At 54.4% G+C, this 112,465-nt stretch overlaps 4 protein-coding genes across 4 annotated transcripts; 3 read left to right on the top strand and 1 right to left on the bottom strand.

Moving 5' to 3' along the window:
- Positions 1-1,656: 1,656 nt before the first annotated feature.
- Positions 1,657-23,756, top strand: RAB40C (RAB40C, member RAS oncogene family; the record flags this gene model as incomplete). The annotated part of the gene is made up of 6 exons (XM_079542887.1): positions 1,657-1,798; positions 14,125-14,185; positions 15,106-15,166; positions 21,194-21,271; positions 21,664-21,886; positions 23,476-23,756. 6 exons carry the CDS (start codon positions 1,657-1,659, stop codon positions 23,754-23,756), a joined length of 846 nt encoding a protein of 281 aa, XP_079399013.1.
- Positions 23,757-28,443: 4,687 nt separating this feature from the next.
- On the top strand, positions 28,444-30,935 carry WFIKKN1 (WAP, follistatin/kazal, immunoglobulin, kunitz and netrin domain containing 1; the record flags this gene model as incomplete). The annotated part of the gene is made up of 2 exons (XM_079542942.1): positions 28,444-28,683; positions 29,445-30,935. 2 exons carry the CDS (start codon positions 28,444-28,446, stop codon positions 30,933-30,935), a joined length of 1,731 nt encoding a protein of 576 aa, XP_079399068.1.
- Positions 30,936-34,479: 3,544 nt separating this feature from the next.
- On the top strand, positions 34,480-37,240 carry MCRIP2 (MAPK regulated corepressor interacting protein 2; the record flags this gene model as incomplete). Its single annotated transcript, XM_079542790.1, has 3 exons — positions 34,480-34,531; positions 36,530-36,631; positions 37,118-37,240. The coding sequence occupies 3 exons, from the start codon at positions 34,480-34,482 to the stop codon at positions 37,186-37,188; spliced, it is 225 nt and encodes a 74-aa protein (XP_079398916.1). The 3' UTR covers positions 37,189-37,240.
- Positions 37,241-39,901: 2,661 nt separating this feature from the next.
- Positions 39,902-60,553, bottom strand: ABCA3 (ATP binding cassette subfamily A member 3; the record flags this gene model as incomplete). The annotated part of the gene is made up of 30 exons (XM_079542808.1): positions 39,902-40,033; positions 40,375-40,448; positions 40,531-40,718; positions 40,816-40,986; positions 41,084-41,271; positions 41,825-42,019; positions 42,139-42,273; positions 42,470-42,642; positions 43,215-43,373; positions 43,587-43,806; positions 43,910-44,114; positions 44,590-44,863; positions 45,129-45,432; positions 46,259-46,451; positions 47,054-47,152; positions 47,777-47,927; positions 48,246-48,456; positions 48,762-48,917; positions 49,237-49,391; positions 49,759-49,888; positions 50,495-50,641; positions 51,768-51,949; positions 52,631-52,804; positions 53,356-53,476; positions 54,035-54,151; positions 54,759-55,018; positions 56,055-56,220; positions 56,352-56,479; positions 58,296-58,560; positions 60,500-60,553. 30 exons carry the CDS (start codon positions 60,551-60,553, stop codon positions 39,902-39,904), a joined length of 5,127 nt encoding a protein of 1,708 aa, XP_079398934.1.
- Positions 60,554-112,465: the final 51,912 nt, after the last annotated feature.

Raw genomic sequence — 112,465 nt, 5'->3', positions numbered from 1 at the left:
CAGTGCTGGCACAACACTTGATCTGCCTCTTCACACAGGCGTGATTTTTGTGAAGGAAAATGTAACTCAGTGCACGTAAAATTCCATCCTAGATGGAAGTTCTGCCTTTGAGAAATACTTTCCTTTCCTAACCAGCAAAGCATGTGACGATGCCGAAAGGAAATCTCAGTAATTACGCTGCACCGAGGGCTCTGTTTATAGTTTTGGGAGGTTAATCCCTGATCCATCGGCTGGGCTGTGCCTCGTACTGCTGGCACGTGTGAATGTCTCATCGTTCCCAAAGAAAACAAGCACTGCATGTGTGTTTTACCCGTATGTTAACTTGCAGCAGTTAACTGAGCAGGTACTGGGGATCATTTGGGGTGACCCACCCCAGGTAGGGCTGGGTGAGGATGTCAGGGTGAGGACGGTGGATTGATGGGCATATCAGGGCTGCGGCTCCCAGCCCAGCGCTCCGTGCTTCCTCATGCATTTTCAGTGGCTGCGGGAACGCTGTTTTAACAAAGCCTCGTCTAAAGGAGCCCTCCCAAGGGGCTTTGGATGGTGTGGCTCCGAGGCAGCAAATGAGCTCGAGCCCATCGAGGGATGCTGGAACCACCGAGGGGGGGACACGCAGGGGCGGGTCCGTGCACATCTCCAGACTGGCACACAGGGTTTGGTGCCCACGGCTCCTCAGTGGGCCGAGGACCGACGCATTCATCCCTCCCCCTCCTTTGCAGGTTCCCCCGCTCGCAGTGTGAGCCCGTTCCCCGTGGAGGAGCATTCGATGGGACCGCCCTACCCGGACCGACCCCGGTCCCGAGCCTTTCCCCGGGTGCGGGCAGCCCCACCAGAATCCCACCCCGCTCTGTGCACTGGGGTTTGGGGACGCGTGTGAGCGTCACCCCGCGCAGAGCCGGGCCGTGCTCCGTGCCCCGCTTCCTGCTAGTGAAGCGTGTTTGCGCGGAAATGACCCGCGGCAGCAGATGGGATCTGGGGTACGGCTCCACGGTCCCACGGTGAGGCCAGGCGCCGCTTCCCAGTCCGGCCCAGCCTGAACCCGGGGAACCCGCGGGCTCCGTACGCCGCTTCCCCTCCCAGCCTCGCATTCCCGTTATGCTCCGTTGCGACGCTGCCCCGCGAGTCCGCGTCCGCCCCGCGCAAGGCACGTCGGGACCTGTAGTTTGCGTCTCCTCGGCCGGCCCCGCCCTATCAGGGGCGGGTCTGGGCGGGGCCGCGCGTGATGACGTGTCTCTCAGCCAATAGCGCGCCGCGAGCGGAGGGCGGGGCTCGGGCAGCGCCTCTCCGGTTGCCGAGCGGGCGTTGCGCGGCGGCGCCAGGCGGAGGCTGCGGCCGTAGTGGCGGTGGCCCGGCCCGGCACCGGGGCGCCCGGCCGCGAGGTGAGCAGCGCGGTCCGCTCGGTCGCCGCCCGCCGCGGGGCTGCGGGGCTCTGGAGGGCGGGGGGCGGCGGGCCGGGCCGCGCGGGGCGGCGGGGCCTAGCGGCGGGCCGGGCGCGGGGCTTTGTCGGCGGCCGCGGGCTGAGCGCCGCTCTCCTCCCCCGCAGGTCCCGCTCCGCTCCGCAGATGGGCCGCGGGAGGGCGGAGCGCTGAGCCCCGCGGGAGGACCTGAGGGCGGCCGTCGGCCCGGCGGCGCCTGGAATGCGGCTGGGGAGCGAGGATGGGCACGCAGGGCAGCCCGGTGAAAAGCTACGATTACCTCCTCAAGTTCCTGCTGGTGGGAGACAGCGACGTGGGCAAAGGGGAGATCCTGGAGAGCCTCCAGGACGGCGCGTCCGAGTCCCCGTACGCCTACAGCAACGGTAAGGGCGAGGCGTTGGGGGGGGGGGGGGGTCGGCGCTGCGGGGGCTGCGGGGGTCCGTCGTGGGCCGCCCGGTGCCTGGTGTGGCCGCCCGGTGCCGTCCCCGCGGCTCTGCCCCATTCACTGCCTGCTGCGTGCCGAGCCGCGCTGCGAGGAAGCGGGTCTGTAACAAAAGAACGGGAGCGTTATTTGCAGAGAGGAGCTGCTGGGCTCCGTGTGCTGCTGCTTCGTTTGTCCGCCTCCTATCAACGTCGAGGTGTGTGATGGAGCCCACGGCAGGCTATTAACTGTAGTGTCACAAGACCGTGATTAAAAGCCGAGGAGTGGCACTGTGCTATTTCCTGCAGCCCTGCGCTGCAGTTAAAGCATAGCACAGCCCGGCAGGGTGCGGGTCCTGGAGTGGCGTTCAATCTGTCATCCTTCTCTCTGGCCTCAGCGCAAAATAACGGCCCCGGGGGCTCAATAGAAGCCATGCAATGCAGATCCTTCGCCGTCCCCGCAGCTGACCCGATGGTTGGAGCAGTTGGTGCTCGGTTTTCTCAGTGAACGGCAGCCTGAGAGAGCCGGGTGCTTCTCAGGGCTTGGAACTGAAGCAGGCCTTGATGTAAAGGCATGGTGCACTCAGCCCTCAGAACTGCCAGCAGCACTGCAGGAGTGATGGAAGTGCACACCTGGTACCTCCGAGGAGGCAGTGACTCAGAGCTCGGGAGGGCTGTGAGATTAGAGTAACAAATTCTGGAAGCAGAAGGCAGTGGTACTGTTTGTCCATAGAGATGTGTGGCTGTGGTTTGGCTTTGAGGAGCCGCTCGGTGCTTTTAAGCTTCCCCAGAGAGATTCCCATCCCTAAAGAACCCCGTGGTGGGAGCAATGGAGCTGCTCCCTGGGAATGAGGCTTACTGAGCAGGGCGGATCGAAGGGTGAAGTGGGCTGTTGGCATTGTGGTCATGTTATGCTGTGGATGTTTTTGGCTGTTGTTCAGATACTGATGAGGCAGGAGTAATGAGGGTGGTTGGGAAGTGAGTGTGTGTTCTTTGATACACGTGTGGAACCCAACGCTGTGACTTAGCTATGGCTGGGAAGGGAGCCTCTCTGCACCCACTACTTTGTAACAGCAAAGTAACACCATCTCTTTCTAGAAAAAGGAGATCTCAGTCAGCTAATGTCTTCAAAACCTTCCTTTTCTGTAAGCAAATGAGCCCGTTCCTAGTTAGGGAATTGAGTCACATGCTGTTGGTTTTTTGTTTGGTTGTTTTTTTACACTAATATGTGCTTTGATAGTCTCTGCTTCTATTGCTTCTGCTGAGCCTGTGATCAGATGGAGCAGCTTTGAAATTGGAGAGAGTTTGATCCTGAGCTATCCCTGACGGCCTTGGCAATTGGATGGCATCAGTCTTGGAGTGCTGGGGATGCACTGAAGGAGCAGGTCTCTGTGCTGTGTGCAGCTGTGCCCCATAGAGCATCCCAGGTGTGAAGGCACTTGGTGTTAGTGCTTGGCCTCCTCCATATCATCTGCTTAATGCTGTCCTGAAACCACATTGACAGCACTGTGGAAGGGTTCTCTTTGTAAGCTTACTGTGGAAGGGTTCTCTTTGTAAGCTTCACTCTCATCAGTCCTCCTCCTTCCCTCTCTGACCGTCCCCCCACCCCACATCCTAATCTGAAAAAACAGATCACCCACAACTTGTTTCTTCTGTCCCAATGGCAAAGCTTGCCATGGTCAGTGTGAAGTGGAGTTTGCTTGAGGTTGATCCTGTGACTGGGGCACGTTTTGTCAGCATCTACTTGGTGAGGAACCACTGCTTGCTCCTGAAAGCCTGGAACTCTGTGATGTGTATTTCTAAAGCATCATAGATCCTTCTGTCTGTTCTCGTTCAGGATCCCAGGAGCAGAGCATCCCTTCTCATTGCATCCATGTAGTTTGGTACCTTGTGCTGCATCAGACCCTCAATGCAGAGCTTCTGGAGGCTTAAAAATGGCTCTTTGGATCAGAGGTTTGAATTTCAGCTGCTACCTGAGTTTCTCACGAGGTTGATGCTGAAGCTGCTGAGGCTGTGGGTCTCAGGGAGCACCAAGTCAACTGTGCTCCCTGCAAAGAGTGGATCCGTCCTTTGGGAGCACTACTCGTGCCATGCAGCTGGATGTTGCCATCCCCAGGCTGGGAGAGTTTGGAACTGAGGTGGAGTTAAAGTTGTCTTTCTCTTAGGCAGTTTCAAAAGGCCTCGAGTTAGCGTTTGTGCTGCTCTTTGGAGGAGGATGTTCCCAGCTTTGTCCCTCAAACTTCCCACAGAGCCATCCCTGTGCAGCCTGGTGCTCATCACAGCAGGACCCATTGCCTGCTGAGTGCTGTGTCACAGCCTTTCTGGAACAGCTGGCTGTCAGCACGCTTACCCCAGAGCAATCCTGCCCAGCTCGTTGGGTGGCTTGCTGCAGGAGGCAGCAGTGTGACTCATGTGGAGTTGCTGCACGTTGCTTCCCTGGGTGCCGTGCAGCAGGAAGAGGCCAAGGCAGGCTCTGCCACTCTGATGTGGATGCCTTGTGTGCTCTTTGCTGATCCTTGCATGGCTGCACGCTGCTTTGGGAGAGGGCTGCCCCCTCACCTGCTGCTGCTCCTGTAGGAAAGCTGAAATGTGTGCTCGGGACAGAATGGAGTGTGTTTCTGAACAGATGGCTTTGATTGGAAGGGGGATAGATAGATGTTGTTTCTCTCAGTTCACGTTAAGCTGTCCTCCTCATGGCTTCCTTACGTCTGCTCTGCTCTCAGGCGGTGCTTGGAGCAGCACTGATGGCCCCGTCCTGTTGTGACCACCCCTCTGCAATGTGACTGTGCCCCTTGTTTCCCCCTTATTAAGTGCTGTTTACCCGCAGATAACATTGTTTCCTCAGCAGCCACCTCCTTGGATGTGCTCTCCTCTGCTGCTCTTTGTGCAGTTGTCTCAATTCGGAGCTCCCACTGCTGTTGTCTCAACCCTTTCTCTCCAGCAGTTGCTTTTTCACCCCCAGCAGTTCACCCCAACCCTCAGCCACCAGTGTGTGACCAGGAACATCACCCAGGGGCTGCTACAAACATCTGTTCTACCTGTGCAGCTTATGGCACAGCAGGACTCCGTACATCTCTGGCAGCACTTCGCCTTCTCCTCAGCACATGGCAATCAGTTCTGGCTGTGGCTGTGCTGGGTAAGAGCTCTGGCTGGGGCAGTGCTGCTGCAGTGACAGGTCTCTGTAGTAACTGGAATCGTGGTTTATTTTGAGGTTTTAGCACTCTGATGGGAGCTGTGTTGAGGCAAAGCATTCTAAATGGAGACTTACTATTGTCTTCCTGTGTGGGATCAGCCTGCAGGGAAAGCTTCAGGTCAGCCACGCTGCTGGAAATCTCTTCCAGCTATGGAAGAGTGGGGAGTGTGTGTGAGCCAGGTCAGTGTGTCTGCCAGCGCCTGCACCCGTGTCCTTCAGGGGTGGTTCTTTCCGTGTCATCAGGGATGCAAAACTGATCTCTTTGGAGCAGGCTGTGGCTTGGAAACAATTCCAGCATCTCTTGTTTCTCTCTCCTTTATTTCTTTTCCTTTGTTGTATAATGATAATAATTCTGGATGTACTGCATTGATCCTCTGTCTCTGTTTGTTGTGGGACTGCACGGCTGTGGCTTTAGAGCCCAAACAGGCCCAAGTCCCAAGCAGGTCTGGATGTCTTCTGCTGTCTTTCACGTCAGGATAGGGGGTGCTCAGTGCATTGGGTGATGTGTGTCACCTTCCAGGTGCCTTCCTGGGGAGGGGAGCTGAGCACTTCCTTACCCTGAATAAGAGCTTTGCTGGTAGGGGACTCTGAACCTCAAGCCCCCAGGGTGATGTGAGCCTAGCACTGTAAATCTGGAATGGCTAGAATGCTCTTCTAATGAATTGAGTTAAAGGTTTCTCTTTGTTGTTTTTAGGGTTGTTTCTTCTTTCTGTTTCCATTTTCCCCGATTCCAAGATGAGTCTGCTTCTGGTGGTGTCTATTTTTCCTATCTAAACCACATAGGAAAGCCCACATAAAATTTCCTTCTCTGCCCCATCTCCCTCAGCTCCAGTTTCCAGCTGTTCCCTGGCATGCTCTCCTCAGCAGCTCCTTCCTTCCCTCCCTCCCTCTCACTGAAGAGCAGAGCATCTCTCTGTGCACTCACAAACAGCTGCACTACGAGCTTAGCTTTCCGAGCCAAGGATTTACAGCCTTGCTTTGCTCTCACCTCCTTGCCCTCTGACAGCCCAGGCCTGGCAAGCAGGGTGCTGTATTATGCTGTACAGCTTTCTATTTGATTTGGGGCTGAGGAGGAGCAAGGAAGCTCTGATGTGAGCTCTCAGCTTGCCCGCACTGTTGTGCTGAGAGCCCCATCCCATGGGGAGCATCAGAGGTCTGCGCGATCCTTCAGGGGCTGCAGTAGCACTAAGGATGTGACAGCAGTTCTGGGACTGAGTTTGCTCACATGGGGGTCCTGCTGATGAGGAGTGCTCCCTTGCACGTGGCTGTACCCTTCTGGACTTCTTCTGTCCCTCCCCATTAGGACAGCAGGCAGCACTGCTGTGTGGAGTTGCAGTGGGTCCATTCAACAGGCAGAACCTGCATCAGGCACAGGAGCAAGGGGTCCATGCACGTGGTGTCAGGAGGAGCCCGCATTAAGCACTGGGAGGGCAGTGTACTGAAGGTATTTCACACAATAACTTAGCTCTTTTTGAATGATTTTTTGTTGTTGTTCTTGTCTCCGAGTGCATCTTGGTGTTTGTATGGTGACCCAGCAACAATGCTGATTGTTACGGTGCCCTGCCATGCATCCTCACTGGCTGCCTTTGTTTCTGGGTGCAGCTGTATGGTTTTTATGGACATCAGAACTGCCGAGGATGAAGAAACTCTTTTGTTTGTAGAAGCTTCTGTGCATAAATTCAATCTTGATGTTCTTCTAAAGAACAAATCCACTTAACATTCCCAGTTCTGGACTGTCTTGTGGCTGTTTCAGCAGCTTGCTGGGTGCCCACTGAAATGGCTGGAGTTCCAGGAACAGATTTGCTTCTGGCTCCAAATACAGATTTCAGATACAGATGTCATCCTCAGCGTGGAACAGTTCCTCTGTGGGTGTCCAGTGCTGCCAAAGCACCGCTGGGACGCGGAGCAGCAGCTGGCAGGCGAAGCACTCAGCAGGGCTGGGCATCCTGCAGGGAGTGAATACACATTTTGCTTTTGGCTGGCTATAAACAAGCAATTTCTGGTCTGAGGTTCTGGCTACCTTGGAGTCGATAGCTGGATGCTTGGGAACAAAGCACTTGGGAAACATTCTTGTGAGTCTCCCATCCCAGCTGTGATGCGCTCAGAGCTGAGTCACTTCGCATCGGGTTGTGCAGCAGGAGTAGGGCTTGGATTGCTGCTGTGAGGAGGAGATGATGAAGGCTGGAGCAAATGACCCCTTGTGCCCTGCGTGGAGCAGCGCTGATCAGGGTGTTTGCTGGGAGCAGAGACCTCTGGTGCATGTTCTGAAGGTAGCTTCCCATCACACCACGCTGCAGCACAGCAGTAGGAGTGCTGCTTTGTGGCCTTCTGCTCCACCCCTGCAGTCACCAGCCTGGGCTGGTTCTTCTTCTGCAGCACTGCTGTTCAGGAACTTTATCACCGTGCTGACAGCAACAAAGCAATGCTGCGAGGTGTGTTAGTGCCAAAAGGCACAGACCTGAGATGAAGCCATCTTTGTTCAAAGCCATATGTTTTGTTGACCCCCGTTGCTGATGAAGATAATTTGTTATTTGTCTATGTGAGGAGTAGGTAATTGAATGCATGACTCAAGCTGATGAGCTCATGTGTTGTTTGGAAGGGATTTTTCTGTGGCTTACAGCTCTGAGCTGACGAGCTCAATTGCTGCTGTTAATGTGCTGTTGCACACGCTTTTTAAGGTCGGATGACTTCATCACTCGTTATTTGGACAGATTGAAATTTGCTTTTTTTTCATCAGCTACTGCTTATGTGCTCATACCACCTTTCTCTGAATGATTTAACACCACTTACAGGCAGCACAGAGTCGGTTCAGCGCTGGTCCCGGCGCTGCCTTCTGCCCAGGAGAGGTTTGGTGATAAACTCCTGGTGCTCAGCCTTCCCAGCAGGGCACAAGCCCTGTTGTGAGCAGGTCTCATCCCCATGGAAGCTCAGCCAGGCGAGGTGTGCTGGCTGGAGCTGCATGTCTGCTGTGTGCTGCACCCGCCTGGGTGAGATGTTAAAACCCAGCCACGTCAGTCATGGCTGAGAAACTTCTTGTTAACATCTGTAACACCCAGGGACTTGGCAGGGTAAGAGGTTGTCTTTGAGCACTTCTCAGTTATTGCTGACGTTTGGGATAAATGAGTTTCTGCTCTGGCTGCTTCAGGCTGTGCTGAAGAGCACAGGAATGCCGTTACGAACGGAGCCCCTCAGACGTGCTGCTCGCTGCACTGCTTTTTGCTTAGCTTTAATAACCTGCTTGTCTCTTCTCTGTTCGTCTACCTGAAAGGTTTGCACAAGCTCTGCATGGAGGAGAGGGAGGGAGCTTCCAGCAGCTTGTCTGGCACACACAGGGAAACATTTCCAGCACAGAGGCTGACTGCACCTCCCAGGTGTGTGCGGGTGCGTTGGGTGCTTTCCATCAGCAGGCCACTCCATTTTTGCCTGTGTTGGTCTCAGGTCGGTGAGCTCACTTTATCCTGCTGTCAGATGAAACTGACAGCATTTCTAACCATCTCTCTGGCTGTACCAGAACACAGAGCAGTGCCAGGCTTGGTTCTGCTCCCCAGCAGCATCTGGGCTGGGACTGAAAACTTCAGTATTAATTATGGTGTTCTTGCTGGGCTCCACAGTATTATTTTGATGCTGTAGGTTACCAACCGATGGCATTATCCCTCTCTGCTTAGCTGCACCTCTCAAAGTCCTTCTGATTAAGAAACTTTACTGAAGATTTTTTTCTGAACATCTTCTTTCTAAAGAAGGGAACAAAAGATGACTTGTTCCATTGGCTTGCCCTGGAGTGTTTCTTGACGTGTACGTCTTTATGTGATTGTTCTCACTGCCACAAGTGCAGCTGCACGGGGTGCTGTGACTGCTGATCCTTCCTCGTCTGTTGAGTACGGATTTCCCTGACTCTCGTGCCTCACATTTGCTGCAGCCTGCAGTGCACCACGCTGACTGCGAGGTGTTCGTTGCTGCCCCGCTGTGAGGAGAAACAAGGTTTGTTCCTTACCCCGACGTTCTCCTGCTCTGCAGTCACAGTGTGTCTTCACGTTTTTCCAGTTATTTATTTGCCATATGCTCAGAGACCTGCTCTGCTTTTTCCCAAGCATCTTGTTGAACGCGGCGTGTTGCAACCGGCTCCGGTTACCTGAGGACACTGAAATTGGAGGCGGCTGAATCTTGGAAGTGTTCTCTATTTCAGGTTCCAGCTTTGCTTTTCTTCCTTCCTTTTTCTCTGGCCAGGGTGGCCAGGGTGGCACTCTCTGCTCCCCAGTGGGGACTAAGGCCTGCTCTCTGGGGGTTTGCTGCTCGGTGCGTGCCACATCGTTCTCCAGCAGCACACAGGGTGAGTGGGGAAGGAGGGCAGGGGCGTGCGGGCTGCCAGGTCAGGCTGGAGTCCTTGCAGAGGTGCATTCAGTTGTCCCTGGTGTTGCTGCTGTAGGGGAGTGGTGGGGCTTGAGAAGGATCCCATCTCTCCCGCCATCAGATGCTGGCAACATGAGCCTGTTTACCTTAGTAAATACCTGGTAATGTGGACCCAGGCCTTCCTCTGGACTTGGCGGAACTGATGACCCGTAAGAGAACAGAATGTCTGGGTGGAAACTGAATGTTTTCAGTTAGGCAGCTGTGGCACATTGGCTTTGGTTGTACTGATGGCAAAGCTGCCCTGTCTCAAATAGAAGTGGGCTCCTGGCCTTGCTCTGAGGTCCCTCTCCTGGGGCTGCATCTCAGCGTCGTGTCCCCACTCAGTGCCCAGGGCTGCCCCATCCCAGTGCAGAATCCATCATTGCTCCTGTTATTCCTCATGTGGCTGCCAATGCACATCTCTCTAATCTGTTAAGATCTCTCTGCAATGCTTTTCCTCCCTCCAGGGAAGCAGCAGCTCTTCCCAGTTCAGTGTCTTCTGCAAACTGACTCAGTGTGTCTTCCAGCCCTGGATCCAAGTTGAAGAAGACATCAAAGAGAATGGCCCCAAAACTGAGCCTTGCAAACCCTAGCAGTGACTGAAGCAGCAAAAGGGTTGCTCTGATTTGCACCCACTGTAAGGGATAAGCAGAGTGGCACTAGGACAGAAACTATCTGTAACTGTGCCAGTGTCTCACTTGAATGCACCACATTTTTTCCTTTTCTTTGGGAAGTGATTTTTGGATGTCACCTGGAATGCCCTTTGCTCCTGATTCATGTATGAACTACATTTGTGTTTGGTTGTTTGTTTTGAGACATGACAGGCAGAGGCTGGAGCTGCTGCCAGCCTGGTGCAGTGCTGATATGGAGAAAAGTCCTGGGGACCCTGTGGGCAGTTTGTTGCAATGGGGGCAGCTCTCCCTCCCCTCTGCCATGGCAGCTCCCTGTGTGTTTGCCCACCTGTAGGGCAAACATGTTGGCTTATCAGAGCCTCTCTCAGGGAGGATGGTACTCAGAGACCTAAAATGCACTGTTGGCTCTGGCAGCTGCCACGCTGCCTCTGCTGAAGGAGTGCTGGACTCGTTTTTATCCCAACACCTGCTGAGGATTGTCTCAGAAATCCAAAGGAGAAAATAATCTGTGTGCTGTTCTTATTGTTTTGTGGGAAAATTGAGAAGAGTTTGTGCAGATCCTGCTTTGTAAGGACAGGAGATGTGTGCAGGAGATTGTGGCAGGGTCAGCCTTGAGAGTCTACAACTGCAAAACTCCTGTTTTCTAGAGCAGGAACTTACATAAAGAACCACTGTGCTTACAGCAGTACAGAGCATTGGTCGCTTCAACATTTGAAGCAATTTTCTCAATATCTTCATCATTTGAAGGGGAGATCTCAAGAACTGCATGAAATACAGCTCGAGAGCAGCATGAAGTACACATCCCTGTTATCTTTCTGCCTTTTCCAGTGACTTCCCAGCCCCTGAGCCTGCTTGTCCACCAGCCCTGCTCTGACTTTGGCTTTTGGCATGCTGCTGCTGTGCAGAGGGTGCCCAGTGCTCAGTGATGGTGTCGGGACACGTCCTGCAGGGCAGTGAGTTCCCAGGGGAAGGAGACTGGCAGCCCCACCACGAAGTGCTGTCGAGTGCTGGAAGAAAAGTGTCACTTCTTGGCGGGGTTTTGCTTTTCCTGGTTACATCAGATGTAATCTCACAGCTGAAAGCTCGAATTTTAACTCGTCCGAGTTTTGTTTCAGCGGGCATTGATGTGAAGCATCCTGTGTTGGCATGAGTAATTTGGAATCGGTCAGAGATTCCTATGTACACCCTGCCCATTCCCATGGGAAAGTGGCTGGTGGGCAGGTTTCCCATATATTGCCTGGCAGAAGGGATAAAGGTTGGGATGCCCTGGAGCTTTGCCCAGGAATGATTATGGTGCTCGTGCGTGAAGCCCGGCCCTGGGAGGGGAGCGGGGTGTCTGTCCCCAGCCCTGGTGACAACAGGTTGCTGCGTGCCAGGTCGGCTGGCAGCTCCAACAGTGGGGTCATGTTGGCATCAGCATAAGCAGGAGCCTGAAGAAGAATAGCAGAGGGGTTGGACTGAATGCTAAATCACAGGGAACAGCCCCGACTTGTTCACCGAGCGTCGCTAGTTTGGTTACATCATGCTTGGTGTTGGTCAAGAGAGATGGGCTGATAGCTGCTGAGCTTTCAGCAGGGCTGCGTGTCTGGGGGGCCAGGCGGGTGGCAGAGAGGCCGGGAAGGCTGCAAGAGCTGCAGGGATGTGGTGTGGGGTTGTGGCTGTGCATCCCTGCTGGAGGAGCTGAAATGGCAGTCCTGAAATGAGCCGTATGCAGCTGCCAGCTGAGGTGATGCTCGGGTTGGGGAAACCACTGATGACTACAGGAAGGAAAATTTAACACCTTTGCTGAGTTTATCAGTTTCTGAGCTGCCCAAAATGGAAATAAATAAATACATAAAAACCTGTGGTACAGCGTGGCTGGCTGGGAGCGTCAGACTGCCAGCAGCGCTCTGGGCGACGATGACATCTAGTGGCTGCTGTGCCCGGCCGGGCAGCAGCTCTGGGACAAGGAGCTGAGCTCCAGCCTAGGCTGCACAGCAGCGCCTCGGACAGGGCCAGGGAGGGGCAGCCCTGCTCTGCATCCCCCTCAGTGCTGCACTGAGTTCAGGGGTGGCTGTGGCTGGCAGGGCAGCAGCACATGGGTTTGGCTTGTGTCACATAGGATCTGCTTCCTGCTCTGAGCACCGAGCCAGTGCAGGACAGATCCCTCCCCAGAACAGTTAGGTGCAAGCTTTAATGGAAGGGTCCCTTTGAGCTGGCCTGATGCACTGTGTGCATGCAGAGGGGAAGCAGAGCTGAAGCTGTCACAGATGTTGCAGCTGCACAGTCTTTGTTCTCACCACTGAGCTTGTAGGTGGAGGTTTTTTGCTCAAAGTAACTTGTACATTTAGCCCTTAATTCAAATGTGGGTGTATGCGGATTGGACACAAAAGAATCACAGGATGGGTTGAAAAGGACCACAAGGATCATCTAGTTTCAGCCCCACTGCTATATGCAGGGTCACAGCCACCAGACCAGGCTGCCCAGAGCTGCATCCAGCCTGGAAGGCATCGCTAGTTTGCAGCTTACTTTACCACGTGTGTTTAAATGCTGATTGTAGCCTAGAATAAAAAGACAAAACAGCTTTGCTTTTTGCTTGGGTGCACACAGCTTCCTCAGGCTGATTTCATCACGGTCCTTCAGCGGTGCCATCCCCAAAGGCCACTGCTCTTCTCTTCCAGCTGCGATGTGCAGGAGGAGCTGTGCATGGACCAGGGGACTGGCAGCTCCCAGAGTGTGAAACCCAGCCCTTGTGCCCTCCTTTGTGTGCTGTGAGCACGAGGTGCTGGATGTTGATGCCTCTTACTTTGCCCTGCTTTGGGAGCTAAGAGGATTCACAGGGATGTTCTGCTCTCTCGTGGGCATGGAGCAGGCTCACTGCTGCTTGCTGTCCCCAGGGATGCGGGTTTTATATCTGCCAAGCAAATAAATACAAACCACTCGTCTCTGGAGGACGATAAAAAGTAAACTATCTATTTTCTGTGATAAAGCACTGGAAATAGTTGGAATTTAAGATAATTATCTTGATTGCTTTTTATAGCACCCTGCGAAGACTGAAATCTAATTTGTTTCTCTCTAACAGGGAGCTCCTGCTGATGACTCAGACAAAAATCCATTTGCCTTATTGACAAACTTGTCTGTTTGGTTTTCAGGGCAGTGTTGTTGCAGAAGGGACATACAGGTGGTTACTCAGCAGTGAGTTTTTAATACATGTTCAGAGTTTGATATCTAGTAGCTGGAGGAGAGAATGAAGCTGATGCAATCGGAGGGAAGTTACTTGGCATTGCTACAGATGGCTGTAAATTACTTCATGCTCTCCAGTGGGTGCAGCAAGTGGTAGAGATCAACCAGATGTACAGGAGCTTGCAGGGAAGCTGCAGGAAGGGTGGCTGTGCATAAAATCTGTGTCTGAAGGTGCTGGGCACTCCTCATGTGACTGTAATTTCGGGGTCTTCTGCTGCTCTGGAGCTGGGGCCCTATGGGAAGCAGTTGTCCGTGCTGTTTTCTCAGCTGTTGTTGAGGAAGGAGTGCCTTCTGCCTGCTCTGCCCCTGCCTGCTCAGCAGCCGAGCTGCTGGAGGAACCTCCTGAAGTTGCATCAGCCTGATTCGCAGGCACACGTGGCCCTAATGTGAAACCCCTCACATTGCTCCCCTGCTGAGAGGAAGGAAAATGAAATACAGAGGTGATGGAGCATGGCCGTGCCGTGGTGGGGCTTGTAACTGAGGGTTTCTGGGCTTCTCTCTCACTGGAACCCAACGCTCACATTGACTGCCCTGCGTTGCTCTGCAGTACGGGCTGCTGTGTGCTGCTGTGCCCTCAAGGATGAGTGTAGAGGATGGTAATAGAAAAAGTAACGTTCTTCCAAAATACATTCACATTGAGTCAGTTCTTCCATCGCCGAGTTTGAGACTTTCCTTGTTTAATGAAGTAAACAGTTTAATTTGCATGTTTCTATTAGCAAGCATAGCAGGTGTGCGTGCCTTGTAGTTCTTCACTCCTTTTGTCCTTGCAGTCGGAAAGCAGCAGCTGCGTTCTCTGGGCAGGCTTCTCAGCATCACCACCTCCCTGCCTGTTTGACCCCTCTTCTTTTCTCTTTAGGAATTGACTACAAGACTACTACCATCCTGCTGGACGGCAGAAGGGTCAAGCTGGAGCTCTGGTGAGTTTGGCTTCTGAGCTGCGCCACAGCATGGCCAGTGCAGAGCATCCCTGGCTGTATGCTGAGGCTTGGTAGCTCCTCTACCCAGTAAGTTATCCTAGTGAATCAGACCCCTTTCTGTGACTGAGCAGCAACAGCAGCATGCTGTCCTTTGCCAAAGTGGTTCCATTTCAGCCTTTCTCCACCACAGCTGACTCCATTCCCATACAGCTCTAAGGGAGTGATACTGTTTTGAAGGTAATACTGGACTCCACTGAAATCCTAGAGTTGGAAACATAGAATTAGGAGGACAAAGCCCTCAGTTCCTACGGAAGCCTGGATTTGTCCATGACTTGGTCACCATACAGTCAGTGCCTGGAGAGCAGGGTGTATCCCTGGCACTGGGGTGGAGAAGTGAGAGCACTGCACATAGAGGTGACCCTTCCTTACCTGTCAGCACTGGAAGAAGAGCTGGAGCCCATCTGGTCCTGCTCTGAGATATAAACTGCTAAGATGCCCCAACAGTGCAGGAAGAATAGCCTGCCCCTGTTGTGCTTCAGCTGGATCGAGTAGGGAGTGACACAGGTCCTGAAACATGAAAGCAAACTTGTCTACCAAGGCGTGTATGAAATAACTGGAATATTAGTGTTCTGTGTGAACTGTTACACTGGGAATGAATGACACATTCTCAGCCTCAGAGACTGACTCTAAGGGTGTATGATTTCATGGTTTAATTAGAATCCTGCTCTCTCAGGAACTGATGTCCTCATTTTTCTAACAAACAGCTCATTTATCTCTCTGCCCTATGTGATTGCATACGCTCCTTCTATTTTGTGTTTCCCTTTCTTGTAAGGTGCCACTTTTCCCATTTGTAGCTCAGTGGGAGATGTGGAGTCTGGGATTTGTTTCTTCCTACCTTTCACAGGCTTTCTTTGTTTCAGGGACACGTCGGGGCAAGGCAGATTTTGCACCATTTTCAGGTCGTACTCCAGAGGAGCCCAGGTGAGCACTGCTGTCCCGTGTTTGAAGGAGCCAGTCCTTTTCTTTGGGCTGTAACAATCTTTCATGTCATAGCAAAAAGCTCTGAGGCAAATCAAGCATCAAAAGGATGGGATCTGTGAAAATACCAGGAGGCACCACAGGCATTCCTGTGCTCTGGTTTTCTTGTTTTATGGAATGATAGGAGACAGAGGAGTGAGTGACACTGCTGGGCTGCTGCTGGGACGTTCTGTAATGGATTGCTGTCTGTTGTTTCTAGACGAGGGTTGAGAAGTTGGAATTACAGAGAATGAGGCAATTCTAACCTGAGATCTGCCTTAGCTTTAATCTGGGGGCTCCTAATTTCAGAGGCTTATCAGGTATGTTTCAAAACAACACCAGCTTTCCCAATGGAGTTCTTCCTCTGTATTGCCACCAAATCAGTTCCAAAAATAAGGTGGCTCCTGCTTGTATGTTTGGTGCAGGCTTGCAACTAGAGCAGCTCACTTGGATCTTAAACTAAGTTCCTTAAAACATGAAACAAAGAGTTAAATTTTGAGCTTCTCCTTTGGGCCTTGTTCCAGAATAGCATCTAGATGGTGAATGGCTAGTGAAATCTTTTGGTCTTCTGAAAGAAATGCTATTTAACAGTGCTTTTTTGATGTATTAATAGTCATCCTTTGAGTAACATCCCAGAGTCCCTCCAGATAAAGGATCATTAGCTTAAAAAAAAAAATAAAAAAATCTCATTAAGTTAAAAGAACTACAGTGATTGCCTTTCTTTTCTTATTCAAAAAGTTTGGCAAAAGTCCTTCTTCTACACAGAACTTCACCCTGCTCACACTGTATTTCAGAGAACTGTACAGAGCTCCAGTCCTAATGCAACCTGCATGCTTGAGGTGGTGTCCTTTCCCTTATAAGCACGCAATGGGGCACTGTGGTTTTCTGGTTGCCACATGGCTTGGCTTTGGGCAGTCTTCCTGAGACCTTGCTGTCAAATGCCCAAATCAAACAGGGAGCAGCAAGCACAGTGTCTGCACAGGGCTCCAGCCAGCAGAGCCTGCACAGTGTGTGCCAGAACTTGTGGCTGCCATGTGATGAACTGGGACAGATGGGAAAGGTGAAAGAAACGGTGGTGAGAATGTTCAGATGGATCAAGATATGTGTCTGTTTAGCAACTGAAGCAGAGCTGTAAGGCACTGGGAGTGCATCCGTTGGGTTCCTGCAGCCTGTCTTCTGCACACAGCACGCCTGAGGCTGGATGGAAGAAGCCAGCTGACCTGAAGCTTGAAACGGCTTTCTTTTACCTTCCTTCCTTGTAATGAGGTTCTTGATCGTGTTTGGTTTAGAGGTAACATCTTACCCTTCTGCTTTATTCATCAGCATTGCTTTAGGAACTCTCACTGTACAGTGGGGAAGGTTTTTTTGCCTTGTCCATCTTACCTGCACACCATCCTCAAGGAAACACGTGGACAGGCATTCAAGTAAATGTGATCAGCCAGCTTGGCAGAGGCACCTGTACCATGAATGGTCTGTTGCTGAGTGCTGGAGTATGCACTTCACTTAGGCAACAGAGTGCAGCTTATGCTTCTTTCTCAGGGTCTGTCTTTTGTCTGTGCCACGAATCCCTGTTGCAGAGAACTGCTGTGATGCCTTGGTCCCAACAACAACCAGTCTTTACCCTTTGTAACTGCAAAACAGCCAGAAGCAGCAAGCCTGCCTGAAGAAGAGAGAGTTCCCAAGTGAAACGTCTCCACTGCCTGCTCAAAGATGTTCTTGTGATGAGTGCTGCACAGTGAAGAGTGAGCGGGTGCCTTCTGAAGGCTGAGAGCTGCAGCCCTGGTGCAGTTTTCTCCAGGTCTGAAGTACAGCTTCAGGTGGTTGGCTCCCATGTGGCACCCCAGCAGTGTTCCTGAATGAGCAGGAATGCAGGTGTCTCTGAAATAACCTCCACGTCTTCTGAAAGCAGAAAGTATGCTAATTCAAACTCTTCATGGTTAACCAATGCAAGAGGGATGTTAGATTTGAATGATGAAGATCTCTGCTGCAGGAACAGGCTTGAATAGTTGTTGGCTTCTGCATGCTGGAAATAGGTACTTCTGTCAAAGCTGGGTAGAGCTGCCCTTCCTCTGGGAGCAAGCTGCCACCTAGTAGTTGGTAACACAGTTTTATTGATAGCATAAAGACAGCTCAACCCAGTGTGGTCTGGGTGGTGAGGAAGGCATGAAGTGTTCCTGAGTTCCCTGTTTCTTCCAGACGTGCTCAGTGCTGTGTGTTGGGCTGAGTTTCTGTGCTTCAGCACTCTGCTTTCCTCTCTTTTCTCTTGGTGTCCTCAGACTTCAGGAGTTCTGTGGGAAGCCTGATGCAAGCACTGTTGGAAGCAAGAGAAACAGCTTTTTCTAACTTAACAAACCAGGAGCTCAGGAAGAGCAAAGAGATGCCAGAGGGGTTAAACTCTGCTTAAAGTGCAGCATAATATTTGTGCAAGAACAGCTTGGTGTAAACCGGCCATGAACACCTTCGTGCTGGAAACAAGCAGAAGGCTTTTATTGAGCAGAGATGGGGCTTCTGGGCTGGGCTTCCTTTAAGGAATAACAAGGACTAACTCAGTGAGAGCTGGGTTTCCAGAGAGAGCTGTGAGGCTGCTGGGAGAGCAGGAGGTGCTCAGGTGCCATGGCCTGGCCCTTGCTGGAGCTGGCTGAGAAGGGGTACGTGTACATGAGTGGAGAGAGCTTAGGAAAATACACAGAACAGCTGCTGGGTGAAAAGCATCTGCAAGTAAGGGAAGCACACCTGGCTCCCCTTCCCACCTCGTTGCTTCTTGAATGGAATGATAAGAATTTAATCTCCTGAAGTTAAACCCTTGCTAAATGGAAAAGTGGTCCCCAGGTAGGAGCCAGACCTTGTGAGCTTTCCTTTCTGACACAGCAGAGCTTTGTGCTTTTGCTCAACCTGGGCTGCAGGATTCTTTCTGAGCACCTTGGTGCCTTGCCCAGGGTTTCATGCTGCTGTTCAGGCTTCTGGCTCTGGAGCTGTGTGGTTTTCTTGTTGGGGAGGAATGTCGCTCTGTTGGAAACATCTCAGAGTAGCCTTGCTGTCCCTGGTGAGCTGGCTTCTAACGAGGGGACCTCTTTCAACCAATGCAGACAAGTCCCAGCTCTCCAGGCAGTGTGACAGAAGAATTCCTTCAGGAATGGTTACAGACTATCACAGAAAGTCAAAGTGACATTGAGGAACGCTCCCATCTTACAGCAAGGCTGCAGCCCTAACAGAACAATGAGTGTTGTTGAGTTCTGCTTTGGCAGCAGGTTTGAGTGGTTGCTGTCAATCCCACTCAGGGCTTCTCAGCACGCAGAGAGCTGTGGGCTTTTTGGCAGCTCAGCAGGCTCCGAGATGCAGGCTGTGCAGCTTTCAGGGTGCTGCAAACACTCTACCTGCCTCTGGTCATTCTGAGGGCGTCCAGCTGCTGGAGGAGTCAGCTCTGCTTGTCACAGTGCTTACTGCCAGCTCAGTGATAAATAACCCCCCATGTGTTATGCCGTTGGGAAATGCTTTGGCAGCAGGGAGCGGTGCCCTGGGCCAAGGTCCCAGGTGCCAGCTGGAGAAGGGACATGGTGTTCTCCTTGCTGTCTTTGTTTATGGCTTACTTAGTCCTGCGGGCTGCAAAAGTCCAGTCTGGGGGTTCTTCCAGGCTTCCTCAGCAACCAACAGCTTTGTTCCATCGGTGCACAGTAGCAGCAAGTGAGGCTCTCCTGGCTGCCCTGTCCTCTGCGTGCCGAGGTTTGTGGCAGTGGTGGGAGCACTTGTTTTCCAGCACGCTGCTTCTGCCACCTTTCAAAGCTTGCAGATCTGCTTGCTGCAGGTGCTTAAGCCAGACAGAGATGTGGTTTGATTCTCTTTGATTATGTGGACAGGACTTTGTGTGAGCTCCTGCTGTAAACAAGCCTGACTTCTGGCAGTGTAGGGGTCCACGTGTGCTGCTGGGTACAATAACAGATTATCCCTGTTCTTTGTTCACTGCGTGATGCACTCACGTGGAAATCTGTCACTGGGAGCTCAGGCTTGCACCAATCCCAGAAGTGTGGAACAAAAGCAGGCTGGAAATGGACTTTGAAAATGAACTGTGAAAAATCCTGGGACAGTGCTGGGGGATAAAGTCCTCTCCCGCCCACCTAGGGGCAGGCTGGGGAGAGGCTGCTCAGCTCAGGTGCTCTCACAAGGTGTCTTGTGATGCTAAATACTGAGAGGTATGAAGATGTCGGGGTGCTGCGAGCCATCGGGGCACTTAAAGAAGGTTTTAGGCTGCAGATGGGAATCTGTTCATCTGTCTGGTTGATTACAATTCTGCACATGTTATTCCACAAGAATCTTTTTTCTTTATAAACCTGGAAGAAAAAAAAAAAAGCCAACAGCTCTTCCTCAGAGCTGTCTGCAGAGCTGGAGCCAGCTCCTTGTGTGCGTGCGTGTCTGCAAGCTGTTCTTTGCAGGGGAGAAAACAGTGATGTTCATTTGGGAGGCAGTGTCTGGAGCACACCTGTGCTGCCTGGGAGAAGCACAAGGTCCCCTGGCTGAGCCCCACATGGAGCTGCTTCCTCCCATTTGCCCCAGCTGGGGAGGATGGAGACAGGATTGGGGCACTGGGCAGTGTGGCCTTGGTGTCTGCTCTTGGGAAGCTTTGCTTGACAATCTGAACTCAAAGTGTGTGTGTGGAGTTGTGTTATGACTTGGGAAGCTGTGCTGGCAGACAGTGTAGAGTTAAAGAGCGTGATCTTGACCTTCCACTTAGATCCTGAGAACTTGGGGTTGTGGTTTTGCTGATGTTTTATCCTGATTGCTCTGCAAAGCAGATCCAGGCTGCAGCTGCCAGCAAGCTTAAAGCCACTCTGCTCTGAGAGCGTGGTTCTGGCAGAAGCTGTCCTCACAAACCAGCTCTTGGGTCTGTTTCTGTTGGCTCAAGGAACTTGTCAGTCCAGAAAGAAAGCAAGTAGGGCCTATTGAATGCCCTGGCAGTTTGTCTTGGAAGGAGGTCCTCAAACCTCTTCCTCTGTTGTTTCCTGATTATCATTCATTTACATGTGCAGCTTTGGAAGTTGGAAGTCAAAACAGGCAGAACAAATGAGGAAAGTAGAGGTTCCCCCCCAGTCCTGTCTTTTTTTTCCCCCCCCCCCACAGAATGCACTTTATTTTAGTGATGTCTCTCTCCTGGTAGCAGGTAGTTCTCAATTTTGTCACCTTAAGATCTCCTTTGCACCAGGACTTGCTGTAGGGCTGGCTGTTCCCTGCGGGTTCCTGATTCCAGGAGGACTGGCTCTGCCCAGCTGCCTGCCCTGTGACACCCTGCAGTCAGGCTTGGGCTGTTTGCTTTGCTCTCAGCTCAGTCCAGCTGCCTTCCACGTGAGCTGGATCCGTCCCCAGAAGCACTTCTGGCTTGCTCACGGGGCTGAGCAGTGGCCATCAGGTTTGTGCAGGAGGAGTGCACAAAGCACAGCCCTGCTCCTCTGGATGCAGAGTCACTGAGGTGGTTCTTTGGAAACCCCCTGACCAAAACAGAACTGGTGTCTTTTCCAGAGTCGATCACTTGTTGGAAATAAGAGCAAAATCCTCCCCAACAGATCTGAGTTAAGTACAGAACAAGGGGGAATGGTTTTAAACTGAGACAGGGGAGGTTTAGGTTGGATATGAGGAGGGAGGAAGTTTTTCAGCCAGAGGGTGGTGAGGCACTGGCACAGGTTGCCCAAGGAGGCTGTGGATGCCCCATCCCTGCAGGCATTCAAGGCCAGGCTGGATGTGGCTCTGGGCAGCCTGGGCTGCTGGTTGGCGACCTGCACACAGCAGGGGTTGGAACTGGGTGAGCACTGTGTTCTGTGACCCAGACCATTCTATGATAGACCTGTTGCATCAATTTTATCCCTATCAAGCACATAAATAATGCAACTGGAGGAACATTCTTTGAGCCTTTCAGTTTTGGGGTCTAGAAGCGGTCTTCTGGGTGAATCTCCCTTTTAGTTTGCCTCATATGCAACCTGGTGACTGCACGTTTTCTTCCATCAGGGAATTCTCCTGGTGTATGACATCACCAACCGCTGGTCCTTTGATGGGATAGATCGATGGATAAAGGAAATAGATGAGGTGAGCTGCATGAAGGGCCCAGGAGCGTGCTGGCTTCCTACCAAACACCATCCCTTCGCACTGGGGCTGCTGCCCTTCTGGCCCAGGGGCCAGGCACACTGAGGGGAGGCCGGGGAGATAAATGTGGCACCAAAGTGCAGAGGTCTGTAACAAAATCCAGGCTGGGGCCACCTCTGATACGGGAACAGGAGTGGTTGTGCTGTGGTTCCCTATCAAGTGAACTGTAGAGAGGAGAGAATGAATTGTCCTCTTTTATGTAGCACTGACTGCTCAGCATCAGAGCAGCTTCTACTCTGTCTTGCTCTTCACCTCCATTGAAGTTAGGCAGGGCTGGCTGCTCTCACTAAAGACAAGCCATGATTATTTTTCCACGTCCGTTTTTCTTTTTGCAGCATGCCCCAGGGGTGCCTCGGATCCTGGTGGGAAACAGACTTCACCTGGCCTTCAAACGACAGGTGCCCACAGAGCAGGCCCGGGCGTACGCTGAGAAGAACTGCATGACGTTCTTTGAGGTCAGCCCACTGTGCAACTTCAACGTCATCGAGTCCTTCACAGAGCTGTCCCGTATCGTCCTCATGCGGCACGGCATGGAGAAGATCTGGAGGCCCAACCGAGGTGGGCAGTGAGAAAAGGGGGCTGTGTGTGGGCTGGAGCAGAGGGAGCGCCCAGATGGGGCTGTCTGTGTGTGAGTCTGTGTGTGAGTCTGTGTGTGAGTCTGTGTGTGAGTCTGTGTGTGAGTCTGTGTGTGAGTCTGTGTGTGAGTCTGTGTGCTCATACCTGTGGGATCTGAGAGCGCCTGCCCTGGCGAACAGCTTCGAGTCAGGAGAGCTGAGCCAGAGCAAGCTGCCCGTACTGGTGCAGCTCCAGAGGGCAGTTCAGCATGTCTAGGCTCTGAACTGCTCTGGGACATCCTTACACCTCTGCATTTACTCTAGGTAAAGCTAAAGGCAATTAAGCTCACAACTTGAAAGCACTTCAATCAGATGATTGTGTGTGTGGGATGCACCAAGCGTAAGCACCTCTGTCCTTAGCCTTGTCTGAGCCTGTATCTCCTGTTCCAGAGAGATAGGGAGGCAGGGTGAGCCCAGGGCAAGGAGCTGAATGGGGCTAAACCCCATCCCTGCTGTAGGCTTGGAGCAGTGAGTTGAGGTATTCCATATATACCCAGGTCCACAGTCTGTGGCATGAACAGAGCCTGCCTTATGTCTCAGCCCGTTGAATTTGAAGCAAAACAGTCTTGGGATCCCCTGTTCCTAGCTGGGGGTAGCAGCATGTCTGACTGACAGGCTGAGAAGCAGGAGTTTCACACTCCCATCCGGGTGACCTTTCTTTGTCTGGGTACTCTGTCCCAGTGAGCAAGAGCAGATCCTGTGTGCTGGCCCTGCTGGCCAAGTGCTCTGCCAGATTCTTTAGGACTGGAGGCAGCTTTGCTTGCTGCTTGGGAGCAGTGAGCGGCTGGAGGTGAACGTGTGCCCTCCTGTGGCCGGCTACTGGGAAATCCCATCCCACGGGCTTCCCACAGCTCATTCATGTGGCTCAGCTGAGCTAAGAGCATGCTGGCAAGCCTTCTCCTGGCTTGAAGGGATGTTCATTGCTGTGAGCACCCTGCAAAGAGCCGTCCCTGCAGCTGCTCCTCACTGAGCAGGTCCCAGGCAAGGCTGCCCTGCAGCAGAGCTGGCCACGTTGCCTCCTTCCCAGACCTCTCCTTGGGGCCAAATGGTGACTGGGAAGTGGGACCATGAGCAGGGCTGCACCAAGCAGAGAGACAGTGCTGCCTGAGCCCAGTGCTGGCACCAAAGCTCATGTCTTGAGGACTTGTGCTGGCTTGCAGCACTCAGCTGCAGCCTGGGAGGCCTTTATTCCCAGGTTGTTGTTCTAACAAACGTAATTTGGTGAAGCACTGATGCAGGTTGCACAGAGAGCTGGTGGTGCCCTGTCCCTGGAGATGCTCGGGGTCAGGCTGGAGTGCCTGATGGAGCTGTAGGCGTCCCTGTTCATTGCAGGGCAGCCGGACCAGATGATCTTGAAAGGTCTCTTCCAACACAAATGATTCCGTGCCTCTGCTCAGGGCTCCGGTGGAGTTGCCATTAGCTCTTCTCCCCTGACCAGCAAGAGCTGCATGGCATAAAGAGGTGTAGGAAGAAGGCAGCCTTGCGCCGCGTCGGCCCTGACTGTCCTGACTGTCCGCTCTCTCCTCCCCGCAGTGTTCAGCCTGCAGGACCTGTGCTGCCGAGCCATCGTTTCCTGCACCCCCGTGCACCTCATCGACAAGCTGCCGCTGCCCGTCACCATCAAGAGCCACCTGAAATCCTTCTCCATGGCCAACGGGATGAACGCGGTGATGATGCACGGCCGCTCCTACTCCCTGGCCAGCAGCGGGGGAGGCAGCAGCAGCAAAGGCAACAGCCTGAAGAGATCCAAATCCATTCGGCCGCCCCAGAGCCCCCCCCAGAACTGCTCACGCAACAACTGCAAGATCTCTTAGCAGGACGGGCGCCGTGAGCTCCGTGTGCTCCCGCACGCCCATGTACAGATGTTTGCACACTGCACCCTTTCCAAGGATCCTTTAGGATGGGCCTCGGCTGCTTTCCCCGCGCTGCACGCAGGCATCAGGGATGTGCTCTGCTTTGGCCCCGGGTGTGAAGCGTGCTGCCGGCTGCAGGGGGGAGAGGACTCTGCCAGGTGACCCTCTGGGAATGCTTTGGGCTTCACCTCTCGGCCTGGGGTGGAGAATTCAGCAGCTGCCGGGTTGGGGAAGGGGGGAGAAAGAGGGGGAAAAAAAGCTCATCCCGTTTCGATGGAGAAATGGATTTAATGGCAGATTGAGAGGCTTAAGGGAGTAGGCAAGGAGAATCTGTGCTGCGGCTTTAACTCTTGGAGTCCTGAGCGAATTGCTGGTGCAATAGTGGCTGTTGGATGTAGTTGAGGAATTAAAAAACAAAACTAAAAAAGAGAAGGGAGGGGGGGGAGAGGGAAATAAGTGACCGTTTTCACCAAGATGTTAACCTGCTGTTGCCAAAAAAAAAAGAAAGCTGAACTGAAAAAGGCAGGAGTTGGCCATGAGGAGGCTGAAGGAAGCAGTCTGTTTACCTTCTGCCTTTCTTTATGTAAATATTATATATATATATATATATATATATCACTTGTTTTGTAAGGTGTTTTTTTTAAGAAGCAGTCAGGGAAAATTTTATGCAGCCATGTAAATAAAGCAGGGGATTAATTTAACCAGTGGCAGCCAGAGGGGCAAAGTGGAGGATGTGAAGATGAGAGTACACAAATGCTGTGAGGGACTCTGACCCACCGCATGGGTCGATAGGAGGTTTTTTGAATGCTGCATATACAGAAGGAAGGAACCATCAGTGCATTCCATACCCCCCAAGCTGCTTTACTTTGATCATTCCATAAAGTGTGAGCACCGGGGGCAGGCTGGGGTCGAAGCAGAGCTGAGGGGCAGAGCGGAGAGGCGGAGGTGTGGGGTTGATGCGAGGCAGCGGCGGCTCCAAGCCCCCCAGGTGCCTCATTCAGCACGAGGACGCAGAGCCAGCAGGGACCGAGGAGCCGAGTCCAGAGCAGAGGGAAGACGTGGACCGTCCTGCGTCAGTGCAAGTCTCGGCCATCCCTTCCGGAGCCCCACCTCCCCTGTGCCGCGCTCTGTGCGCTCCTGGATCCTCGCACTGCCACCCCGTGTCGGCCCCGCGCCCTGGCCTCCTGCTCTGCTTTCCCGAAGGCATCCCGCCGAGCTCCGGCTCCTCCTGGATGAAGGTGGGAAGGGACCGAGCGGCTTTTCCTGCTGGAGCGTGAAGGAGCTGGAGCGGGGCTGCATGTCCCGTGGGGGTGGTGCTCAGCTCAGGGCTGCAGCAGGAAACAGGAGGGAGCCCAGGGCCCAGCGGTGCGGGACTGCTGCGGTGCTTTGGAGGACGCGTGCTGCACTGAGATGTGCGCGGTGTGGGGGATGTCAAGCGAGGGCCTGCGCGTCTGCGGCTTCATCCCACGGCAGCGTCTTGTTTGTGCTGCCGGTTCACCTGGAGACTGAAATGCTGCCAGGCTGGGGGCTGGCAGCTTTACTGAGCGGTGCCAATGGATTCCCTGGGACAGCCGCGCCGTGAGCGCTGGGAGCCACCCGCGTGGAGCAGAGCAGTGCTGCTGTGTCCCGCAGCCAGCGGCTCGGGGCCCCTCTTGCACTGCGGGGCAGGATGAAGCCGCAGCCATGCTGCCGAGCTGATGCCCCTCGGTGCACACAGCCCCCTGCAAAACAAAGCCTGGTGCCGGGGGGGGGAGTTCAGAGCTTGGCCCTGGCACGCTTTATTGCCCGGGTCAAATGAGCGAGGAGAGAATTCAAGCCCTTGCCGAGGCGAGGAGAAGAATCCTTTGTAGTGCTGATTTGGCTCGAGAGCAAAGCAGCGCCGATTTCGGCACGGAGTCCGAGGGATTTCCAGAACCTGTCTGAGACGGCCGGCACCTGTTCGCCATCACTTAACACAAGGCAGAAGACAATCGCTGGCTCTGCAGCCTGGCAGGCTGGGGACATACAGCCGACAGGTGACGCACCGGCGCTGAGAGGGGCGCTCGTGGCCGCCTCCTGCCTGCAGGCACCCGGGATCCCTGCCCTCACACACCTCTGCTCGGTTCTGCTTCGGTCCCTGTGCCGCCTCCTGCTCCTTTTGCCCGAAGCTGATGTTCTTTTTGTTCCTGTAAGTCGAGAAGATCCCATCTGGAAGGAGAAGGGAAGATGGACCCGGAGTGTTTGTTCGGCCGTTTATTGTTATTGTTTTTTTAATTTAAAAGGAAAAGAGGTTCTTGCATCTGATGTCAACACTAGTCTGTAGCTGCTCCCCACCACTTGTACCATTCCTGAGGGGTTTTTTTGGACTGTCCTTTTATTTTTGTATTCCTTTGTACAGTCAGTCAGTGTTGTTCAACTGATTATACATGGGTTTGTTTTGTATAAATTAAAGCCTTTTTTTGTTTTGAACTGCCAAGCAGGAGGTGCAGGAGTCGTATCTCTTTTGGGGGGAGATGCTGGGGAGGAGGAGGAGGAGGAGGAGGAGGAGAAGGAGGTTGTGTCCCAAGCTGGGCATGACCTGCTGAATCCTGACCCATGGAGCGGCTTTGATGGCCGCAGGGAGGCGGTGAGGCTGTGCAGCCCCCCAGCCATGGTGAGCCCCCACCCTGTCCCGCTCTCAGCCCACCTCCCCATGACCTCCCTCTCCCCCTGCCCTCTCGCTGCCCCAGGATCAGATTTTCCACTTCGTACCAGACTGGCCACGCTTGTTTTAACAGCTTAAGTGTAATATTGCTGAGTCTGGGAGGGAGCCGGGGGGGAAATCAGATAGCGGCTGCAGCCTGGAAAGCCCTGAGCTAAGGTAAAAGCCTGCCTGGGGAAGAGGCACGGAGAGCTTTTTGTTCTCCATGCTCCTCCTTCTCACTGCCCCACTTGGAAGCGGCTGTGTTGGCTTCAGGTGGGGGAAATGACGGTGGGAGCCATCCTTACTGCACCTCAGTGCGCAGAACGGGGGGTGTTGGAAAGGCAGAAGCTGTGACAGCGCCTTCACGTGGAAAAGGTTTATCACATGGGGGAGGATCGCTGCTTCTGCCCTAAGGGCGGAGGGGGGCTGTGCCGGTGCCCCGGAGGATGGGTGCGGAGCTGGATGTACGACGGGGAACTCTGCAGCGTGCGCTTTGGGGACGGCACGGGGGGGTTCTCCACGCACAGGGCTGTGCGCATGGGGCTGAGCTGCAGGCCGCGGTGCCACCTCTCAGGTTGGGCTGCTCTGACGCAACCAAGTCCCTGTTTGCAAAATCCCATCCTGCCCGCCGTCCCAGGGCAGCGTAACCTCTCCCGCGTGCTCAGGGCCGGCTCAGCACTGCGCTTTATCTCCCCCGGCCGCATCCCGACCCTCCGCAGCGCCGTGTACCCGCTGGGGGGCTGCGGCTCCTCCTCGTGCCGTCCGAGCCGGCCCCGCTCGGCTCCCTGCCCGCGCAGCGGCTCCTGGCACGGCTCAGACGGACGGGAACCCAGGGGAGGGAGCGCGGCCGGGTTGTGCGGGGCTGTGCGGACTTCGGTGCTCCTGGGGCTCCGGGCTGCGCTGGGACAAAGGCGCGGGGCCGCGGTCAGCAGCGCTGCAGGAGTTAACGCTCCCCCCCCCCCCCCCCCCGCACCCAGGTCCGTCTCCAGCGGGGATTAGGGCAGTCTGGCTGGGAGCGGGGCCGGCTCCTGCCAGCTTAGGGCCGGCTTCGGAGGTGCTCTACGAGCGGAGGTGGGGTTGCAGTGTCCAGCCGCGGTCTGGCACGGCCAGGCGCTCCCCCGCTCGGGGTGCACGGCAGGTCTCAAAGCCGGGCTGTAAATCATCGGCATTTGCTTGCTGGAGCGGGGACGGGGGCTGGCTACAAACCTGGGCGCTCGTGGGGCCCTGGACGGCCGGCAGGAGCTGAGGGAACGTGGGCCTGAGATGGGGGTCGTGGCCCCACGGAGCTGCCGTGACGCCCCACGCTGCAGCTGGAGATGCTGCGGGGCCGGGGGCTGCGGCTGCCTCCCACCCGCAGGCCCGGGGCGGGCAACAGGCTCTGGCTGTTTTCTCATCCTGCAGGAATTCGGCTCCATGGGCCGGGCATTTTTTTCCCCTCCTTTCACTCTCTCCCTTTGGAGACTTTCCGCATTCTGCCTTTGATCTCCCCCCTGTGTTTGTCCAGCCGATCGGCTCAGACGGGGTTAGAGGCTGAGGTCAGCGCCTTTTCCATTCCAAACACCCAGAAACATCAGTGAGAAGGGAGGGGATTCAGATTACAACCTTCCCGTCCTCCCCTTCCAACCCTGCCCCACACGCACGCAGCGCCCGGACCCGCTGCCACTGCACGGCGAGCGCTGCCCGGCTGCGGGTGCCAGGGATGCGCTGAGCCCCCCCGGCACGGGGACATCGCAGCGGCCGAGGCGCTGCCGGGAGCCGCCGCTGCGACACGACGCCGTGCCCGGTGCCCTGAGAGCTCAGCGATGGACCGAGGTGTGGGGCGGCATCTCCGGACAGACAGCGTGCACCCGGCGTGCTGAACCGCAGCGGTCTGGACATCACCTCGTCCTCCTCCTTTCCGTCTCCCGACTTTCCTTTCCGTCTCCTTCCCTCCGTCCAATGTGATCAACCCCGAGCCTGGTGGCGAGGCGGGAGGGGGGCACACAGATGCCTCGCAGGAGTTTCGACCGCCCAGGACCGCGGTCACGTCCTGGCGGGCAGCAGCTCGGTGGGGCTGAGCCCATGCGCTCGGCTCTGCTCCTGCTGCTGCCCTTGCTGGCGGCCGCCGCCGGGCTGAGCCTACAGCAGGCCAGGATGCGGCACCTGGGGGTGTGCCCCAACCAGCTGAACCCCAACCTGTGGGTGGACGCTCAGAGCACCTGCGAGAGGGAGTGCCAGGCAGACCAGGTGAGCGCTGAGAGCTATGGGGAGTCAGGGGCATGGCTGGGATGGGTTTGGGTGCTGCACCCGTGGGGGGGGTGGAGGGGGGTGGTGAGCAGAGGGGTGCTCTGGGCTGCGTTGGGATGGGGGTCCCACTGGCAGTGGCTGCAGTGCCCAGCAAACTCAGCCTCTCTGCAGCCTCACCCCAGGAGTGCGCCGTGCCCCAAGTGCTTCAAGCACCTCTGCAGGCACAGGTTCAGCTTACGGCCCTGCGGCATCAGCCCTGGCTGGAACACCCCCATCACACACCCCCAGTATGCTCCCACCCAGTTACTGAGGGATGCTGGCATGCTGGGGCTGCTCCCCCTGGCCACTCAGTTTTCCCTGGGCAGGAGCACGATGCTGCCCATCTTCAGGGAGCAACTCCTCTGCAGCTCATCGCTGTAATGAGTTCTGCCTGACCTCAGCCCGTTGGAGCCCACAGCCCCCGGGCCACAGCGCAGCACAGCCACAAAGGCAGGAATGGCCCACATCCAGGCTGGGCGCCTGTGGAAGCCCAGAGCCCTGTACCACTGTGCCGTGGGGGCCATCACTGCTGCTCTTCACTCCCACCCGTCAGCAGGGCTGAGGTGGAGCTGAGCGCTGAGTCAGCCTGGAAATGGTGGGGGGCTGGGAGGGAGCTCTGTGTGGCTGCATCCAGTTCAGGGTTAGGGTTGGTGTTGGGATCGGCACCGGGGTTAGCATGAGGGTTGGTGTTGGGGTGCTGACCGCCGTCCCCTCCCGGCCAGGACTGCGAGGGCTTTGAGAAGTGCTGCACCAACGTGTGCGGGCTGCGCAGCTGCGTGGCCGCGCGCTTTGCCGACGGCAGCCTGCTGGCACTGGAGCTGGGCCGCGGGCCGTCCTGCGAGAGCTTCGTGTGCGCCCAGCAGGGCTCCGACTGCGACATCTGGGACGGGCAGCCGGTCTGCAAGTGCAAGGACCGCTGCGAGAAGGAGCCCAACTTCACCTGCGCCTCCGACGGCCTCACCTACTACAACAAGTGCTACATGGACGCCGAGGCCTGCCTGCGTGGCACGCGCCTCACCACCGTGCCGTGCAAGCACATCTTCACCTGGCCCGACACCAGCCCGGTGCCGCGCGAGACCACGGCCCGGCCCACCCCAGGAGCGGGCCCCGAGCCGCCGGTTCCTCCGGCGCTGTACAGCAACCCCTTCCACCAGTCGGTCCGCGCCGGTGGCACCGTCAGCTTCCGCTGCGACGTCAGCGGCCGCCCGCGGCCCGACATCACCTGGGAGAAGCAGAGCGAGCGCGCCGAGAACTTCATCATGCGGCCGGACCAGATGTACGGCAACGTGGTGGTCACCAACATCGGGCAGCTGGTCATCTACAACGCACGCCACGAGGACGCCGGCATCTACACCTGCACGGCCCGCAACGCCGCGGGGCTGCTGCGCGCCGACTTCCCGCTGTCGGTGCTGAAGCGTGAACCCGGGGCGGCCCCGCGGCCCGGCAGCCCCCAGCCCTTCCCCAGCGCCGAGTGCCTGAAGGAGCCGGACCGGCGGCGCTGCGAGGCCGCGGAGGTGCGCTGGCACTTCGATGCCAAGCAGGGCTCCTGCGTCACCTTCCGCTACGGCGGCTGCGGGGCCAACAGGAACCACTTTGAGACGTACGAGGAGTGCCGCGCCGCCTGCGTGGGCAGCGCCCGGCCCACCTGCCTGCTGCCCATGGTGCAGGGACCCTGCCAGAACTGGGAGCCGCGCTGGGCTTACAACTACATCCTCAAGCAGTGCCACTCCTTCGTCTACGGCGGCTGCGAGGGCAACAACAACAACTTCGACAGCAAGGAGACGTGCGAGGATGTGTGCCCCTTCCCCAAGAGCCTGCAGTGCAAGGCGTGCCGCCTGAAGAGCAAGATGGTGCTGAGCCTCTGCCGCAGCGACTTTGCCATCGTGGGGCGGCTGATGGAGATCGTGGAGGACCAGGACTCCGGCATCGCCCGCTTCGCCCTCGAGGACGTCCTCAAGGACGAGAAGATGGGCCTCAAGTTCTTCAATATCAAGTACCTGGAGGTGACGCTGATCGACATGGACTGGAGCTGCCCGTGCCCCAACATGACGGCTGAGGACGGGCCGCTCATCATCATGGGCGCCGTGCACGACGGCATGGCCACGCTGGATCCCGGCAGCTACGTGCGGGCTGCCAACGACAAGAGGGTGAAGAAAATCTACGAGCTGATGGAGAAGAAAACCTGCGACCTCCTCAACCGCTTCCAGGATTAGGGCCGGGCCGTGTGGACACGGGCTGCAGAGCCCAGGGGGACCCGTCTGAACCCACAGCTTTTACTGAGCGACGATCACCATTCTGCAGCTCCATCCCTGTAACTGCCACCCCGTGTACCCCCAGCCCAGACAGCAGCAATAAAGAGCCAGGTGGGGTTGCAGAGGAGTCTGCCCAGACCTCCCCACCCCGTGATACCCATCCCACAGCACTGAAGCCCACAGCATCACCTTATTATGATGGACCCCAAGCCATCACCCAGGTGCTGTGGGTGCAGCACTGCACGTGTGACACTGCTCCTTTCCTGCACGGCGTGACATGCTGTGCCCCCTCGCCACGAGGTGTGGTGTGTCACAGCCTGTGGAAGATGAGGCTCTTGGTGCTGGCCAGCGTGTCTGCCTGAAAGCACCTGCAGGCGTGGGGGAGCATTGCCAGCACGAGGAGCACCTCCTGGAGCCCAGCACCCACCGTCTCTCTGGTCTCCACCAGCTGTTGCAGCAGCACTGCGTCCCACAGACCACCAGCAGGGTTGCTGCGGGGGAGAGGGGGGCTGGTCAGATAGATGGATGGACAGACGGATGGGTGGATGGACGGATGTGCAGGCAGAAGCTTCATCCTCAGGGCTCCCCAGTGCTGCCCTGTCTCCCAGAGCTGCCCTCATCCTCCACTTTAGGACTCTTCTCAACTGCATGCTGTGGGCAGTGTGTGTAGGATGGGCAGTGCACGTGGGGTTGGAAGGATGGACGGACAGGGACACCAGCAGCTCCAGGCAGGCTGCTCAGGCTCACAGGCCCCCATGTCCCCCCCTCCTCCCTCGAGGTTCCTGCCTCGATTGAAGCCCACACAGCTCTGAGGGGAGATGTGGCCTTCCACAGCCTACAGCTGCCAGGACATGAAGCCAGAGCTGCAGTCCAAGCCGTGGCTGCCTGCTGCCCCCCAGCCCTCTCCCCATCCCTGTTGCACAGAGGCCAAGCAAGAAGGGCCACAGCCCCTGAGGGGAACCTCTCCTCTGTGCCCTGCTCCTCCACAGTGCTTTGGGGGTGATGCAGGAGTGCTGCTCCCCAGCCTACAGCACCTTTTCTGGTCCTGGGGCACATGGCCAAAGCAGCCCCTATGCAGGGCTCACGGCAAGCCCTGTAATGCTGATCCCTCCCCACTTGTGCCCACCTTTTTCCATTGCACAGTCCCTGCTTGGGGAACAGCCCCACATCAGCCCCAGGCAGGGGATGCTCCCACACCCAGAGCCTCAGCTGCCAGCAGCATCTCCCAGGTGGGATCTCTGATGTCTCATAATAAGGCTGTGCTTGCAACACCACCATGGAGGATGGCAGCTCAGCATTGCACAGGGCACCCCCAGCCCTGTCCCAGCGGGCTTCAGGATCCTCAGCCCCAAATATGGGGATACGGAGAGGGCCCTCAGCCTGCACACTGAACCTCTGCCCCAGCCCAGGGATGACTTTTATGGTGGGGCTCCTGTCATGGTGATGAGGAAGGACGCGGCTGTGCCTCACCACGGGCAGCTATTTCTGCCCTTCTGCACCAGGCTGCTCCAAAGGCAATATTTCTTGGTGAGGAATTCCTCCCCACTTAAGAGCCCGCGTTTATTTTTGTTTCATCAATGGAAACTGATCCCTTCCAGCTCGGTGCTGCAATCCCTGGAATGGACATCTGGGTGCGACTCGGGCCTGAGCACATCGTGCAGCAGTCGGGAGGGGAGCAGGGCAAGATGTAGGGCTGGGAGCAGGGCATGGTGCTGGGCTGGGAGCAGGGCAAGATGTAGGGCTGGGAGCAGGGCATGGTGTGGTCTGGGAGCAGGGCATGGTGCTGGGCTGCACTGCGCATCCCATGGAGCAGCACTGCCTTTGCACATGTGCTGTTAGTGAGAGGGCAGCCTCTGCTCTGCCATTCGGTGGGTGCTGCAGTGCTGACAGTCGTTCCGCAGCAGAGGAGCCATGTGGCACTATGCGAGAGTGGAATATTGTGGATTTGGATTTTTGTTTTTTTTTAATAAAAGTATCTAAGTGGAGAACCCAGGTAATTTGGCTGTCTGGTTTGCAGCAAGGGGCAGAATCCCAGAACGGTTTGGGTTGGAAGGGCCCTCACAGCCCATCTGATTCCATGCCACTGTTCCCTCCCCAGCTCGGGCTGCCCAGGGCCCATCCGTGACAGATGTCCCCTCCACGGATGCTCTGTGCAGCAGTGCCGGCACCTCTCCACCCTCTGAGTAAAAAATTTCCACCTCACATCCCATCTGAATCTCTCTTCTTTTATTTTAAAGCCATTCCCCCTCGTCCTGTCACTGCCCCTTGTTCGGGCGAGCGGGGCGGAGGCACAGTGCAGCATTACCGCAGCCCCGCCAGGACCGGGGTGCCGCCTCTTCGTCGTGAGAGCCGCCGGGCGCGGGGCTCAGAATGGGGCAAAAAGCAGCGATTCGCTTTAAAAAAAAAAAACTAAAAAGAAAAGAAAAAAGAAAAAAGGAATAGAAATTTTAAAATGAATTCAAAAAAAGAAAAAAAAAGGAAAATAAAAAGTGAAAAATTAAAAAAGGAAAAGAAAAAATAAAAAAAGAAAGGAAATATAGTTTAAAAAGTAAAAAAAAAAAAAAGAAAAAGCTGTGCGCCGCCCGGGAATCGAACCCGGGTCGCAAGAATGGGAATCTTGCATGATACCACTACACCAGCGGCGCTGTCGCTGAGCGTCTCTGCGCTCCCTTTGTAGCATTCCTGCCACCATCTCGGGTGGGGAAACTGAGGCACGGCCACCTGAGCGGAGACGGCTCAGGGTCACGGTCACACTGAAGCTCGGCCCCACCGCAGCCGGAGGAGCGGGGCTGTGCGCGGATCCGCCGGCACTGCCCGTCAGGCGCCGCATTCCCGGCCACGTGCAGACCTCCGCGCGCCGCCCCGTCCGAAGGTCACAACGCGCCGCCCGGTGCCGTTCGGGGCGCGTTGCCGCCGCCACCTCCGCTCGGGGACCGCTACGGTCCTTTCCCGAACGGAAGGCCTCCTTGAGCGTCCCCCGAAGCGGAATGAGGGATGCTGGCACCGCCGCAGCCCCGCAACACGCGGTGCAGCGCCCCGGCTTTGCCGTGCCCCGGCACCTCCAGCCGTGCCCCCTGGCACGGCGCTGTGCGTCCCTCGTGTGCCCTCTGCGTGTCACCCGGCTCCTGCGTGCTCATCTCGAGCAAAGCTCCCGCCCGTCACAAGCCCGTTTCTGCGCCCTCCTCCGTCCTACACATCGCCCCACGTGTCACCATGGCCGCGCGCCCTCTGTCCCGCACTACGTCCTACACACCCCATGTGACACCGCGTCCCACGAGGGGCAGAGGGCTGCCCCGCAAACCCCACAACCCCGCATCCCACGCGTTAACGATCCCCACGCTTCTCTCCCCCTCCACGCGTTCTCCCCCACGAGAGCGGCGCGGTCCCTTTAAGGCCGGGGGCGTGCCGCGGGCCCGGCCCGTTAAAGGCCCGGCACGGGGCGCGGGGTGCACTCGGCCGGCGGGAGCGGCGGGGCCGTGCCGTGCGGTGCCGGAGGGGCCGCACGATGTACACGCTGACGCGCGGCCCCAGCAAGCTGGCCACGCAGCGCCGCACAGGTACCGAGTGTCGGGTGGGAGGGGGGGGGTCGGGGGGGGGGAGCAGCACCGCGGGGCGCACGCTCCGCTCCGCTCCTCCCGGCCCTGACTCCTGCAACCCCCCCCCAACCCCCCCTGCAGGTCCTACGCAGCAGCCGGTGGAGAGCAAGGTGGGCGAGCCGCGGGGCCGGCTGCAGCCCGGAGTCTGGCCCCCCGCCAGGTGAGCCCCGCGCCGCGCCGTGACCTTGGGGAAAGGTGACCGCGGCCGCGCGGCTCCGGGGAGGGCCCCGGGGAGGGGACTGGCACCGCAACCACCGCTCTGAGTCCGCCGAGGGGTCCGGAGGGGGGCGGCGGGGGTGGCCGTATTGCTGTGCCCCCCCTCAACCCCCCCCCCCGTCCAGGCCCCGTGCGGAGCCCCGCGGGCGCAGTTCCGCAGCGCAGCTGTGCGCCCTGCAGGGCCCCGAGGGCTGCGCGGAGCCCCGTATGTCCGTGTGTCCGTACGTCCATGTGTCCGTGTGCCCGTGTCCGTGCGCTCCCCGCGGGCCGCACCCCCCCCCCCCCCCTGCCCCCACCCTTGGAGTTGTGCAACCGCCGCAAAAGTTCAGGGGCGGCGGTGGGGGCCGCGTCGCGGGGTTCTCTCCGTGTCAGCCCCTATCGCTGCGCTGTGCCCGGAGCCCCTCTGCTCGGCGCTGTATCTCCCTCCCCGCCCACCCCCACCCCCATGCACAGTCCGAGGGGCCAAAAGGGAAGAAGTCCGGGGGTCCCGGAGGCGGGGGGAGGGGGCCGTGTCCCTGTGCTGCGATACTCCCTGTCCCCGATCCCAAAAGTCCGTGGACAAGGGGCAGCTTTGACCCCTTTCCTCTGCCTTCAGGGAACAACCAAGAAATGCCTCCCCCGCCCCACACCTCGCACATCAGCTGGAGCATCCCCCCCTCAGGGCAGCTGTGGTGGCAGCGTGGGGCTGGGGGCTTGGGGGTCACTGCCTGGCCCCGCACACCTCCCCCCCGTGCTCCTGAGGCCTCTCAGACTTTGTCCCGTGAGCGGTGTGACTCCCGGACTCCTCCTGCCCCACAGCTGTGCCCGGGGCTCTGTGCTGACCCTTCACATGGATCCTGTTCCATGCCGATGGTTTCACCTCGTCCCGCTGCCCCGCGTGCCTTTTGGGCAGCAGCTTTCCTGGAGGGGTGTTGGGATGAGGCAGCCCCTGAGCTGCTCCCCTGGTGCACAGCTGTCCTCTGTTGCTTCCGTCGCATTGCTTTCGTGTTACCCCACAGCTCAGGCACTGCTTGTGCACCCGGCCCGTGTCCCACCCCCGTGCCTCAGTTTCCCTCATGTTGGGCAGAGCTGTGCACCTGCAGCACACTGCCTCAGAGCTGTGCAGAGCAGCAGCAGCTGTGGGGTTCCCATGTAGCAGCTGTGACAGCTGCTGTGTCCCCAGCTGGGCAGCCCGCAGGGCACGTGGGGAGGGCAGAGCATTGTGCACCCTGATCTGCTTTTTTCCCCGTTATTTTTGGGCTGTCTTCCTGTTGCCTCTATCCAGAGCGGAGCTGGAGTCTGGAAAGTACGTGTCTTTGCTTGGCTGTAGGGGCTGGGGACTGCCCAGTGTTGTGGCCTCCTTGGGGGCAACCTGGCAGACAGCTGTGTCCACTGGTCCATCCTTCCCCTCTGCTGGAGTGGGGTGGCTATGACCGGACAGTGCCAGGCTGGTGGCACAGAAGGGCTGTGTGGCGCACACAGGATGGCAGGGATGTGATGCTCCTTGCGTGCCCCCAAGTTGCCCTTCTCCCCTTAATCCCCACTTTCCCCAGCCCAGTCCAGAAGCTCATCTTCAACAGAGTGAACGGCAAACGGCCGCAGGTTCTGCTGCCACACACCTCTGTGCCTGAGGAGAGCTACACAGCTGCACACGAGGAGAACGTCCGCTTCATCTACGAAGGTGTGAGGGGCTCACGAAGGTGGGGGGAGGGGGCTGCAGGGTGCTGCCTGCCCTGGGGTTCATCCACAGCCCTCCATCCACAGCCTGGCAGGAGGTGGAGCAGCAACTGGACGGGGGGCAGAGGGGGGAGAGCGCCCGTGGGCCTGTGCAGTACGTAGAGAAAACCCCGAACCCCCGGCTGAAAAGTGAGTGGGGAGTGTGGGGGGGGAGAGAGGGGGGGAGCAGGAGCTGGGGGAGCCCGTGGCAGGGCTGTCTCCAGCTGGGGGTGGGTATTGGGGGGGGGTCCCACGGGCTGTGCTGGAGAGCCCAGGCGGGTGGGACATGGGGTGTCAGTGCTCATGGGCTGGGTGGGTTGGCCCAGCACTGTGCGGTGGGGTCTGGCTGTGGGGTCGTATCAGCACCCCTGGTTCTGCTGTGGGGTTCTGCTCTTCGCTGCCCTGGGCACACAGGATGAAGGCACGGCAGGGATGTAAAGGGGGCCAGGTGTTGGGCTGGGCAGTGAGAACGTCCCCAAGAAGAGCAAACGCCCATAAGCCATTCCCTGGGGCAGGGAGCTGGGGAGGATGGGGGTCAGAGGGTTTTATTTCCCGGTGGTAAATGGACGGTGCTGGTGGGAACACGCTGTGCTCCTCTCCAGCTGCTCTCCCTTCTCTCCCTCCCCTCTCTTTCAGACTTTGTTCCCATTGACCTGGAGGAGTGGTGGGCGCAGCAATTCCTGGCCAAAATTGAGAACTGCTCATAAAAGGGAAGGCGATCTTTTTCACTGTTTTTTTTTTTTTTTCCTTTTCTAAAAAACGAAACAAAACAACAACAAAAAAAAACCTATTAAAAAACAAAACAAAACAAACAAGCAAAGAAAACGCAAACAACAACAGCAAACCACAAAGCCAAGAACCTCCGGTCGGACGCCGAGCACCGTGATATTTAAACACCTTTTTCAAGGCGACAGCAGCCCGTGCCCCTCTGCCAACCCCGAGGACAGCGGGAGCGGACCACAGCCATGCCCGGTGCGGGGCGGAGGAGCTGCGTGCGGCCCCGGCCGGGATTCCTTAAGTGCCAGTTCTGAGCCCGCTGCAGCTCCGGGACACTGCGGGGCGTGCGGGCGGCCCCCTTCCCTCCCCCCCCTCCCCGCTGGAGGACAGCGGGTCACTGTAGCAGGACAGACAATAAAGCGCTGAAACTGCCTGTGGGTGAGAGGCTTGCGGCCGGGGAGAGTTTGGATCCGGTGGAGCATTGGTGGCCCGGCGGAGGGGCGCAGAGGTGGAGAGGTTCGGATCGTCCCTCTGCAGCCGCCCCGTGGAGCTGGAGGTGCTGCTGCCGGGGGGCTGAGCGTCGCGGCCGGGAGCTTCTGCAGGGCTCTGCTATCTCTGCAGCTCTGTTGTCTCTGCGGTCCTCACAGGGGTAAGGAAGTGGGAGGAGGGGGCCGGGAGCAGCCCTGCAGCACAGCCTTCATGCGGGACAGCCTCTGCAGGGGTTTTGTCCGGGCTGAGTCCCTGTGCAGGAGCCCCGTCAGGCCCTTCCCAGACCAAGCCACGCAGGGCAGGGAGCTGCTCACTGAATGCAAAGAAAGCCAGAAAACACCCACTGGAAAAAAAGGAAAGCTTTATTCTTGTGGTGGGAACAACAACTGTACTGCAGCCTGGCGCAGCGGCCACAGCACTTTCCCAGGCTTCCCAGATGGTGCTGCAGGAGGGGGATCGCGACAGGTAGCAACAGCAGTGCTGCCTGCTGACCGTGCCCCAGTGCAGCAAGTCCCAGTGTGGGCTGGTGCTACAGCAAAGAGAGGCACTGGGCTGCCAGGATGCAGGATCGGTGATACCCAGGGCTGCACCTCCCATAAGCCCACACAGCCCCCCCTGCTCCTACTTTCCCACTGCTGCCCCTGTGCAAGGCAAAGCCCCAGCAGCCCTGCTGCATCCTGCCATTGCCCTGTACAGAGGGTCCCAGCCTTCCTGGTGGCCCCAAGAGAAAGCAGCATTGCTTTCCTTGCGCTGCTCTCCCACATCACCCCCCCCACAGCACAGGGATGCTTGCAGAAAGCACAGTCGTTGTCCCAGAGGCTGTGCTCCCCTGCTGGCTGCTTGCTAATAACCACACAACCCCATGAAGATCCGGGGAAACTCTTAGTAACATGATGCACCATCATTATTTTTAAACAACATTAGGCAGAGGGAAAAAAAAAAAAAAAAATGGAACAGGAAAGGATGATTCAGTTACAGGAACAGAACAAAAACCCAACCCAAAGGACACCCCGACCTGACAATGCAATCACAGGGAGGGAATCAGCACCCCCTGCCATAAATATTAATTCATTTAGTATGTGCAATTGTGTGTAGGACTATAGTGCAAATAGCTCTGCATTGATCACGGAGCAGCTGGAGGCAACTGCCCGCAGGTGACACAGGGACCAGTTAGAGACAGATGAGAATCAACCGACACGTACAGAAAACAAACAAACAGAAAAGCAACACAAACGCTGGGAGACGTCGAAAATAAATCCTGGGTGCTGTCTGTGGGCACTGCGCACAGCCAGGGCAGCGTGGCGTGGGGGGACAGGGAGCAAAGTGGGCACGGGCTGTGCTGCAGAACACGCTGCAGGGCAGTGCTGTTGTTTAAACCTCTAACGGAAGCAGTGCCGAGGCAGCAGGCTGCACCTCCAACCATCTCTGCCCACACACGGAGCCCCGGGCTGTGATTCATCTGTGCCAGGCGCTGCTCCATGAGCACAGCCTCTCCCAGCACAGCGGGGCTGCGCCAGGCTCCCTCTGCCCCTACTTTTGAGCAGTGGGGGCAAGAGGAGCTCCTGAGGTTCCCTTTTGTCACAGAGCCAGGCACGGTGGCACCGAGGGTTTTGGTGTCAAGGGAACAATCAGCATATGCTGCTTGTGCCAGCTTCCCTTCTTGCATCTCCATGCCATTAAGGCTGGGATGGGGGTTTTGCGTCCCCTCCCCCTGGCACAGTGCATCCCCATGAACCCAGCAACCATTCTGGATCTAAGCTATTGGACAGCATCCTGATAAACCACAAGCAAACCACCTCACAGAACACAACTCGACGTGCGCGTGGAAACCGCAGAGCCGCTTCCCAGTGTGCGTGAGGAGGGGCAGGGTGGGGGGGCACGGGGACCTGAGGCTCCGGCACAGCCTGCAGCACCCACCAGCACCCAGCCACCCCTTCCCCTGCTTCGAGGGCTTTTCTTTTGGCCACAGATGGGGGTGGAAGTGGCAGACACACACACTCATTTACACGTGTGCGCGGGCAGCTGATGCACACGGAGCCCTGTGCTCCCCATAGCAGGAGGTTACGACTCCATCCTCTCCCCCCTCCCCAGTGAAAATTTTCTTACATTTATACATTATTTAAGACACACGCTGATATATAAATTACTGTCTCTATATATACTATGTATAGGCGGCGGGGCCAGTCCATGAAGGAGGACGTGAAGGGCTCTTGCTCATTTCCCTCTGTCCTCTGTGTAGTGTTGGAAGCGAGTGAAGCTCATGAAGACTTGCTCCAGGGATATCTGGCTAACTGAATAGTCTTCTAAGCGATACTTCTCTTTGGCTTTCTCCAAGGCCCCAAAGACCTGCAGGGAATGGCACAGCAGCATCAGTTACTGTCAGGTACCCCCAGCATAGGAGTCAAGCTTTCCCCATGGAGACCACGGGGCAGGGTGTCCAACTCCATTATGAAGCACACGTCCCCTGGGCTGGGGTCCAGCAGGGAACAGCAAGGCTCAGACACTGCAGGCTCAGGTGGCTCTGAGCCCACGCAGAACCAGCACTGTACTTCCCAGGAGGGAGATACGGGTTGGGAAGGATGCAACAAGCAAACACAGCCCTTCCATCACCACTGTGCAAAGTGGCCACTCCCCCTCCTCCCCTCCCTTCTCTTCCCACGTATCACACGTGCTCCAGCATCCCTTACCTGCGCCCAGCTGAGGTTCTTGTTGGTCAAGTGGTAGTGCACCATGCCCTGGTGCTCGTGCTTCAGGACACTGCCTGTGAGAGACCAGCAGAGAGAGGCTGTGAGCTGTGAAATGGGGGAAGCTCACATACACACCCTGCCTAGCAGGTCAGGTACCTGGGAAAGTCTTCTCCACGAAGGCCTTGAAGGCCTGCAGCTCGCCCTCCTCATCAGTCCGCGTTTTGGCCAGCAAGGTGTAGCCACTGCCAAACTTGCTCTTCAGGTGCTGGGGGCTGCCCAGACACTTGAACTGCCCGTTCACCATGATGGCCAGCCGCGTGCACAGCGCCTCGCACTCCTCCATGCTGTGGGATGGGAGGGAATTGCTGAGCGGGGTGGGGGCAGCAGGACCCCCAGCTCCGCCTGACCAGCTGCGGGGCCGGGCACTGCTGGGACACTCACCTGTGGGAGGTGAAGATGATGGATTTGCCACACTCCCGTGTCCGAGTCACCGCGTCCCAGAGCAGACGCCGGGCCACGGGGTCCATACCAGTGGAGGGTTCATCCAGGAAGATGACGGGGGGGCCACCAATAAGGGCAATGCCAGCGCTCAGCTTCCGCTTGTTACCACCGCTGTGGGGGAGAGAGGGGAGCATTGAGCACAGGAAAGCCAGGCACGGCAGAATCCCCCAGCCGGGGGGAGCTTTCGCCCCCTGGAGCCTCGTCTCACCTGTAGGTCCTGACAAGCTTGTCGGCGTGGGGCTCCAGCAGCAGCCCCCTCAGCATGTTCTCCACGCAGCTGCCGATGTAACGCTCAGGGATGCCCCGCAGCCTGGCGTACATGCTGAGCGTCTCACGGCCCGTCATGTGCTCCAGCAGGGCATCAAACTGAGGGCAGTAGCCGATCCGCTGCTGCACCTGGGGGCACGAAGAAGCTGAGGGGTTGGCTCAGCTGCAGCTCTGCCCTGGGAGAGGCCCTGGCACCCACGGAGCTTTGCTACAAGGCTCAATATCACAGGGTGCCTAGGGCTGGCAGAGATGCGTGCATCCAGGGATTGAATCAAAACCCTGATCCGTGCTCAGGGTGGGTCAGTTTGTGACTCATCTCTGGCCTTGCAATTGCCTGGGCAATTCTCAGCTGTCAGAGGTCTGGAAATCTCACTTGCCACCATCTAACTGCACTAGATCACATTTTCCACATAGCCAGAGAGCTAAACAGTTTTAACGAAGCCTTTGCCACCCTCAGAAGGTTTGTGAGGTTTCCCTTCATTTCATATCTGCTAGTCTTTTCTCCACAGGACTGCTTTCAAGTGACCAGATTAACAGGGAAAGCTGGACCAGATCAGACCACCACATCCCTGGTGCACCGCATCCCTGGCACCCACAGCCGTGCCCTCCCCAGGGGCACTCACAAGGGGCTGAGCCCAGGCAGACGTAGGACACAATGTGCTGCCCCTGCAGCCCTCAGTACCTTCTTGATGTTGGCCAGAATGCTGTGGCCATCCACGAAGGCATCCCCCGACGTGATGCTCTCATCACCCGTCAGCATCTTGAATGTGGTGGTTTTGCCTGCTCCGTTGAAGCCAAGAAGACCAAAGCATTCCCCTTTGCTGACTGCCAAAGAGATCCTGTCCACTGCCAGCAGGGATTCCCGGCTGTCATAGACCTGGGGATGGCAAGGTGTGAGCATGCTGGTCACATCACATGCAAGGCATCTGAGGGCACAGCAAGGCCAGCAGGCCGTGCTCACAGCACGGTGCTCCAGAAGGGCCACGTGCTCCTCACCTTAGTGAGCTCCTTGATGACCAGAGGGCTGCTCAGTGATGACAGCAGCTCTGGTGGTGACTCCAAAACCTTTTTCCTCTCATCTGCCACATCCCGGTCCTCAGGCAACACAGACACACTGTTCAGCAGTGCCACCTGAACACAGGGCGGAAAACCACTGTCACCTTGCTGCTGTGGGATCAGCAGCTTTGTCCAGACAGGCACTCCCAGCTCACGCAGGAGCCACTTGCTCCATCAGCCCTCTCTCAATAGGGACAGCACGCCTCTCTGCCCTCCCGCACGCTCCACAGGACCTGCACCACGTTGCTGCCTCCCACAGGCTTCAGCTCACCCATTTCCGCCGCCTGCAGATGCCACAGACCAAAGTTTTCAGTCTCCAGAGAAGGTTTGTCTCAATGAGAAAGAGGAGGAAGAGGAAGGAGAAACCCTGGACGGTCAAGGAGGTCAGGTATCGCCCGATCCCAGGCGACTCCCAGGAAAAGTAGTTCACCTGATAGCTGATATCTGGATCGGAACAAAGTCAAATCAATCTCTACTCCAGGGAGAAAAGTTTCAGAGAAAGCTGGGAGTTCTGCCAGCCTCAGCTCCACCCCAGCCCACACTGGGATCCCTGCCCACAGCTCTTTCCAGCACTTCTCCCTGGAGGATTCAGCTCCTGACCCCAAGTAGATGCTCACTGAAGGCACACAGAGGAGACAGGAGATCTATCAGGACCACGACTGGGTTGCCTTGGGAGCTCTGTGAAACCTTCCTTATTTTACATTTTCCTCCAAATCAGTAGTAAGAAAAAAGATTCCTTAACTAGATTGCTGTCACTATCAAATGCTCCTTCTGCTTTAAAATGCCACTGGAATTACTGCCCAGGCTGGGTTAAAGGCCCCGTGACACCACAGCCACCTGTTCAGGCGAGCATCTCCTCCCCAGGCACTGGTAGGGAATGCCAAACCCCCAGCCCTGCTGGTCCCACACCAGCCTTTCCAACGCTCCCAGCCCCCTGCCCACCCCACAGGGAGCCCAGTGTGGCTGCAGATGAGGAGGAGGGAAGGGCAGCAGGGGCAGGCGATGAGGGGACTCACTGAATGCCTTGCATATGAAGATGGCTTCAACAGAAGAGGTGCAGAACTGAATGAACTCATAGTTCTGGTAGAAGTCACTGATGCACTGACCCAAACAGTAATTGGGTAAGGTGAGAAAGATTTTATCCAGAGTTCTGGAGAGGTCCACCAAGCCTAACTCTGAAAGAGGATCAACAGATTGGGTTTAGAGAAAGACCCTGATATATCTCAGAAAGAGAACCAACACATTTTGTCACGTTTAATTGGTGAGAAGGGGCTGTTTAGGTTTTTCTGATGCATGGGACAGCCCCAGGACCTAAATGTGACAGAGCCCTCTCAGGGGCTTTCTTCTTTGTGGTGACAGGGTGCAGGGCTGGGCAGGGACTGACCCACCTGGGATGCTCATGATGGTGACAGCAAGGAAGGTGGCTGTGCCCGAGAGGATGTTGAAGATGGTGAGACGGGTGTAGGCTGTGGCTGCCACTGAGAAGAAGAAGCTGAGGAGGTACATAAGGGGGATGATGGCCCAGCCATAAAGGAGGAAGATCAACATCACATCGACGAGGTGGCTGTCTTGGGTGAAGGCTTGCACATCAAACGCCTGGAATATCACCTGGGGTGCAGCAACGTGAGGAGAGAGCACGTTTGTCTCGAGAGCAAATGATGCCACCCCAGCTCCTGTGACAGGAGGGATGAGGCTGTCAGAGGTGACTTACCAGCATCAGAGCACACGGAATGAGGAAGTTGATGATGTCCCAGAGCAGGGCTGACAGCCAGAAGTTGACCACGTAGACGCCGCTGACAAACTGGACGTGCTTGGCCTTGATGGCCCGCTCACTGACCAGCAGGAGAGCAAAGGTGCTGGCGAGCGAGGCCATGCCGTACAGCAAGTTGATGGCGATGGCAAACCCGGTCTGGCCTCTGCAGGGGAGCAGCAGCAGCGGTTAGAACAGCAACAGCGTGACAGACCGACGCTGAGGCTACGTGAGGGACAACACAGCTGCACTGCCCCAGCACAACACTGCCAGGTCCCACGCATCATCCCTCTGGAAGACATGATGCCCAGGCCCTGGCTCCATGGGCTGCACAGCCACACAGCTCCTCTGCCGTCCAGCAGCTGAGCTCTGCAGGGAAAGGGTCCCCAGCCACAGGCTGCGAGCTTCTAAAGGGGAACCCCCAACCACTGAGTTGTGTGTGTTGAGCTACAGGCTGCCAGGCTTAAGGCAGGTCAGTCAGCCACACAGCTTTGCTACCCTGCCTCCAGAGCGCAATCTCAGCCACGCTGAGGTCTGAGAAACTCTTGTCTGAGTCTTCTGCCAGCACAATCAAGCCAATGTGTGCCAAACGCGTGCTGTGAGCCCTAGCAGGAACGCAAGCACCAGGCAAACAGACTTACTCCATGAGCTGGTCCTTGGCCTTCTCGGTGATGTTGCGGGGCTGAGGGTAGTTGGTGACTGTGATGGAAGCGTTGGGGCCCATCAGCCCCCTGAAGACAGCGTTGTCAGCCAACATGAGGGCGGTGGCTGGAGAGTGGTAGGCCTGGTTGTTGAACAGTGCAGTGACCACCGTGTGGTTGTCAACTCCTTCGAAGGAGGCAGCGGCGATGTAGTGCTCATTGAAGGCCCCCCCCTCCTCGGATGCTCTTGAGATGAGGTACTCCTCCAGGCCACCTGCAGAACACCGCTGCTGTTACAAGGGGACTCCAGGCAAAAGGAAGGTGATTGAGGCCAACTGGAGAAAACCCCAGCAGCGCCGACCCTTGTTGCCCACCCTGCCCTAATGGTGGCCACAAACACAGTGCTACAGAGAACACAGGTCTGCCCAGGGGAGGAGGGGCAGGAGCCAGCTGCAGTACCCCCTTGTGCAGGACATGATACCATAGGATATGCCAAACGGGATCCAGCCCTGGCAGGAAAAGCCCCCACTAAGCCTCACCTGGCACCTCCAGTGGTGACTGGTGCTGGGCATCCAGCAGCTCCACGAACTGCTCTGCCAGCTTCTGCGGCAGCCCTGAGGCGGTGGGGACGGAGAAAGGCACGATGGTCTGCCCATAGGGCTCCAGGGTCAGCCTCAGCATGGAGGAGTCCCTGGGCCCAGGGAAGGTCTTGGCCACGATGAGGGCGAAGGCAGTGAAGATGAGAGGCACGAGGAACTGCGCTGCCACCATCTTCCAGTTGCGCCAGCTGTACATAGCTCGCTTCATGAACATGGCGTAGAACTGCTGGCAGCACAGGTAGAACTGGGAAGGGAGAAGCCAGGTCAGAGCCTGCCCTGCCACCACGGGCAGCCATCGTCCTGCATGGAGGGTGTGAGTCCAAAGCCCCCTCCCTGTCCCTTCCTCCTCCATCAGTCCACAGCTTGCCCCAGCACCTGCTTGCAGCAAAGCAGTGAGCAGGATAGTTGCTTGATTCAGTGCAGCAAGTCAGCTGCCCAAAATCCATAGCTTCCCAATGGGAAGCAGGCACTTTGGGGGCTCAGGTGCTAAATACCAGCTTCGGACAGGACCTTGACCTCTGCTCGAAGCTCAGCACTGGAGATTCACAAATGGGGTTGGTGCAGCACAGCAACATGTCAAAGCGGCCAGGCTGAGACACCCGGCCCATGCAAGCAAGCACCTTCTTTGCTTTTTAAACCACAAACATCTTTCTGTCTTTCTGGTTGTAGATATGCCCTTGAGAAGGACAAGGCAACTTATCACAGGCGTGAGGCAGCAGGCCGTGAAGGGCTCAGCGAGGGAAGGAAAATTGTTTTTCTCATCTCCCTGCTGGAAATGCCAAGGGATTTAGCAATAGCAGGTGATAAATGAGCAGGAATCATCTGGATATCTTCAAAACAAGGCATCTCTACAGTGAAGAATTAACATAAAAAGGATAGCAGAGACCCAGCCCAGCAACCAACCCCAAGCAACTCTTGAAACAATGTGCACTGAAGTTTCAGAGTTCACTTCTACATTCACAACTCCCAAATTACACAGGGTCAGACTGGCCACAGGCAGGCTCTGTACAGTAAAACAGTGCACAGGTCCCACAGGCGCCATTCCTGTGGCACTGACACCCCGCACTCACCCCAGTGTTGAGCTTGATGCTGGAGCAGTCCTCTGTAATGAGTGCCCCGCTGTCATCTGTCATGTCTGTCATCCCACTCAGGCTGCTGGAGTCATCCATGGCCCAGTCGTTGGAGCGCCGCTCGTGCTGGTACTGCAGAGCAGGCAGCTGGATGGCCTGGATGTCCATGCTGGAGTCCACCAGCTTCCCAACCCTGTGCCAGGATGGAGAACAGACGGTGAGGCACCAACCCAGAGAGGATCAAGCTCAAGAGACAAAACCCACATGTGCAGACACAGCTCAAGTGCAGTTTGTGCCAGGTTGAGTTTTCAAACTTCCTTCTCTTCCCCAGGCAGCTGTTTTTCTCCCAGTCTGGGCGTTAAGACATAGAACTCAGTAAAGGGCTTATGGGAGGAGAGTGCTGCCTGCATGAAGTTTCTTCCACAGTTGCAATTGTGGTTTGGCTTTTGTCCTTTTAATGTAATCAAAACTCATGTTCGTTTTTGCAGGGAAAAGGCGGAAGAGGAGCTTAGTGGGACTTCACACTCAGATTTGGACTTCGTGTTTCCAGTCACAGACCCCAGCCCAGCCCACACACTGCCCTGATCCCAGGCCCATACCCCTCATGAAAGCTCTCACAGAAAATGATTAAAGCACACGGGTTGTGCTGCCAGCCCTGAAGGCACCCTGAGCACCTGCTTCCAAGGACTGACCCTGAGATGGAGGACCAGCTCCTCCCCACGTGCACACTGCTCCTCCCACCAGCTGGACCACAGCCCAGGTCCCTGCTGCCATCCAGGCCTGCCAGCTCCCCACCTCAGGAAGACTTCCTCCATGGTGGTGACCGAGGCCCCATAGCTGGCAATGCCCAGCTCCTCCCGCTTCAGCTCCAGCTCTGTGAATAGGGCCTCAAACCTGCAAGGATAAATGAGGTGTCAGGTTTTGCTGCTCGCCCTTTCTGCTGGCATAAGGCCAGCTCCACCAGGCAGAGCTCCCCAGAGCTGGGTGGAGACACCACCCACAATGATGGCTTAATGGACAGCAGATAAAGCTGCACAACGTGGCATCACGTATCCTCAGGCCCCGGATTTTAGCCTAGTCAGAGGAGATAAAAGATCTTACGATGCTCTGGGTGCTGCTTCTGCAGCATTGAGCCCCCTCCTCCCCCCAGGAGCAGATTTCAGGCTCCATTTTCTGCTGCTGCTTTTGCACAGGTAGCCTCGGCCATCCTTGTTACACCACGCTATCCAGAGACTCAATGCTCCCAGCCTCCCACACCTCATCCCATGCAGTCACTGCATGGCAGGCATGCTGGCGAGACAGCAGCACAGCAGCAGACTCAAGAGAGGACCGTGGTGAGAGGAGGAACCAAAGCCACTTTCCCTGGACCAGCACTGCAGCTGTACCCTTGCATGTCCCCCTGCACCTTCCAAGACGTGGAGAGCAGCTCCATTCCCAGCTAGCCCATGATTACAGCAGCCAGGCCTCAGTGTGCACAGGGGGATCCGTGCACAGAGGGAGGGCAGATGATGCTGTTACCTATGAGTGCTCTCTTTGGGCAGGATGAAGGACAGCTCTGCCCCAGCATTGCTCTCCATGGTGGCGTTGGGCACGTACTGACAGATGAGGCGGGAGATCTCCCCCAGGTTACAGTACGGCTCCTTCACCATCACCATGTGGTATCCAGCCCCTGAGAAGAGAGGGGAAAGGAGGGTAAGTCACAGCACAGCCCGGGCCAGCCATGGCTCTGAGGTGCTGGAGCACAGAGGGGCTGCTGAGCACCACAGGGCCTTGCTGGCTTTGCATGGGCTGCAGGGAACACAAAGGCCAGTGAGAAGGGCTGAAAGCAAGTACAAAGCAAAGCCTTTTGCAGCACCAGCCAGCTCTGAGCAACTAGCTATGCAGCTGTGAGGAGTGAGTGTGGGTTCCAGCCTTCAAACAGGCATAACAGCATGAAGGGGAGGGCAGGAACAAACACTCTAGCACAACCTGCCTGCTCCTTCCTTACCATATTTACGTTTGAGGAAGAGGGAGGAGCCACAGCACTGCAGCTCGCCCTTGGCCATGATAGCTATGCGGTCCCCCAGCAGGTCAGCCTCATCCATGAAGTGTGTGGTCAGCAGGATGGTGCGGTTGCTCCTCTGCTGCTGGAGGAGGTCCCAGGTGGCCCTGCGAGAAGCTGGATCCATCCCTGACGTTGGCTCATCCAGCATCACCACCTGCACATCGGAGATGAGCGCTGGTCAAGAGAGGCACAGCAGTGCCAGAGATCTGCTCTGGATCCAGAAGCCCCGAGCTCCCAGTGTGCACACAGCAGTCTTGTCTGGAGGAGTATCCAAGCAGCACAGCTGCTCCGGAGCTCTGGGGAACAGGGCTCAGCGCTGTCCCCTTTCATGGCAGTGCTCCTGCCTCCTCCTCGCTGCCACTTCACTGGCCCACAACAGGTAAGGGACAACCTCAGAGACAAGAGCCCCTGTTGGCCCCAAGAGAAGGATTCTCAGTGAATCCCACAACAGCTGCTTGCCTTGGAGTCCCCGATGAGGGCGATGCCAATGGACAGCTTGCGCTTCATGCCACCAGAGAGCGCCTTGGTCAGCGAGTGCCGCTTGTCCTCCAGGTTGAGGATCCGCAGGATGTGGTTGATCTCCTCGGGACACTTGGAGGCTGGGTATCCCTTCAGCTGCCACACGAGGGGAAGGAGGTTAAGCACAGTTGCAGTGGCAAACATCCCCAGCAAAGATCCTTCCCACCTCATCAGCCACTGGCTGCTGAACCCGACCACAGTCCCCACTCCACGCACCCTCCCGCATGCAGGCAGAAAGGCAAGGCAGTACAGAGATGGCCTCTGCCCACCCTCTGGGCATCACCCCCAGCCTGCATGATGACAGACCTGTGAGCAGTGCGTGCTGCCACCCCAGTGAGCCCCATGCTGCCCACCCACCCACCCCAGCACCAGCTTTGCATGCACTGCCAGGCAGTGCCCCCAGCACTGCACTCACCCCTGCATAGAAGTAGAGGTGCTCCTCCACTGTCATGTTGTCGAAGAGCACGTCGTGCTGCGGACACAGCCCCAGGCTCCGGCGGATCAGGACCATGTCCTGTGAGATCTCATAGCCGTTGATGTACGCCTGCCCACTTGTTGGGGAGTACAGACCTGGGAGGAGCGACCCATGAGCTTGTGTTGCTCTGCCAGACAGGCTGCAGCAGTCAGCCAGGACACAGAGGTGTCAGACTGCCTGTGACCTGCACAGCCTCTGTCCTGGTGTCACCCTGGGGCTGATCGCTCAGCTCCCTCCATCTCTCCAGGCAGCAACACAGCTCCCAGCCATCCCCATCATAACTGCACCATCTCATCTGACAGCTCAGTGAGTCCAGGGTGCAGCAGGGAAGAACAAAACCCCTCCCCAGTTGAAGAGATGAGGCACAGCTCTGCTCCCCCAGAAATGCCACAAGCCCTGCCTGCAGGACCCCAGCAGCTGCCCCTGCCACATGCCAGCCCCATGGCAGCTCACAGCTCCTACCTGTGAGCATGGACAGAGTGGTGGTCTTCCCAGCACCGTTGTGTCCCAGCAGGACAGTGATCTGCCCTTCATACATGTTAACTGTCAAGTCTTTCACTGCCTCTTTTGTCTTGTTTCCCACTTTGAAGACCTGTGGAGATCACATTAACAAGTTGATGCTGTATTCACAGCGAGTGCTGTCAGATCTGCTCCCTCTGCACCTCCAGGCAGTGCAAGGCCATGATAATCACTGCGGTTGGCATTAGACAGCAGTGTCCAGCAGGCTCAGTGCAGACATCACTCACTTGTAGGTACCAAACTTCAGCCCACAGCTAAAAGATGCTAGCTCTGGGAAAGGTCCCTCCCCACACTACAGGGCCTGAGGAGCAGAGGGCAGCAAACATGGGTAAGCTCCCTGCAGGTGGCAGCGTTCAGAAAACAAACGACATGCCCACCATGCAGTGGGCAGTGCTGTTGTGTGGGTGAGCATACACCATTCTAGGACTGCTCTTCCTGGACCACCGTGCTCCAGCACTGCAGGGTGAGGCTGCAGTTTGCCCACAGCCTTACACAGTGAGGATCAAGGCATGCTGCAAGCCCAGGGTGCTGCGAGGCTGCTTGAAAAACTGTAGCAGGAAAAGACCTGAGTTGTGCTCCTTGCAGAAGCTATGTGGCCAAGAGCTGCTCTAATGCAGAAATAGCACTGGGGAGCACAGGACCAACAGCTGCCCTAGTGCTTGTGCTGTGAAGGTAATACCTTGGAAAGGTGCTTGATTTTGATCCCTGACACGAGGTCAGCAGGCTCCTCCTCGATGTATTGGCTCTTCAGGGCTTTCTCAGGGTCCTCCTCCTCCTCCTTCTCTTTTCCAATGACAGTCCTGGGTTGCCCACACCAGTAGGAGGGCTGACAGGAGAAGACAGAAAAAGCCTCAGGCACGGGCCCACACCAACTCATTGCCCACTGCTCTGCCACGCAGGTGCCCCACTGCAAGGTTGCTCTTCCTGGCCCATCAGATGCTGGGCAGTGCAGGCAGAGTAACCAGAGGGCAGAGCTGCACCTCCTGCCATCCCCTGGCTGCCTCTCCCTGTGACTTTTCCCTGTCTTCATTTCCACAGGAAAGGCCAATGTGGCAGCAAGAAATAAAACTGCTCAGGGAGAAGCACCTCGCCCAGAAGAGCCTGAAGAGCAAATGCAACAAATAACCACTCCAAAAAAACCCTTGCATCCTGTAACAGAAATGGGCGAGAGTCCAGTGCTGCAGTTTCACCCTTTTGGACCTGGCTTTGTAAGAACGAGGGCAACAGAGCGACGTGCCCAGCACAGGGCAGCACTGAGCTGCAGCACGGTACGACAGCCTTCCAGCCCATGGGGGCTTTTGGCAGACAGCTGCATTCCTGCTTCACCAAGAGCTCTGCACAAGTCTAGCTACAGAAAAGGAGTTGAAACCATGGTGCAATAAGGAATTGAGAGAGAAGGAGGAAAAGCCTCCCAATGCTTACAGTCAGAAGCGTTGCTGTCACTGCGGCTCAGGGGATTCTGTCACACAACAGTGACAGGCTGAGGATGACACCAGACCTGGTGATGGCACCGGGCTGGCAGTGACAGCAGCACAGCTGATGGGTGACAACCTGCAGCCATATCCCCCCCCTGTGGCTGCTGGTGATGGCTCGGGGCAGACCCAGCCAAACCTCACTGCTCAGGGCAATCCCAAGTGACCACCTGCTGACTCCCACCCCAGGCTTCTCTCCAGTGCAGGGTGAAGAAGTTAATGCTTTTCTCTCATGTTGGGGGCATGGAGACAATGTTAGTAACACCATGCGTGCCAAGAAGACCTGCAAGATGTACGTCACATCAAAAAAGCTGACTAGATCATTCTTTTAATGAGGACACATAGCAAGCACCTCGAATTCTGGAAGCTGATAGTGCCACTGTTTCACTTTAGTCTGACCTGCTGCATTGGCAAAAAGCAGGGAACATCATCAAACTGTGCCATAAACCCTGCTGGGAGGGGTGTGTAAGCAGTGCTCACCGTCAGGAAGAAGTACCAGGGCTGAGGCACGCCGTACTCTCCTGGGAAGACAGCCTCCACATACCAGGCCACCAGGCCATAGAGCACTGAATCCAGGAGCAGCATCCCCAGGACTTGTGCCAAGGTGAAGTTGTCATCCACGCTGACAGGTTTCATGAGGTCCCTCCACTGGATGCCAGTCCCTGCAGGGAACAGGACGCTGCTCACCTCTGCTGAGGGAACTCATTCATCCCCAAGAGGAAGGAGCAGAGCAGAGTGCATTCCCAGGCTTGTAAGATAGCACTGCCTGCTCTAACTCACTGCTCCACAATGAAAGGCACACACGTGGCCCCACAGTATCCATTTCATACATGTAGAGAAAAAAAGAGGAGCAGAAGCGTACTAAAATCTCAAGGTTCCCACTCCATTCCTTACACATCTTTCATCACACCCCCTGCAATTGCCCTGGGAGAAACCATCTCATCTGCAGTCGCTGCTCCTCCACCCCTGCAGGCTCCTTTCAGTGACACTGCTCTGCAAAAACACTGCCTTTGTTGGAGCAAACAGCAAATTCTTATTGACATACAAATTAAAGAACAACAACAACAAAACAAAAAACCAACACGAACATCGGAGGAAATGCAATTAATTAGCATCCTTTAGAAGAAAATTAGCTTTGCCATCAAAGTGTCTGGCAATAGCCCAGGCTTCATTTCATGACTGTCAGATGCATGGGTTCAGAGGGGCAGAGCCCTGGTGCTGCTCAGAGCTGCAAAGCACCCAGCAATCGCCTCTCCTGCTCTTGCTCTGTCTCTGCTGAACATCCTTCTGCCCCCCACACTGCCCATCCAGACCCACCCTGGCAGAGAGGCTCCTGTGCTCACCTTTTCCTTCAAACATGCCTATGAGCTGTGCTCCCATGGCCATGGCCACGTTGGAGATGAGGCAGGATGCCAGCTTCTGGCTGTGGGACATCAGGTCGTAGCGAGGCGAGATGAAGAAGTAGGGGATGTAGGAGAAGAAGTACAGGAAGCCTCCAGCAGCAGCTGCGACATTTGCTGTGAGCACAGAGAAGAGCAGGAGGGGAAACATCAACCACACATTGGTGCTGTTGAGCATTTCTCACCAGCTTGCCACCCTTGGACATCCAAGCTTTTGGAGGAGCTATGGTTACAGGCGGATGATGACTCACCCCAGCCCCACAGCAAGGCTGAAGTACCAACCCCACAGTCAGCATTGGAGGAGGCTCTCAGCCCAGCCCAACCCAGCACACCTTGGGGTCACAGCAGGTGAATGAGGCCGCAGCACATGAGCTGACATGGATTGAGAAGTGACAGTACACACATCTCCTGCCAAAGCATTGTGTGGAAAACGCAGCCAAAAAAAAAAAACAACAAAAAGAAGACAGGGCCCCCAGCTCTGCAGTCAAAGCAAGTTATTCCACACGCAGCAATCTCAAGCAGCTCTGGAGCTGGCCCTGCTTTGGATGCACCACTGACCTCCCAGTATCCCCAACACCCAAATCAATCCACAGTTTTATAGCACAGCTCCTGGGGATGGCATGGTTGGCAGACCCAGCCCTGCAAGGAGGCAAGCGGGGAGGACTCACCTCTGGAGAAGAAGGTGCTCACCATGAAGTTGAAGGAGATGGTGGAGATGGAGAAGATGGCGAGGAAGGTGAACACCAGCGTGGGGTCACTGCTAGTGAGCACAGCTCCTTGTTCACTCACCTACAGAGAAAAAGCAGTTACCTCTGCAGCTGGCAAAGCTGGCCATGGCTGCAGGCACACAGGGGCATTCCATGCCTAATGGTCTCCGTGGTTAAAGACAGATGTAGAGGCAGGTAGGAACACCCAGGCCCTCTGAGAACAGTCCAGAGGGAGGAAACAAGGGCTGTCCCCGTGCAGGGTCTATGAGGACACTGTGCTCTGCACCCAGAGAGCCACCTCGTGCTTCTTGTGCCACGGGTGCACAGTGAGGGCAGCCTGCATCCCCTGAGCATGTAGTGCTCAGCAGTGGGACAGGTCTGCTCCTCCTGGGGGAGGAACTGCTGGCAAAGGCAACTTTGGGTGCAAGGTTGTCAATTCACACCTTTGAAGCTGAGAGGGACTCAAATGGGCTCTCAGGTACCCTCTGCAGTGCTCAGGCTCTGTCTACCCAACAGCTCCAGGCTCTGAGGCACACGTATGAGGCCTGAGTCACTGGTACAGACCAACCTGTGACAAAGGAGCCCTGCTGCCCTCATGCCCCACCAGCACAGAGCTTCTGGCCTGAGGAAACACACTCACCTTGACACAGAAGAGCACGGTGACAAAGAACACAGACACCAGCAGGAAGAGGAAGAACATGAGGAACCAGGCGCTCCAGTGCAACCAGTTGCTGAGGCCCATCATGTGCATGTATTCCTGCAGGAAGGTCACACTGTCACCCATGGCTGCACTCGCACGACCCAGGCACGGGAATGCAGGCACAGCAAGGGGAGGTGGAGACTCTCATTGGAGTGGTACTCAGGAGCTGAGCTGAACCCGAAGCACAGCAGGAGGGGCTGGCAGCAGAAGGGGCAGGACAGCCTGACCCGGCTGCAATGAGCACTGCATCAACTGAGCTCCCTGCTGCCCACATACAGACACACACACAGACACGTACATAGCACAAAAACACGAGTTTCTAAATTTAAAAGGCCAAAGCCCTGTTTCCCACATGCTGAACTCCTGCACTGGCCAGAGCTGCTCCTTGCCAAGCTGCCCTTCAGCCTGCAGTCTGGCCAACCGCTCCTGGCAGCAGGATTAGCAACATTCCTCCAGGGCTTTGCTAACCCATTGCCAGCGTGCCTCCATGTGCTCCCACCTCCATGTGCTGGCTGCAAAGCTGCAAAGCCAACGGGGATTCTGTCGTTGCCTGGCTCATTTAAGGGGTGAGCAGCTCAGCGTGCAAAGTACCTGCAGCAACAGCAGTGAGAGCTACTGGCCCCTGGCCCACCGCACCACAGGAGGTGTGCAGCCCCAACATTACCTTCAGCTTCTTCTCCTTCTCGTGCACGACGGCACGGACGATGTTGAGCGAGGTGTAGGTGAAGCTGAGCATGAGCAGCAGTGGGAGCTGGTTCTGGATGGCGAGGACGAAGAGGTCGTTGACATAGGACGGGTAGGGGAAGCGCTGCACCACCACGGTGACGTTCTCCAGCAGGCTGGGGGCAGAGCTGTTGGTGTGATACTGCATGATGGCCCGATCCACGGCATGCTGCACCGCCAGGAAGCCCTCCCGGATGTAACCTGCAAGGCAACAAGATGGGGAATACAAACCTGGGAAGCAGAGAACAGCACAGCCCCTTTGGAAGAGAGGCAGCTGGTATGGGAGGGACTTCTGGGGAAGAGGAGCAGGAAACGTTACAAGAGCTTGTAAGAAAAGCAAAACCAACACAGCTATTGTGGCACCACCATTCCAGAGCAACTGAAATCTTCATTTAAAGGCAGGGGCCAGGAAACCTCAACATAAACTGCAACCTTTCTGCACGCATGCTTTTGTTTTCCTAAGGACAGAGATTCTTGGTCATCATCAGTCACCAACACTGCCACTGAGCTCAGCTTACACGTGGTCCTTTTTCGGGATGTATTTTGGTGAGGGGGAATACAGCCCATTGCTGACACATTTGGCTTAAACGTTTTGTGCATTAAAAAACAAAAAAAATCTTTCACTGCTTTTTTACTGCTCTGCTTTTATTTGGGATTTCTGCCACTTAAAATGAAGCTCAGATTCTGTTTAGAAAGCCTCAGATGAGCGTTTTAAGAGGTGGTTGCTTAAAATGAACTGGACAGATAAGGAAAAGATGAGAATACGTAATCACTAACAATGTTTTTTATTAACTAATTTGCTAAACAAATATTGTAATGAGGGAATTGACCTTAGCTTCTGGTCACCCCACCCCGCAAAATATTTGAACTAGGAGATATGGTCCTATCGTCCTCAAGTCTATTCACACTGATGAGTGAGTCTGCCTGCTCTCTCGATCCTTTTCTTGATGTCACTGGGGAGCCAGAAGGAAAACTGGGAGAAATATCCCCTTTGCAGCCACAGAGGAAGCTCCCAGGATTGAGAGCAGGGCTCTCCTGGAACCAGTGCCAGTTCCTGCAAGGCCCTGCTGCCTCCCGCTCAGTCTGAGGTTTGGCTTTCGTCAAAAAACTGTGCCCAAACCACAGAGCTGAAGTCTTTAAATAGCATGAGAACTCCTAGAGGGTTTGGGCTTTTACCATTCAAAAAGCATTCAAACAGAGAGAAGAGCAGCATCCCAATGCCTCCCGACAGCCCTACCCGGCGTTCCTCCATCCGCAAACTTGGCCTCGCGGGGCCCAGGCAGCTGGAAGAGTGGGAAGAGGTAGCTGGTGTGCCAGTCCCGGTCCAGGTTGGGGTTCAGCCCCGTCTGCTCACTCCGTGGGGCGTTCCTGGGGCTGTACTTGAAGCGCAGCTCATAGTCCACCTGCCAGGAGAACAGCGACGGCCGCGTCAGGCTGACCACAAAGGCACAAACCTGGGTTACGCTCCCGGAGCGGCTGCGGTTGAGCTGCTGGGAGGGCTGCACGCAGAGCGCCCCGGCCCCGAGCTGCTCACCTGGAGGGGCAGCGGGTCTGTGCTGCTGCTGAAGTGGTGTTTGAAGATGACGGCGGCCAGCACGCTGCCCGAGCGGTTGTCCCGTCGGACGTAATCCTCAAACTCTCGCTCCGAGGCGAAGCCCTGGGCTGTGGGGCAGGAAAGTTGTGAGCAGGGTGCGCGTGGGCACAGAGCAAAGCGGTGCTGAGCTCCCAGCTGCGATGCTGGGCAGGAGGGATGCACCCCAGGCACAGCTGGAACGTCCCAAATGTGGGAGGTGGGGAATCCGTGCGGGACGCAGCCCTGCCATCCCCAGGGACAGAACCAGAGTCCTTAGAGCTGGAAGGGACCTTTAGAGACCATCTAGTTCAACTCCCTGCAATGCACAGGGACACCACAGCTGGATCAGGATGCCCAGGTCTTGATCCAGCTTGGTCTTGAAGGTATCCAGGGACTGGGCATCAACCACATCATGGGGCAACCTGTTCCTGTCCACCACCACCCTCACTGCAAAAGACCTTTTCCTTACATCCAACTTAAATCTCCCCTCTTTAAGCTTGAAACCATATCCTCTTATTCTATCACCACACACCCTGATAAAGAGTCTGTCCCCTTCTTTCCTGTAGCTCCCCTTTAGATACTGACAGGGGGCTCTCAGCCCTCACAGCCTTCTCTTCTCCATCTGCACATCCCCAGCTCTCAGCCGGTCCCATAGGAGAGGTGTTCCATCCCTTGCATCATTTCTGTGGCTTTTTTCTGGATGCACTCCAACAGCTCCGTGTCTCTCCTGTACTGAGCACTCCCCATCTGGATGCAGTGCTCCAGGTGAGGTCTCACAGCACAGAGCAGAGGGGCAGGTCCCCTCCCTCACCCTGCAGGCCACAATGCTCTGCATGCAGTCCAGGATACGGTTGGCTGCCCAGGCTGAGGGCACATTGCTGGCTTGTGTTTAGCTGCCACCCACCAGGACCCCCAGACCTTTCTCAGCAGGGCTGTGCTCAATCCTTTCACCCCCCAGCTTGTACTGGTAGCGAGGGCTGCCTCAATCCAGGTGCAGACATTGCAATTGGATAAGTTGAACTTCACGAGGTTCACCTGAGCTCACTGCTCAGCCTGTCTGGGTCTCTCTGGATGGCATCCCATCCCTCAGGTGTGTTGACCAGATCCCACAGCCTGGTGTTGGATTTCCTTTCACATTATCTTCAGTTTGAAACATGAAGTGCTAAAATGTTCTGGGCAAGGAAATTTCCGAATGCTTCATTGTGAGGAAGTGACAGCCACTTTCAACTATTTTAAGGCCATAATTTTCTAGATAGGAACTGTAACAAGATGTGACAAAAATCAGAGCTGTAGTTTTTGTGAAACAAAAATAAAACTGTTGCCTTGACATTTTGACAAAACTGATGCATCCTTGGAAAAGAGCATCTGCACCACCAGCAGACAGCGGTAGGACAGAGGGAAATGATTTTAAACTAAAAGAGGGAAGATTTAGGCAAGAGGTGAGGAGGAAATCCTTCACTCAGAGGGCAGGGAGGCGCTGGCAGTGCTGCCCAGAGCTGTGGGTGCTCATCCCTGGAGGTGCCCATAGCCACAGATGGGCCTTGGGCAGCAGAGCTGGGAGGCACAGCCCACGGCAGGGCTGGGGGGGCCCTTCCAACCCAACCGTTCTGCAGTCTGATGTATCCACATAAAAATTCATTAGAGAATTTCCAGCCAACCCATCCATTCCCAGGATGGAAGACGGATTGATGAGGCATAAATGAATCCCGTTTGGATGCCCTTTGTCCAAACCTCATTTTGCTTTGCCCAGATTCTCCCTGTAAGACCAGGCCGCTGGGCACAGCTCTGTTTTGGGCACCTCAGCCCAGCTGGCAAGTTCAGCCCTCAGAGCGCTGCCCGCCGCCCCAGCACTCAGACCCCAAAAGCATCAGCACCCCCTGAGCACCTCTGCACAGCTCTGCTCACCTCGGATGCTGATGGGCAAAGCTCTCTCCACAGCTCTGGCGACGCTCTGCACGGCGCTGCTGTTGGAGGGGACGTACGCCAGCTCCCAGGGGTTGCTGGAGTGTCGTCGGTAGAAGAAGCCTGGCAGGTCATCCACGGACAGGGACGGGTAGATGGTGGCGTTGGGGTGGCTGACGGAGTGCACACGGTGCCTCAGCGCGATCAGGATGGCAGCAAACAGCAGCGGCAGGCAGATCTCTATGATGGTGACCAAAATCTGACGTTTCTGAGGGAAAGCCGGGAGGGAGGGGTGGAAATAAATGTCAACGTTGGAAGAAGGGAAAGGGGATCCCCAAAATCACCCTGCGCCTCAGAACGCTTCTTGAATCTGAAGCTCAGTTTGGGGCAGCCAGTCCGCAGCAGCACCCTTCTAACCCAACCACTCTGTGATTCTACGGCTGTGCCCCACTCCTTGGCCCCCAGCCCCCATAGGAGCTGCCTACCAGACACTGCAAGCTTTCCACTATCTGCTATGTTGCTCAGCCCGTGTGTTAAATAGTGTTTTAAGTGGGCTTTTCCATGGCTGCTGGCAGACAGCAGTGCACCGCTATGGGAGCTCAGCCCTGTGGGGGATGGAGGTGGCTGCCATGCTGTGCCCCTCCATGGGCAGCAGATCCCAGTTGGCCCAAACACCGGAGGGGAAATGGGACACTGGGTGGAGCTGCACCCCCTGTGCTTCCTCCTGCAGCACGAGCTGCCAGCACCCCAGCTAATACACCTCACCCAGCCTCAACCACTGCAGCTACAGCTCCTGAGGTTTCTCCACACGTGCCCAAGGTCAGAGAGCCTCAGTGGGAACCTGGCGCTGTGCGTGCTGGCAGAAGCAGCAAGTGCTCCAAGTGCTCCTGCTCAGACAGCAGCAAGGGGCACTGCAGCCTCTGTCTGCCACAGCTGGGACAAGAAGGGCACAAGCAGCACCAAAGAGGTTATCTTCCCAACGTGGCCACCTCCGCAGCTTGCAGTGTCTCCTCCCTGCCTCCACTCCAAAGCTGTGCTCCAAGGCTGCTCCTTCAGATCTGCCAACACCAACCCCTGACTGGTGCTGCACATTAGGTCAGAACCTCACAGGCTCTCTACAGAGTGGAGAAAGGTTTTGTTTTTCAGATGGGAGGAAAACAGTGAGCAAGCTGGGCATTCAGCTCCTTGGCCATCAGCTCCAGCTGGTCCCAAGGGGATCAGTGACCACTGGGCACCACGTCAGAGAGAGGGGCACAGCCCCAAGTAGGAGCACAGGGTCAAGCCCAGCACCGCAGCAGGGCTGGCAGGAAAAGGAGTGTTCCAAAGGCCACGCTCATAAAAGCGAGCATTGCAGATGTCTGATGGTTTTATAACGCAGCTCTTGCAAACCAGCTGCCTTCTGCTGATTTACAACCAAATTAACCCTCTAATTGCCCCTTGGACTGCCTCCAGAACAACTGCCTGACTCTGTGAACTCAGCAGCTAGCACACATTTACCAGCATAGCCTGGTGCTACTGCACAAGTCACTCAAACTGCAGTGCTTCAGAGGCACTGGGGACACTCATCCATAATCATACCCCTGACAGCTCTGAGCAAGGCGTGTCCTCAGCCCTGGGCCCAGCACCCAGCTTCACAGCACAGCTGACAGCTGTGGAGCTCCATGCCTTCACCGGGAGCACATCTTCTGCCAAAGGCTGAGCATCCAGGAGTCCACAGCCCCTTCGTGGCACTGGGGGAGGCCAGCTCCTGGGCAGCGAGCCCTAAGCTCCCTAAGCCCCTTAAGCAACCAGCTGCCATGCACAAAGCTGGGATGGGAGTAGATGCCAGGACAGTATGGTTTAAAGCAGCCCACGCGTCCCTAAAAGCTGCTTCTGAGGACAGCACAAACTAATCGAGAAAAACCAACCAGGTCACAGTAGGTTTACAGCAATCACCACCTCCAGAGGATGTCAGAGGGTTTGTGAGACAGCTCAGAAAGCCACTGTCACACAGAAATCCATGTAGGTTGTCCTGCCTGTGGGAAGTGAAGCTGCACCCAATAAAAGTGAGGGCAATGGTGAAGTGTGGATGGGAGGAGATGGGGACAGAGCAGCAACGCCTGCTCGTCCCTCCCTGACATGCAAGCACAGGAACCAGGATGCTCTGCAACCCCTGCTGAGTGACATTTGGTGGTGCCCAGGTGCCTGAGCGCGCCGTGCCAGCCTACCTGCAGGATGTAGTTCTTCCAGAGAAGCAGCCCAAACTGCCTGAGAACAACCATCCTCCCATCGGATGGGGACCGCCGCCGCTCTGCAGGACTCTGTGGAGAGAAGAGAGCAGTGACCAGGGTGCTGCAGACCTGAGCTGCCTCCCCATCACGAGGCCCCACAGCCTGGCAAGCTGCTCAGCCCCAGGCTCACTGCTTGTGGAGGGTGGGGCAGAGGATGCTGAGCCCCACAGATCTCACCTGCACCCCTGCAGCAAGGCAGGAGCAACAACACGAAACCCCCAGTGATGGCATGAGCAAAGCAGCCACCTCAGTGCATCCAGGAACATCCCATGCCCCCGCAGCCAGGAGGGCGGCTCTCCCCATTCCCAGCCTGATGTCGCAACAGCTGGCTCAGCCCCACAAGAATGGAAAATAACTCCACTGTTCCCTCTGAAAGGGTCATTAAGAGCCCTCAAGAGCCAGAGGCGCCATGGTTTCTGGTGCTGCCCAGTCCTGGCCCACAGGACCCTGAGCAGAGAGATATGCAGTGAGGGAGCTGCTGGTTGGAAACGCAATCTGTGAGCACTGAGATGTTGTGGTCACTGAGCCCAGACACACATGGGATGCTGCAGCCACCACGCAGACTGTGACACTGCAGTGGGCACAGCAGGAGACAGCAAGAACGCTTCTGCCCCATAGCCTTGCCCCAGCACTTCCACTCACTGCTGGGGATAGCAGGGAAGCTGCTGCGTAGCCCTGGGACCCACATCAGGCAGCTGCAGCCTCTGTAGGGGTCCTTTACCCAGCCACAGGCAAGGAGATGTGTTTGTTACAGAGAGGGAGCATAGAAACACAACACCTGCCCTGACGGAGGCCATGAAACCTCTTGTAGCCCATTAATGTGGGGTTGGTTAAGATTTTAGGCTGCGCCTCTGCTTCCTGCATTGCGAAGGCTTCACAAGTGCTGGTTGTGCAATGCCAGCAGTGCTCTTCCCAAACAAACCCTCATGCCAGGTGAGAGGCAAGGGTGAGAAAAGGTCTGCGCCCTGCAGTGCTGCACCCCAGCCCTTCCCTTCCCTGGAGGAACCTGCAGCCCTCAGCCAGCCCTGAGCACTGAGGGGCTTCCCAAGGAAGTGCTCCTGCCCAGCTGTGCTGACCTCGTGCTGCAGGACAGAGGAGGAAGCACAGCCCTGCTCACGAACTTGGACTGTGCAACACGCCAATCGTCTGCTGCACAGCCCTCAACCCACAGGTCTTTGTGGCAGGCAGCTGAATTCCCTTCAACTCATCACACGCAGCAACTGGGACAAAGAAACGCGAACCACAAAGCTGAGGGCAAGAAACTCTCAAGTCAAATACTGACAGTGTGCAGCTGTGGGCTGAGAGCAGCAAATCCCCTTCCCACAGCAGCGCCCCGCAGCCGTGCTGCACACACACACGCACACACATCACCTACCAGACACAGCACAGGAGATGCTCAGCAGCACGTTTCCAGCTCTGTCAGCACGGTGTCAGCTCCCCAGACCCCACCTGCCCATGCTCGGATCTCACAGCGCTGCTCGAGCAGAGGCAGCCAGGCAGCCAGCTTGTTTTCAGCAGATGCTGCACAAAAGCACGGCTTGCAAACACAAGGCCAGCGCTGCCACACGGCCTGCAGGTGCCAGGCAGAGGGAGCGAACCCTCCGCCGTGCCGCGGTTGAGGCAGCCCTGCCCACGGGAGGACGGAGAGGTCCCTCCCAGCCCCGCAGCCCCACCACCAGTCAGCTGAGCAGCAGCGGCCAGCGGGAGAGAGGGAGGGAGGAGAGGCGGCTGCAGGCACGGCCCTACGATGGGGAGGAGGAGCAGGGCAGCGCTGGGGCGCAGATCCTCACCTCCCATTGCCGGGCGATGCGCTCGGCTCCAGCCGTGCCGAAGCACGAGCTGTTCTGTGAGACCCACGGAGGTCTGGCTGCAGCCAGCGAGGGATGCCTGCGTGTCATGGAATCATATCATAGAATGGCCTGGGTTGAAAAGGAGCACAGTGCTCATCAGTTCCAACCCCTGCTGTGTGCAGGTCACCAACCAGCAGCCCAGGCTGCCCAGAGCCACATCCAGCCTGGCCTTGAATGCCTGCAGGGATGGGGCATCCACAGCCTCCTTGGGCAACCTGTGCCAGTGCCTCACCACCCTCTGGGGGAAAAACTTCCTCCCTCCTCATATCCAACCTAAACCTCCCCTGTCTCAGTTTAAAACCATTGCCCTTGGCCTATCACCATCCATGTCACAATGTGCCATCAGCACAGCTCCAGCAGCTGGGTGCTGGGTGGGATCCGCACAGCTCTGCAGGTAACACAGTGAGCACCCGTGTGCCCAGCCCGCCCTCCACATCCAGCCCCTGAAGCATCCTCCTGCCCTGCCACACTCTTTACCATCCCCAATTCAAAGCCCAAATGCAACCTCTGAGCAAAACCCACCAGCCTTACCAGATGCAGAAGATCCCCACAGCAGCGAGCAGCAGCTGTGCTCGTGTGTCCTGTGCTGTGCAGTAAGCAAGAAAAAGCAGAAGAGGTCTGCTGCAGCAGCACAAAAGGCACCTCAGGTACCACCTCTTCCCAGCAGCAATAGGGAAGGAACAGCGAGGGGACTTTTCATCCTACACCATCTCATCTCCACAGGCCTCTGGTCCACACGTACCCTGGGAGATGATCCCTCTGCCACAGGAAAGCATGGGACTCCCCCAGCCCTCTCCAGATCTTGACCCATGCAGCCAAGTATGTGGCTGCACCCCAAGCACAGCCAAGGAGCAGAAACCTCCATCCTGCACTTATCTGAAGGGCATTGGGAGCCAATTGGGGGGAACTGAGACCCTCCGTGCTCTGTTTCTGGGGCACAGCAGTGTGATGAAGGGCTGCAGCCCCCGACCTGCATCCCTCCTGGGGGCATCATGGCTCCCAGGAAGCACCAGGCAGCTCTCAATAACACCAACGCTGTGCAATATCAGCAAACTTCATTACAGCCAACCATTTTTCCACCCCAACAAGTGCCCCAAGAAAACATCCTCTGAACCTTCCATTCAGCATAGAACAAAAGCAAGAAGCTCAGCAGCTCCTCTGACAGACATGAGTGTGAATCCCAGGTTTGGAGCACCCACAGGAACGGATTTTTCAACCTAAGCATACATCAACCTGAAGGGAAAACCTTTCTTTAGAAGGCACTCCCTGGCCTAGAGCACAGTGCCCAAAGGATCACAGCACAGCTGTTGGAAGGGATCCTGGAGATCATCTGCTTCCAACCCTGGGAAGGGGACACACAGCCAGTGTCTGTGGGAATCACAGAATGGCCTGGGCTGAAAAGGAGCACAAAGCTCATCCAGTCCCAACCCCCTGCTGTGTGCAGGTCGCCAACCAGCAGCCCAGGCTGCCCAGAGCCACATCCAGCCTGGCCTTGAATGCCTGCAGGGATGGGGCATCCACAGCCTCCTTGGGCAACCTGTGCCAGTGCCTCACCACCCTTTGGGTGAAAAACTTCCTCCTAATATCCAACCTAAACCTCCCTGTCTCAGTTTAAGACCATTCCCCCTTGTCCTATCGACCGCCTCCACAGCAGGAAATAACCTCCGTCCTCTGCCAATAACCCCTTTCTGCACGGGGTGCTGATGGATGCTGAGCACACAGGCGCAGCTCGGCTCCACGAGCTCCGTGCTCGCAGCAGGGCACGGCCAGCAGCACCGGGCAAAGCCCACGTGTGCCCGCAGCCGGCGCTGGTTTCAGAGCTCTCGCCGCATTTTTGCTCCTCCGACGCACCGTCACCATAGAAACTCAGCCTGGAAATGGCAGACGCGGCTTTTTTTAACCTTCCCCCGGCTCGGGGAGGGAGCATCCACGGAAGACGGGCGGCATCGGCCGCGTCCCCAGCGAGGTCTGCCCGGAGCCGGAGGTGATGCAGGAAGGGAGAGGCTCAGCGGGGAGCACCGAGCGGCCCCCGGCACAGCAGCGCAGGGCCGCGGCAGCCTCAGCCGCGACCGCTGAAGGAGACGCGGCGAGCCACGGAGCGCTGAGCCAGCGGGCGGCCTGCAGCGCGGCCACGGAGCGCGGCGCACAGCCGGGAGCGCGGGGCCGGGAGCGCACCGCACCGCCGGGGCAGCGCAGCCGGAGCGGCCGGACGGCGGTGCGCGATGGGCAGCGCGGCAGCTCCGCACGGCCGAACCCCGCGCTCGGATCCCGCACCGCTCGGCCCCCCCGCCGGAGCCGACCGCAGTCGGGCGATGCGGGACGCGGCTCCGGGAGCCGCCCGGTACCGAGCGCCGCCTCCCCGGAAGGCCGAGCTCCGCCCGAAGCCGGGCCGCGGAGCGCTGCGGGCTCGGACGCGGCGCGGAAGCGGCGGCGCGGGGTCCGCTCGGTCCGACCCGACCCGGCGCCCGTTCCCCGCATCCCGGCCCCGCACTCACCGGCCCCCGCCGAGCGGGCGGCTCCGGCCTCAGCGCCCCGCCGGCCCCGCCGCCATCCCGGGCACCGCCCCGCGCACGCGCGGCACCGCTGGGGGGGGGGAGCGGCTGCGCGTGCGCGTGCGGGCGGTGCGGGGCGGGCGTCGGGCCGAGCGCGGTGCCGGGCCGCCCTTGGCTGCTCGGTGGCACCGCGGACGCCCGCAGAGCGCGGCCGGCCCCGGCTTGTCGCCCTTCCCCGCTTAGCGGAGAAGCGATTCGTGCCGCTCGCCGTTCAGATCCGTCCCTGCGGCGGCTGCTCTGAGCTGAACGCCTTCGGGAATCGCCCCCGCTGCGGTGCTTTCAGATGGGGGTGGTTCTTGTGAGCGGCCCTGCCTGCCTGCAGGAAATAGAGGAAGAGACAAAACCGGGGCAGGGGTGAAGCTTTCTCACTAAGGGAGAAAGGAAAGCCGCAATATCAGCTTTAAAAATAGCCGTGACTCCATCGCCACAACCAGCACCGGGCTGGGGGGGAAGACGTGTCCCCGGTCCCAGAGCAGAGCCACAGCTCTGGAGGGCTGTGCGGGGAGATGCTGGCACGGCCCTACAGCAAAGGGAGGAAGGCTGAGTGCTGGGAGCAGTCTGTGCGGCCGGCCCTGGCAGCAGGTGTGTGCAGAAGGCGATGCTGTGCCATAGGCACGAGTGGGGCATCACCCCATGCAGCAACACAGCAACGCTCCCGTCTGCCTTGCAAAGCTCTCTGCAGGGCTCGTGTGCAGGAGGAGCTCTGCCAGCTCTGTGCACACACACATGCGTTGGAGCACGTTGAACAGTGCGGGGTGAAGATGGAGGTGCCTTCTCTTGAGCACAGCATGCTTTGCTGGTGGGCTTTGTTGAATTTCCCCATTGCTTGTGACCACGTTACAGCCACAGTGCTGGCAGCCTTCTACAAACATAATAGGAATGGGAGAGGCTCTCTGTGCCCCGGTGCTGGGCAGTGTGACCACAGTCCTGGGCAGTATCTGGGGCATCGGTGCTTTTAAAAGCCATTCCTGAGCGCTGAGCCACCCTCCTGCATCCACACCCCAACTCCAGCTTGGGCTGATCCTTCCCAATTACAGCTTCCCCGTGACCTGCCCTATTGCCTCATTCAGCTCCTCGCTGCGCCTGGCTTTGAAGGAAGTGGAGCGATTAGATCAGAACATAAGGCTTGCCAAAGAAAGTATTTACAGGCTCCTCGTTGCTCCTGGAACAGAAGATGAGGGATGTCGCAATGAGACAGGGCGACACGCGGTGACTCAGCTCACACCCTGAGATGTGCCAGGGCAGCGGGGCAGGAGCAGGAGACAGGAGATAGCAGCAGTGACAGCCCTGTCCCCCTCACCCTGACGGGGAGCTGACAGTCCTCGTTTGTGGGTGTCCCCTCTGGTGACACCACGCTCATCGCGGATGAGGACTGACCCCATGGAGCACGCAGCCCTGCTCCTGTGGCTGCCCCTCTCCCCACACATCGCTGCTTACCACCACATTCCTGTGCCTGCTTGTTCCCAAGCCGATGGCCTCGATGCAGCAGCACGTTTCATGCCAGCAGTGCCAGGCTGCACATCCTGAGCTCTGAGATGGGCCCTGGGTTGCTTGGCTGGGGCTGATGTCTGTGCCGGGCACAGTTGTGCTCAGCATCTCGCCAGGAACTTTGTTAGCTTCCAGGAACCAAACCAGCCACGTCTCAGTGCTCGCCTGGCACCGCAGAGTGGAAACTGCCAGCACCGCTGCCCTGGGTGACCACAGACTGTGAGCACTGGGTCACAGGCAAATAGAGCTGACTTCTGCTGAGTTCACTTCCCCTTGTCCTGCTCTCTTCCAGCTCATTGGCTTTGCTGCAGCACTGGCTGGTGCAATTCAGAGCCTGTGTTTGTTACTCCTGAGCACCACCTCCAAGGAGGAGATGCCAGTGCCAGATGCAAGTGCCACTGCATTCCTCATCTGCTGAAGAACATCTCTGTGCAGTGGCACTTGCTGCTGGGCCTTGAGATGAGCAGCAGACCCTGGAGAGCCTGGAGCTAACAGGACACGAGCCCAGCTCTCACACAGCCCTTGTGGCAGGGGCACACAGGATCCTTAAACCCCTTGCCCAACCACTGGGATCTTACCAGCAGTTGCACTGGAAATGTGTGCATGCACACAGATACCCAAATCCTCGCTGGCCACAGGCAGGTGGGCCTGGCTCTGGGCTCAGCTCCCTACACCACACAGGACCTCATGTGGAGGACATGGGATACCAGGCTGCAAAATGGGTGCAGGAGCCCTCAGCAGGCTCAGCTACCCTTGCCAGAAGGAATGCACAAAATAGAGAAACCTGCAGGGAGAAGTGGAAATGAAATTCTTGCAAACGATGGCGGGTATCTCCTAGCCAGCGTGCAGCACGTCAGCAACCAGGAGGTTCCAATGCAGTGCTGTGGTGAGAGAGCCTGCTGGGGATGGCCTGGCAGCAAGGCGAGCTCACCAAACACAAAATAATCCAAATTAAGTCCTTCAAAACCAGCGGTTTCTTTCACAAACAGGAAAAGCAGCAAGATGCAAAGCCCTCGGCAAGCTGAAAAACCACATTCGTGCAGATGAAAAGTTATTTTGAGCGCTATTTGGTTACAGCACCAAACTGAAAGCTGGTGTTTGCAAATCTGCCAGAAGGAAGGAGAGGGCTGGGAGCCCTCTGCAGCAGGCAGGGATGGGAGTGCTGTCAGTGGGGTTACGGGTGGGTCAGCAGCACGGCTCGATTTGTAAAGCAAACGCTCAGCAGTTCGGAAGTAAGGGTAGGAATGAGTGGGCAGGGACTGTGCCAGAGCTGTGCTCAGGAAGGGCGGCAGGGGGATGCAGCACAGGCAGGCAGGGCAGCGCCCGGGGCCATTGGTTGTTTTCAGTGTGACACTGCGTTAGGGCAGGCTTTGCTGTGATGCCAGATCGGAGGCTCTTGAAATCTTCAAGGATTCTCCTTTTCCTCCCACCCTTTCCCATCACTTTCCTCGTGGTTTCTCTTGGCCTTACGGGCTTTGACTTGGTGAAGCACTTTGTATTTTGGTTTACCAGATACTCTCTTCCTAAACTGAATGTCATCAGGTTGTGATCACTGTTCCCTAGGCAACAACCATCAGAATTACAGAGCTGTGATCAGAAATTAATGCTGTTTTAAAAAGTAGTTCCAGGTGCTCATGTGAATTGAGCAGAGCTGCACCTGCAGCCACGTCAGGGTGCTGAGCCCCCAGAGCAAGGTAAGAGTTGTTCTGTAGAAGCTCTGGTAAGCACCGTCACAGAGATGCTTTTGCAGAGACCAAGAAGCAGAGGATCAGCAGAAGCCAGCTGTGCAGGCGGTGCTGAGCGATGCAGCTGACACCGCAGGTGCCTCTTTTCTGTGCTCTGTAACCACATCTGTTCCATCCTTCCACAGCACAGTCAGCATCTGGAACCTGTTCTCAAAAGCAAAGAGAAGTGAGGGGGAGAGCACTGTTGCACAGGGGACAGATAGAACTTCCCAGGAACTGCTTGCCTGGTTGTCAGTGTAATCTGGCTCTTCTGATAATGGCGTGAAGGCAATTAGATAAGAGGCTTTAATTTAAAACAACAACAGAAAACCTTCATCCCAGCAGGTTGCCTCTTCCATCCGGCAAGCTCAGGGATCTCTAAAACTGAATGCAGCTGTGTGAGGTTCTCATTTCATGGTACTTTCCATCCCGTTACAGCATTACAATATGATACACACACACATATAAGCACAAAACAAGTGACACACAGTGCAATTGCTCACTGCCCACCAACTGATGCCCAGCCCACCCCCTGTGCCAGAGCCACAGAACTGAGCCTCCTCCAAAGGTTCTGGGTTCTGTAGCAGCCAAGGGAATGGCTCCAGCCAACGGGATGTGGGTTTGGTACCCCCAGAGCCACCCCCACTGGTTCCCATGGAGGGGCAAGTAGAAGGAATCTGAGGTAAGGAGAATGAAAGCAACCTGTCACTTGAAAATCAAGAGGCTGTGGGACACCCTGCTTATGAATTCCTCCACGCAGCTACAACAGCCATAGAATTGTGCAATATCCTGAGTTGGAAGGGATCCACAAGGATCAAGTCCAACCCCTGGCTCCACAAAGGGCCACTCAAACACCCCTCAGGGCACAGTTGGCCCTTCTGCGGGTTCAGATTCAAGTTGCCACCAACTGGAATGCACAGATCCCTTTTTGCAGGGCTGCTCTCCAGTCCCTCACCCCCCATTCTGTACATACAGCCAGTTCTGCCCCATCCCCACTGCAGAACTTGGCACTTGCTCTTCCTAGTGCAGATGCTGACCACCCTCAAATTTGTCCCGATCTCAGTGCAAGGTCTCTCTACCCTCAGAGGACCCAACACTCCTCCCAGCTTAGCATCATTCACAAATTTACTTCATACAACTTCCAGATCTTTATTAGAATCAACAGTAAAGAAAACCAGACTGAAGATGGAGCCCCACAGAATCCCTGTGCTGACAAGTAGGGCAACTCTCAGGCCATAGCCTCCCCTAGCTCAACACAGCCACGTTTTGGTCACCACAGGACATTTTTAGGGTCACATCACCATGGCCTTACAATGTCACGAGCCATCTCCATGCTGACTGCTATCAATACAGGGACCCTGACAGCAGAACACCAGTTGCTGACTGACTGACATCTGGAAAGCACACATCTGAGGGGCTCCTTACCTACACCCTTCCTTCCCATTCTGGAAACTTTTGTGGACAACTGATCATCCACCAAAGCAGCTTTGGCTTCTAGAAATGAGACTCTTCTTTCAGCTGCACCTCAACAGTGACATGGAACCCCTGGCTGAATGGCTCTGCAGCTGTTGCTTAGTCTAATGAGATGGACAGAGACAGTGCTGAGGTGGGTTTGAGAGGTGCTTCTGTAAAAGGCAGCTGTGGAGTTGTAGGACTGGCACCACTGACAGAAGAGTAGCCTGAGCTCCCTTCACAGCTGGGATTTCTTGAGGCAACACAGGCTGAAAAAACTCTGTGAGTTTCATCTGGAGTCCTGGCCTTCCTCGGCGGTGCTGCGTGCCCAGGACACTCGACAGAGAGGCTGTCCTCATCACTGGAGTCCTGACAGCAGTGCTCTGCTGGATCCATGTACACCACTGTCACATCCAGGATTCCACTGGGACTGGTGACTGAGGGATGAGAGAAGGAAAAGGCCAGTCAGAATTTGGGCAACACCAAGCTAACAGTCGAGCAGAGAAAAGAAGTGCAAGTGTAAACCTTGTCGAGAGGGGAGGGTAAGGGTGGAGTTTGCCCTCATTAAAGTAATTTAATATTTCCCTCTCGCCCTGTTTGGAGATGTACTGCCCAACTTGGAAAATGAAAGGCCAGAGCCTGCGTGTCAATAAAACAAACAGCTGCTGTCGCATTCCAACACTGGAACCTACGCACCTACAGTGCGGCCCATTCAAGGCTGGTTATGCTGTAGCAGCATCTGAAAACACTCTTTGAAATGCTGAGTGGCTGCAAAATCCTTAAGTTCTGAAGCAGTGAAGAGAAGAAATGTACTCCTAAAAGTTTAACAACTATAACCACTGGGGGGAGAAGGAGAGTTTCCCCAGCTGCTCTTAGGAAAGTTTAGGCTCTTCTGGTGCTCCCAGAAGGAGTTTTATGTAAAAATAAAAAGGCGGGTTTTCAGGTTCTCTTATGTGTTTTTGTTTGTTTGTTTTTTTAAATAAGACTAAAAGCCTTACCATCTCCATCTCTCTCGCCTTCGCTTTCTTGATCACCTTCATAACCAGAGCAGGAATCTAAACTCCAGTCCAGGAAGCTGTCCAGAAGACTTTCTTCCTGGGTGGATAGCTCAGCTGTAGGTGTAGTCACTAGGCTGCCCCTGTCATCCTGAGTGCTGTCTTCCCTCCTCCTGTAGCAAGAACGTCCAGAAGTCACACATTAAAAGCCAACTCTGCTTCTCCAGCTCTTCCAATAGAGATGTCAGGCCAAGGTAATGGCAGAAGGAATGGAAGCTCAGGATGCTAGAGAGGAGGAAAGGCTCACGCAAGTCTTCACAGACCTTTACAGCCATGGGTTATACTCACCTTTTAGATCTCTTTCCAGAGGGAGAGCTAAAGAAAGCTTTAATTTCTATGACATTTGTGTGCAGGGGACTGGGTTTCGGGTCCTCCTGCTTCACACCCAGCAGTGAACAGAGCTGGCTGTAGCTCATCACCTGAAAAACAAAGGGTTAAGAATTAGACCATGTGATTCCCTCTGCCAGGAAGCAGATATTTTATCCTTATTTATCTTTATTTCTTTCCAGGAGAAAGCTATCCTGCTGAGTCCTTCCTAGAACTGCTGTTCAACCACAGCAGTTACAGTCCCAGCAGACAAAATTTAGAAGCCCCAACCTTACCCAGCCATTCTCTACTTCCAAAACCTGAAGTTAAAACCCATTTCTCATTACTGGAAGTTTTGAACACCCTGCCATACAGGAGATTTTTCTCAAGGAGTCAGATTTCAGCAAATGAACTACAACAGCAAACCCACCTTTTCTTGGCCTATTTTGTCATAATGCTCATCTTCAGATTGTCTTTAACTGCAGTGAGACAACACCTGCCTGTAATCCTTAGGGACCTCATCATGGAAACTGGAAAGAAAGACCAGGGCTTTAATCTTAGAATGGATTATATAGAACACTGTTAGCAAATTCTGGCCATGTAAGCACCTTCCCTCTGTCCGCCTCAGCTCTGTGCCGAGGAAACTGGCATTTCAACAGAGCTGCTAAGCATGCAAGCATCCAATTCCTTTTCTGTTTCTTGAGATATTTGACTTCCAGCCTTTCAGAAATGAATTACTTTTGCTACTGAACTCCTTCTGGAGCTCATCAAAAAGCTGGTCACAGTCACCTGAAAACAGTGATGCTGGCAAGCTGAAACCTGCTGGGCTTGGGGAGCACCAGGGCTTCTGTAACCCAGGGCCACTGCCAGGCAAGACAAACACAACAGCCGTCACTGAAGCAGCCCCTAGATGTCAGTGCCCTGGGGTAGGGGGAGTAAAGCAGTTTGCTAAAGCCACCTCCTCCCTTTGGAAGGACTTCCAGCAGGGCTAAGAGAGCCAGAATACAAAAACACTCCCAGAAGAGTTCCCCAAGTTTTACCATTTTTGGTGAAGGCGCAGCACACACGGCAACAGGTCTTCAAGAGAGAACCCAGTGCACTCAGACAGCTGGCTGGTCCAGGGATGTGCTGGAGGAGGGAACAGGCATTACCATTTCACAGAGCTCGCAAGTTCTATAGTCAGACAGAGCTGTTAATGGGGTAAAGATCATGCCTGTGTGGTGACAATCTTTAGGAGCTTTTGCCTGCACACAGCTAAGTTCAGAATTTGCTTCTAGGATAGGCTTACTTGAGAAATGGAAGCTACGCCTAAGTAGAATTCTACTGCATAGATAAGGGCAAAACCCTTCAGTCTCATTTAAATGCAGGGCTCACGTTATTGCATTGCTACAGACCAAACTCAACTCCATTCTCACGTATCACACCTTTCCCCCCTCCCACACTCCCCAGGGTGGTTGGGGCACCTTGCCCACAGAGGCTCCCTGAAGGGACAAGGCAGCCTGATGCACTTTGCTGCAGCTCCACTGAACGGGCTGCTCCTTACCGTGGCCATGCAGGATCTTAGCCAGCAGCAGTGCTGCAGCAGCCAGCTGAGCTGGGGAGTACACGAAAAGGCTCGTGTTTAGGAGAGACAGCTCACAAATGAAGCTGTAAAGGTGAAGAGTTCTTCTCTCCAGTGAGACTATGTTTGACAGCACTTCTTTGTAGTCCACAACAGGTATCTAATGCACAAAGGAGAACAGAGGTTGGCAACACAACTCAAGCACCAAGTATTTAGACCTCAGTTGTTCTCATAAGACACTGCTTTCATTACCAAGTATTATTTTAAATTCTATGCTAACACTGAAATACTCCCCAGTGAAACAATAAAGTCTGAACGTGCCTTAAGAAACTCAAGTTTTAATCTCTACAGGGAGGCAGATGGTTTGGTATCTGCATGCTCTTAAATGCGCAGTCTCCACAGGGAACACTTACAATACAACTTTGTTCTTTTTATACAAGAGATCCACTTCAACTGCAGCCCCAGGGATAAAATTGCCCATCCGCTTCCCAAATTCACCCTTACCTTTAGTTAATATCTTATTAATAACTTAATATCTCGCATGTGGGAGACAAACGCACATGGCCAACCTCTTTTCAGCAGTCTGTGGGGACAGGACAAGGGGAAATGGCCATAAACTGGAGCACAGGAAGTTCCACACCAATATGCAAAAGAACTTGTTCACAGTGAGGGTGACGGAGCACTGGAACGGGCTGCCCAGAGAAGTTGTGGAGTCTCCTTCTCTAGAGATATTCAAGACCTACCTGGATGCCTCCCTGTGCAGCCTGCTGTAGGGAGCCTGCTTTGGCAGGGGTTGGACTCGATGATCTCTAGAGGTCCATCCCAACCCGTACAATTCTGTGATCTTTCCTTCTAGGGCACAGATGATCACAACCATCATTCTGACCAAGTCTTCATATTTGTACATGTTGTCTGTTAGCCATACAGCCTCCTGTATCATCAAGATCTCTTTGCTGATAAAACTGCAATATCAAATGTTATTAACAGTCAGACCCAGCAGAAAGAGAATTTGTCTGTGGGGACATAAGATCCTAAGCCTGGGAGAAGTATTTTACAAATTTACAAATACCAACACTCAAAGCAGAGTTCATTTGCTAACTCCTGGCACTGCACAGAGTGCTGGGCAAGTCGCCTTCAGCAAGGAGGCTCCTCCTGTCAGCCATCAGTCCCTTCTGATTCACCCAGCACACCAGGGATGTAGCAGAGCTCAGTTGGAAGTTCACAAAAGATTACCTCTCAGTGCAAGTCCAAAAGCTATGCATGGGCACATCTGGGAGTTCCAGAAGCCCTGTGTGCCAGGCTATCACTGAACACCTAGCTATCTGCTGCCCAGCTCTTAAGGTACACTGAAAGACAAAGCTGAAGAGGCATGACAGCAAATGAAACCTAACACACACTGAGGAGAGCAGACTTCTGCACATCACTGCTCTAGAATCTGAGCACAGAACCATCAGTATTCAAAAGAAATAGCTTTGTAGGCAACCAGCAAAACCTGAGACAATTAGTCTGATCTGTATCTATAATTAAGCCATCAGCTCATCTGTGTATCTTTCAATTGTGCCATTCTCCTCAGGGATCCAAGTAAAGCTTGCATACTTACAGCCTTCATTGTACAGGTACGCTATCCCCAGCTTCACAGCAGCTTCAAAGTTGCCTCTTTCAGCAGCCCGGAATGGGAATAGAGAAGATACTTCAGGATGAAGTCAATAGATGCTTCCACATCAGACAAGTTACTGCAGTGAAGGCCTCACTCTGAATTTGTTGTTTGCTGATCACAAGCACACCTGATTTCACTACGGAAGTTACACGTGAGTTATGACGTGGCTCTTCTTGCTGCAGTACTTTCATACATCCGTCCAGGACAATCTGACAGCTCACAGGAATCACTTCCCACTCCCATGCAACACCCCCAATGCAAGAAAGCAGGTTTAGGTGCTTGCACCCTCAGGGATATGCTTCAGTCCCTGAGACAGTTTGACAGCACACAAAAGGCAAGGAAAACAGGAGAGGAAACTGAATCTTTCAGCTGGATAAAGACCACTTCAAACTTGTTATTCCCTCCCATCTCAAAAGTGTCACAGGCTTTAAGCTCCTTTTTCTGCACTGTAGAGCTTTGCCTGCAGCCTGGCTCTGTTTGTATCACTTTCATCAGGTAGCAAAAATAATTTCAAGGCAGGCAGCTGATGCACTGGGACGCAGCAACATTCGTTACGGTGCTTTGCTCCCAGAGCTCACATCATATCCCAGACCAACCGAGGAGAAATTACTCTCTTCTGTGCACAGCCTCTGCAGCCTTCCCACAGCCCTTGAGGACGGCAGGGATACGGCACGGCAGAAAAGGGATTTCCCTTCTGCTGGGGAACAGGTGCCCAAGGAACGTTCACATCCCACGTGCCGCTGTGTAACCGCTCCATGCCCGTGCCCCACGTGCTTCTGAATGGGCAGCACAGCTTTTGGTTCACTCAGCCGCCTGTGGCACAGCACATCAGGCTTTCTGCAGGCATGGGAAATCATCCCATCGCTTTGTGCCTTACAACGAGTCCAAAACCTTCTCTTCTCAGACTCCGACTTCCAATCCTTACACCTACAGAGAAACAGATTCTGTTTTTCTAACGTCCTTCAACTCCAAGCCCATATTTTCCCAAAAGAAAAGAATTCCGAGGTAACCACCTACAGCTCAGCGAGCGACTTCAGTGCCTATTTCTGATTGTGGCAATTATTCAGTTCAGAGGTCCCACTTAATTTGAGGTGCCTGTTATTATTCAGACAAAGGCTGCAGTTGCAGCTGACTCCCCAAGACTGCAATAGGAGGTGGTGACACAGCCTTGGGCTTCCGTGTTTGTGCTAATCCCACGTTTCCTTTCTCTGCCTTGCAGGGCAGCTCGTGCTGCAAGTGGCCGGGATCGCACTGTGAATGAAGGTCGGCGTGGGAGCAGCTGCTGATGGGAGCAGGAAGTCCAGGCTGATGCACTCTGAGGCATCTCTTGGTGCGGTACCAGAGGTGGCAGTAATGATGTCGGGGCACAGCTGCAGAAGAACGTGAGGAGCTCCCCAGCAGGAAGCCACAAAACCTGCAGAAACCGGCAGGAGAGCCAGAGCGTGCGCGGGAGCCCAGGAGGAAATGCAGCCCAGGAGTTGGAGCGGCGCCTGGCAGTGGAGTGCTGCGGCCCACGGCCAGAGCTATTCTGCCTTCACCGGGCCGGCTTCCCAAGCAGGACGTGTCTGTCCTTGTAAAACCAGAGGGCTGGCTCATCCAAATGCTTGCTGATTGTTTGGAAGATCAAATTCTGAAGCTCAAATTCTTCCAGCCACCAAGCTGGAGGCAGCGCAGAGGCAACATCTCCTGGGTCCAATCATGCAGTGCCTGAGCGAGAGGGTGACCCGAGATAGCTGCACAAGAGTCACTTAATTTCTCTTAAATTTCTCTCAATTTCTCTTAAAATCTTACTTCCAATAACCCCACTAGGTGACCCTTGTGTTGGTCTCTTGGAATTTGGATCTAGGAGGTGTCCGCTTCCTTTGCTTAGAATCAAAGCACAGGAGTGATGCGGAACCGTGCTGAGGTCTCAGTCGTTGCTGGGGTGGCAGGGCTTGGCCCTCCATGGCGAGCAGAGCTGGTGCTCTAGTGAGCGAGTGGCACACAGAGACTGAGCTCTGAGCGTTTTGTGGAAGAGATCATCCTTGAGAGCCCGTCAGAAGCACCGCTGTGGCGTGTGTGTGACCTGGGCACAGCCTGGACTGACCTGGACCAAGAGGTGAGCTGGGCTTGGTGCTGCGTGGTGGCTGGAAGGAGTCTCAGCAGAAAAGCTGGGCTGGGGAGGAGTTCCCAGCTCAAACGAGGCCCTTCCCAATGGCTGCTGCCAGGGGAAATTGATTCTCTGAGAGATTGTGGCACACGTTTGGGTGAGGATGACGAATTGCCGTCACTCCCCCGTGTAACGCTACAGTGCAATGCAAAGTGCAGCAGTAACAACAGGGTGGCAAAGTCCGAGGCTGCAGCAAGGGAGGATTTGCCCAAGTGCAGCAGTTGGGGACACAGAAAGAAAGGAAAAAAGCTGCTGAGCCTTGGAAGGCCTCAGGTAGCAGGGATCTCCACTCAGACACCCTTGCCTCCACTGCCAACCCTTCACTGATGTCTGGGAAGAGTTTGTGTGCACCTGAGCTGCCCTGCCTTCCCACCAGGTGCTCAATCACTGCCTCAAGCTGTGACTGACCACTGCCACTACAGCCCTGCAAAACTGCTGCTGGGCCCCAGCCTTCACCTCAGACAGGACAAAGGAAGAAGAGCACAGACTTGATGCAGTGCAACTGGTGCTTTAATGACCCACGGAGCGCTGGCTGTGCCGTATCCAGCACATTTTTAACAAAACCCCACTGAAGTCACGGTGGAGAGCCGGGTGCTCAGCTGGGGACATGCACTGTCCAGTGACATCACAGGCACGGTGACATCACAAGCACTGGGCTGGGGCCGTGGCTGCCACCAGTGAGTGCCACAGCCGTGAGCGCTGCGCAGCAGTGTGGACACGCTGCGTAAGCTCTCGTCCCGGCTGGCAGTGAGAGTGGTGGTGGCTGACGGGTGCTGCCCGCTGTCGCTGACGGTGCTGCTCAGCCATTGAGCTGGAGTGTGAGCTGGAAGGGAGAGGGACTGCAGCTGTGCCTGGTAAGCCTGAACTGTAGGTTTGTCAAACGTGGGAGTCGTACCAGTGCATCCATTGCAGCTGCAGCAAGAGGAGAAGATGAAGGGAGTCATTTTCATGTCAGGAGCGCAAAATGTGTGCTGCTAGGGGTATAACTGGTGGTGAGACGGAGGACAGTGCTTGCTGGGAGAAGTCGTGGCAGTTAGACACAAGTTGGATCTAGACTTGGCACAGTTCTTGCAACCTGCGGCTTCCCAGACACTGCCCTCCTCCAGAGTCCATGTGGCATAAAAGAAGAAAGCTGCAAAATGCTTATTCCTCATGATTCTTCCCTTGTTGACGCCTCCTCTAGGGCTCCTGTCCGAGAGGACATTTTGTGGATCCCAGCAGGTCCGGACTGCAGCCGGCTCCTTCCAAGAGCGGGGAATTCCTTTGGAGACAGCCCATCCTTGCTCCAAGAAGTTCCCCATGGCTCTGCAAGGAGACGACTGCTACTACTATTTCAACTCCGTCTGTCTTAAGGTACGGTTGGGAGTCTTTGGCCTGGATTTCCTTCCTTTCCTCGCTTTGAAGAGGAAGGGCTGGAGCAGGGGGAGACCTGCTGGCGATGCGTTGCCTTCATCAGCAGAGGCATTGTGCGCTCCCTGCTACCAACCTGGGCCGACAGCACGGACGTCTTTCTGGCTGTGCTCTTATTCTCCTGTGTGCTTTCCTTTTGCTCACAGGGAGACAGATGTCCCTTCCGCCACTGTGAGGCGGCTCTGGGGAGCGAACGAGTCTGCCGACTGTGGATACAGGGCTGCTGTTTCCGCAACGACTGCAAGTTCAGACACATGAAAATTGAAGTGAGTGTTTGCCTAAAGATGAGCTCTCCACCTCCCTCAGGCACGACCTGCAGCGCTGCATCTCTCTGCAAACCTCCTCTGCCTGTTTCCATGACCCTTCCTTTCTTTCTCTCTTCAGAAGAAGCGCAGTGCGGTTCCCTGCTATTGGGAGAATCAGCCGGGAGGCTGTCAGAAAGCGCACCTCCGTTTTCTTCATTTGAAGGAATGCGGTGGGAACGGACCGACCGTACCACCAAGTGACGGTGAGTTCCTGATGGCATGAAGCATGACAGACTTAATGATGAATATTAGTTCTGAGCGGGTGCAGGATGTCACGTAACCATTCATTGGGGAGTGCAGGGAAGAGTGGTGATCAGTGAAATATTGGTTTGTGTTTTGGCTGTCAGAATAGGGGTGGGTTTTTTTCCGGAGAGAGGTAAATGCTGACTGCAGAAATGGAACAACATCTTATCAGCAAAAGGCAAATGTAAGAAACTATGCTTGAAAATGGGAAGCTTGTGGCTTGGTGTGCTGAAACCTTCCTCCAAAGAGATGCTCTTCAATTATTTCTTGTCTTCCTTCTGCCAGAAGCTGACACAAGTCTTCCTCTGAACAGCAGCCCTGCAGAAAGTCTGGAGAACCAGACAGAGGTTGACACGGCAGCAGAAGGAGGTACAGATACTGAACAGGCATCTGGGTTTGAGGCGCTGCCTTTCTACTCCCATGTTCTGATTGTTCTCTCCTGGACTGTTCTCTGCAGGTGACATCCCATCTTCCTCCCATGGCCCCGCTGCGCAAAAGCGCAAGCTATCTGATGAGGAGGAGGACGACAAAGCTGAGGAACTGCCGCGCAAGAAAAGAGTCAAGGGTGAGCACCAGGAGCTTGTTGCAGAGCCTCAGCACAGTCATGCGGCCACTCAGTATTGTTCCGCATCAGAATTTTCCTTGCCCTGGACTACTGCTGAGTGCAGCTCTTGGCACCTTATCAGCAACCTCTTCCTTTTCCTTCAGCTGGACGCAAGGTGCGCGGGAGGCCTATTGACTGGAAGACCACCTTCCCCACAATGCGGAGACTGAAGCGGAAAGCAGCGGAGATGCAACCATCTGCTGCTGAGGACGCCCATGAGCCCCCAGCCAGAAAACTGCCTATGGTAAGAGCAGCAGTAGTGCATATGAGAGGTTTACACTGCTCTCGTAGTAATGGCAGAAGTTTCAAATGGCCCGCAGGTCTTCTGTTTCCTCTGAAGGCAGCAGGTGTCTCCCAGGGCACTTGTGGAAATTCTCTGTTGCAATGAGATGTACACAGATTTTGCCCATGAATGCTGCGCTGCTAAAAACTCACAAGGTCACTTGTAACCTTCAAGGGAACGCTTTGTTCAGGAGCAATGCGCTTCTGTATCTAGGATCAGGCTCAGCAGCGCCCAGGGAAGTGAGGAGCAGTCCTCAAAGATCATCCGGTGTTCCTCCTGTCCTACTGTGGCCAGGACTGCCAGCCACATGATTCTAATGCCTGGAAACCCATCTAGCCAGGCCCGGAATGCCTCTGGCAATGGGGCATCCACAGCTTCTCTGAGAAGAAGAGCTACTTAGAAAACCTTTGAGCCCTGGTTCACACACACTGTCTTGTTTCTTCCTAGGCGATCCTTGCTTCAGTCCCGCCCGAGTACACCCTGGTCAGCGTTGAAGTCCTGAAGCTTCCAAGCAGGTGATGACCGCTACTTGTTCTTCACCAGTGCCCTTCTTCCATTGCACATAAGTTCTTTCACATCAGGGGACAAGTGGAGTGTCTGAGATGTGCCGTGGCATAATCCAACAAAGGAAGAAGTCATCTGCACTAACTTCAGTTGCTCACTCAAAGTCTCTGCTGAGTATGTCATGGGGAGCAGGAACTCAGTCTCTAACAGGTGGACGTAACAGAGGATGACTTCTTCATGCATTTACAGTCAAATAATGAGGCTGGCAGTGTGCTTCTGCTACAAAACCTGGCCCCTGTTGGCTGGACTCAAACTGCTCTGTCTGTACACATCCATTCCCACTGTGACACGTGCCTGCTGGTATCTTGCACTCTAAAGGCAGCCTCAGGTTAACTGAATCGCCATCCCTCTGCGAGCGTGAGGTGCGGGAGGGGTTAACCACAGATCTCAGAGCTGGTAGCTGAAAGCGTACCTGCAGTTAGAAATGTCAGGTGCTGATTGTTCTCTTCCTTGTTCTCCCCAGTCTCGAACTGCTTCCAGGAAGCCAGGCAGACTCTGTGGCACCAATGGAGACCCCACACTCAACATCCTGTGCCACACAAGAAGCTGACCAGGCGCAGCAGCTGAGCTGCACAGAGGTGGAGAAAGAACACTTCTCTGAGGATGAGGACCTCGAGAAGTTACTGATGGAATTCAACGAAGAAGAACTGGACGCAGAAAGTGATGATGACTCTGTGGATATAGATGAGCTCCTAATGGAGCTCTGAGACCAACGACATCACAACATCATAGTCTGATTGTATATTTTACAACAACAACCATCCATTAAAACCAATCCTATTCCTTTTCAACCCTGTTCCTTGTCTTTCTTATTCTGAGGGGACGCTTTTCCTGAAACTGTGCAGTGAGTCTTAAAGCAGAGTCAAACTGGTCAAAATCAGCAGTGCCTGCATTCTGTTCTCCTGATTGCCCTGCTGCTCAGAGTTCAGGGGCCGTGCGTTGCGTTAGGGCAATCTCTTATTGCATCTGACTCCTGCTCCTCATCCCATTGCCCAAGAACAGCGGTGGAGTCACTCAGCTCCTGACAGCCCAGTGCATCTGCACTGGATCCTGGCCAAGGCGGCAGCTCGGAATTGGTGAGGCCAGCAAGTGCTGGCGTTTGTGCCGCTGGCGCTAAGCAGCAGAAGCTGGCACCATCCGTGGAGCCGCTCTGTACAAGCACCTGGCCCAACCTGGCTCGGGACGCCTCTCAGCGATGAACATAGCCTCAGGGCTGTCTATCAGTGGAAGCTGGGGCAAAGTTCTCCCACTCGAGTCAGCCACAGTCATCATCTGCTGAGGAATGCCAGTGCATGGTGAATGTCTGCTCTAAATGCAAGGCGAGGGAAACTGTGAGCAGAGGCCAGCTCACTCTTCTTACATTCACTTCCCTACTCGTTTACGTCTTCAAATTATAGCATTTCTATCTCAAATGTTGTTTTACATCCACATATTTCTCTTTTTCTGTGTGTGCCTGTGACCATCCGTACACAGATGTAGGGTATTATGTGAGCCAGTGTGGACCTTGTCCTTCCAGATTAACATAACAGTTTCCAGTTCATGTGCTATGTTCAAACCAGGAACACTAATGCCCTTACAGTAATAACTCCAATGTGCGCCGTAGGCCCTGCTCCTATTAACAGAACAGCAGTTATTATTTGCAGCTTAGACACAAAGTCAGCGACCCTCATCGCTGTACGCAAAGACTTCCACAAAGAAGGACAGACAGAGTTGCCACTTACAGAGAAGACCAACAGGAATTGTTCGTGTAACGTGAAATGCCCTCCTCTACAACCTCAAAGGAATAAAGGTGCTCAAAGCTCACCTTTCAAGCACCTTCAGAGGTTTTCAAGAAGGCCATATGTCTTCAAAACTTGCTGCAGACTGTTTCCTGGAGTGTGTGCTTGCATGTGACTGCCCTGGCAAGCATGGCAACGCGTTAGAAGTCTGATCAACATCAGAAAAACTGCATTCAATGCAGAATATCACAGAATGGCCTGGGTTGGAAGGGACCTCAAGGATCATGAAGCTCCAGCCCCCTGCCACACGCAGGGCCACCAACCTCCCCATTTCACACCAGCCCAGGCTGCCCAGGGCCCCATCCAACCTGGCCTTGAAAACCTCCAGACATGGACGGGGCATCCACAGCCTCTCTGGGCAGCTGTTCCAGCACCTCACCACTCTCACAGCAAAGAACTTCCCCTGATATCCAACCTCAATCCTTCCTCTTTCAACTTCAAACCATTTCCCCTTGTCCTGCTGTTATCCACCCTTTTCAGGAGTTGACTCCCCTTTTTTTCTTTTTTTTTCCCCTCCTCTTGTTAGCTTCAATTCATTAACCCTTCTTTAGCAGGCACCAGCGATGAACCCACTCGTTATCCTGGGGGTGCTGGGTAAAGGATTAAAAGCAATGGTGTTACTCACAACCTACTGGCCAATAATCCATCTCACACTTGTGTGTTGTGGAATTGCATTCATATATATCTACCTAATGGCACTGATGGAGACACCTATATTTTACCTGTATGCAATGTGGTACGATTTGAATTTTGACATTTACATCCAGGAAGGAATGGCTAATTTCACAAACAACTACATCCCGAATGGAATAGCTAATTTTACAAACAACACGATGTTCAGACCAGTCTCTGGGTTTTCTTCTTGGTTTGTCAAACATTTTTTGAATCCTGAATTAATACTCAGGTTAGTGTGCGTGTCATCAATTTTCCTGAATGTATTCCTATGCATTCGTAATAAGGGGAAGGAGTCTCCTCCAAAACTAGAGAATGATGATTGGCAGGGAATATGGAGAGGTTTAGGAAAGGTTTTAGAGGCATGGGGACCCACAGTGTCATGGGATTTTACTCTTGAACACCTGTGGGATCCTGAGAAACTAAGCCAGTATTTGAGTCAGGGACAATGCGGCTTACATAAATCTAAGGAGGTACAACTTATTTGGGGTTTGGCTTGTGCTTACCGTGCCCTATATAATGCCATTCTGGAGAGAGAGAGTTTCCGAGATGAGGTTCAAGCCAAAGGGGAAAATCCCCAAGTCAAATCTAATCAATCACAGGAGACACCAGTAACAATATCAGTTGCTCCTGTAGAGGGCAAGAAATGGAAACGAGTGTCTTCACGTCTTGAACGAAAAAGAGAAGAGGAGGAGGAGGAGGTGGAGGAAGATCCAGGTGGGGGGCCCTCCTCAGAACCACCACCATTGTGAAAGGCAAAAGGAAAAACTAGGAGACATGCAGAAGAGAGTGATGAAGAGGAAGTCTCTATTACTACTTGCCGGCCTCTAAAGATGACTGAAATCCAAGGTTCAAGAAAGGAGTTTACACTGCACTCGAATGAAACTCTTGTTTCCTTGTTGGTTCGCTGTTGGGACAGTGGGGCCCATAGCTTGTCTCTGGATGGTAATGAAGCTCGCCAACTAGGCACCATTGCCAGAGATCCAGCTATTGATAGAGGAATTAGTCGATGTTCGGACGAGGCTGCCTCCCTCTGGGAACGAGTGTTAATAGCCGTGAAGGAAAAGTATCCCTTCAAAAATGGCTTGAAGATTGCGATGAAAAAATGGGATACAGTTGAAAAGGGTATCCAGTATTTGAGGGAAATAGGTGTGGTGGAAATGTTGTATGACCCTGACTTTGTTCCTAACCACCCACACCAAAACCGCGACCCTGAAAAAGTGAGGACAACGCCTGAGATATGGCAGAAACTCGTAACAACAGCACCGGACAAATATGGCGCTACACTAATGTCAGCGTGTGACAGATACAAGGAACAACAGAGAACGCCCTTAGTTTATGAATTAATTCTTACGCTCCAAAAGTACGAACAATTGCTGTCCCCAATTCATGCTGCTGTTGCTGCTATCTCAAAAGTGACCGACCAACTGAATGAAACGCGGGAGCAAATGTCTCAACTGATTAATCGTGACAAACCTGCAGCAGTATCAGAGACGCTTGATGAAGATCAGGATAATCAAAAGGGTCTAATGAAGGACATGAAGGAGATGATGAAATTTATGCGAGCCCACCTAACTAAAGACGATGAACCTTCCTTCTCACGTGCACCATCAAAAATCTCAGCTGTTAGAGGCAAACGCTCTCCGGCTCAAGTAAGGGATAATACACTGCAAATTGTCTTATGGTATTACCTACGTGACCGTGGAGAAGACATGAGGAAGTGGCACCGTGAACCTACTGCTGTACTACGAGCACGGGTGAGAGAATTACAAGGCAGATCAACCACCAGTGCAGTTGCTCCAGTTACCACAGGTAATGAATAAAGGGGCCCTGCCCTCAGTCAGGGGGGGGAAAGGGATAATAGAGTATATTGGACTGTGTGGATTCGATGGCCTGGCACATCAGAACCACTGAAATATAAAGCACTGGTGGACACTGGTGCACAGTGCACTCTGATGCCCTCGAGTCATGAAGGGACAGAATCAATCCATATTTCTGGAGTGACCGGGGGCTCTCAAGAATTGACTGTGTTGGAGGCTGAGATAAGCCTCACTGGTAAGGACTGGCAAAAATATCCTACTGTGACGGGCCCAGAGGCTCCATGTATACTAGGTATTGATTATCTCAGAAGGGGGCATTTCAAGGATCCTAAGGGGTATCGATGGGCCTTTGGAATAGCTGCTGTGGACACAGACAACATTAAGCAGCTGTCTGTTTTGCCTGGCCTGTCAGAAGATCCATCTGTTGTGGGGTTGCTGCAAGTAAAAGAGCAACAGGTACCAACTGCTACAAAAACGGTGCACAGGTGGCAGTACCGCACCAACAGGGATTCTTTGCTCCCCATTCGTAAGTTGATTCGTCAACTAGAGAGCCAGGGAGTGATCAGCAAAACTCACTCGCCTTTTAACAGCCCCATATGGCCAGTGCGTAAAGCCAGTGGAGAATGGAGGCTGACGGTGCACTACCGTGGCTTGAATGAAGTCACAGCCCCACTGAGTGCTGCTGTGCCGGACATGTTAGAACTCCAGTATGAACTGGAGTCAAAAGCAGCCAAGTGGTATGCCACCATTGACATTGCTAATGCCTTCTTGTCCATTCCTTTGGCCAAAGAATGTAAGCCACAGTTTGCTTTCACATGGAGGGGCATTCAGTATACCTGGAACCATTTGCCCCAGGGGTGGAAACACAGCCCGACCATTTGCCATGGGTTGATCCAAACTGTACTGGAACACGGCAGTGCTCCTGAGCACAGTGCAGTACATTGATGATATCATTGTGTGCAAAAGGAGAGCGAATAATCCAAATTCTTCTGAGTGCTGGTTTTGCTATTAAGCGAAGCAAAGTGAAAGAACCTGCCCAGGAGATTCAGTTCCTAGGTATAAAGTGGCAAGATGGCCGTCATCACATCCCGACAGATGTGATCGACAAAATCACTGCTATGTCTCCACCCACTAGCAAAAGAGAGACACAATCTTTTCTGGGGGCAGTGGGATTTTGGAGAACGCATGTTCCAAACTACAGCCTCATTGTAAGCCCCCTTTATTATGTGACGTGAATGAGAAATGAGTTTACATGGGGCCCTGAGCAGCAGCAGGCTTTTGAACAGATTAAACAGGAGATAGCCCGTGCCGTGGCCCTAGGGCCAGTACGGACAGGACAGGGTATAAAGAACATCCTCTATACTGCTGCTGGAGAGAATGGTCCCACTTGGAGTTTGTGGCAAAGAGCCTCAGGAGAGACCCGAGGCCGACCCCTGGGACTCTGGAGTCGAGCCTACAGGGGGTCGGAAGAGGGCTACACTCCAACTGAGAAGGAGATCTTAGCCGCTTATGAGGGGGTTCGGGCTGCTTCTGAAGTAGTCGGTACTGAAACACAGCTCCTTCTGGCACCTCGACTGCCAGTGCTGAACTGGATGTTTAAAGGAAAGGTTCCCTCCACCCATCATGCTACTGATGCCACTTGGAGTAAGTGGATTGCACTGATTACACAACGAGCACGGATGGGGAACCTCAGCCGTCCAGGAATCCTAGAGGTCATCATGGACTGGCCTGAAGGCAAAAAGTTTGGAACACCACTAGAAGAAGTATCACGTGCTAAAGAGGCCCCACCATACAATGAACTACCAGAGAACGAAAAGAAATATGCCCTGTTCACAGATGGATCGTGTTGTATTGTGGGAAAGCATCGCAGATGGAAATCTGCTGTGTGGAGCCCCACACGACAAGTTGCAGAGGCCACTGAAGGGAAAGGCGAATCAAGGCAATGTGCAGAGGTAAAGGCTGTCCAGCCGGCCTTAGATGTTGCTGAATGGGAGAGGTGGCCAATGCTCTATCTTTACACTGACTCATGGATGGTAGCGAATGCCTTATGGGGGTGGTTACAGCAGTGGGAGCAAAATAACTGGCAAAGAAGGGGTAAACCTATTTGGGCTGCTGAACTGTGGAAAGACATTGCTGCCCAAACAAAGAATATGGTTGTGAAGGTGCGCCATGTAGATGCTCATGTGCCCAAGAGTCGGGCTACTAAAGAACAGCAAAATAACCATCAGGTAGATCGAGCTGCCAGAATTGAAGTGGCTCAAATAGACCTGGACTGGCAGAACAAGGGTGAATTATTCCTAGCTCGATGGGCCCTTGAGACCTCAGGTCATCAAGGGAGAGATGCAACATACAAATGGGCTAGAGACCGAGGGGTGGACTTAACTATGGATGCCATTGCACAGGTTATTCATAACTGTGAAACATGTGCCATCATCAAACAAGCCAAGAGGATGAAACCTCTCTGGGAGGAAGGGCGATGGCAAAAGTACAAATATGGGGAGGCATGGCAGGTTGATTATACCACCTTGCCATGATCTCGCAATGGCAAGCATTATGTGCTTACTATGGTGGAGGCAACCACGGGGTGGCTTGAAACATTTGCAGTACCCCATGCTACCACCCGAAACACCATATTAGGTCTCGAGAAACAAGTCCTGTGGTGACATGGCACCCCAGAAAGGATTGAGTCGGATAATGGGACTCATTTCAAAAATTCTCTTGTAAATACTTGGGCCAAAGATCATGGCATTGAGTGGATTTACCATATTCCCTATCATGCACCAGCCTCTGGTAAAATAGAACGATACAATGGATTGTTAAAAACGATGCTAAAAGCACTGGGTGGCAGAACATTTAAGCACTGGGAGAAGTATTTGGCAGAAGCCACCTGGTTAGTCGATACCAGAGGATCTATCAATCGTGATGGTCCTAACCAATCCAGTTCCCTACATACCGTAGAGGGAGATAAAGTCCCTGTTGTACATGTAAAGAACATGTTAGGAAAGGCAGTTTGGGTTCTTCCAGCTTCTGGAAAGGGCAAACCTCTCTGTGGTACAGTTTATGCCCAGGGACCAGGATCCACTTGGGGGTAATGCAGAAGGATGGGAATGTCCAATGTGTACCACAAGGAAACTTGATGCTGGGGGACTGCAGTTAGTAATTCTATGTGTATATATGTAGCCATGTGTGTGTAATGCATTTTAATCATTTTTTGTTTGTTTGTATATATGTATATATATTTTAAGTATGATATAACCATGTAGAATAAGGGGTGGAATGTCACGGTTCTATGTTTTTTTTGTTTTGGGGTTTCAGTATTCCGCATCAAAACATCATGTAGTTTACAGGGTATTAAAGTGTTAATGCCCCTATTCCAGGTTCCTATCCCTGTACATTACAGCAGTCACGGGATCTGGCCCTTCCTGGTGGGGGGGGCGCTCTCTTGCTGCCCTGCAGTGCGTGCTGGAGGTGCTTTCCTAGATGTTCCAAGCTTTTCAAGTTTGACTCGATCCCGGGAACTCTCTCATCTTCTCTGATTATTAATCTCAATTTCAATTAAATTGTAAACATGGTGTTATCTAGTATTCTGATATTACAGTAAAATAAGTTTTCCTCCATAGATTATTGCCGCTGTTCTTTTCTTCCCTTCCTTCCTTCCCATTTCTTGTGGACGGGGGGGGGGGGGGGCGGGAGAAGGCAGAGGCCTGTTGCCCCTGTCACGGACATAGATTGATCAAGTCAACTACGTGACACCATCTCAAAAGTGTCACAGGCTTTAAGCTCCTTTTTCTGCACTGTAGAGCTTTGCCTGCAGCCTGGCTCTGTTTGTATCACTTTCATCAGGTAGCAAAAATAATTTCAAGGCAGGCAGCTGATGCACTGGGACGCAGCAACATTCGTTACGGTGCTTTGCTCCCAGAGCTCACATCATATCCCAGACCAACCGAGGAGAAATTACTCTCTCCTGTGCACAGCCTCTGCAGCCTTCCCACAGCCCTTGAGGACGGCAGGGATACGGCACGGCAGAAAAGGGATTTCCCTTCTGCTGGGGAACAGGTGCCCAAGGAACGTTCACATCCCACGTGCCGCTGTGTAACCCCCCCTTGCCCGTGCCCCACGTGCTTCTGAATGGGCAGCACAGCTTTTGGTTCACTCAGCCGCCTGTGGCACAGCACATCAGGCTTTCTGCAGGCATGGGAAATCATCCCATCGCTTTGTGCCTTACAACGAGTCCAAAACCTTCTCTTCTCAGACTCCGACTTCCAATCCTTACACCTACAGAGAAACAGATTCTGTTTTTCTAACGTCCTTCAACTCCAAGCCCATATTTTCCCAAAAGAAAAGAATTCCGAGGTAACCACCTACAGCTCAGCGAGCGACTTCAGTGCCTATTTCTGATTGTGGCAATTATTCAGTTCAGAGGTCCCACTTAATTTGAGGTGCCTGTTATTATTCAGACAAAGGCTGCAGTTGCAGCTGACTCCCCAAGACTGCAATAGGAGGTGGTGACACAGCCTTGGGCTTCCGTGTTTGTGCCAATCCCACGTTTCCTTAGTCTGCCTTGCAGGGCAGCTCGTGCTGCAAGTGGCCGGGATCGCACTGTGAATGAAGGTGGGCGTGGGAGCAGCTGCTGATGGGAGCAGGAAGTCCAGGCTGATGCACTCTGAGGCATCTCTTGGTGCGGTACCAGAGGTGGCAGTAATGATGTCGGGGTACAGCTGCAGAACGTGAGGAGCTCCCCAGCAGGAAGCCACAAAACCTGCAGAAACCGGCAGGAGAGCCAGAGCGTGCGCGGGAGCCCAGGAGGAAATGCAGCCCAGGAGTTGGAGCGGCACCTGGCAGTGGAGTGCTGCGGCCCACGGCCAGAGCTATTCTGCCTTCGCCGGGCCGGCTTCCCAAGCAGGACGTGTCTGTCTGTGTAAAAACCAGAGGGCTGGCTCATCCAAATGCTTGCTGATTGTCTGGAAGATCAAATTCTGAAGCTCAAATTCTTCCAGCCACCAAGCTGGAGGCAGCGCAGAGGCAACATCTCCTGGGTCCAATCATGCAGCGCCTGAGCGAGAGGGTGACCCGAGATGTCCGCACAAGAGTCACTTAATTTCTCTTAAATTTCTCTCAATTTCTCTTAAAATCTTACTTCCAATAACCCCACTGGGTGACCCTTGTGTCAGTCTCTTGGAATTTGGATCTAGGAGGTGTCCGCTTCCTTTGCTTAGAATCAAAGCACAGGAGTGATGCGGAACCGTGCTGAGGTCTCAGTCGTTGCTGGGGTGGCAGGGCTTGGCCCTCCGTGGCCAGCAGAGCTGGTGCTCAGGTGAGCCAGTGGCACACAGAGACTGAGCTCTGAGCGTTTTGTGGAAGAGATCATCCTTGAGAGCCCGTCAGAAGCACCGCTGTGGCGTGTGTGTGACCTGGGCACAGCCTGGACTGACCTGGACCAAGAGGTGAGCTGGGCTTGGTGCTGCGTGGTGGCTGGAAGGAGTCTCAGCAGAAAAGCTGGGCTGGGGAGGAGTTCCCAGCTCAAACGAGGCCCTTCCCAATGGCTGCTGCCAGGGGAAATTGATTCTCTGAGAGATTGTGGCACACGTTTGGGTGAGGATGACGAATTGCCGTCACTCCCCCGTGTAACGCTACAGTGCAATGCAAAGTGCAGCAGTAACAACAGGGTGGCAAAGTCCGAGGCTGCAGCAAGGGAGGATTTGCCCAAGTGCAGCAGTTGGGGACACAGAAAGAAAGGAAAAAAGCTGCTGAGCCTTGGAAGGCCTCAGGTAGCAGGGATCTCCACTCAGACACCCTTGCCTCCACTGCCAACCCTTCACTGATGTCTGGGAAGAGTTTGTGTGCACCTGAGCTGCCCTGCCTTCCCACCAGGTGCTCAATCACTGCCTCAAGCTGTGACTGACCACTGCCACTACAGCCCTGCAAAACTGCTGCTGGGCCCCAGCCTTCACCTCAGACAGGACAAAGGAAGAAGAGCACAGACTTGATGCAGTGCAACTGGTGCTTTAATGACCCACGGAGCGCTGGCTGTGCCGTATCCAGCACATTTTTAACAAAACCCCACTGAAGTCACGGTGGAGAGCCGGGTGCTCAGCTGGGGACATGCACTGTCCAGTGACATCACAGGCACGGTGACATCACAAGCACTGGGCTGGGGCCGTGGCTGCCACCAGTGAGTGCCACAGCCGTGAGCGCTGCGCAGCAGTGTGGACACGCTGCGTAAGCTCTCGTCCCGGCTGGCAGTGAGAGTGGTGGTGGCTGACGGGTGCTGCCCGCTGTCACTGACGGTGCTGCTCAGCCATTGGGCTGGAGTGTGAGCTGGAAGGGAGAGGGACTGCAGCTGTGCCTGGTAAGCCTGAACTGTAGGTTTGTCAAACGTGGGAGTCGTACCAGTGCATCCATTGCAGCTGCAGCAAGAGGAGAAGATGAAGGGAGTCATTTTCATGTCAGGAGCGCAAAATGCGTGCTGCTAGGGGTATAACTGGTGGTGAGATGGAGGACAGTGCTTGCTGGGAGAAGTCGTGGCAGTTAGACACAAGTTGGATCTAGACTTGGCACAGTTCCTGCAACCTGCGGCTTCCCAGACACTGCCCTCCTCCAGAGTCCACGCGGCATAAAAGAAGAAAGCTGCAAAATGCTTATTCCTCATGATTCTTCCCTTGTTGACGCCTCCTCTAGGGCTCCTGTCCGAGAGGACATTTTGTGGATCCCAGCAGGTCCGGACTGCAGCCGGCTCCTTCCAAGAGCGGGGAATTCCTTTGGAGACAGCCCATCCTTGCTCCAAGAAGTTCCCCATGGCTCTGCAAGGAGACGACTGCTACTACTATTTCAACTCCGTCTGTCTTAAGGTACGGTTGGGAGTCTTTGGCCTGGATTTCCTTCCTTTCCTCGCTTTGAAGAGGAAGGGCTGGAGCAGGGGGAGACCTGCTGGCGATGCGTTGCCTTCATCAGCAGAGGCATTGTGCGCTCCCTGCTACCAACCTGGGCCGACAGCACGGACGTCTTTCTGGCTGTGCTCTTATTCTCCTGTGTGCTTTCCTTTTGCTCACAGGGAGACAGATGTCCCTTCCGCCACTGTGAGGCGGCTCTGGGGAGCGAACGAGTCTGCCGACTGTGGATACAGGGCTGCTGTTTCCGCAACGACTGCAAGTTCAGACACATGAAAATTGAAGTGAGTGTTTGCCTAAAGATGAGCTCTCCACCTCCCTCAGGCACGACCTGCAGCGCTGCATCTCTCTGCAAACCTCCTCTGCCTGTTTCCATGACCCTTCCTTTCTTTCTCTCTTCAGAAGAAGCGCAGTGCGGTTCCCTGCTATTGGGAGAATCAGCCGGGAGGCTGTCAGAAAGCCCACTGCCGTTTTCTTCACTTGAAGGAACGCGGTGGGAACGAACCGACCGTACCACCAAGTGACGGTGAGTTCCTGATGGCATGAAGCATGACAGACTTAATGATGAATATTAGTTCTGAGCGGGTGCAGGATGTCAGGTAACCATTCATTGGGGAGCTCAGGGAAGAGTGGTGATCAGTGAAACACTGGTTTGTGTTTTGGCTGTCAGAATAGGGGTGGGTGTTTTCTGGAGAGAGGTCAGTGCATTGCAGGTCTGTGCCGACTGCAGAAATGGCACAACATCTGAGCAGGGGAAAGGCAAACGCAAGAAACTATGCTTGAAAACGGGAAGCTTGTGGCTTGGTGTCCTGAAACCTTCCTCCAAAGAGATGCTCTTCAATTATTTCTTGTCTTCCTTCTGCCAGAAGCTGACACAAGTCTTCCTCTGAACAGCAGCCCTGCAGAAAGTCTGGAGAACCAGACAGAGGTTGACACGGCAGCAGAAGGAGGTACAGATACTGAACAGGCATCTGGGTTTGAGGCGCTGCCTTTCTACTCCCATGTTCTGATTGTTCTCTCCTGGACTGTTCTCTGCAGGTGACATCCCATCTTCCTCCCATGGCCCCGCTGCGCAAAAGCGCAAGCTATCTGATGAGGAGGAGGACGACAAAGCTGAGGAACTGCCGCGCAAGAAAAGAGTCAAGGGTGAGCACCAGGAGCTTGTTGCAGTGCCTCAGCACAGTCATGCGGCCACTCAGTATTGTTCCGCATCAGAATTTTCCTTGCCCTGGACTATTGCTGAGTGCAGCTCTTGGCACCTTATCAGCAACCTCTTCCTTTTCCTTCAGCTGGACGCAAGGTGCGCGGGAGGCCTATTGACTGGAAGACCACCTTCCCCACAATGCGGAGACTGAAGCGGAAAGCAGCGGAGATGCAACCATCTGCTGCTGAGGACGCCCATGAGCCCCCAGCCAGAAAACTGCCTATGGTAAGAGCAGCAGTAGTGCATATGAGAGGTTTACACTGCTCTCGTAGTAATGGCAGAAGTTTCAAATGGTCCACAGGTCTTCTGTTTCCTCTGAAGGCAGCAGGTGTCTCCCAGGGCACTTGTGGAAATTCTCTGTTGCAATGAGATGTACACAGATTTTGCCCATGAACGCTGCGCTGCTAAAAACTCACAAGGTCACCTGTAACCTTCAAGGGAACGCTTTCTTCAGGAGCAATGCGCTTCTGTATCTGGGGTCAGGCTCAGCAGCACCCAGGAAGTGAGGAGCAGTCCTCAAAGATCATCCGGTGTTCCTCCTGTCCTACTGTGGCCAGGGCTGCCAGCCACATGATTCTAATGCCTGGAAACCCATCCAGCCAGGCCCGGAATGCCTCTGGCAATGGGGCATCCACAGCTTCTCTGAGAAGAAGAGCTACTTAGAAAACCTTTGAGCCCTGCTTCACACACACGGTCTTGTTTCTTCCTAGGCGATCCTTGCTTCAGTCCCGCCCGAGTACACCCTGGTCAGCGTTGAAGTCCTGAAGCTTCCAAGCAGGTGATGACCGCTACTTGTTCTTCACCAGTGCCCTTCTTCCATTGCACATAAGTTCTTTCACATCAGGGGACAAGTGGAGTGTCTGAGATGTGCCGTGGCATAATCCAACAAAGGAAGAAGTCATCTGCACTAACTTCAGTTGCTCACTCAAAGTCTCTGCTGAGTATGTCATGGGGAGCAGGAACTCAGTCTCTAACAGGTGGACGTAACAGAGGATGACTTCTTCATGCATTTACAGTCAAATAATGAGGCTGGCAGTGTGCTTCTGCTACAAAACCTGGCCCCTGTTGGCTGGACTCAAACTGCTCTGTCTGTACACATCCATTCCCACTGTGACACATGTGCCTGCTGGTATCTTGCACTCTAAAGGCAGCCTCAGGTTAACTGAATCACCATCCCTATGCGAGCGTGAGGTGTGGGAGGGGTTAACCACAGATCTCAGAGCTGGTAGCTGAAAGCGTACCTGCAGTTAGAAATGCCAGGTGCTGATTGTTCTCTTCCTTGTTCTCCCCAGTCTCGAACTGCTTCCGGGAAGCCAGGCAGACTCTGTGGCACCAATGGAGATCCCACACTCAACATCCTGTGCCACACAAGAAGCTGACCAGGCGCAGCAGCTGAGCTGCACAGAGGTGGGGAAAGAACACTTCTCTGAGGATGAGGACCTCGAGAAGTTACTGATGGAATTCACTGACGAAGAACTCGATGCAGAAATTGATGATGACTCTGTGGATACAGATGAGCTCCTAATGGAGCTCTGAGACCAACGACATCACAACATCATAGTCTGATTGTATATTTTACAACAACAACAACCACCATCCATTAAAACCAATCCTATTCCTTTTCAACCCTGTTCCTTGTCTTTCTTATTCTGAGGGGACACTCTTTCTCAATCTGTGCAATGAGTCTTAAGGCAGAATCAAACTGGTCAAAATCAGCAGTGCCTGCATTCTGTTCTCCTGACTTCCATGCTGGTCAGAGTTCAGGGGCCGTGCACCCACTCCCCAGCTCTGGGCAGCTGCCTTCAGCATCAAGAGCACAAAGTACTGGTGTGGGCACAGAAAGATGTCCACCCGCAAGGCCAAACCTGAAACTTCTTCCTTCCTCCCCCCTTAGCAAAACTCTGCATTGTCTTCAAGTGGAAGCTTCCTTGTACACTTCATGTGCTATGTTCAAACCAGGAACAGTGATGAACTTACAGTAATAACTCCAATGTGCGCCGTAGGCCCTGCTCCTATTAACAGAACAGCAGTTATTATTTGCAGCTTAGACACAAAGTCGGCAATCCTCATCGCTCTACGCAAAGACTTCCACAAAGAAGGACAGACAGAGTTGCCACTTACAGAGAAGACCAACAGGAATTGTTCATGTAATGTGAATTGCCCTCCTCTACAACCTCCAAGGAATAAAGGTGCTCAAAGCTCACCTTTCAAACACCTTCAGAGGTTTTCAAGAAGGTCTTCAAAACACACAGATGCCCAAGCACTGGTGTAGTTATCCACAAGGTATTTAAGATGAGAACATACCTGCAATGCAGGAGGGGAGCATCAAGTAACCATTACCATAATAAAGGGATCAACATGACCTAATTTCTGATAGGTAACTCATTACTCATACCTCCTTCCCTGCCTAACCATCACTACAACAAGAGATGCCAAACCAAACCCACTTTTCCAGTCACACTGAGCTGGAAGGAAAATTCCCATAGAAAGTTCATACAAAACACACAAATACTGCTACGAGTCTTTGAGGCTAGAGGAGTGAGAAATCTAGCTGTCAGCACAGCAGATACCCATCTACTGCACGTACTTTGCGGCTCTCCTCGCATGCAGGCATTCCTGCGTGCAGTTCCGGCTCCCGGGGGCAGAAATAAGCCCGTGCACTGCAGGAGGGGCCAGCACTCACCGCTCTGAGCGAGAGGATGTCCTCAGCAGGAAGGCCCTTCAGAACATCCTCAACAACGTCAGGACTCGGGGCCGTTTTCCCATCCTTCTCTTATCACGGGAAGAGAAACACCCGCAGCACCGCTCCACCGCGGACCAAAATCCGCCCAACGGCGCTACCGGTTGCGCGCACTGCCTTTTAAACGCGGCGCGCCGCCTGATTGGCAGAGAGGATGACGGGAGGTGGGACCGTCCCCGCCCTGCGAGTCGCGATTGGGCGACGAGGATGCCAATTCTAATTGGGGCGGTTCACGCGCACGGCGGCTACGGCGCACGCGTGCGGAGTGCGTGCCCTTCCCGCTGCACCCTCACGAGGGCGCCGTTGCCGTTGCCGTTGCCGTTGCCGTTGCCGTTGCCGTTGCCGTTGCCGTTGCCGTTGCCGTTGCCGTTGCCGTTGCCGTTGCCGTTGCCGTTGCCGTGGCTGCAGCGCCGTTTGCGCCCCGTTTTCTTCCCTTTGAGCCCACGGCTGCAGCGCTGGCAGCCGGGTGTGCTGGGCCGCGCAAAGCGCTGACGTTTTATTTCTTATTTCCACCTAGTTTCGATCCCCCGAGTTTCCTGGCCCTGCAGTGCTGCACTGTGGACGTGCCGGTTGTGCTGGGGCTGCCTGTGCCCTGCGTGGGGATGGGCAGGGAGCAGCCAGGAGTCAAAGTGCAGAGCTGGGTCGAGGGCTCAGGGAAAAGCCCTCGATGTGTAAAGAATGTAAAGAGCAGGGAGAGGTGGAGGATGGAAATGGCCGCCAGGCAAACGAAGCAACGTGGGGGAAATCAGTCGGTGCTCCAGCTGACCCACAGCTCTTGTGAGGCTTTGGGACATGAAATGAGTGTGCTGTGATTTGCGTACCTTCAATAAACAATGCCAGTACAACTGGGCTTTATTCCTAGTATTTATTGATTTTACAACTGTTTTCATCTCTGGGACACGCTGTCACCACACCAGGACAGAGCACCTCGTGTTGGCCTGCAGGGCACAGCAGGTATGCTGTGTGCTGTGAGCTGTGTGAGCTGTGAGCTGTGTGCTATGAGCCTCTCTGCGTCACCCAGGGCTGCTGGGAAGGTGCCCTCCCATGCAGGTCCACCTCTGCTCCCACCTGCCATGCTGTGTAACCTTCCTGGGACATGCAACAGCTTCTGATGTGGAAGAGTTGGTTGGACCGGATGATCTTGTAGGTCTTTTCCAACCTTGGTGTTTCTGACATTCTGTGAAAAGTGGTATTGAGGTCTGAAGGAATACTGAGCAGCTTTTACTGGGAAGTGTTTTGAGTTGAAGAGTTAATCACACTGTTGGCTTTTGTTCCTTGTTTGTTCTCCCCCTCACAGCTGTTTCTGTCAACTAAAATTAAGTTGAACTTGCAAACAAAGTGTGAATAATCAGCTCCCTGTGGAGAGCTAAAATACCATCAGGAGAAGCTCCTTGATTCGTAGGTGATCCACGGTGCACAGAGCTCCCCAGGTGGATCCCATTCATCCCAGAAGCTACAGCAGCAGAAGATGCAGATGCACCTTCATCATCATGAAAGTGGTGAGGTGTATCAGAAACCCAGGTGAGCACAGAGAAGTAGGAGATGCGATGTCGTATCGAGAGCCAGCAGACCGTGACTGTAGGGGCAAGAAGGGAGTGAGGTAGGGTTGCAGCAGCAGTGCTCTGGGCAGAGCTGGCACCCAAACCAGAGAACTGGTTCCACAGAAGCTACAGGTAGAGGGATGACTGGCTGCCAAAAGCCCAAAGATGACATTCTTCCAGTGCTGGTTACTGAAAATGTGTTACTCATTTATTGGAACAACAATGCCAGCCTTGAACGGGCCTGGCTCAAAGTGAAATGAAGTTAATGACATCTGTAGACGTCATCTGCAGATAGCAGATCTGTGAAAGATGGAGGACATCTGGTAAGATAAAGTAGTCCAAGTAATATTCTCTCCTTTCTGTGAAAGTGGTGTTTATAGTTGAGATTTTCAGTGGCAATGAACTTCGTTCCGGTTTGTCCTCTCTGGAGTCTGATGGCAGAACATCCAGATGGATTTATCCCTGATAGAGAAAATGGGAGGCAGACCAGCGTGCGGAGGCATTTGTGTGGCTTAAACACAGCCATCTGGTAAGAGCTCCAAGGCCCTGTGGTGTCAGCAAGCTCTGCCAGAGCTGGCAGGTTGGGATGGGAGAGGGCCAGCTCGGATGTGCCATCTTTACACTTCTGTGCTCCTTGGAAAGGCACGAGACAGACACGAGTCGTTCCCCAAAAAGGAAGAAGGCTGATTCATCCGTGTTCATCACCGGTGCCTGAGCTGAATCTCCCTCATTTGTCATGTCTCCTTCTCCACTAAACACCAGAGAGAGGACTGTGTTTCTTCAAAATCAGAACGCCTCTTTCCTCCCTCCGCATCTGTTGGCTGGGGAAATGAAGCCAAACAGAGCGAAGGCCTTTTAGTTGCCTCGATTGCTGTGATTTAAACAAAACTCAAGAAAGGTTACTCACTGTGCTATCAAACTTGTGAATCTTCTTGGGGCAAGAGATGCTGCCACGCTAACTCAAGCTTCACTCGAGGTGTTGGCCCTCGTGAGGAGTGATGCGAGGATCTGAGGCTGTGGCATCTGGGCTTGGCCAACAGCTGCATCCTCCTGGCAAAACAGCTTTATTCCAGAGCAAGGTCAGCCAGGCTGGGGGACAATTTTCATGCAGGGAAGGAGACTCTCAGACGGTCATTTGTTAAAGGGCTTTTAGCCTAACGTGTGCATGGATTATGATCAGAGTTAACATGCAGATTTTAAGGAAAGAGCAAAGAGAAAGAATTTCAGTCAAATAGATCTTAGCAGAAAGTGATTTCAGCAAATCTGAGCATAGCATCCCATCTGAAAAACAGATCAACCAACCACTTTATTTAGATACACAGGACGTGTTCCACTTGCTGTGGACAAGCAGTGGGGCACTAAAGGTTGCATTGTAACTGCGCTGCGATGGCACCTTCAGTCTGATTTACACCAAACCAGCACATGTGTGCCTTGCACAGCAGAGCGCTGTGGTTTGCAGAGGTTCCTCCCCTGAGATGAGCACCGTCCAGCATAGGTCCAAAACTGAGAATGAAATGAACGTGATGTTGTTGTGTTACGTGGAAGCTAATTAGCCAAGTGTAAACCTGAGAGTAATTAGCTCTGATGCAGCAGCATCACAGCTATGCTGTCCTTAGGATTTGGCTTTTCTGCAGGTGTTGATGTGCTGCCATTTCAATAAGAGGATGCCTAAGGATGGGAAAGAGGTGTGCAACTGGGAGCCACTTGGCTACAGTTTTTACACAGTCCCTGATCAGTCACTCAGTAAACATGGCATTTTCATATCATAATATCTAAGGAACGTGGTTAGTCAGATGTAAAGTGGCAGCACTTCCACAGGTCTAGGGACAAACAGAAGCAACACAGGCCTTTTGCTGGATGGGAGGCTGAAATGCTCTGTGAATTCTTCTGCTAAATACCATTCTCTGCTGTGGACTAAATTATTGAGAGGATACAAGAACCAATTTTCTCTTGAAAGAGCCCAAGAGTTGAAATAGTGATACCAGACTTTGTAATTTCTCCTGTCTTCCTTTTAGGAGGGTGACGTAACTCAGCTCTTTATTGCACCGGTAATGCCGTATAACTGCTGGGCTGGAGGCGAAAGCTGCTCTCCAATGAAGGCATCCCAGCATATTCTCTAATGCCCACTGCTGGTATTTCAGCCTCTTGTTATCTTGCATTATTTGCAACCCCAGTTTGGGGGACGTTTCTAGGTTGTACCAATATCTGCCAGCAATTCAGTGAGGTGACAGTGCGGTGACTCTGCAGTGCAGGTCTGGGCAGAGCTGGGTGTCTGTAATATCTTCGTCCTTTCTCCAAACATCTTTCATGAGAAGCACTCTTCAGAAGCACCCAGAGTCAAAACCTCCTCTTCCACATTCGGGGATAAAACGACCACGAGGTGGCATTAAATCCATGTGATGCTACATCAGACCTCCAGCTTTCAGTTTGCTCCCCAGATCCCAGGCCATCTCGGTGCAGAAGTCCTCGCTCAAGAAGGACTGCACCAACATGATGCAGTTCTATGGTTCCATGATTCTATACATAGTTCTATGATTCTATACATAGTTGAGGAGCAGGAGATCTCCATGTGACAGCACTGCTGTGCACAATCTCACCACCTTCCCTGTGGTTATCAGTGAGTGGGATGTGCCTGTTTGCAGGTTAATGCAGCAATAACCAAAATTCTTGCCTGTCCAGGGGCAGAGTGAACGCAGCTTTTAACAACAAATAACACGTCAGAAGAGGCCTGCAGTGGGCTTAATTTTCCCAAAGCGGAGGGCTGTGGTTTAACAACGGCTGCTTACAGGTGGCCACGCTGTGTGGCTGCTGGTCCCTCCGCCATCCGCCCACAGCAGACGGGCGATGCAGCCCTGACACCGCATTAGGAAGCCAGAGGAGCTGTATTATAAATAATTCAGAGCCCAAAGCTCTTGCTGTGACCAGCCTTTCTCCTCCGGAGGCTCCTGCTAATATGACATCCAATTTCATAGTTTTGCACTTAAAGAACGAAAAAAAGCCAGTCTCAGGTTGCTTGGTGCTGACGCTCGGGCAGCACACAGTGCCAGGGGCTGAGGTGCCGTGCTGGGCTGTGCTCTGTGCTGGCACATCATCCTGTGAGCCTCCAAACGCTGGTAGGCAGGCCAGGGCTTCACCTCTCCCAGGGCACAGCCTACCTGGGAGCTGGAAGCACCTGGACACCCAGGTGCTTATTTTATACAGAGACATGAGTTTATGTTGGGAGAGAGCCCAGAGCTTCTTCCCTGCACACGCTGCGGCTTCTTGGGCCGTGGAACAGCCTCCAGAACTCCGCTGCATGTCTAATAAGCACAGTTAAACAAAGAAAAAGAGGAAAGGAAATAAAAGCCTTGCCTAAGCAGTTTCCAGCCCAGCTTGCAAGCCAGACCACAGCTCCATGCTGCCAGCAGCACCGGTCCCTGCAGAGCCCTGGCCCACCTTCCGTGGGAACCCCAGGGAAAAAACCTCATAGCTGAAGCACAATTTGCCACGACTAATTTGCCATATTTATGTCTACAGCGTGCTGCTGTACACAAGTGAATGAAGAGACCACCCAGGCCCAGCTGGGCTCCAGGCTGCTGTACATGACATGGAGCCCTATGTGCCGCACAGCTACACGCTGCCAAGCTCCAATTCATGGCAGAGGGTGGCGAACACCCGGAGTTTCAGGACGTGTAAAAGAATACAGCCCTCGTTCTGCGTGGTGCCTCGCTGATTACATGGCCAGGCACTTAATGCTGGGTGTAGGGTTGTTTTTATTGCCTCCAAAGAACGTAGTGTTTGGCAAAAGAGGGGAGTGAGAATGACAACTGTGTACACATTTCACATATTTCTAACTATTCCTCCTTCAGAGGAGAACAGAGCTGTTATTAATAATCACCTCGCCAAGTTTCTGAATTGATATTTTGAAATGAGCTGAGTATATAATTTAAGAACCACAGCGAGAGAGAAAATGTGCTTTCAATTGAATTTGAAATGGGTGGGGAGTTGATGATGCGGGGAGATAAACGACAGCGATTCTGGAGGGCGAGATCTGGAAAGAAGGAAGCCATAAAACAGATATTTTCCAGACTTTGCAAAGCCAGAGGCAACGCAAGATCTTGAGGAACAAAAGGAGGTGCAGGAAGGGGACACGGCGCTGCAATGTTGGAATGGGTCTGGGCACCCAAGAGCTGGGGGTCCTGCGGGGCCGGGACAGCCATCCCTGTTTGGATGTGGTGAATGGGTGGCTACTGAGGTAGCATTGTCACAGGCAAGGCATGTTATGGAGGAATAAGCCCTCGAGAAACACTTGTGCAGAGTGTGAAGGAGACAAGCTGTAGGATAGTGCAAGTACTTGGCAGCCTTCTGTGTCAGTGTTTCCTTTCTTGTAATCCATGACCTCCTACAGAAGCAAAGCTGCTGTTTCAGAGCAGAGGAAAGGAACCGAGCTCTTTCACCGTTCTAACTGCAAAGCTCTGCTCTGTGACTCAGTGCTGTGATGCCTGTCTGAGCATCCCTCCCTGCGCTCAGCCTGAGATGGGGGCTCTGAAGAGTTGTGTGCAGTTGCAGGTTGCTCCCCGTAAACAGGATTCATCCTTCTTCCTGCAACAAAGCCCTCGCCGTAACAACTTGCCAATGCTAACCCTTCAGGGGGATTTGTTATCCTTTCTGCATCCTGATAACAGGATTTGCATTTGTCTTACTGTAGCAAACCCATCTCTAGAGGGAGTTAAGCACAGCGAAGCTGCCTCAGCCCTGTCCCTAAAGTCCTACAACATCAGTCACTTTTCAGTCTCCACTTCAGCAAAGAACTGATCTGTGCACATCCACAGAGAAAACTCATTTCTCTGAGTCTTGTGATGCCAGGAATTTATGGTGCCTCCCTCCGAGACCTGGATTTTAGATACAGAGACCAGGTCAAAAATTAAATGCCTAAGAATATCATAGAATGGTTTGAGGGGACCCTAAAGATCACCTTGTTCCATCCCCCTTGCCACGGCTGGGTCTGTCCGGGTCCCTCTGGATGCCGTCCCTCCCCTCTGTTGTGCCGTCAGCAAACTGCTGGGGGTTCACTCAGTCCCTCTGTCTGTGTCAATTACGCTGAGGGTCACCCCCTGTGGCCATCCTCCACCTGGACATGCCCTAAAAATCTCAACAGAAAGAAGGAAACAGCTTTCCCTCATGCATTTCGTCTCCTGCAAATAGACAATGGCAAGAATTAAATACGTGCTCAGATCCCCAGATGTACTTTGCAAACTAACAGCCATTGATTTTCGGTATAGATCTGCAACTTGTTACTGTGCTTGCATTGCCCCCCTTCACTGCAAACTTTGCAGGCGTGGAGCAGAGTCTGACTGCTGCACCTAATTGAAAGAAGAATGAATCGTTAGCACATTTTTAAACGGTTTGACTGGAGCAGTAAAACGGAATCAAGCTGCAGGGCCGCCATCCTATTAATTAGAAGAGCAAGGGTAAGAATTGTGCTGGCAAATATTCCCATATGAGTTGTGTTGCAGTGGAAAGTCTGGGGTTGCAGAGCGCAATCGAACTGAGCAATTTGAGATGAAATCCTTTTTGATTGCTAATTGGCTTCTATTTTTCAATTGCGAGCGTATATATTTATATACAAATAATTTTCAGGCACACCTTCAGACAGGCAGAGAAATTGGAGCTCCTCCTGGAGTCCGTGATGTAGGATGATATCATGGGTGCCTTCTTTGCTTTTAGCTAATTGCAACAGAATAAGTGGCTCTGTTTCCCCCGCAATCTCAGGTGCCTTTGTTTCAGTCTGCTTCCCAGAAATAGCCTGAGCAAGTGAGCAAAACATCTGCCTGCTGTGGCGAGAGGCACCAGCCGTGGCTCAGCCAGACGGGGATATAAATGCAAGCATCCCTAGGAAAAAAAAGTGCTCTTACTTCAATAATATTCCTCAGCCTCCTGCTGGGGCATCCTGCGTGCTACATGCAGAACAGAAGTGATTGTCCCCAGGGGGACTCCAGCCCTTGGGTGCTGGGTGCATGGAGGGGCTGAACTCAGGCACGGGTGACATCCCAGCAGACGCAGACTGAGAGCTCAGCTGCTGAAGCAGCTCTTCTCTTGTTCTGCTGTTAGGCAAAGTTAAATTAAAAGAGTCTTCACGCTAAATTATGCCCGTGTTTAATTACTGTGTTGGCATTAATATATCACTAAATGGTATCAGCTGCAGGTGAGGACCCTGCTCTTTCTGTTGCTGCATACTGTCTCCTGGAGTGTGTGCTTGCATGTGACAAGCATGGCAACGTGTTAGAAGTCTGATCAACATCAGAGAAATTGCATCTAATGCAGAAAATCACAGAATGGCCTGGGTTGGAAGGGACCTCAAGGATCACGAAGCTCCAACCCCCTGCCACACGCAGGGCCACCAACCTCCACATTTCACACCAGCCCAGGCTGCCCAGGGCCCCATCCAACCTGGCCTTGAACACCTCCAGACATGGACGGGGCATCACAGCCTCTCTGGGCAGCTGTTCCAGCACCTCACCACTCTCACAGCACACAACTTCCCCTGACATCCAACCTCAATCTGCCCTCCCTCAACTTCAAACCATTTCCCCTTGTCCTGCTGTTATCCACCCTTTTCAGGAGTTGACTCCCCTCCTGTCTGCAGGCTCCCTTTAGGTACTGCAGGCTGCAATGAGGTCACCCCCAGCCTTCTTTGCTCCAGGCTGAACAAGCCCAGCTCCCTCAGCCTGTCTTTGCAGTGGAGGTGCTGCAGCCCCTGATCATCTTTGTGGCTCCCCTGCACCCTCTCCAACAGCTCCCTGTCTTGCTTGGCCTGGAGGCCCCAGACCTGGTAGTCAGATGCAATGGTTTTGGGGACCACAGTTTTCAATTTGTGTTGTAAGTCAAGACTCTTATTTTTATTTTTTTAACATTCTGTGAAATAAAACATTTGCTAGGGAGTTCTGGCTTGAGAAAAGGAAATCATCGATACGGTTGCAATTACGTTTCTGGCTTTATGAACTACAAAATTAGAAGCGATTTCTGCAAGTGGGCTGAGGGTGTAACAGAAGAAGCTCAGGCAAGCAGAGCCAAAGGGATAAGCACAGGAATGTGTTCAAAGAGCTCAGCCACGTACGGCTGACAGCTGGCCAGGAACGCACCGCACACACGGCGAGCACCGCAGCCCGTCCAAGGAATCCACAACCTAACACCAGCTAACTCGAAGCCAGGACATCGCCGGGGGAGGAAGGGGAGTGAGTGTGCAGCAGGAAGGAAGGGAAGAGCAATGAGCACAGCTGTGGGAGTGAAAAGGTTGATGGAGGATTTCCGAAGGTAGCTGGTGACCGGCCAGGGGGAGACGTGGTGCAGAACGGGCGGCCCAGCACAGCCAAAGGAGCAGGAGACCGGAACAGATAGTGGGTGGGAAGGGAGAGAAAATGAGCTCAAACTCATTCATATTACTCACCGTGCATCAAAAAATATATATATTTAAATAAGTGCTTGCTGTTAAGGTCCCCTTCTCCTGCTGCTCCTGTGCTGAGTCCTACCACCTCAGCCTCCTGCTCTGTGCCTGCAGCCCGCACGGCCCTGAGCCATGCCTGGAAAAGTCGGTCAGGGCAGCGAGCTCTGCGTTGTCCGTTGTCCCCAGTGCAGAGCAGTGCCTGCTGCTGTACTGAGCGCTCCTGGGGGCTGAACCCAGACCCCGATGGCACCCAGAGTGAGAAGTGTCAGGCTGAAAGCCTCTGAACATGTCTTTGTCCCAGTGTTCCCAGAATCACCGTGGTTAAACACTGTTACCCCTTTCTGATGGCTGTCTTCAGTAATTACACTCATAAAATGTTGCTTTCTTTGTGGTGATGCTGTAACCCAAAGAGCTGGAAACATTCCCAGCGTGGAGAGAAAACCGTACTGCGCTGACGGTTATGTTGGGTGTTTTATGAGGCACCCGTGGAAAATGACATCAGGTTGCCTGTAATGAGGCAACACTGAAGCATGGGTGCTTCTCCTCCCCAACAGGCACCCAACCCTAAATCTGCAGCAGGTCCACTTTGCTTCTGAGGTGCGTTTTCATGACATTACATGCTCCTCGTGGCTATGTTCTGCCCATTGTGTGCTGTGGCTGTTGGTTAATTTGACCTGGACTTCTCAATCTAAAATACCAGCAAAGTTCCAGGAGTCCAAATGCTCTCCCCATTCCTGTCACTTGGGATGATGTGCCTCTGGGGTGCTGCTTGGGTCCATAGGGCTATCCTGCACACGGGGTGGCAAGGAGTCCCGAAGCAGTCCCACAACCCATGGGATGAGCAGGGCGATCTCACTGCTGGGAGCACAGAAATCAGCTCCCTGGCTGATGCCAAGGAGTTACCTGCTGGCCTGACACCTTCACTTGGGGTTCTTGGGTTGTGCCAAAGGCCCTCAGGGGATTGAGCTTCCCTGTTGAGGTTTCAACGTAGTAACAAACCATTCCCAGCAAGGAAACTGGTGGGAAAAAAAAAGACCCAGGTTAGAAGTTAAGATAAAAAGGCTTCATATGCTCAAGACTTATCACTTCTCCTATAGGACCATTGCGTGGATGTGGCACGATGCTTCCTAGGCTGTGGCTGCAAACGAAATATGAGCTGCTGAGGAGGTGGCAGTAGTGGAGCAGGATCTCTCAGAGGGAGCTGGACCTTGTGCGCAGTGCTTCAAAGCCTGGTGCTGACCCACACGGGGGCCGTCACTATGTTAACCAGCTTCACTTCACTGAACAGTCTCTCCATAAGCACAGCTTGTACAAATTGTGTTCAAAAGAGCGTGTTAAAGGCATTATCTGAAGATTGGCTGAGGAAGTTATCCATTCCCTGGTGATTAACCAGCAATTTCCTATCCATCACGGACCCAACACTACTCTATTAGACTTTATGAAACATGCAGTGTGTGTATCTGTAGAGAACACGGTAATTGCTTCAATTACAATTCTTTTGATTGGTAATTTTCATTCACTGTCAAGAATGTTGCCTGCCCCTGGGCTTGTGGAGACCAGCTTTCCTCCCCTGCTCTCAGGAGCACACTGTGTGAGCAGTGACTCCTCCCTTCCCTGCAGAGGAGCGCAAGGTGCCTCTGTGTGTGAGTTTGCAATGTGAGCTGTCATGTTTTGCTCTTTCCTGTTGCTCCCTATAATATCCCGCATCTTCACAACCACAGAACAGCTTAATTTTTGGAAGCCAGCAAGCAGACCTTTTTTCTCCTGCCTCATCTGTTCTCAGACAAGCTCGTTAGTGTTGCTGCTGTCTTGCACTTCAGTGCTTTTTTTAATCAAACCATAGCAGTCCCAGAGGACACCTGTTTCAATTGCTGGAGCAAACGATTGTATTTCCAGAGCTCACATCTGAGAGGAAGGATCATTTGGTGCCATTAGATCAGGGCAGAGGCAGGCACAGTGCCACGTGGTGTCTTGGAAGAGTGCAGGGCTTGCGTGGAAGAAGAGCATTGAAGCCATGGATGCCAGTGGGGTGAAGGGAGCAGATTTACCTGCCCACGTTTGTTGCCATGCTTGGCAAATAATTTTACTTCAAGGTGTTTTGCAGTTTCAGCACAACAGGAAACCACCCAGAGAGCTGGCAGCCCCAGACATGGGGTGGCACATGGAAGGCAGGGAGCCTGGCAGTCCACACGTGGGTCCCAGAAATGACTCAAGCAGAGACAACTTTTCCAAAATTCTGTCTCAGCCTCCTCATCTCGAGTCTGGTGCTGCTCCCAGGACGCCACACCGTGAGCAAGCAGAACCAGAACCGGATGCACCAGGGGCAGTGGCAAACCCCCCTGGATTGTCACACCAGAAAGGAGAGTGGGGCTGGGAGGGGTGGACCCACGTGTGCTCCCTAGTAAGGGTGAGAGCGCACACCCTGGCAGAAGCATTCTTGCATACATCTCATGTGTGAACAAAAAGACCCATCTTGAGGGACATGAAGCCCGGAGCTGTGGGTGCCCCACCACAGGAGGCATCCAAGTCCTGGTGGGATGGGCCCTGGGAGCCTGATCTGGTGAGTGGCAGCCCTGCCCATGGCAGGGGAGTTGGATCTGGGTGATCTTTAAGGTACCCTTCAAACTAAGCCATTCCGTGATCCTACGATCTCAGTTCTTTGATCATGCAGCAAAAGGCAAACTGAGACAAAGGGCTACCAGCATCCTTTGGGTGACCACCACTGCACCGTATGGTTAATGATTGGCAATTTGTGCTCATTAAAAACCAGCCAGCAATACTTTGCTCACGTAAAGACAGAAACCACTGTGTCTTAATGAAGTGCTCTAAGGGCACAGAATATCCAAAGCCTGTGACATGCTCCATGCCAGGCTGACATGTACCATGCTGGGCCACGGCTGGTTATGTGCACACACTGGGGGGTTCCTGTCATCTGCACACTTGGAATAACTCGAAGCCTTCCCTGTACATCCATCACCTGTATCACAGGGCTAGTAAAACCCAGCACTTTGTAAAGATGCTATCCCCCAGACAAACAGGGGCAAGATTTCACATACTTCTTGACTCCAAAGATGTGCCTTAGGGGCAGAGCCACAGCACAAGGCTAAGCGGTCGGTGGTTCTGTAATAAAATATGTGCTGGGTTCATAGCTCACAAGGTTTGTTCTGTGTGATGTGAAGAAAGCTGTACTGCTCCCAGGCATGGAGCCCACTGTGTGGCCAAGAAGAGGGCTGGTGTGGGGTGGCAGGAGGGAGAATGTGGCTGTTGGAGGTGGATCCATCAATGAATTTGGTTTCACCCACAGAACAGGGAGCATAGGGCTGAGGGAAACTGATTCCTGAAAGAAAGAAAAAAGGTTCCAGAGGATGAAAGATTGTGCTATTGTGAAGGCAAACGAGGAGCATTGCTGAGGGATACATGCTGCAAACAGCTGGGGACAGAGGGTGAGTGATTGCCAGGGCAGAAGGCATTTGTGACGCGCTGCATTTACAAAATGCATACAAACTGTGGAAAAAAGGGATGGGAAGCTGTGCTGCACGCAAGTAAACCATCAGAGCAACCTGCGTAGGCAGAGAGTTTCCACGTTGACTGAAACTGAGCCAGGTCAGTGGGATTAACAGCTTCCTGGTGGGAATGCACCAAGGGATGCCCTGGGTGGAGTTCCATTGGCAGGAGACTTGACATTTTTCCCAAGCTGGGGTAAAATCCAGGATAAGAACAGTAATGCTGAAGGTGCCACCATGAAGATGAATGCAGCAGTGCAGCTCTTGTAGTGGGCAGCAGGCTTAGCTCAGCCTCGGGGCAATTTGAGAACTGTTTCAGAAGGTTCTGCAGAGGAGTTCACAGCTCACATCAGCAGAGGCTTAGCTCAAGAGTCACCGGTCCTGGTGCTGAGGTTCAGGAGCAGCCTGTGAGGGTTAAAGAGCTTGCTGCAGGCACCTGGGATGGGGAGAACTGTTAGTGTCTGGAGCATCTAGCAAGGCAAGCTGCCTCATGGCTGCCCTCACCCTCCTGTTCCTCCTGAGAAGAGCAGCAGAGGAGTGAGGAAGCAGCAGAAAGCTTTTAGGGAGCTCATTTTAACCTTTCGCAAGCAATTGTAAAGCTGCACAGATTGCAGGCAGGGGCTGTGCCACAAAAGCTCGCTCCGCGCCATCTCCCCTCGGCACAGAGCCGGGTCAGCAGGGCAGAGGATGAGGCATTTCCACAGCCTCACACATGCTGCGCATCCAGGGACAGCCTGCCCTTAGTCATCGCAGCGCCCAGAATCACGCAAGGGATCGAGGCAAAACCAGGAAGCGTTTCCAGATGCCCAGCCCTCAAGGCAAAGTGCGTCTTAAAGTCATCTGTGTGCCACCGACCGAAGCGTTTCTGTCACTGCCTCCCTCCGGCTCCAGGGGAAACGGTGCCGTTTGTGAGCTGCTACGGAACGGCTGCCCGATTTTTGGGAGAGCACGACTGCCGTGTCAGGGCTCAGATCTCTCCCTCTTAGCCGAGGGCTGTTTTCCATCTGGCTTTTGCTTGAGTGTTGTACAATGCTTAGGCAAGAGGGTGGAAAGATTGCTGTTCTCAGAGAGGAACCAAGTGAAATGTCAATGTCCTTGCAAGCCTGGCATTTAGTATAAATATACATGAAACCCCAAGGCTGAGTCCTTTCATTTGAGGGGATGTTAGCAATAATTTACTCCGCAGATCACAGGGCTGTGGACTGATGAATAGCAGCCACATTGGCGGCAAACTGAAGCATTTCAGAATAGAAATGAAGGAACATTCTGGGCACTGCATACTTACATGACAACACAAAGGAACAAAATAGCTTTTTTTTTTTTCTTCTTTTTCCCCAGGCCTAGGAATGTGCTCCTCTGGTGCTGTGCAGCCAGGAGAGCAGCATGGCTGGGGCTGGGGCTGCAGTGCCCTCATCTCCGTCGGGAAGTTTCTGGTTGCTGCTTTCCTGCTCTGCGGGCACTGATCCTGCTGCTGAAGATGGATTGCTCCATCTGACTCCGGCAACTGGAGGAGGGGTAAACCAGCTCGGCCACGGAGCCAGGGGACGTTCTTCCATCATCATCTGAAATGAGTGGTGAGGTGCTGGAACAGCTGCCCAGAGAGGCTGTGATGCCCTGTCCATGTCTGGAGGTGTTCAAGGCCAGGTTGGATGGGGCCCTGGGCAGCCTGGGCTGGTATGAAATGTGGAGTTTGGTGGCCCTGCGTGTGGCAGGGGGTTGGAGATTCGTGATCCCTGAGGTCCCTTCCAGCCCTGGCCATTCTGTGATTCGGTGATAAGGCATGTGGCTGCCAGGGAGCGTCCTGGGCTCTGACGTGGCTCCAGCATCCAGGAAGGGCTCAGGGTTCCCACCAAGGCATTACCGAGTACAGTGATGGCTCTGGGTTTGTGTTCCTGTGCCAGAGGAAGCTGTTGGAGGTTTGCTGGTGGTGTCCTTGGGGGCATCCAGCAGATGGGATGAGAGGAGCCGTGGTCCTTCAGCGGGCTGCGTGGTTTCACCCCACAGAGGACGCACGTGGTGAGAGCAGGGCGCAGCAGGAGCAGCACAGCAGCCACCCCCTGCAGCCTGCAAAGAAACCCAGCAGAGCTGAGAAGTGACCGAGCGCTCGAGCAGGTGGCTGTTGTGTTAGAAACAGGCACACAGCTCAGGGAAGGGGAAGTGAAAGAGGCAGAGCAAGCAGGAACAGAGCTCAACATTTTAGATGCGAGATGTTAGAAGGGAAAAGAATTGGGTTGCACTATGAGAGCTGAGTGAGGTAACAGCAGTGGGGGGAATGCTTACATTTAGGAATGCTTTCTAGGGAGCACAGCATCTCCATCTTGCTCTTGCTGTGCCTGGCAGGAATGTAAGTGTGATTATTTCTCTGGATTTACAGTGTGTAACTCAAAACTCTTAAGTGCCTTAAGCTGCAAGCTGGCACACCTGCCTATTCCAAATGTTCATGGCAGAATTCACAGCAGTCCTTTGTTTTTCCTAAATTATCCTGGCTTCCTTTGTGGGCTTTGGTTTTTAACACGTTCTCCCACCTGTAGAAATCAAACGTTCGTGTTTCTCCCTCCCAAAGAACTTCAAAGACACAAAGCCATCAAACACGAAGCCACCAAACACCAACGCCTCTGTGCACGCTGGGCTCGTGTCAAGAAACCTCAGGGTACAGGAGAGCAGGGAGGGATGTCCCTCCATCGGGGCCTCCTGAGTCCATCGTGAGTCTGACATTCTGTTAAGCCCTATTTATCCAGCAACCACTCTTCAGCAGCACGTGGTGACCCTGAATCCGCCTGTGCTGAAAGCAAGACTTGTTCTTGAGGACTCTGCAGGAGATCAGACTGCTTGATGGCGGCTGGGAAGGAAGCAGCTCTTCTCTGTGCTTTCCTCAGCTGAAGGCATTCGATAGAACTTTGCCCCGGGTTGTTCTGCTGCTGCTGCTGCTGCTGCTGCTCTGAAGTTTGGGACTTTCCTTTAGAAAGAGGGAAGGAACCATCCCACTGAAGTGGCTGCTCTTTTCATCTCGCCTCTCGCATCCCACACAGCATCCCTGGTGCCAGTGCTGGGTGTGGAGCGGAGAGTAGAGCTGCCTGGTGAGCGAGGAGTGAGTGAGCGAGGAGGAATGGTGTTTCCCTAGGAGCAGCAAAGAGTCCAGAGGTGTGGGGCTGCGATGGCTTTGGGGGGCAGGCAGCACTGCGGGGCACGGCGTGGGGACGGGGTGATGGCAGCCCTGGTCAGCCTGTGTCAGGAGAAAGTGGAAAAGTACCGAACAAACTGAAGAGCTTTCTGTAGCCCTAAGGAGGCCGGCTCGGCAGTCTTTAAAGTCGTGTTACTATAGCAGCCCTGATGGTAATTTACCAGTACATCTCCTTTTCTCTTCTTCACGCCCTTTTCACAACCAAAAAAAAAAATGAGTCCCATCTTCCCCAATTACCTCCTCACATCTCTCGGCAGCCTCTGGCTGACAGCTTTCCTAAAGAGCCCCATAGGGCCACCAGGAGCACGGGGAGGCACAGACTGTGCCAGCAGCATCACTGGGGGTGAGGACGCTGTCAGCAGAGGGACAGGTGGCTCTCACACGATGGCTCCTGCAGTGCAGTGTCACCCATTTGGAAGGAGCTTTTCACACGGGCAGGGAGAAGCTTGGCTGGAGGTGTGGGCTGGGATCACTCTGCATCTGCTCACACCCCACAAACACGTCAGGGTTAGGAGGGAAGCCATGGACCGGTGCCAGATTTGCAGGCTCTGTTTTCATCAGTGATAATCAGGTTTAACTGAACTGATGATGCATTCTTCCCCCGGGAGAAAAAAAGGGAGGTGGAAAGTGGGGGGTTGGGCTTTGGGATCTGGGATCTGGTCCCACGCCAGGAGGTTTGGGGAAGATTTAAGGCCCATGGAAAGCTGGTGCTGGGCAGAGCAGGGAGGGAGCTCTTGGGCAGTGATGCTGCAGCCATGCGCCCACCCTGCTTCCATCCTCGCAAGCACACTTTTGCTGTTCTGATGGAGCAGGCGACAAGGAGATCTGCTAAAATCACCAGGCAGGACAGGCAGTGCAGCTCAGCCTGACCATCCTGCACACTCAGCATGGGCACAGAGACCATCCCATCGCAGAGGGCTCTGGAGCCTCACAGCCCCAAGCACTGCTTGCATGGCTCCTTGCCCTCAGATCCTGACCAGGAGGCAGGTGGGAGCCCTGCCTCTGCTGTCAGTGCTGCTTAAAGGCTGCTCCCACTGTGCTTCCTGCACAAATCAACCTAATTATCCGTTCCAGCGGCAGCTAATGAGCTCAAAGCTTTCACAGCCCACGCCTCCAGCCCTCCCCGTGGGAGAGGCAGCCCCAGTCGGGATGCTCTTGGCTGGAAAGCCGGGACAGCACTGAGAGAAATGGGGAGCAGGCTGCAGGGCACAGAGCATGTGCCCCAAGCCCCCACAGGAGCAAGGCTGGGCGTAGATAAAAGGGGCATTTGCTGCACTATTCCACTCAGGAGCTGACACCTCCAGCCCTTTCCCCATGCTGTGTGCTGCTCCTGCTTCGTGGCACTGCGGCAGGGCTGCAGGAGGCATCGCTGGGTGCAGGCAGAATGCAGCGCAGCACTGCTGCAGTAGGGCTGCAGGGGCAGCCAGCAGTGACTCATGGGCTGCACGGAGGTACTAATGCAATTTTCCTAACACATCATTGGTTTCCTGATTTCTAAAAAGCCGTCTGGATGGCTGGGCCCCCTTCCAAGGTTTCCTGGAAATTGAAGGATGCTGAGAAGGGGCTTCTAGGGGGGTGCTGAGGCAAGGCAGATTGTGTTGTGCTGTGCTGCTGCCGGGATTGGAGGCAAAGTGCAGCCCCAGAGCTCTCACACCCGCAGGGCTCGTGGCTGGGCTCCAGCCTGGCTGGCTCGTCCTACACAGCCCCGCTTATTTACAGTCCAGCACCAAGTTTATCCTTTGCTTCTGGTTCTAAGCTGTTGTGTAATATTAATTATTGCATGCTGCCATACTCCTCCCACAGTAACAGATGAATTTTGGGGCCGAGCGAGGTAATTTGTGCACATAATAGACTGGGAAGTGCTCAGGAACCTTTAATATAAAAGGTGCTGAAGAGCAAGGGCAGCGAATGGGGGCCTGGTGCTAACAGCTGCTGAGATAGGAAAGAAAAA

The sequence above is a fragment of the Tetrao urogallus genome (assembly GCF_951394365.1).
Source record: "Tetrao urogallus genome assembly, chromosome: 15".
NCBI lineage: Eukaryota > Metazoa > Chordata > Aves > Galliformes > Phasianidae > Tetrao > Tetrao urogallus.
Note: the sequence above shows the minus strand (reverse complement) of the source record. Positions and strands in the feature narration are given on the sequence as shown.